This window comes from Nuphar pumila, chromosome 5, assembly GCF_984573655.1.
Source record: "Nuphar pumila chromosome 5, dmNupPumi1.hap1.1, whole genome shotgun sequence".
Taxonomy (NCBI): domain Eukaryota; kingdom Viridiplantae; phylum Streptophyta; class Magnoliopsida; order Nymphaeales; family Nymphaeaceae; genus Nuphar; species Nuphar pumila.
In genome coordinates this window covers 25080701-25202596 of record NC_143253.1, presented here as the reverse complement: position 1 = coordinate 25202596, position 121896 = coordinate 25080701, and the positions used below count along the sequence as shown (strand labels likewise).

Sequence of the window (121896 nt, the reverse complement as noted above, 5' to 3'; positions counted from 1 at the left end):
CTTAGTTGTAGACTTGGACTTAAACCAGGTTGGTTCATGGATAAGTTGCTTCTATGTTCAATTTGATTTGGACTCAAAGAGTATTAAACCTGTCTGATTGGTTATAATCTATTTGCAAACCAACCTAGAAATGGATCCACTTTACAATTGGTACACATAAACACCTGAATGAAGCCCTTACAAGGCCCGATGGGGGGTTGGCCATGTCTATGGATGCAAGCCAGTTGTAGTTCTTACTTGGGTCTAGACATGAACCAGATTTGGACCATATCATTGGATCAGGGTGGTGTATGTTTCAATCTAGTTGGGATTAATCTAGGGCTGCAAATGGATCAGATATGGTCAGATATCCTATCTATCTGAGTCAGACATGTTTTCTCCATATATGGGTCTTTTAAGTAATTAAGATCCAAATCTACATTCATAATGGTATTATCTATTCAATCAGATTACTTTCACATTCAGATCAACATTTTAAGTCGGATCTCAAATTGATCCAATTCAAAATTGGACCCAACTTTGTCTTTTGCATGTAAATAGCTTGTTTTTGTTTTTTGTTTTCTGAACTAGTATCACCACATGTATTTTGGATATGGATTCAACTTTATCTCATCCGATTTGATTCATATATGAATTTGAATTTGGATCTACTGTTTACATTTTGGATTCATATTCGGATCTAGAAAGATCTAGCCCCAGTCTGACCCGTTAGAACCAATATCAGAATCGGACTGAATCAGCCTCATCGGCCGATTCAGATCGAATCGGTCCTTAGCCAATTCAAAGGGGACCGATTCACCTGTCATTTCAACTGAAATTTTAAATACATTTTTTAGTATCTTTAACAAGGGTTAATTTTTTTAACACTTTAAATACTTTTTTTATTTTTTTAAAGATACGGGTCATCCAATGGTGAAATAGTATCGATTCAATCCGATCCGATTTAATTAAGAGTTTTTTTTTTGAGAAACCGATTCACAAATCGAACCGATTTTAACACCATTGGTTTGCAACCCCCTTAATCGGATTATAATTTATGAATAACGATTTGTGAACAGTGCTAAAAAAAATCCTAAAACCCCCACATCGCGTTTCCCACGAATCCCCGCCAAAATCTCTCACTCTGCCGAAAGGAAGAAGGAGGAGGCTGTCCCCACCCCTCACCCAGGTACTCTCTCTCTCTCAATCGATCGCAACCAGAAGCAATGGAGGGAGATCCTTCGGAGGAGGACGAGGTGCCGTCCTCCGTCGTCATCGGTGGCGGCGACGCGGGCCTCGCCATTTTCTTCTCCCAACTTAGGCTCCTCTGCTCCGAAGTCATGGACCTCCTACGGAGCCCTCAAAGGAGCGGAGAATACCTCGTCGAACTCTCCGAGTTCGTCCGCCGATCGCCGCCCATTCACCTGCAGTCTTGCTTCGAGTAAGCTCTTCTTTTTCCATCCCTGCCGCCTGCGTTTTTTTCTGGTTCAGTAATCGTAGATTTTCATTAGGAACAGTAATTGCAAGTGGTTTTGATAAGAAACAAATAGTTTTATTGGTAAATTTGAGAACTTTGGTCCGGGTTTGCATATCTTTGGCTTTGTTTGTATCTCTTAGGGATCATCTGAGTGCGCTCTCTCCAATTTAAGCCCAGTTAGGTTCGATTGTGAATCGATAGTTCAATTTGGGTTGTCTCATTCAAATTCTGTAGTTATCTGTAGTTTAACTTCACTTGCTTGTTGTGGATCTTTGTTTTTTTATTTATCTTAGTGTTTGGAATTACAGGTATTCGTTTCCTGCATTTTATAAGTTCCTAGTAGTATAGTAGCAATATGACAAATCTTGGTATCAGATTTTTTTTCAGCAAGAGAAAATCTCACGACAGGGTGAAACTATTTTTTGAGAAAATCTCGGGAAGATATTGGCAAACAAAGTGGTTTTTATCGGGTCAATATTGGGCTAAATTGTATTTTCGAAATAGGTGGTATTTTGAAAATATGCTAATATTTTGGGGATAATAGTTGCGTATGAGAATGTGATGATATTTTCAAGACGTTGGCGAGATTCGTGATATAACATAGTAGTAACGAATGATCAATGATGTTATCATCATCGTCTTTGATTTCACCATTGTCATCCTGTTGCCATTACTGGCAGCGTCATTGCTGTAATCTCTTATCTTTCATTATTGTTGTGCACGTGCAGCTACATCTTGCTCCCTTTGCTGCTGCTTCTTGATGGTGCTGTGGCAAGCAGAACAGACAGAAGAGTTGGTGATGAGCAAAAGTTGCCAGCAGTCGACGACACGCCACATATGATCAGTGACAATGTTGCTGAAAGCCTGTTGATCTGTCTGGAGGAACTCCTGAGAAGATGCCATCTCGGGTCTGTGGATCAGGTAATTTCCATATGGGAAATGGCGTGTCTAAGTTTTTGGAGTAATAAGAAACTGCAAATGTGAGTTCCTAAGTATGTGATGTGATAGGATTAGTCAAAAACGTTGGAGATAAGATGATTATTATAAAACAAGGTACTGGCAGAAGTTTTTTCTGGTATCACTGCTATATGATGCTTCAATGTCACGTGAAAAAATGGGTATTGCTATTTTCTTTCATTGGTGGGCTTGATAACTTGTGGGTCTGGCACGTTTTAGGGTTACTGATTGCGAATTGGAGTAGCATGTAGCCATCTAGTTCTAAAACTATTTTCTTTAGGGTATTGGTATGGTGAAACTGGATAGAATTCTACAAATGAAGCTGGTGCTGCATCGTCTGCCATGTTATTTTGTCAGGAATTAAGAACAAATAAAAGAAGACTAGGGGAAGAAAGCTGTCACACGGTGGCTGCAATCCATTGTGGAGGATTGTTTCTTATCCACAACATGTCAATGTGTTCATGAATCACTCTTTTTTTCGGTCTTATGTTAAGAACACTATCTTCAGTAAAGAAAGAGCAAAATGTTGCATTATATTTTTTCAAGACCATGTTCTAAGTTGGTTGTCCTACTTCTATCTTTATTTAATTTTCTCCTCTTTTATGAAATTATTAACCTAGGGCATCTTTGAATACCTCCGATCTCAGAACTGCACATTGCTTTTGGCATGGGGCCCATGTGTTAGGAAAACCACGAGCAAGAAACAACCAAAAGGAAACAAAGAACAAGAACAATCTAACGAAACACAAGAAGAACACAGATTTACGTGGAAAAACCTCTCCTCAAATCCGAGAGAGAGTAAAAAACCACGGCCGCCCAGAGAGAAATCTTATTACTCTTATCAGACAGTTACAAGCTCTGGAAAGAAAAGCGAGAATATAAACAAGGCAAGGGCGACAACCCTAACCCTAACCAAAACGGGTCGGATCCACTGTAAACCGGGTCCCAAACATAAGCCCCAGAAAAAATTCTTCTGGGGGGGGGCGCTGCCCGCGCCGGGGGGAGCCCCCGGACCCCCCTTCCTGCAGGGGCAAAAACAGTGAATCAGGCTCCACAACTCATCACCATGTTGAGAACCAAGGAATTCAAATGCTGTATCTAAACCGGGGGATTTCAGTTTCGGATTTACACTGAGAGACATGGATCTCTGGCCTGAAGGCTGCACAGGTGTAGGGCCAGAGGTACATATATCTCTAATCCTTGGTTCTCTAATTCACATGTTTGGATCCAAGCGGTTAAATGCCCCTTTATTTTCTTTGTAAATGGTGAGAGGTACAAAGATTACTTGTTTACATGTTTCATAAAGCTATGACTTTGCAGATGGTGATGGTGCTGAAGAAACTGGCAGCTTGTGCTATGCTTTCACCATCAGAGGCTTCTGAGGAATTTCGTGAAGGAACAGTCAAGTGTTTGAAAGCACTTTTTCTTCGTCTCTCTCCATGCTCTGTTGCATCTTGCAAATGCAAATTGGCTCCTGGCTTGCCTTTTTTCTCCTCAAAAGAAAGCTTAGAAGTGCAGGTTGAAGGCCCTCCTCCTCAGCCCGCAGAGTGCTTGATTTCATTTCTACAGTCACAAGATGCTTCTGCTATGGTTGGACATTGGCTATCACTTCTTCTTCAAGTAGGAGTACTTTCTTTATTATTTTGAATTTGTCATTCATAACTTTTGTGCTCTAGAAGTACCACTGTATTTTTATCTGGGTGCAATTGCTGATTTTATTGCACCAACTCCTTATTTGATACTAATTAGGACTATCAAGTGGTCAGGTTTGATTCCTAGTGGATCCAACCTGTTTCTATGTTGGATTTGACTGGGTATAAACTGGATTCTATTCATGATAGTTGGACATCCAGCCTAGTGTATCAAAACTCTTCCAACTGCAGATGATGCATAGAAAGACTATCACAAGAACACTTGTGCATGGTAATTTCTACTTACAGTAGACTGATATAAGTCTGGATTTAAATCATGTTGCATGTGATCTGAACTGAACCGAAGCCGAATGGCTATCCAGATGCAGTTGTTTGGAAGAGGTTAGAGACAGTTTGTTCTGATCAGCTGACAATTCTGATACTGATGTGACTCTAAAACAGGTTGCAGAGACTGAAGCATCAAGAGGACATCATGGAAGTGCAAAACTTCGTAATGAAGCTTTTTTGACCCTCCGTGTGCTTATTGCCAAGGTACTCTCATATCCTTCTTTCTTGTTGTAGATATTGATTGCCCCATCATTTATGAGCAAAATATTTTGTTTAATACACTAACTTTCACAAGACTGCCCTAACTTTCACAAGATTGCCCTCTGAAATATGTTTTTATGGATGCCTGCATGTTGTCATGTTTTTTTAGTTTTAGGAAGATTGTCTACATGTGGATTGTCCAGCACGTTTTGATATTTTCAAAGGCTGGTAAAACTGAGTTTACTTTTGTAGGTTGGGACAGCTGATGGATTGGCATTTTTCCTACCAGGAGTTGTGAGCCGGTTTGTGAAGGCTCTTAATGTCTCTAAGACAATGATTAGTGGTGCTGCCGGAAGTCCAGAAAGTATGGCACATGCAGTACATGGCTTAGTTGAGTTTCTAATGATAGTCTTTGGGGATGAGATGAATCTTTATGGATTAGGCATGTCTTTAGAAGACCTCACAGGTTCTCATGTGAAGAAAAACCAATCTGCTCAGTCGATTCTAGAGGTACTTCGTCACTTGCCTGCCAGATATGAAGAGGCGAATATGATAAGCACTGCCAACAACAATCCTGCCAGTACGGATGGTGCTGGTGCCACTGAAGCGCAAGAGAAAAGCACTAATAAATCTTTGGTTGTGCATCGCACCAAGGATTGGATTGAGAGAACTTCTGAATGTGTGGATAAACTGCTGTCTGCAATATTTCCTCATGTAATTTTCCATCTTCTGATGTCTCCCATTTTGTTTCTGCTGATAAACATGGAAAACAATTATGCAGTCTTAAAGATTGCAAATACTTTTGGCTGCCATTCCCTGATCATCTGATGTCCTGTGGTGGATCAGCTTTGTGTAAATCCTGCAAAGAAGGTGAGGTTGGCACTTGTAAATGGCATATATGGATTACTGAAAAAGTGCATCTATACCATGAAAAGTAGCAAGTTGATGCTTCTGGTGAGTTGGTTACTTTTCCTGCATCTGTTCGTAGATATGTTTGACTATTCTAATTACCTCCTAGACAATCTGGAGCGGTTTAACTATTTTGGGAGATTCAGTACATGTGGTGTGGTTTTCAAAGTTTTTTTTTTGTATAACTTATTATTAGTTTGCCATACTTGTTTGTTTCTTAGTTTCAAATTTCAATTACTGTGTCTGACGTGTTGGCACTTTATTGGTGAGTTTTTTTTGAGATTATGAACAATGCATGATGTGATCATGCAATATCTTGCCATGGACTTGGAAACTATAGTAGTTGTAAAAAAAAGCTAGTTGTGCATAGAATTCAATGCAAATGCAAAAGCATTTATCTTTGCTTGTTAACATAGTCATGGATCTAGGGGCCGTCATATTTGCAAAACATAATTAGTTGTGGTTCGAATTCATGCATATCCAAGAAGCAAATTCATGCACGCACGCTAGTATGTGCACACATCTAACTCAACCTTCATTGCTTCTATCCAATGAGGATAATCTGTGGCTTCCTTGTATGTAGATGACTCTCTATAATATGTCTATGTTTTTTTTCAGCAAGCCCATTTGTTGAGGGGTTTTTTGGGCATGATCTTTGGTGTAAAATACCATTTTCTTTCAAATAACATTTAAATTTATTTGGCAAGTTGTGCTATGGATAGGTCTTTGAGGTCTCCATTCTTTTTGGACATTTCTTCCTTCTTAGAAGAGCTTTATCGAACTGAATCCACCTTTTTCTTCAACTTTGGGCATTCCGTCTTTATATGCCCCAGTTCATTTCCAAAGTGACACACAATCTTTCTTGTTCCTCCATAGTTTTTCCTTCCAAAATGAGGAGGCTTGTAAGCTTTGATATTGTTGCTCAGTTTAGAAATGACAAATCTTCTCCCTTGGTCGCGTCTCTTGACAAATTTCACTAATAGCCTCGTTAAGAGGTGGAGGAGAGGTACGATGGAGAAGATACCCAAACTTGTTCGAACTTCGGACGAAGACCATGTAGAAATTGAAAGAATGTTCTTTTTTCATTTGTTTTTGTCTAAGCTCAATCGCGAGCCTCTTCCAATTAGGTTCAAAAAGAGCAAGCTCATCCCACAAAGGGAAAAAAACACTATAATAATCACGAACATTCATATCTCCTTGCTTAGTAGGTCTAACTTTTTCTTGCAAGAAATATTGACGAGCGGAATCTGTTTGAGTGCACATTCCTCTAAAAAAGACCCATGCTTAATTTTCCTTCTTAAACTTGACAAGGTTTGCACAAATTTTTAGATTCACATTATTCATGAACCATGCCAATATCTTAGCATGTTCACTTTCCCAATCATCCATCTTAGTTTGATAATCTCGAATGATTCTATCTCTTTCTTCACCAACAAGAGCTTTATCTTGATCTTCCTGCTTCTTTGTGAGCTTGAGTTGTGGCTCAAGAACTGTGCCTCAAACATAGCCCCAAAGTTTCTTTTCTTTGAGGTGGTTCTCTATAGCCACGACCCATATCAAGTAGTTTGATCTATTTAGTTTGAATGAAAGCTCAATCTTAGTCTCTTGTTCGGCCATGACGAAGAATGAGAATAAGAGGAAGATGAGAAAGAGTGTGGAGGGAAGGGCAAGGCCAACAAGCACACGATCACCGCGAACCACGATCTCGCACAAGCACCCTCTCATGGATTACAAGAATTAAGAGCCTATTGGCTCTAATACCATGTAACGAAATCACAAGAGAAAGAACACTATCACAAGGCCACTAATGGGCAAATACAAGAGCACAATAGTGTACACAAGCACAAGCCACCAAGGGCTGAACACTATTAAAAATATTATTTTATTATCACTCAAATGCTTAAGAAAAAACATATAAAATATAGGAGAAATTCCCATATATATACACAAGAAGTAGAGGAACAAGAGAGGCTCAACTAGCCCTTGGGCTAGTCTTAATGGCGCTATAAGCCTGGACAAAAATGTCCCTAATGGGCGTAACCTATTACAAAATAATAAAAACAAAAATAACAAAAAGAAAGTAAAAAATGCAAAGAAAACCTAATATAACAACTAATCTAAAAGACACACATATATATATATAGTTGTATATATAACTAGCCATTGGGCTAGTCTCAATAGCTATACAATCCTGGACAAAAATGCCCCTAATGGGCATAACCTATTACAAAATAATAAAAACAAAAATAACAAAAAGAAAGTAAAAAATACAAAGAAAACTTAATATACAAACTAATCTAAAAGACATATATATGGGGAATGTTACGATGCACAACCATTCATGCATTTTAATATCATGCACAAAAGTTTTTAAGACGGAATATACCCTTTAAAGTGACTTTTTTGTAGTTTTTGCTTTTGGTTTTTGGTCATTTTCTTTCTACACTTTATTACTTAGTTTTTAACAATTAATGCCAATCTAACTTTCCTCAAAAACAACAAATTGCCTTTTCCTGTCCTTGCATTTACCTTCCCATAACTCAACCTTTAATGTATCCACCGAGGCATGAAAACTTGCTCGATTTGTCCAAACCCAAATCAGTTTCACACCCATAATCTATTTGTTGCCCTAACCTATGGATTGCTCATAGAGAAACTCATCAAAAGTGCATCAATCTTCTGAAAATCATGCCATCAAGCATCATCTCTTTCTCTCTCGTTGTTTGGCTTCTCTAACTAATATGAAGACCTTCATGTTGATTTCTCTTATAAACAATCCGTTGTAACTGCTAAACAATGACTTCTACAACATGTCATGAATTTGCTGATAAAGCCATCGTTCAGTCAAACTTGTAGCCATGTTGGATGGTTGGTTTTGGGTTTGGATGAATGCTGGATGCATATTTCTGGTAACTTTTTCAGTCGACAAGTGCAAAGTTGGGCAACCGTTCATAAATAGAAGGACATGACAAAGCATTTGTAGATATTGAGTAGGGGCAGATTGGTCATTGACAGCTAAAATATAGGTTGCAGAATGACTAAAAACCCATAGCAAAAATTACTAAAAAGTTACTTTAAATGATATTTTTTGTCCAAAAACCTTTTGTGCATGATATTAAATTACACAAACGGCTGTTCATTGTAACACTCCTCTATATATATAAGACAAATACATTTAATAGTTGTTCTTTTTTTTAACCAACTCTGTTAGGGGCAATGCAATTGCTTCAGAGATTTCACAATAACAACAATATCAGCCCTTGATCTTACTCTCTTTAACCCACAGACTTGCAAGCTACTTCAAACCAAATTTATTTACAAACACGAGGAGAGTTAAGGCACACCTATCAGTTGTACTTTGGAATGCAAGGCATTTTTTTATGATTTTTTTTGGTTTTTTCTTGGATACCCTTATTGGTGACAATTAACATACAAAATGACCATGGTATTTCAAAATTTGTTAAAGATAAAATGATGTCCTTATCAAACATGCGCTCCTAGTTAAACAAAGTGGAGAAGGCAAATTTATCAAACATGCCTCGATCAATTATACTTCCGTCATCCTCATCAAGTGCATATGTGATATTCTCATCGATGTGCTTCTCAAATATATCTGGATTGTCCTCATCAGCTCTCCAATGTTCCATCATCTGCCTTCTCACTATTTTGTATCCTCAAGGAAGTGAAGAAGGGACTGATCCAAGCAAAACAATAGTTGAGAAGTTCGTGGTGTTCGACTAGATCTTGATGACAGATGACTCATCCAATATGCCTAGGAACATTGGGAATAAGGAAGATAATCTTGGTGAATAGGACACTTATTGTGAAACATGGTTGATTTCTATTTCATGAGGAGGAGGTGTTGGTTGTCATGCCTGAAGCAAAATATGGGATGGTTGATGTGCCATGGAATGAGATTACTAATAACTAGAGATTGGCTTCAAGGTATTGAAGTTTGAACAGAAGGATGAAGGTTCTTGGAGCATTCCAAGAAAGATTTGGCTCATGTCTAGGTAACAGTTGACATACCAACTTTTAATATGATACATGGTTACATCCATATCTATATCCATTAAGTAAAATGTTTTCTTGGGTATATTGTAAGGAAATAGGCGGAAGCGTAACCCAAGAATGCACAGGCATTCACAAAGTCCAACAATGGACAAGCACTATGGCATTCAAACAAGAAGTCCACGAAGGGACAATATGAAAGCCTAAAAAGGCTACACAATCATAAAAATAGTGAAATATTTATTGGATGAAGCCATGAAAGGCATGGGAAATACAAGGGGGATAACCCCATATTTATACACAAAAGGGACACATGAGAGACCATTGGGGGCTCCCACATGGAGTCGTTGGGAGCCCCCAACGACTCTATGTTGGGATCCCCAATGCTTTAAACAAAAAAAAGGAGGAAAAGAAAAATAAAAAGAAAAAAATACAAAAAGAAAGAAAAACATATTCAAAAGAATGAATATGCGAGAAATGGTGAAAAGATTATTTTACCCCTATCGGGTATTACAAATGAATTACATAATTTATATATATATACACGTGTATATATATTTTTAACAATATGCTCTTTTAAGACAAAAAAATGCATGGTTCCTAAGGGTCTGTTTGTTCCCTTTCCATGTTGGTGAAGGGTCTTTTACAGGAAAAGGTACAAATGTCTAAAAACTGTTGCCAGCTTGAGCTTTCCCATGATTTTTTTTCTATGTGGGGGAGTGAAGGGATTTACACATGAAAAGAGGCTGGTGGTGGGAACCCACTTGTGCTAACATGGCACTTTTTCCACGATGATGCTTGGATGTTTGTTTCACCCATCGTGGGAAAAAGATGCCAGCTCAGCAATTTTCCTTGAAAACTGCGTGAAACAAGCAATTCCCAAGTGTTGGCACAGGGAGGGGTATGAGATGTTGTAGTGAGATGGTCCCTAAGAGAGTCAGAAGTATATTCATAAATATAGGTGATATTTTAGCTATAAATTCATGAAACGATTTTAAAGGCAAAATATCGTGATAGTATCACGATATTATTATGATATTATGAATTGCATTTTACCTTTTTAGTTCCTTTCTATATGTTAACTACATTTTTTTTTCTTTCTTTTATATTTTTTTACTTCTTTGTTTTATTATGTGTATTTTAATATCTGAACATGTTATTTTTCTTACTTATTTATAGTTTTATACTATGTTTATATTTAGATTTATCAACTAAAGCTATATTATCACGAGAAATTGCCTTGCCGAGATATAGCCAAGACCGATATTTGTGACTATGGTCAAAAGTGGTGGAGTGACAGTAACTCGTGGTCTATCATAGTCATTGATATCACTGATATTTTTAAAATATCTTGATAATCAGTATTTAGGGTAAGCTGAAATTATCGGCAATATATTGCAATCTTTTCAAAACATCACAATGATATCACAAAATTTTTGCAATGTTTTTGGAAAAAGTCTTATTGTTATTTTTATTTTAAGCCTACTGTTTCTATTTTTTGTTTATTTTAAATTTTAAAAACCTTTTAAAACTTGTTTCTGTATGTTTTTGCAAGTAAAACAATGCAAGGCTTATATTTTCTTATCATTTCTATTACTATTTATATTTTTTCAATTTTTTTGAACTTCTGAGATTTTCCCATGATTTTTTCTAGAAAACCACTTATTGAAAGAAACTCGAGAAATTGCCTTGAACAATACAGGTGACTATGTGATCTATTTCATGGGAATACTTCTATATACGCCCATGTTTTGTCTCTTTATGACGTGTCCCATGCCCTTTTGGCTGTCCCTGGGACAGCTCATGGTTGAGTTATTGGAATTGAGTTTGTGAGAGGTTGTGGGATTAGGTGGATATGCAACTCTTGCATTATAAAATCACAAATATGAGTAACATAAACTTAAAAAAATACATAATGGTGATTATGAATGAAGCATATAATGCAATAAGTACCAAACAAAATAGAGTTAAAAAACATAACTATAAATAACTAAAGGACAAAGTTCAACATTCAAGCAAATCTGAAAGATCATACTTAATGATACATAAGACACATTAGGGTGATAGACAAAGCAACAAGTTTTTGAAAACAATATTTTTAAATTAAGAATTGCCCACCAAATAATAATTTTAAATCCAGTTCTTGCACTCGTTGTAAAGTAGCAAGTCAGATCGTCTCTACAGGGAACGAAACTTAGGCAAAAATAAATCCACTGAACTTAACTTATTAATAATTAGGAAGAGAAAATTACACTATTCTTAATAACAAGCTAACTGAAAAACAAAGGGACAAAAACAATAAAATTTTTAACTATGCTCGGGCCCTCAGATCAGGGAGCTTTAAGAGAGAACTTTATAATCCTCTTCTTGTGTATCCACCTCAGCTCACCCTCCTCCTTATGCTGGCACCGTAGGGACCTCTAAAGTAAAAGAAAACAAAAACGGATCTTTCCCTCTTCCAACAGTGTATTCAGGTGTACAACAACAACAACAACAACTACGCATTCATCCCAAAACAATTGGGGTCGGCGATATGAACCAAAAAAGAAAATCATTTTCGGTCTTCCACATGAATCCTTCTCCTCCAATCATTTCTAACCAATGCCATGTCCTCGGTGAGGTTCAAAGCATTCATATCCTTTCCTATCACCTCCATCCATGTCTTCCTAGGCCTACCCCGACCTCTTTTAACTAATATATTTTCCCATTTCTCCATCTTTCTAACTGGAGCATCATTAGGCCTTCGCCGAATATGTCCAAACCACCGTAAACGATTCTCTCTCATCTTATTTTCAATGGGTGCAACACCTACCTTCTTAAGTATCTCCTCGTTCCGAATCTTATTTTTTATTGTATTTCCACACATCCATCTCAGCATATGCATCTCAGCTACACTCATTTTTTGAATATGATGTCTCTTGGCAGCCCAACATTCCGTACCATATAGTAGAGCGGGCCTAATAGTCGTCCTATAAAACTTTCCCTTCAACCGCAATGACATTCTACGATCGCACAACACTCCAGTTGCACTTTTCCATTTCATCCACCCAACCTTTATCCTATGATTTACATCTCCATCAATTTCTCCATACTTTTGAATGATAGATCCCAAATATTTGAAACAATCATCCACCGGTATTTCTTGCTCACCAGTGTATTCAGGTGTATTCAACTAAATTAGGGATGATAGTACACTGCTCAAGGGAACAATAAATAAAAAGAAGAGTCAACTAAAGGGCCTATGAAATAAAAAGGGAAACTATGTTAAGGTTTACAAAATTAAGAAAACTAAACTACGAAGTAAAGAGCTCTTAATTAAAAAGGGATAATCAAGAATTAATGAACTAAAATACGAAATAAAGAGGATGAATATTAACTAAGAGAAAATATCAATTATTCTAATTTAAAATTAAACTATTTATGGGCTAAGAAATATATAACTAAACTACTAAAATTAATTAATGCAATTAATTATTCAATAACTAAAACTAATAGTCTAACGCAAGGTTGCCAAACTAGGAAGCGAAAGCAGGAAACGATACGGGAAGCGAAAGCGAGAAGTGAGGCATTTTAAAATTTATCGGAAGCAGGAAGGGAAGTATCAATTTAAAAGCAAAATATTAAAAAAATGAATCCATATGGTAATTGAATAGGAATCAAACAAGAAACAAATAAAAACTAAAATAAAATTAATCATTCTTATATTTCGTGATTTTTCAGTAAAAGAGTTAAATTTTTGTTAAAATCTAACAATGATGGTTGCTAATTTAAAGAAATTACATGAAAAGTGAGTGAAAGCGTGAGAGAAAATACATGAAAAACATGAAAAGAAACGTAAGAAAAGCATATAGGAAGCATAGAGGAAGCGTGGGGGGAATCGAGATTCCCATGAAGTTTCTGAGTATCGCGCTTTCGAAGCGAGTTTCGAGGAAACGAGCTTCTCACCTACCTAAGAAGCTTCCGGTAACTCTGGTCTAACGTGAATTGACAAGAATCAAGAACTAACTAACAACTTAATCTAATTAATCAAGAACAAGAGAACTAGACTAACCGAATATAAGATTCTATTTAACTAATTTTCTAACTATGAAAATAACAAGAATAACTAATTCAGCTATATGGAATTAATTTCTGAAACTACTAGCAAATCTGAAAATAGGCTAAAGAAACCAATCTCACTAATCAATCATGAATAAAATGAAGAATCAGCTACCATTATATTAACCAAGAAACTAAATCTAACTACCAGATTGGAATTGCATTCAATTAAACTAACCAGACGTGACTCTAACAAACTAATTGACTGACTGAATTAACAAATATTAATCTGTAGCAAAACACAATTTGAGAAAGTAATTGCTAAAATGAAAAACGATAATTGCTAAAAAGACTAAATTGGCTAATAGTATTTGACAACTATGCATGGCAAAAATCAAATCTGCATTAAAACTAAAACTAAATACGTGAATTTATTTAAAATGAACTAATCAACTAGATCTGGAAACTAACTTTTAAACTACAACACTTAAGTTTGCATAAAAAAATAACATTAACTAATTATTTCAAGTGAAACGATAATTGAGAAAAACATAAATTCGGCTAATTATTTAACTAAACTAATTCTCTAACAACTAAACTAATTTAATCTAATGAATTAAACTCACTAATGCTGATCTAACTAACACGAAACAGAAATTGAAATGTGAATTAAAATTAACTAATTAAAATAGAAATAATGATTAAATATCTAATTTGGCTAAAACTAATTCTATTAATTAAAAACGATAATCACAATAGAGCAACTATTTTCTAACTTAACTACAAGAAATAAATTTTGAGATTATAATAATAATTATCTAACTAATAAAGAACAATAAATTAAACCTATTCTATTCAGTCGAATAAAAGAAAAACTATTATTCTACTCTAATTTTAACTATTGATTTCTAATTTAGGCTATTTATGAATTAACTACTAATTAAAAGAACTAAGTAACATGCTGGAAATAAGAAATAACGTGATTCAATCAAGAGATATTTAACCTATTAACAAAGAGAAAAAAATAAAAAATCAGATCTATCTACCGAAAATAATAAAGAATTAAAAACACTACCAAAAACCCTAATTGGCTACTTAAAATATTCTAGAAAATTAATTTAACCTAATACCAAAAATAAAGAATCTAATCTAAATTGATCTAAATCTAACTTAATCTGATCTAAAAATCACGAAAATCATAAAAAGAAACTAATTTATACCTAGCTATTTCACTAAAATGGGAAAATATGCATGAAAAATCAAGAAAATTGATAAAACTACTTTTTGCCTAATTTTTATTTTGAAAAACTTAAATCTAAACTGAAAAACTTAATCAAATGAAAGCAAATATAAAAATAAACTATGCTACAAATTTATACAAACAGATTTTATAAATCAGAACTTACTCGACGGGCCTTTTTGGTCAAGTTTTTTGACCCGGACGACTCAAGACTCGACCAAAACACCAAAAAAAAGATCAAATCTAAGATCTAGGCTCTAAATGACAAGTAACACTTAATACTAAAAACCCAAAACAAAACGAAAAAGAAAATGGGCCAAGACTTAGGTTCTTTATACAAAATAAGGGGTTAAAGAACGAAAAATAGAGAGGAGGAGGAAGGTGCACCTCAAGGGCTGCCCGACGAATGTGGGGGTAGAAGGGAGTGGACTTACACCTTGGATTTCATGTCATATATGTCTTTTTCTTGCTGAGATTCCGTTTTTGTTGTAGCACGCTTGAAAACCGAGTTAACAAAGGGAGAGATCGGTGCTGGAAGAAAGAGATCGGTCGGTTGCAAAAGGAGAGGTTCTCGGTCGGCCTATCGTGGTGGTAGATGGTGGTTCACACCAAATCCGAAAGTTAAGTTTCCAGTAGTGGGTACCTGCAACAAATATGAAAAACAAACAACGAAAAAAAAAATGAGGAACAATAGAAAACAAGATGGTAAAGAGAAGCAAAATAACATCAAGAAGGGATGCAAAAATGAGGGAGAGGCTGGGAGGCAGAAAGGGGAAAGAGGGATATAGTAAAAGGGGCATGAAATCCTAGGTGTAGGACATTTTTCTCGGTGTTGGACGTTCCCCATATATACAAAAATATTTTACAAAATTTCAAATCAAGGCCTTTTTAGAATTATTTATAATTTAGTACCTAAAACATTTAAAAATTACTAAAAGGTGCCTACACCAATTCCAAGAGGGTTTTTTTATGAAAGTATTCACGTGTGGATCTTGGATTTTAGGTCTGGAGGACATGTGGACCGGATTTGATATCCATTTGGTATGATTTAGATCGGATTTGGATCCAGTTCACATTGGTACATATTCGATTTATCATAAAATGCTCTAATTTCCTTGTTTTAACTTCGATTCTGATGAAATTCGAACCATAGCTCCACATCTAGAACAACATAAACAAGGGTGTATAAGAAATAAAAGTTCATATAAATGCATGATTTTATGATAATATGATATGCATTTTATGCATTATCAACAAGTATTAGATAGCAATCAAGCTAATCTAAGGACATATAGTATCTAACATCTTGATATTTGAATTTTCAAAACTGTAACCTTAAAGTCTAAAGACTGTAAACACTTTAAGACTAAACTGCTTCCAAAATATTCCAAACATTTCCTTCTTAGTTCTATCCTTTGCTTATTCATACACTTGGGAACTTGGTGTCAAATGTACATTTGTCAGTGATGACTGCTCATCTTCATCAAACATTTAATCTTCAGAGAAAAATATGACTTTTGGCAATGGCTGTGATCTTCTTATATTCATTTCGTGTAAGCTAGCAAAGTTTTTGCTTGAACATTGGCTGGAATATCATAAGAGCTACATCACTTCACAGAGTTCACAACTTCACATGCCCTGCAACATGATATCTGAATCTATACCTATCATAAATTGTCTTCACAGAAGGGACACTTCATTGATCTCTTCCTAGATGATTCACAATATCACCCCTCATTTCTGGATCTTAGATTTCTTGCTGATAACTTGAATAATAAAGCATATATGCGCCCCTTTAATACTCTTGAAAATTTTAGTGTCAAATATTCACGAGTATTACTTGTAATCTAACCAAGAAACAAGAACCCCCCCTCCCCCCCCCCCCCCCCAAAAAAAAAAAAAAAAAAAAGTGGCATAATGGAAGATAATGGTTGAGATCATGGTTGTAAGTATTGTATCGGTACCTGTATCAGTCGAGTCCAAAATAAGATACGTATCATAAAAAGTCATAAATTTTTAATAAAAAAATCCAAAATTTCTAAAAAAATCATGCAAAATCGTAAATTATTGATTATGCTTCTGGAGCTCTGTGCTTCATATAAGCCATCAGATTTTAGTCTAACTTCAGCTTACTGTTGCTTCCTTTTATTGTACTTTGACAGTTATTGAAATAGTTATACATTTGCTACATTATTTGCAGGAGTGCTTATACGTTTTGGTTTGTGATGATTCTGCATTTGTGGCAACAGCAGCCCAAGAGTACCTTGAAATTCTAATGTTGAATGAAAAATATCTTGAAGAACATGAGATTGCTGAAACTTTTGACAGGTCTCTCTCTCTTGCCGGCGCGTCCGTGTGTGTGCTTGCTTTCTTTTAGAACACCATTATTAGAAGTGTATGCTCTTTTCTGGCTGACCTGGGCTGTTTTGTTTTCTGAACAGACTCATTGGACAGCTTCCAACAGTGGTGCTGGGAAGTGAAGATGCAATTGCAGTGTCACATGCTCAAAAGTTACTTGCTGCTATCTATTATGCTGGTCCTCGCCGTGTGGTAGATCATATTCTTTGTTCCCCAGTAAGTGGTTTGCTACTTCTCTGGCTTATGTTTCCTAACAGGTATCACACTGTTTTTGCCAGATAAATTCCATAAATATCACTGATACTCATGAAGATGGTTGTTTTGTTATGCGCATTCTGGTTGGCAATTGTCAAAACAGAAGTGCATTGTTATTCTATTTGCAAACTGTAGGTATTAACAATTTTTCAAAATTCTTTTTGTTTTTGGGAGAAGAAGAAATTTATCAATGTTCAGTGGGCTTGTAATGGAAGCAGAAACATGAAATTCTAAATTAAAATTAAAAACTAATTAAAACAAGAAAAGAAATCACTGTCTCCGGTAAGGAACTTTAATGCTTCAAGTTGATTTTTTAAATTAAAAAGCTTGCTTCTTTTTTGAGATATTAGGGGATGCTAATATATACCTTCTGGTGAGTCGCCATCTCTCTGTCTTTTCTACTTTCTGTTCTGACAGTTTTTATAGTATTATATTTCAGGAGAGTGATTTTTCATATTTGAGATCTACTAGGATGTGATAACCCTACCATTATTTGTTGTGCCCATACTGTCTTTGCATGCATTTTATTTATGTATATTTTGATAGAGACTAAGGGTAAATGCACAAAATTATCTGTGAAATGAATGTGAAAGATTATATTAACCATTGAAGAAGTCAAGTACGTGCAAATAACTGAAGCATACCAAGCCTTGTAAAATGAAAAGGTCAGACAATGGTGATCAAGATATCTGAAGAACACTTATTTGAAAGACTTGGGAATTTGAGCTGTCTTATTCCAGTCATAAGGCAAGTATATTAAAGGCTTAGGATGCCCTTGGAAGAAGTTAAAGACTCGATTGTTGTATTCATTTACTTCTTATCTATATGTTTCCACAACTGAACCTAGCAATTCGGCTTGGTAACCTTGTTATGGTTGTAGATTTTTTATTGGGTGGATTTCTAGTTTCAAAGCCCTTAAGATGACGACCCAAAATTGTCTTGGTGAAAGTTGAACTGAGGAGGCTAAGTTTTGGCAATGGTCATCTAGGTCTATGAATTTGAGGTCTAGGCTTAGCTCTGAATAATGTTGGAGTGTTATTTTTGCTGCTAAAAGACATTGATGATAATTGTGGCAGCCTATGTCACATAGGTGCAGCTGCAGGTGCGAGTGCGGGTGTGGGTGCTGATGCGGATGCAGCGACACTTTCGAAAAACTTGTGTGTGTGTGTGTGTGGGGGGGGGGGGGGGCGTGGGTATATATATATATATATATATATATATATATATTAGGGAAAATATATGATGGTTCTATACCATGTTACTATATGGTGGTCAACTCTTGTTTGTATGGATCTAGCCACCAAATGGTAGATTTAGCCTTAAAGTTGTGTTTAGCATGATCTATTTACTATGTTAGAAGGTTTTATCATGTTTAATATATCATAAGATTCTATTTTTGAGACCATGAAAATCAATGGCGCACAATTCATGAAAATAAGGTGGTCTAGAAATGGTATAAAACGTCATATTTCAGTCAACTTTTATACATGGAAATAGTAGATAGAACATGTTAAACATGTTCTGAAGGTTAGATTTTGCATTTGGAACTTATATATTTATAAATCAAGTATGTAACACCATAAGTTATGGTGGAACGGTACCACCATAGATGCACCCATATATATAAATCCCAATTTTAGTTGGGTCGATAAAATTCATCCGTACTTCAAATGGGCAGATAACACTAGCTGTGGTGGGCTCCACCACCTATTGGATATCCGATTAAGACAAAGTTCCTGTATCCCTTTCGGAAACTCCAATGATCCACTCACTAGTGGGGGACTCCATCTTTTCCATTGACTACGCCAAAGGGCCACTTGATTTTTCAGGGCTAAGTTCATTGGGCCGATAAATCCTAATGACAAGCCAAATGGGCTGATTACCCTTTTCAAAAGGGGTCCATAAACCCCGATAAGGTTGTCGAGGGTCGATATACCATCTGGTCGGTGGTCCACTTACACTTGTTTGAACGAATGTTTAAATCCAGACACTTAAAATCAATAAGAACAATATTCTTTCAGGATTAAAGATTTTGAAAACGTTTGAAATAGATCTTTCATTTAATTTTCAATGCCAAATCCGATTTTCTAAATAACACAGTTTCAAATCAACTCAAAGATTATAAAATAAAACCAAAATAACACTTAAAACAAGATCAAATTCATAAAGATACAACTAATCACTTTTGAAGCAATTTAGGACATCTATTGTTTTTTCAAAACAATTTTAGAAAATCTGTTTAACTGAAATGTAATGGTTTTTCAAAACAATTTTAGAAAACTAGATTAACTTAAAAGAGGTTGTAAAACCATATTTAATAAGAATAAAACCTTGTGATGTTTGAAAAATTAATAACTTTGAGAAAACACAGGCTGTAATCAAATATTTGGTTTATGAGATTTACTTTCAAATTACCTAATTAAGAGAAAAAATGAACTTTTGAACATTTCAAAAAAAGCTATAAATCACCTAATTCAATTGCTTACAATAACTAATTTATCAAAACTATAATCTCATTATCAAGAAACTAATTCAGAAACTCTATATCTAATTATAGAAATATGTGACTAATTACTGACTTAACTAACTTTAATTATGAAAACTAAAACTAATTATTCAAATAATTAACTTAAGGCAGGCCTAATCCTAATGGTCAAAACTATAATTAATTATAAAACTAAAATTATGAAAATCTAATTGCTAAAACTTAAATTAATTATTTACCTAAAAATCATGAGCTTCGAGTGAAATGACCATTTCACCCCTAGCCTTCATTCTTATTTACATGCAAGCCCCTGAGCTCCTTTCTTATTTACAAGTAAATTAAGACATTACATGTAATTTAGCAAATATCCCCCTATTTAAATCCATTAAAAATATCTAAAAATTCAAATTCCCAATAAATAAAAAGTCAACTTCAAGGTTCTAGTACAAATTTCGGATTTTTTCAGTTGGGTCAAAAGTTGCGCCTTTTAAAATATTAACTATTTCTTTGGTCTTATATTTTTAAAAATTCTGTCTTTACATATTGTTACTTTATGTCAAAAGTTTGGGATAAATCTTTCATAATTTAATTATTATAAATATTTTCCTGTTTTGGGCACCTTTCACAACACTTGGACATATAAGGATTTAGGTTTGACTTTTATATAAATCACTTTATTTGGAGTAAAATTAAAGCATATAACTGAGGGAAATAGGGTAGGGTATTACATTCTTCCCCCTTTTAAAGAAATTTAGTCCTCTAAATTCCATGTACCTTGAAATAACTGTGGGTGTTTTGCTTTTATCTCTTCTTCACATTCTCAAGTGGCTTCCTATTGATTAATATTGTCATAAGACCATTACCATTCATTCCACCTTCGATTGTAAAATCAAACTCTTTTTGCTCTGTTATTTGAATAGGTTGCTCTAGTATATGTCAATTCATGTATAATATGGATTGTCTCATAATTTATAATGTGGGATTGATTTATGGCTCATTTTTTTAAGCATCGACACATTAAACGCATCATCGGTATTTGATAGTTTGGGAGGCAAAGTTATCACATATGCAACCTCCTCCGCTCTTTCTAAAGCCACAAAATGGTCCAACCAAATCTAAATCTGTCATGTGTGTATCTTTATATTATAATGTATACACATACACATACACATACACATACACATACACATACACATACACATACACATACACATACACATACACATACACATACACATACACATACACATACACATACACATACACATACATGTGTGTGTATTTTGTGCGTGTCTGTGTGCGTACGTGTGTGCATGTGCATGCGTGCATGTGCACGTGTGTGCAGTGTTTGTACAGTATGGATGACCCTGATTTGCAAGGTTCTGTCACTTTTATGGTTTTTCTTTTTCTTTTCCAAACTGTACCCCACAGATATGTTCGGCATGTTCTATTTGCTAGGAATCAGCTCCTGGATTGTGTTCAATTAAAAAACACAAATTTAGTGTCTTGAAATTTTCGAAATTTGTGAGCCACTGATTTTTGAAGCCCTAAAAAATCTGCTTACATGTTGTAATCAGATAATCCAAAAGCCGACTCCCACTAAACAACCTGTGTGGATCACATCTGTAAGGTCAGATTAAAAAAACAAAAATGAAAAAAATGTTGTGTTCCATACCATGCAACGATCTGAATGTACACCCTGTGTGTGTGTGTCTGATCAAGTTATTGTTATCAAAATTTCAGGTGACTGCTGCTCGTTTTTTGGACTCTTTATCACTATCTCTAAGCCACAATTCAGTCTTTGCTGGTTCATTTGGCAAGTTTGTCCTTGCAAAGCCATCTCCAGTAGGATATTTGCACTCCTTGGCAGAGTTGACCAATATTGCTCACTTGGATAGTGGCCATTCCACAGAAATTGTTGGTCCAATAGTTTCTAGTATTGCACCTCCCTATGGCACACAGTTTGGAAGTCGAGTGGAAGTTGTCTGTCCAGAGCATGATCTTCCTCGCATGCCCCCCTGGTTCAGCCATGTTGGTGGTCACAAACTCTACAAGGCAGTTTCAGCGATACTTAGACTCATTGGCCTTTCTTTAGTTATAGGTCTGCTGATAATTTTCTCCTTTATTTTCCACTTTAATTTCTTATGGTAATGAAACTAAAGTTCCAGTTACCTTTCTTATATGCTTATGTTCTCTTTAAACAATTTGGCTAGACTGCAGAGATGAGGCTTCTTTATCCAGTCTTATTGATATCCCTCTGGAGTACTTGCGTAAACTGATTTCAGAGCTCCGACAGAAGGACTACAGAAAGGAAAGTTGGCACTCTTGGTATGTGGGGACTGGTTCAGGACGGTTGCTGCGCCAAGCAAGCACTGCAGTCTGTGTTATAAATGAGATTATGTATGGTGTGTCTGATCAATCCCTTACCTTATATATTGATATGTTTGAAAAGTCTGGAAGGAAGAAGGCAGGAGTATGGTGGGGTTCAGAAACAGAAGGTAGTGCTATTGGTTCGTGGAGTATTCCTGCTGGATCCATTCATCATCAATCTATCAATCAGATGTCTTCTGAAATAGTTGATGCAAAGAACCAGGCAATTGATTGTGTCAGTAGCATTTTACATGAATATTTATCTGAGGAAATTTGGAACCTCCCAGTGGATCAAAATTCATCAGTGCCCAACATTGATATGGAAAATAGGACTTTGCACTTTTTTCAGGACACATCAATGCTGCAGCAGGAATGTTTTTCCTTCTAATATGTTCGTTCATTTCTATACCAATATTTGATATTGAAAATTGTGAAATTGAATATTTTCATAACCAGTTAATGCTGACATCATTGTTTTGGTATTGTTATGCAGGTTATAGTTGATGGTTTGGGCATATTCAGCATATCTCTTGGGAAGGATTTGAAAAAAAGCGGATTTTTGCAAGATTGTCTATATCTTTTACTGGAGAACTTGATTTGTTCAAATTACCAAATAAAGAGTACTTCGGATGCTGTGCTACATAGACTTTCATCATCTTTGGGGCATAAAACTGTGAGTTCTTGTTTCTGCAACATATTGTACAATTGGTGCTTCAGTTCATGGTTGATAATATTGTATACGGACTTTCACAGGTAAAAGATTTGGTGGTTGAAAATGCAGACTATATCGTAGATTCTTTGTGTCGGCAGCTGCGTCATCTGGATCTCAACCCTCAAGTTCCTAATGTGCTTGCTGCTGTGCTTTCTTACATTGGGGTGGCTCATGATATATTGCCCTTATTGGATGAGCCGGTATGGTTGCACATTAACTATATTAATAGTGGACTGGTTACTCCTTTCGTTGGATTAGATTCAAGATAAAATGGTATATATTTGCTTGATATCTAACCTTTTAGAATAAAGTTGTCACAGTTAACTTCTGCAGCACAACTTTCATAAACATATGTATGATAGGTTGATGAGTGCATATTTGTCTTTGTTTTGTTGCTTTTCTGTTTGTTGCTATAGGTGTCTTAATGGACCGGATCACACATAATTGATAAAATCGTGATGTTATAGCTGCTGAGGAATGTAACTTATAATGTGTTTTACATTTTGAGTGCTATCCTTCTGTGTGTACATATCGTTATTCTTGGGGTTATTCTTGTAAAGTAGCCATAGGAGCAAAGTTAAAGACTTTTATCTTGTAGTGAGGCTAGGGAGATCGACTCCCTTAAGTGTTGTAACTTCTTTTCATCTAATGAAGCTTCTATTCTTCTCATTCTCTTAGCCTGTTTGCTTAGCTATTTTCTTGATTGTGCCATGTATTTCTGGATTTGTACATGGTATCAGAACCATTTTCACATCAAGAGCAAGCATCTGGACTGCTGAGAGGAGAAGACGTTCTCAGCACTACATTGAGATTTGTGCCTGCTGACATCATCAAGTCAGGTCTGAATCTGTTCAATCTGAGTTAGGGCTTTGATAGTGGTGAATTTTAGTAGTTTATTGAATCCAAGATTGTGCAATTTGGGTGAGATTTCAATTTTCTGGATTTGGTGTGAATTTTTGACCAGATTTGGGAAAATCGATAATTCTGATCCTATCGGTAGTCTTTGAAGGCCTGAATAAAATTTATTCAAGTCTGTGAAAGCTGTTTGGAATAAGTTTTGTGACCAGTTTTGATGCATACTGTGAAATTTAGTGAAGTTTTGAAATATGTCTAAGTGGCGGTAAATGAGTTTTTGATTATCTACTTGGAAGTTGGCTGTTGTAGTTGAGGCAGCCGTGTAGCCTAGTGTAGTTTGTCATCCTTGATATTGATTTCGTGCAGTTTGCAGGTGTTACTGGTGTTGAAATATTGTTTTGGGAATTGGTGGATTTCATTGTTGGCTATTTTAGTGAAATAATTGATATCATAATACTCTTGTGTGCATCCTGTGTGGCTATATTTTGTGTCTTTGCAGGATTTTAAATTGTAGTTGGGGGTTGTGGTGAGATTGGAGAAAGGAGAATGCATTCAAGTTATTCTGACGAAGTTGGATGGAACCTACGACGACTATTGGTTGAACTTCATGACTGCTGTAGTGGAAGGAAAGAGGCTTGGTAGTTATCTAGATGGGAGCATTAGCAAGCCCAACACTACGGATGCAGATGATTTGAAGTTGTTGGGAAAGTGGAAGATGAATAATGCAAAGATTAAAGTATGGATCCTGGGGTAAGTCAAATAAAGGATTGCTGTAAATATTTCAGAGTATTAGGAGGTTAAAGAGCTGTGGAGATACTTGACGCGTCTATAAGCAAGAAAACTAGATGGGAAAATACCAATTAATGCAGGAGCTTAAGACAATGAGACAAGGCAGCAAGTCTATTCAAGAGTTTTACTTTGAGATGCAACAGGTGTGAGATGCCCTTGCTCTAATGAAGAGTCCCAAGAAGTGTGAAAAATGTATGAAGTGTGACAAATGCAAGGACTGTTAGGAATGTATAGAAATGTATGATCAATATAGAGAGACAATTTGCTTGATAGAGCTTCTTATGGTACTTCCTCTAGAGTTTGATGGGGTGAGGAGTGTAACAAGATGATCACCAACAAATGAATGTTCACAAGCACCAAGATTATGAGTACAATGTAGAAAAGGTCCAAAAAAGCTTCTAAGGGCACATACACAACGAACCACCAAGGGCACTAATGAGAATCAAAAGCGAGCACACACAACACTCTTAAAATATTTTTTTTTAAGGAATCAATGCACAAAGAATGCATTAGTTACAAGGGGATAGAGTCCCCAATATATACACCAAAGAGAGCTCCTACTAGCCATATACTAGTCTAACGACTCAAAATTCTAGCCATTAGATTAGTCCTAATGGCTAGTTAGGACTAGATAAAAAAGCAAAAATAAATAAATTCAAAAAATATTTACAAATTGAATATATTATATATATATGTATATATGTATGCTTAGTTGTCAAAGGCTAGGCGGGCTAAGTGACCTAGGCACAACCCCACCACTTGTAGGGATAGCAGTGGACCGGGGCGGGGGACAAGGTCTCCACCCTCGCCCCATCTCAAAATTCCGCCCTCCATCCCCGGTCCAAACGGGGCAAGGCGGGGACCCGTTTTCCCTTGGTCCATTGTCATCCCTAAAGAGTATTTTAACATTTTACCAACAGGGATCGGGGCCAGAAGGGGCAAGGCGGGGAAAAGCTTAAGCCCATCACCGTTTCCATCCTCGCACGGGTTTTGATTTTAACCTCCATCCCCACCTCATGTCCTCCATCTCGGTCCAAACAAGGCGAGGCAGGGCAGAGCTCCATTTTCCCTCAATCCACTGCCATCCCTAACCACTTGGGCTTATGGGTCTGGGCGATGGGGCCCTTTTTGCCAGCTTAGGCATCGCCCAAATTGCCTAGGCAGTGCCCGCCTAGGCGCCATGGACATTTACACCATTTTTTAAAAATTCTTTGAAAGTTGTTGGTCTTTAGATCAAATATAAAGAGACAAGACTACACCCTTCCCATTTTTCATTCTCTCTCTCTCTCGGTTTGTAGGCAATGAGAGAGAGAGAGAGAGAGAGAGAGAGAGAGAGAGAGGTTGTTACGGACCACCCCAGGGTTCGACTTGATTCAAGACGCCCTCCAGGATCCGATCTAGGTGGTTCCAGAAAAACTCCCAACCTAGAGTCCCATCTAGGATAGGACGCCCCTTGTATTTTTACTCTCTCCCTTTGTAAACTTTATAAATAGGTGTACATAGCCTACATGATTTTTAATGAAGTTTATTCAGAGATTTCTCTAAGCTTTGTTCTTGGTTTTGATTCTTGATTCTTTGAGGTATCACATTTCTCCATCGCCTCTTCTTCCACGACCGTCACCGAGCTAGAGCGGACGCTTTTTCTCCCCTCTTGTTGTTGACCCCCTCCACCACACGTTCTTCATGCAACCATCCAGGAGAGACAACTCTCTCTCTCTCTCTCTCTCTCTCTCTCTCTCTCTCTCTCCTCCCACGCAGCTCGCCTCTCGTGGTGCGTGCCACTCTCTGGAGTCGCGCCTCACACCTAGCTTGCCGGAATCCACAAGACCATCCTGCTTTGAGTTCAAGTCCTGAAAGTGGTATCAGAACGATGTTCCTGGGAGTCACGCCAACCAACTGTTCCTGCCTTGGACGACGAAGCAAGGACCCAAGCCCTTCTCTGTTTTCGTTCATGTTCGGGTCGATGCTTTTCTTGATTTTCTGATGCAGTGAGGGAATCAACTTCACGGGACTCGATCGCAGAAGATGAGGGCACGACCCTCACGGTTGTGCAATGTGCAGAAGTAAGAGAGAGATCACTGAAAATAACGGTGCATGTTTCTTTTATTTCAATAAAAGCTTCAATCGAACAATAGAATGAGCACTAACAGAGAGAATAAATCAACAAGGTAAAAGAATAAAAGTCCAAAGGAAAAACTGCTGAAACAAAAACAATCAGAAGAAAGGCTGCGGTAATCTCCAAAAATTCTCTGCTGCATACAACCCTAGAAGAGGGTATTTAAAGGCTGCTAGTGGAACCGTGTCTCGGGTCCGGTCCTGGACTCGGGACGTCTTCATTCTGCTGAGGGGTTTGGAACGATCTGGGCCTTCCCTCGTCTGGAGTAGGTGTGTAGGATCACGTCCTTGTGTTGGGGCCCCTTACCTGCGATCAAATCCAACTTCTGGGTCCGATCGTCCATTCCCTATGGATCGGGTTCTCTGGTTCTGCCTTGATTACGCGGTACAAGCCCGATCCGGTCCTGCTCTGCATCATTCTCCCCTGGTTGGGAAGAAGTCGGCTCTGACGACTTGTTGTCTCCACCGTAAGCATATAGATCAGACACATTGAAGATAGGCAAAATGTGCCAATCTTCGGGTAGTTCAAGGAGGTAGGCATTCGGTCCCAATCGTCGAAGAATCTTGAAAGGGCCATATTTCTTAGGACTCAACTTGCCGTTAAGTACCCACTGGGAAACGCTCGGGACGCAGGTAAACCCATACTAACTGACCAACTTAGAACTGAACATCACGACGACCTTGGTCTACGAAAGCTTTGTAAGCTTCGTAACTCTCCACAAGCTTGGCTCAGACTTGCCTATGTATATCACGCATGTACTCAATGGCATCAAGCACGTCTGGGTCTGGGTCTGGGAGACTGGTCACATGTGCTAGATCTACAACATGAGTGGGTGACCGACCATAAACCACTTAAAAAGGAGACTTACTCGTGGACCGGTTGATGGAGCTGTTATACGCGAACTCGGCTTGAGGCAAAACTAGGTCCCATGTTTTGACATTCTCCTCCACTAGACTCCTTAACAAGTTTCGAAGGGTGCGGTTCACAACTTCGGTTTGGCCATCGGTTTGTGGGTGATATGCACTGTTGAACTGGACTTGGTTTTCAATAAGGCCCATAATGATTTCCAAAAATGGCTCATAAAGCGCGTGTCACGATCTGAGGTGATCGTGTGAGGCAATCCATGAAAGTGGTCCACGTCCTTGAAGTAGTACGAGGCTACTAACGAGGCGTCGGTGGTTCGTTTACACGGGACAAAGATAGCCATCTTGAAAAATCGGTCAACCACAACTAAGATGGAATCAAAACGATGCGAGGTTCTGAGAAGACCCACAATGGAATCCATGGACACATGTTCCTAGGGCCGCTCAGGGATGGGCAACGGAGTATACAAACCACTATTCTGACGTCGACCCTTGGACACTTGACACACTCGACAACTTTGAACAAACTTGACAACATCTTTGCGCATTTTGGGCCAAAAGTAGCGTTCATCTAACAGAGCGAATGTCTTATCATGTCCAAAATGCCTAGCTAGTCCCCCTTTATGTAACTCAGAAATCAATTGAAGTCTAAGAGAGAAGGCAGACATACATTACTTATTACCTCGAAAGAGATAACCGTTATGTATACTGAACCGTAAGTCAGCGGTGCTATCAGGGGAGAGGCACCCTTCCCAGACTCTGTTGGGTACTAACTCCTTGCACTGCTCGAACCCAATGACCTGCACTGACGTAGTCATCAAAAGACTATTCTTCCTGCTGAGTGCGTCAACTACCTTGTTCAAAGTACCTGATTGATGGCGAATAGTGAAGGTGTACTCTTGCAAGAAGCTGACCCACTTGGCATATCTAGCACTCAACTTCTTTTGACTATTCAAATACTTCAACGCCTCATGATCCGTGTACAAGTCGAACTCCTTATAAATGAGATAATGCCTCCAATAACGAAGGGCTTGGACAACGACATAGAACTTGACATCATAAGTAGAGTACTGGCACCTGGCTTGAGTCGGTTTTTCATTAAAGAAAGCAATGGGCCTGCGGTTCTGACTCAAGACTGCACCAATCCCCACTTTAGAGGCATCACACTCAACCTCAAAGACTGCGCTAAAATCAGGAAAGGCTAAGATGGGGCACTAGTCATTTTCTCTTTGATGAGCGTGAAAGCCTTTCCTGCGGCAGACGTCCAATGGAAACTAGTACCCTTTAGGCACTCCGTGATAGAGGCCATGAGGGTGCTGAAGTTTCTCACAAAATGACGGTAGAAAGTGGCTAACCCGTGGAAATTGCAGATCTCTCTTATAGTCTTTAGGGTAGGCCATTCTACAATCGCACGGACTTTGGCGGGATCTGCCTTAACTCTATTAGACGACACAATCAGACCCCAAAACACAACACTTGACGACATAAACTCACACTTTTTGGCATTGACATACAACTTTTCCCTCCTTAAAATCTCTAAGACCTGACGCAAATGACTCAAATGATCAGACAAAGAAGAACTATAAATCAAAATGTCATCAAAATATACGACAAACTTTCCTATACAAGGACGCAACACTTGGGTCATCATATTCATGAAAGTACTCGGGGCATTTGATAACCCAAATGACATGATTAACCACTCATACAATCCATCACGTGTCTTGAATGCCATTTTCCACTCATCCCCCTCTCCGATACGGATTCGGTGGTACCCACTTTTTAAATCAATTTTGGAGAAAATAGAGGCACCGGCCAACATATCAAACATATCATCCAACCAAAGAATGAAAAAACGGTACTTGACAGTGATGCGATTGATCGCTCTACTGTCGACACATATGCGCATGGACCCATATTTCTTAGGAGTGAGCAGGGCGGGCACTGCGCAAGGGCTCACACTCTCACGAATAAAACCCTTTTGCAGTAACTCTTGAACCTGTCTCAACAAGTTGGCATGCTCGGATGGGTTCATGTGATACGCGGGGAGGTTAGGTAAACTCGATCCCGAGACATGATCGATGGCATGCTGTACCACCCTCATCGAAGGTAGACCATCGGGAAGGTCGTCTGGCATAATATCGCGAAACTTCTCAATAAGGGGCGCGATGTCCATGGGAACGGTCAACGACGTACTCATAGACGGCTTAGCCACCAGGACATAACAATAACCATCCTACTTACAACATCCTCCTTACAATGGCTCAAGAAAGTCCGGTATGATAGGCTCGCAAGCCGAGGAACTCGCTCATGCTTATCCACAGTGGGAAAACCGGTCTCCTTGATAGAGAGAAGGATTATTTTATGACCCTTAAAAATAAAGGAGTACATGTTCCTACGACCATCATGAATGGTCTTGCGATCAAACTGCCAGGGACGTCCCAAAAGAATGTGACACACACTCATAGGGGCTACATCACACCACACCTCATCGTGGTAATGCTCTCCCATGGAGAACCAAACTAGACAACGCTGGGTGATAGAGACCTCGTTTCCTCTTTTGAACCATGCCATCTTGTACGGTTGGGACAATTTCTCTGTTTTCAGGTTCAAGGTGGACATGACACTCTCAGACACCATATTCTCACACGCCCCAGTATCAATTATAACATCCCATGCATGCCCCTCACAGTTGCACCAGGTTGTAAACATGTTATTCCGCAACCATTTTGCAGGGGTCGACTCTCGGGGTGTGGTCAAAACATGACGGATGAACAATAAATTCTATGACCTCCCTCTCGTCATCTTCTTCGACCAAGTACTCACCCTCAGTCTCACTATCAGACGCTGACTCAACAATACCTTCAATAAAATGAGCGTTTTTGCTCGCTGTGGGGCACTTGGACGCGACATGTCCTAACTCTTGACACCTAAAGCAACAGATGGTAGACTCACTAGGCTTGACTTTGGATCTGGTATAGTACGTGGGTCCGGACTGGTCGGGTTTGCTAGGGTCTACTCTAGGGGTGGACTTTGAGTCTTCCTTCCTAGGGGAGCTCGCTTCCCTGGTTGGGAAACTCGACTTGGGTCGACTGGACTAGTCACTACGGGAGGTCCTATATTCTTGCCTCCTTTTCAATTTTTTCTCCACATTCATGGCATAACTGCTTGCTTGATCAAATGACTCGACTGTGACACAACTGAAATCATCAGAAATAGCAGGACAGAGACTAGAAGTATACCTCGTGACCTGCTGGCGGGCGGTCTCCTCGATCTGTACTCACAGGGATAGACGATGAAACTCAGCAGTGTACTCTGCCACAGTACGGGTGCCTTGTCGCAGGGTCAGGTACTCCTTGTAGGCTCTCTCAGCGTGGTCTGACGACACGAACTTTGACTGCATCAATTGCTGCATATCCTCCCATGTCTGTATGCGCTCTAGTCCCTGCCGCTCCCTCGACCTCTGCAGCTCAACCCACCATGTCTGCGCTAGTCCTCTCAGCCGAGTGGACGTTAGCGAGACACGACGGTGCTCAACGACAATGTGGTAGTCGAAGAAAAACTGTACGACATATCGAAGAACTGCTCCGCATCGAATCACCCTGCGAACTCCGGAAGGTCTAGCTTCACCCCGTAGGTGGAGGGGTGCTCTGATGCTCTCTGCTGACGAGTCTCCACCATTCCTGCATGATACTCGTTCCAGATAGCATCATCATCCAACACTGCTTCATCACCATCTTCACGGTACTGTTCGCATGGAGACTGGTGCTGACAAACTCCCATGATGTGTGGTTGGCGCTTAGGTTGCGCCGGCTCATGCTGAATCTGCATGGCGGTTGCTGGAAACTGCCTCGGTCTGGCTCGCCCGTGGGTGGGAACCATCTATGGCCGACGTGTCACCGATATGACAGGAGGTCCTACTAAAGGTGGAAGGGCTGGTCGGGTATCGAGCTCTAGGTGGGTAGGAACGTGATAATATGGGTTTGGGTTATGGGTTGGGTTAGGGTAGAGGTAGTGGGTCGGGTATGGTACTGGATTCTGGATCGGGGACAGGTTAACAGATTGGGTCTGGTACGTGTATTGGGCTTGGTTGGTGTAGTATTGGGATGATTCACCCGATTGGATCTGGATCAGGTCAAGTCCTAAACTATTTGTCAGACCCAGAATGGGGTAGGTGGGATCATGGATCAAGTCGTGGTGTGAGAAGGCCTGGTTTGAACTCGATCCTTGATCCGTAGCAAGATGGGTCTGGTTTTGACCCGGCTCAAATTCAAACTGGAGCTCCGTCCGGGTCCGATATAAGTTTGGGTCGGTAGTGGATCTGAATTGGGGTTCAAAATTAATAGGTTGGATCTGGTTCGGGGTGACCCGCGAACCAGACCCAACTGGGTAGGTCGGGTAATGGGGTTCGAGGCCCGAACCTGCTCCCTGGGACCCAAAGAATGGTCTCCGGGATCCGGGTCAGTGCCTTGATAATACCGGTTCCTTGTCGGACCCGGTCCGACCCACAAGGGTCCACACCCTCCTGCTTGCTGGTGGGCTGCGACCGACCCACCCTGCACGCGCGACGGGAGGGTTGCTAGGTCAGCCCCGACCTGGGCTGACGCTGTCGCGCTGGTCACCTGGCCGGACGTCACGCCCGAGCCCTGCAGGCCATGATTGGCCTGCAGTCCCTTGGTCGTGGCTCGAGGCCAGGCCTGCGCACCCAGGCCAGTGTTGGGAGGCCCTTCAATGGCTCCCTGGCTCGGTTGGAGGGCTTCGGCCACCAGAGTGGCAGTCACGCGGTCGGCGTCTCGGCACAGGCCTGCCTCAGTACCATTCGGTTGCACAACAAGTTGACGGGGGTTCGGGTGGACCTGCTCGAGTTCCATCGCAGCCGCAGGGCCTGCAGTCTCACCGCCCAATCCGACACTCATCTTGTCGATGACCACGATCCGATCTTCGAGTCCATCCAGTCATTTCGATATGCCGGCGACATCCTTGCTTACGCGTAGCATGTTTTCTTGGAGCTTGGTCATCATGTCAATCATCCACATCATCAGATCTTCGTTGCCGGTTTTCTTTCGCTATTTTCCGCTCGTAGGATCGTTCCTCGCTTCTTGCATCATGCCGTTGACGAAGGAGGAAAGGCTGGGTTCTGATACCACTTTGATGTAGTGAGGAAATCAACTTCACGGGACTCGATCACAGAAGATGAGGATGTGCAGAAGTAAGAGAGAGATCACCGAAAATAACGGTGCAGGTTTCTTTTATTTCAATAAAAGCTTTAATCGAACAATAGAATGAGCACTAACATAGAAAATAAATCAACAAGGTAAAAGAATAAAAGTCCAAAGGGAAAACTGCTGAAACAAAAACAATCAAAAGAAAGGCTGCTAGTGGAACCGGGTCTCGGGTCCGGTCCTGGACCCGAAACGTCTTCATTCTGCTGAGGGGTCTGGAATGATCCGGGCCTTCCCTCATCTGGAGTAGGTGCGCAGGATCAGGTCCTTGTGTTGAGGCCCCTTACCTGTGATCGGATTCAACTCCTGGGTCCGATCGTCCATTCCCTGTGGATTGGGTTCCCTGGTCGTGCCTTGATCACGCAGTACAGGCCCGATCCGGTCCTGCTCTGCATCATTTTCTGGGTTGTATTTAATTCAATAACATCAATTTGATTTTTGTGTAAGGTTAGATCGGTCCCAACTCCGATCTAACCTGACCTCCAGGTTGTTTCTTGTTTGAGCAAAGTGCTGGACAATAGTCCCCAACAACTTTGTAGATGTGTGGCTTAATTATTCCCAGCCCACACCAATCTCGGATTCGTATTCTGGTGCAACCAAGACACTTTTGGGAGGGTCTGACCAACCCAGGTGTTCGACAATTGTTCCGAAACGTTTCTACTTTGTGTGCAGGAGCCCACGCCTACTCGGTCGTGTGCTCACTCGACGCTACCGGTGATGTTTACCGTATCTCTATCGTCCCAATGACTAGGTCAGCCCCCCATTAGTCCTGTGTCTCCAGCGAGGGCCCAAGCCCTTCTTGAATTCATAGACCATTTTTTTGTCCCGGACCCGTTCGTAATCCTAGACACCTGAGACATGATGCAAACACATGAGATGATAGGAGAGTTACGTACGGAGCTTTAGGTTCACGATGACCAGGTGGATGCATAGATCACCTAGTTGACGCAGAACCTTGGCAAGGTTCGCGAGGAAGTGAGTATACTCAACGAAAAGCTGGATGAACGATTTCGGCGAGTCATCACCATTTTGGAAACTATCCAGGATCGAAGGAGGAATAAACGTTCCCCAGTATGACCCGAGGAATCCAGTTCGGATGGTCAAGGCTCGGGTTCCACCATTGGACCCGACTAGGCTCGCCAACCCCAGTTGGAGTTCACAAAATTTACCAGAGCAGACCCCACGAGGTGGTTGTTTTGAGCTAAGTAGTACTTCAGGATTGCCAAGACCCCTGATGAGGATCATGTTTCCTTCACCTCAATTCACATGGAGGAGGCCATCAGGTGGTACCACTGGCTGGAAACCTAGTTGGGAATGCCTTCTTGAGAGGCCTTTTTGAGAGCTCTCGTAATACGGTTCGGTCTGTCTGCCTACGTCAATCACCATGTCACGCTGTCCAAGATCCACCAATAGTGCAACATTATCAATTACCAAGCAGAGTTTGAGAGCTTGAGCAACCTTGTCACTGGATGGTCCCAAGAATCGTTGATTGGGACGTTTATTGTGAGTCTCAAGTCAGACTTGCATATTAAGGTTCAGTCCGCACGACCCATCTTCCTGATGCATTGTTTCGAATTGGCACACGTGGCTGATGAGAAACTCTCCAGGATGAGCTCACACTGGACCCATACCAGCGAAACGTCCAGTCAAAGATTCACACCCCCAGTGAACCCGTCTTCCAGCCGGACTGCGTCCCGTCCCCCTCGTGAGTTCACTCCTCAATGAGCCATTGATCGTGGCACAGATCACTCGTCGTAGCTGGATCGAACGACGAAATCACACCCCAATGCTCAGGTAAAGCGGCTCTCTTGTGAGCATATGGAAGAGAACCACAAGAAGGGCCTTTGTTATCGCTATGATGAGTTTTGGACGAGGGACCATAAGTGGAAGGTCCTCGATCTGTACCTCTGTGATAGCGAGGCTGAAGATGTTGGAGCAAGTGATGCCGAGCTGTCAGACTTCGGTGATGACATTCCAGAGGAGGTTTTCGAGATTTCGTAGCACACACTAGTCAACGTGGAGGTACCGCAGGCCATGAGAGTGCCAAGTATAATCGGCCTGCTGTCTATCTTTGTGTTGATAGACACCCGTTCCACGCACAACTTTGTGTGTGCGTAGGACACCAAAAGGGCCAAGTGTGTGACTACCCCCAGCATCTCTTCAAGGTGGTGGTTGGGAACAACAATAAGCTGAGATGCACCACCCTTTGCCCTGGGGTTCAGTTGGAGATCCAGAGAACGATCCTGTCCACAGACATGTACGTACTGCTGATCAAGGGTGCAAACGTGGTACTAGGGATGCATTGGGTCTAGTCCTTGGGTTCTTTCAGGTGAAACTTCAAAGACACGACCATGGAGTTTGAGTACGACGGACATCAGGTGGAGATCCGAGCTCCTCCCCGGTCACCGTACTCTATGACTTAGTCTAAGCAACTCGCCAAGGTGGTTCAGGAGGGCGTCTCAGATGTTCATGATGTTGGCTGTAGAGGGGGTACCCACGAACCAAACGAGAGTCGAACTGTCTGGAGGCCTTGCTCCTCGAGTTCGACATGGTGTTTGGCGAGTCTAAAGGCCTTTCGCCCTCTCGGTCTCACGACCATGCGATCTCTACTGAGCCCGGGGCCAAACCGGCTAATGTACGACCCTACCGATGTGCACACTTGAGATTGAGCAGTTGGTGAAGAAGATGCTTGCATATGAGATCATACATGCCAACAAGAGTTTGTATTCTTCTTTGGTTCTATTGGTTAAGAAGGATAATAGATCTTAGCGGTTGGTGAAGGAGATGCTTGCATATGAGATCATAAATGCCAGCAAGAGTCTGTATTCTTCTTCGGTTCTATTGGTTAAGAAGGATAATAGATCTTAGCGGTTCTGTATCGATTGTCGAATCTTTAATCAGATTATGATTAATAACAAGTACTTGATTTCGGTAATCAATGAGTTGCCGGATGAACTTCACAGGGCACACTTCTTTTCGAAGTTGGATCTCAGATCTGGCTACCATAAGATTCGCATGGCCCTGGATGATGTCCTGAAGATTGCGTTCCGGACGCATGGCAGCCATTATGAGTTTTTGGTGATGCCTTTCAGTCTCACCAACACGCCAACATTTTAGGGCCTCATGAATAACGTTTTTTGGCCCTACCTCCGATAGTTTATATTGGACTTGTTCGACAACATCTTGATCTACAGCCCTTCTTGGGAAGACCATATGCGACATCTGCGGATTGCCTCGGAGACTCGCTGGGCATCGGTTGTATGCTAAGCAAACCAAATACAGTTTTGGTCAGGCTCGTGTCCATTACTTGGGACACATCATCTCATGCCAGAGTGGAGATGGACCTTGAGAAAGTCGAGGCAATACAGAGTTGGCCGGTGCCCCAGTCTATCAAGGGATTGCAAGGATTCCTCGGCCTTATCGAATACTATAAAAAATTCATTTAGGGGTATGCTTAGATCGCCCACCACTTGACCGCCCTACTGAAGAAGGGCGCCTTCGACTACCACAACTTTTGAGTCCTTGAAGGAGGCCATGACTCGAGCTCCCGTGTTGGCCCTACCAGATTTTACGAAGACCTTTGTGGTTGAGACCAATGCGTTCAGGCTAGGTATACGGGTTGTTCTCACACAGGAAGAACACTCCTTAGCCTATTTCAGCAAGGTCATCACAGTTGGAAAGTGAGGGCTGTCCACGTATCAGGAGTTCATGGCGACCAACATTTTTTAGTGAGGTTAGACCATCAGAGTCTCAAGTATATGCTTGAGCATCGACTGAGCACACCCACCCAACAAAAGTGGATCTCAAGCCTCCTTAGGTATGACTTTAAGATTTAGTACCGTAAGGGTGCCAATAACCAGGTGGCAGACGCCCTCTCGCGGTGGGACAAGAGGACAAGTTGACGTGTCTCAATATGACTTCAGTTACGTTCCCGTTCTTGGACGATCTCCAGCGGGAGTATGCGGTGTACAACTTCTTCTCTTCAATCAGGACGCAGATTCAGAGATGGGAGGCTCTCAGGTTTGAACTCTGAACGAATTTTTGTGATGCACCATGGGCGAAATAGTGGTTCATCCTGGATCTGGTCTTATGGCCCTCCTCATAGACCAATACCACACAACTCCGACAATGCTCATGAGGGAGTCCATCAGACTTATCAGAGATTGAAGAGGGAGTTTGAGTGGAAGGGGATGAAGAAACATATTCGGCAGGTAGTGCGACGATGTGATGTGTGCCAGCGAGTCAAGTGTGAGGCAGCCTCTCCTGCAGGATTGTTATAGCCCTTACCTGTACCGGACTGTGTTTGGGAGGACATATCGATGGACTTCATTGACAAGCTCCCTTCTATTCATGGTGGTAGTGGACCGATTGTCCAAGTACGGTCACTTCCTAGCAGCGGCTCACCTGTACACTACCAAGTCTATCACCGAGTTTATGCGAGAGGGATTCTGCCTGCATGGGGATGCTCCGTACCATCTTCAGTGACATGGACCCGGCAACACCTTCTGGTTGGAGTTCTTTCGATTGTAGGGGACAAAGCTGGCCATGATTACTGCCTATCATCCCCAGACGGACGACCATACTGAGGTACTGAATTGGTGCTTGGAAGACTATCTCCGTGCTTTTGTGGGTGACAAACCCAAGGTGTGGGTAAGGCTCTTCCCATGGGTCAAGTGGTCCTATAACACGGCCTACCACTTCGCCGTATAGGTGACCCCGTTCTATGTAGTGTATAGACTGTCTCCTTTGACCATAGCCGAATATGTGGGTGGGGCTGCATGAGTAGACGCAATAGTGATAAAATCCTGCAGAAATCAAGAAGGGGGAGAGAGAGAGAGAGAGAGAGAGAGAGAGAGCTCTTATTTTTGTTGGGAATCGGCAGCCACAATTACACTTAGTGGCTGCACTGAAACATCATTAAGGTAAATGGATTTTACAATTCTTTTACATGGACAAAACTGCCCTGGGTTAGTAATGTATATTACATTACAATATAGCATACACGTGAACCATATGGATCCTCTATAGGATCCATATCCGACCCATATTCTAATACCCTCCCTCAAGTTGTGCATGAGAGTGAACCATGTGCAACTTGTTCTTCAGATACCAGAAACGGTTACTTGTGAGACCTTTTGTGAACATATCAGCGACTTGGTCTTTTGAAGACACATAAACCGGTTCAATCTCTTTATCTGCTATCTTTTGTCTGATGAAATGTTGGTCAATCTCAATATGCTTGGTCCAACTTTGATGAACGGGATTGAACGCAATTTGTATAACACTTCTATTATCATACATGAGAGTCGAACTTGAGATACTCTCTCCTATCTCTGTAAGTAGATGTCTAATCCAGGTCACTTCTGCTGTGGTAGCTGCCATAGATCTATATTCTGCCTCTGTGCTAGATCTTGCCACAACTTTCTGTTTTCTGCTACTCCATGAGATAAGATTGCTTCCAATGAAAACACAGTATCCTGAAACAAACCTCCTTTCATCTGGGTCCCCTGCCCAGCCTGCATTTGTATAGCCCAATATGTCATGTTTCGGTGTTACCCATGAAGATTGTACATATGTGAGTCCATCACCCACCGTGCCTTTTAGATAGCGAAGAATACGTTTGACGACATCCATGTGACCAGTCTTTGGTTCATGCATGAACTGAGATACTTGATTTACAGAATATACAATGTCTGGTCTAGTAAAGGTAAGGTACTGTAACATGCCCACTAAATTGTGATGCTTGCATCAGGATATAACTCACCATCACAGATACTGAGTTTTTGATTGACAACACTGGGTGTAGGCACATGTTTACAATCTGTCATTCCTGCTTTGGCTAGAAGATCAAGAGTGTATTTGTGTTGAGTTAATGATATTTTTTCATCCTGTTTGTCCACCTCTACACCAAGAAAATATCTCAGTTCTCCAAGATCTTTCATCTTGAATCACATACTTAGAAAAGCTTTAATTCGTTGAATATGGTCTTGAGCATTACCAGTGATTACTATATCATCAAGTAAGAAAACCATAGTGGTTCCATCCCTGTATATGAATAGAAAATGATCTAGTTGAGAACGAATGAAACCGTGGTTCTGAATCTTTAAGGAGAAGCTTTCAAACCATGACCTGGAGGCTTGCTTTAAACCATACAGTGATCTGGTTAATTTGCATACATATTCTTTTGGGTCTCCCTCTGCATAACCTTGAAGCTGCTCCATGTAGACCTCTTCTTTTAAATCCCCATGAAGGAATGCATTTTTAACATTAAGCTGACTAAGGGTCCACCCATGTTCAATAGCCAGGCCAAGGATAATACAAATAGTCCCCATTTTCACCACTGGACTGAAAGTCTCATCATAATCTTGACCATATTCTTGAGTGAATCCTTTGGCAACAAGACGTGCCTTGTATCGTTCAATGCTACCGTCCGGTTTATACTTAATCTTATACACCTATTTTGAGCCAACAACATTTTTATCTGGGAGACGACCAACTATCTCCCATGTTTGACACTCATGAAGTGCCTCGATCTCCTCATTCATCGCTTCAATCCATTTGTTAGATTGAATAGCTTGACAAAACTCAAGTGGTTCCTCGTGTTTTTCAATTTTGGATAGAAAAATCTGAAAATCCATAGAGAAGTTATCATAACTCACCCATTTTTCAATAAGATGCCTTATCCTGCCTGATCTTCTTGGTGCCTCTCTGTTGCTGGACAATGCCACGTGTTCTCCAACAGGTGCATCTGTTTGCTCTCTGGGTCTCCTGGTATAGACATTTCCTTTGTATCTCAGACATTCTGTTTCCGATATCTTATCTGAAGCCGTCTCATTATGTATCCTTTCAGGAGCCAAAGTGGTATGTTCAGCAGCATGTGAAATAATTTCAGCACTGAGCCATGGATCATACCAATTATCAGCTGCGTCACTATGTTCATGATTGTGATTTGCTTTATTTTCCAGAAAACTATTTTCATCAAAAACAACGTTTCTGGAAATTCTGATCTTCTTATTGGCAGGGTCATAGCACCTGTAACCCTTGTGTTTATCTGCATAACCTACAAATTGGCATATAGAGGCTTTGTCCTGAAATTTAGTTCTCATGGATTTGTCAATGTGTATATAACATGTGCATCCAAAAACTCGTAACTCATCATAATCAGGATGTACACCAAAGAGAACATAATAGGGAGACTGATTTTCAAGGATAGGCATAGGAAGACGATTTATCACATGAGTGGCAGTGTGAAAAGCTTCTGTCCAAAGACTAATGGGCAAGTTACAACCATGCATCATACTCATTGCACTTTTCACGATATGTCTGCATTTACGTTCAACAATTCTATTTTGTTGTGGAGTGTACGGTCAAGAAACTCTATGATGTATCTCATTATCTTGGAGAAAATCTAAAAATTCTTTGGAGGAATACTCACCACCTCCATCATATTGGAGAATTTGAATATTTTGGGAGAATTGAGTTTTAACATAGGTATGAAAGTGACGAAAAATAAGAAAAACCTTTGATTTGTGTTTCATAAAGAATATCCAGGTAAAATGAGAGAAACTGTCAATAAAAGATACATAATATTTACTTCTAGAAGAGGAAGGATTGGGGGCTGGGCCCCAAACATCAGAGCATATTATCTCAAAGGGCATGGAGGCTCTTTTATTTATTTGATGAAAAGGAAGTATATGACTTTTGCAGACCTGACAATTGGGACACATTTTATCCTTCAATGAAAGTGAAACAGACTCTGAAAGAAAACCATTGGACACTAACTTTTCAATAAAGACTTGACTATAATGACCAAGACGAGAATGCCAGAGATCTGGCTTATTACATTTGGATATACTTAGGACGCTTTTAGAGACATGATCAGACTTGGACTTTAGGACACTGGAGGCTGGATCTTCATTGAAGACATACATGTTTCCACGTCGGTTTCCTTTAGCGAACATCTCCTTCGTTTGAAGATCCTTGACAAAGACAGAAGGAGTAAATTCCAGAGATGAATTGGTAGAGTCAACAAGCTTAGAAACAAAGACAATATTTTTCTTTATATTTGGTGCATGAACAACATCAGACAAAGGAATAGATGACTCAGACAAAGGAATGAGGACGTTGCCTATGTTTGAAATAGGGTGGTGAGTCCCATCTCTAGTTACAATATTAGATTTACCAAAATAGGGAGTCAAAGTAGAGAACTTATCTGCATTGCCAGTGACATGAGCTGCTGCCCCAGAGTCAACATACCATATTCCATCATCATTCTGTTTCAGATTCAAGTTGGCCATCGCAGATAAGAGAAGATCCTTAGCATCATCACTAACTCGAAATGTACCTGCAGTTTCTGATGTAGCAACATTTCTATTGTTTTGCGTTCTATTCCGATTTTGTGGGTTGAACCAACAATTGGCTTTGATGTGACCTCGTTTATTATACTGGTAGCATATGGGAACATTCTTTGAAAAACTGACAGTGGAATTTGGTGTAGGTAGTAACCCACGTCCACCCTGGATTGGAGTTCCCCTGCTTCTGCCATGTCCTCTTCGTGCACGATCAGCTATCATCCCTGTGGCAAGAACCTCATGCGTAGATGATTGTCCTGCTGAAGCATCAAACATGCTTTTCAGAGTCATCTCGTACTGAAAAAGTTTGGCACGTAATTCTTCAATACTGAGCAACGTAGGTAAGCATAATAAAGAGGTAACAAGAACATGATACTCTGATCCCAGGGCATTCAGTGTCTGCTGCACCTTTTCTTTATCTGACACTGGATACCCAACCATGGCTAATTGATCTGTGATGCTTTTGACTTGATTTAAGAATTCAATAATGCTCATTGCTCCCTTTTTTAACATCTGAAATTCACGTTTAAGAAACAACACTTTAGTCTCTGATATCTGAGAATAGGTCTGAGTTAAAGCCTCCCACAAAACTTTAGATGTGCAATCATCCGAAATGAAAATCAATACTTCTTGTGACAATGTGAAAGTGATGTACGCGACGAGGGCCTGGTCGCGTTTCATCCAAGTAACAAACGCAGAGTTGCGAATAATATTTGGCAATCCTCCATCCTCTTTGACTTTGGTTGTGATAAATTCTGGAGGCATTAGAGTGGAGCCATCCAAGTGACCTGAAAGATCTTGACTTCAAATAAAAGGGGCAATTTGCCTTTTTTTCAAGTCAGATAGTTGTTTATAGTTAGCTTTTTCGAAACTAGCTACCCCAGTAAATTGGAAGAAAGACCCGAATTGGCTGAAGTATCCATTTGTAGACTTGTTGACATTTTTTTTGATGAACAGAATGACACTAGTGGCTGAAACTGGACTGTTTTATCATAAAATGACACAGTTGACAAAAATTGGCACAGAGAAAACATTTTTTTTTTGTTTAACAGAAACTCGCCGATTGCCGTTCCCCCCTTTGCCGAGAACTAAAAGAGAAAACGAAGAAGAAGATGAAGAAAAAGAAAAGGGCAAAGGCCCTTACCTTGCTGTCGGCATCGGATTTCGATAGGTCCGATTTTTTTTTCTTCGCCTCACTCTTTTCCCTCTGTCGTTCGCTTGCTGCGTGGTGGAGGGAGAGGGACTGCATGAGGGATGAGCAAAACCCTCACCCCCCTCCCGTGGATGTTGGGGGTGAGGTTTATCCTCACCCCTTTAGGGTTTACCGTAGATGGTTCCCCCAAATGGGGAACCACTCCCTTTTTTTTTACGCTTATCCTCTCCGACGTTTTAGTCGGAGGGGGGTTTTACACACACTCAACGATGATTTGCGATATTTCCCAAACAAATAGGATCCTTTAATTATTTTTGGCTTTACAAATGCAGATTGGGCAGGAGATCCCGGTATGAGAAGATTTGTATCAGGATATTGCGTTTTCTTGGGAAGTAATCTAATATCTTGGAGTAGCAACAAGCAACACACTGTGGCCAGATCAAGTGCAGAAGCAAAATATCGTTCTATTGCATCTCTCCCTGCCAAAATCACTTGGATTCGTCATAGTTTGACTATTTTAAATCAGAATGTTGGATGCTCTGTAATATATTGCGATAATCAGAGTGCTATTAAAATTCGCTAAGCACATCCAATTAGATCAACATTTTATTTGGGAGAAAATTGAGGATAGAGAGATTGAGGTGAAGTATGTTAATTCTAGTAATCAAGTGGTTGATATTCTCACCAAGGGGCTCACGAGAGCAAGGTTATGGTTCCTAAAGAGCAAGCTGTCCATGATCCAATCTACATGTACAGCTTGAGGGAGACTGTAAGAAAATCAATATTAAAATGTTTTGGATCGGGCCTGGACAGACCCGGTCCATTCTGGAAAATGTTATGTAAGCTGTGTTTTGTATTAAGGGTATTTTGGTAAAATACCGAGCCCTAATGTTTCATATAAATACTAATGAAATAGGAGGCAGCCACACACAATAAATCCTTTATTCCAACAGTGTCTTCTTCTTCCTCTTCTCACACCTTACTACAGGATTTCAGAAGGGTACAAATTCGTCTCTCATGTAGTGACAACCCATCTCAATGTGTTTCATCATTGCATGAAAAATATGGTTGTTGGCAGTGTAGATTGGTTTCATGAGCTTCTTTTCTGTTGTTTTGGCAATAATACTGTTCTTGCTGATAATCTTCTTTGGAGGTTGAGTGCTTGATACTAGTCCATTTAAAGCTAGTCCACATTAATGAGTTCCTATTATTGGTGCTATTCAAAATTAGTTTCAATCTTTCATTCTCTTTAGACAAGTTCAAAACCCTTATTGTTCCCTTTGTAAAAAATAAAAAACTATGCGGTTTTTGTTGATGGAAGTTTGGAAAAATGTTTAGTAAGAGATATCGTTGCTTCCCCACTTTGAGATATTTAATGTTTTTTGTTGTGCAGGTCTTCAACTTTTACAGATGTCTATAGTGATTTTGAAATATTATGCATGTAGTTGTGGTCTCTGTGCTTAGATGACAATGGAGTTGCTGCTTTCTTGTTGCTTGAACTGTTTGCTTTTGACAATGCAAATTTTCTGCGATTCTGGAAGTGATTATTGGTTTATTCTTATGGTAACATGCAATTCTTTCAGATGAGGTCTGTATCATCAGAGCTTGAGGTTTTGGGAAGACATCAGCACCCAGAGTTGACTATCTCGTTTCTGAAGGTTTTTTTTTTCATTTGCGACTTCTTATTTCTGTATTCTATCTTTTGCATCTTCTATTCAGAAGTATGGTCTAGTATTGACTTTCTCTTAGACCTATGCTAATTTTCTATTTGTGATGTTGAACAACTTCATATAAATAGCAGTTCAGTTTCTTGTGACAGGAAAATGGTTGGATATTTATTCGTCTAGATTCAATATTTAACAAATGGTTCATCTTTATTTTCTTTGGTCTTCCATATGCAACTTGCCCAGTCTGATCTCATTGCCCATTGTCGATCAGCATGAAGCCCGCTGTTTATAGTAAACACCACCACCCATGCTTAATCCTCAAATTTTAGTGTGGTCTATGTTGCAGAGAAGTTCATTGTTTGATAGTGACATTGAAAAGGACTGGTGGGTTTGAGGTGCTACATTTTAGTTTCTATATCTGGACTGCTTTGCTCATGGTTAATGAAATTTTAGGGGTATCACATGGAGAAGGGGGAATTAAAAAGTTGTGAGGACGTGAACAAAAGAAGATATTGGAGAATATCAATGAACTATGGTGCCCATTGAATCTATCCTCATCGTCCTTGTCATCATCATTGTTATCGTCCTACTTTTATCTTGGCTAAACAGGTTTACCCAGTCTTGCTTCTCGATTTATTTCTATCTAGGCTAAAACATGATTCATCTACAATTTATCATATCCTTATCATAGTTTGCTTTAACCATTCATCTATTCGCCTCTTCTCTGAATTCTTTCTTACAAGCCCACCTGTTTAAAATAACACCATAATTTTATTTGTTTGTTTATGTGACAATACTTTTAAACATTCTTTGCTGTATTGTTTTGTTTTTTATCCTTCTTTGTTACTCCATGCATTCAGCGTCACTATGCATTGATCTTGCAGGCATTCTTTCTTTCAATTGCTTTTGCCATTGCCAACATGCAAAATCATATAGGAGTGGGTCTTTCTACAATATCATATTGGCCCCTCTTCCTCTGTTTAATTAAAGAGGAACTTGCTTATCACATAATGCTCTGTTTTCTTGTCTTCTTATCATCCATCCATCAATGGTCCTGCTAATGGTTCTTCCATGAAACTCATGACTGTTGTATATTAAAGCCCATATACCAAACTTAGTTGCATTTTTTTAAAGAATGTAAGAAATTTATTAGATTCAGATGAGTGACGAGGTTTCACTTATATACGTTCTGATACATTCAGTTGCAAGAGTAGGTCAATCCTTGTAGGACCAATCCGTGAAATATCTCAATTAGGCCACTTCGCTTTCACACAGGCTAGAATATCAAAATGCACAGGAATATCTCTCTTGGAAACGGAGAAGCCTCTCCTAAAGTTAGGATTATTTCTTTCCTTCCATAGAAGCCACTGGGGTGACGTCAAGTCAGGTCTGAATCTCTATACACACCTCGATTCTAATCCTTGTAGATTTAGTAGGGACCTAACAGTAACTTATGCAATAATTTAGATTAATGTGAATGGGGGCACCTGGCCATGCTAGGCTAAATAGCTGCTGAACGTAGTCACATGACTGTAGGAGATAAAAGGTAATTTGTGATGTTCGTTCCTCAGTTCCACGCATAATACACCTACTAGCTAGTATTGCATCTCTTCTCTTGTCTAGAGAGACTAACCAAGTGAAAACACTAGCCTAGGAGATGGACCAGTGTTCCAACTAGATGTTTTAGGGAACAAGGCCATGTGAGGAGCAAGCAACAATCTATAGAAAGTGGAGATTGTGAAGCTATCTGATTTACCACACGTCCATAGAATTTTCCCTGCACCCTCAGCCAGCTTTGAGGCATCAGTGACAACTTTTCCATCCATAGCACAAATTCCTGTTCCTTAAAGTGTCCCCTAAACATTATTCTCCATCATTTATTTGAGTTCCAAAACTTTATGGTTGATTGCTCAATTTTGCACTTGTGAACTATTAAATTGCTCTAAAATCATCACCCATCTTTTCCATAAAACCGACCCCCTCTTCCATTTATTGTTTGCAGCTCAGTTCTATGGCCAGCCCTATAGGTCATATTTGGCTTTTATGAGTCTTGTCCGCAGTTTGTCTTCTGTACATATTCCGCCACCATTGTGCTATCAACGTATGGTCATCTATTTTTTTCATTCCTAGTCTCTCCATATTCTCTTTCTTGAGTTTCATTTCCAAATAAAAGCTTTCACTATCTTTGTAATGCATCTCTCAAATTCTTTGGTATTTCGGAGATGGCCATTAGGCAGAAAGGTTTGGTGGCTAATATGTATGCCACTAATGTTATCCAACCTGCAAGCGAGAGATATTTTGCTGACCAGCCTTGAATCCTTTTGGCCATTCTATCGTTGATGCTATTCCAGTGGGATTCTCTATATAATCTCTTGATTAACAACTTTCCCAAATATCTTATAGATATGTATTCTTGCAACAAAAAATGCCCTGCTGCATAACCCATACCATTATCTGATTGAACATTATGACTGCACATTTCCCTTCAATTATATGCATACCTGCCATCATGACTAAAGCTTGCATAAGCAGCCACTGAGTTGTATTTTTATTTTATATGGCCCTATATCTTAACCATAACATCTTTCTTACTAACCTTCTCACTGAACTTATACAATTTGCTTTCGTTGTGTTAACATTTAAGATTATTTGATTTAAGTGTTATTCTAAGGTTTCAGCTTTCAATTTTTATGTATTATACTTATAAACAATAAATACAATCTGACATCATTTGGTGTAGAAAACGTCATTTCATCTATGTAGGTATAGGCTTGTAGAAGATCCTTAATGTAGCTCAGCCTTCATCATGAACACAGGATTGTCCTGAATAATTTTGATCTATGTCTATTTTAGATCCCTTTCTTCTCAGGATAGACTGGATTATTGTCATAAAACTCCATGGCTGGCAATATGCTTTCTTCATGCATCGGTTTTGATTACCTGCTATGAATTCATATTTTTTCTGGTTGATTATATGCCCTTGTTAGAAGTTCTAGCACGTTGGATGTTCTTTTGGTCAGTTGACCCCACATGATATGTTATATGAATTTAAGTACATGTGAAATTCTCTTGTTTCCCTTCTCAGTTTCTTAGTCTGGTATTGCGTTTGGATGCAATTATAGTTGAGCTAATCTAAAGCTTTCATGTGGCATGCTTTTGTAGAACTGCCTTGTTGATTTTTATGCTAAATTCTTGTGATAACTTGATTACTAAAGGCCAACTATATACAGGCTGTGCGTGAAATCTCCAAGGCATCAAGGCACGAGGCTGGTGCAATTGTCAATGAAGTTCAGGAACACAATGTGCTTGTGAGGGCTAAGAAAATGGATATGGAAAAGCAGAAAGAGAAGCACACTGACAGTGGAGTACTACCAGATAACATGGATAATGATAATATATCAGGTGGCACTTAAAAACATTTTCTGTAAGTTTTTTTTATATGTCTTTCATTGAAGCCTATTGCTTACACAGGTGTGTGGTGTATTAGATGCTGTTCTTGAGGATTATAACAATTATCTCTACGTTATTGTAAAGCCTAACTCTTTCTTTTCTGAACGATTCCTTTGTAATTACATAAAGCAAAATTATGAAGTATCTTCATGGTTGTATGGATTCTTGCAGTGTCTATGTGTCTCCATGCATTATTAATTTAATCATCTGTTATCTGTCATATAGGTAGGGGCGTGGGTATGAGGTATGCCACTACTGTGTTGAGAAATGTAATATACTGTATCATTTCTGCGAGTGCTACACCTCCTTGTATATTTCATTATTTATAAGGGTATTCTTATACTTTTCAGCTCTCTGCTGTAACAGGAAAGTTGCAAGTCTATTTTAGTCCTTTTTCAAGTTGTTTGTTAGTGAGAGGGGTCGTTCCCTTGTATTGATGTAACCTCTCCTTTTTGGCTTAATGAAGTTTCTAGTTTCCTCTCTTTTGTGCCTACTTTCATGTATGCATCTATGAAGCTATGAGTTTCTATATGATATCGAAGCCATATTAAAACTAAGACGGAGGTTTGCTTTGGTCATTTGGAGGAGAAGGGGAGAAACTTCATTTTCAGTCAATCAGACCCTACCTCATTTTGCATGCTAAGATGATGACATGTGTGCACATGTTGGAGGTTATTTTTGGTAAAATGGGGCTTTGGTAGATCTTGATTGTAGAAGTCTATTAAATAAAAAAGCGAGAAGATCAGAGTAATATTGTATTTTCTATGAATTTTTTATTATCTTTTGGATTAAGGGTTGACTTTGGGCCATATTTGAGAAATCTATGCATTGTGCGCCAATCAATGGTTCTAGTTAGTTGAGATTGGCAACGCTGGGTTGCTTTTGAGTTGGCAATTGATTGAAGCTGGTTTTGGTGTCATCTGTGGTGATTTGGTCCAGTTTTAATGAAGTTTTGGGGTGACAATTTTTTGGCAGTAAGGGCATTTCGAGGGTATCAACCTATGTCACAAAGGTACGGGTGCAGATATGGGTGCGGGTGTGGTGATGCGGCACTTTAAAAAAACTTGGGTGCGGGGGTGCAGGGAGGGTATATATATATATATAAATTTTAACACTTTTAAGGTAACACTAATGAAATAAAAACAAGTATCATATCATCAATTCATCATGCATAAATTCATGCAATAAATTAAATTAACAAATAACAAACAGAACCTGAACCTAGGCCTAGGTTCAACAGAACCAAACCCAATAAGCCTGGTTCAGGTTCTTTTGAACCCAGTAGGCCTGTGTCCGGCCCTTGGGCCAACAAGGGGAGGAAGAGGAAGGAGGAGAAGGAAGAAGAAGCAATTGAGGAGGAGGAGGAGGAGGAGAAGGAAGAAGAAAGAGGAGGCGGCGACAAAGGGAGGAGGGGAAGGAAGAAGAAGAATGAGAGGAGGAGGAGGAGACATAAAAAGAAGAGAGAGAGAGAGAGAGAGAGAGAGAGAGAGAGAGAGAGAGAGAGAGAGAGAGAGAGAGAGAGAGAGATGTACCTGGCTTCGTCGCCGCCACTGCTAGAAGAGGAGTCGGGGGTGGGTGGCGTGATTGTGCCCTAAAGCCCCCCAACCCCCCAAAAGCCATTTAAAAAAATAGGAGCAAAATAGACTTGGTCAACGTCGATCGTCTCTATTTTGGTCAAATATAACACTGGGTGTGGGTTGACCGCACCTAGGGTCATTTGACAGCACTTGGTGCGACAAATTTTTATTGTTGCCGCACCGGGTGCCACACTCGCACCTGCATCGATGCGACGCGGGTGCGACAACCCTTATAAAGAGTCCCTATGACATAGGTATCAACCATATCAAGCTGTCATAATCTATGTCACACGGACTCGGCTAAGGAGGTGCCGCACCTGAGTCGACACGCCCCGACACGGGTGCGGCTTCGAACTCGGCCCGGACTCGGTCAACGCCGAGTCGGACTCGGTCAACGAGTCCAGACCGAGTCCGTCCACATTTTGGACTCGGTCAACTTTGACCGAGTCCAAAAATGTCCCTAAAAAACCAAATTTTTATATTTTTTATTTAGAAAAATATATATATATATAAAAAGGCACAGTGCAGTCACAGTCTGTGCAGTGTGCAGTCTGTGATTGTGTGACTGTGCACAGTGCTGTGCCTGTGACTGTTCACAGTCTGTGACTGTGCACAGACACACAGACTGTGCTGTCGGCTGTGACATTTTAAAAATAAAATAAAACTATATATATATATATATATATATATATATATATATATATATATATATATATTTTGCCGAGTCCCCGTGTCCAAAAATTTTAAAATTGTGCCGCACCCGCACCCATGTGACATAGGTCATAATGGTAATGATACTTTGATATTTTGTTAGTTCAGACTGCTGATGGTTAGTTTGTGACTGATGTGGCTAATATTGCCTTTGTGCAACGAATTTTGAGAGTGTTGCTTATTTTTGGTATTGGTTCACTCGGATGAGGAATATTAGTGGATGTTGGGTGATATAAGCTTTCTTGGTGACTTTCTGCAGTAAGTGTGCTGTAACATGCATATCATGGTTTTTAATTGGTGCTTAGTTGTTGTATTTGTTATTTTTGTGCAATCATTACCTTGGAGATTGAGGATTTGGTGTGTTTGTGTAGTTCTTTTAAGTGTAGTTTGGGGGTTATTAGTGTAAGGAAATGAGGATCTTCCACGAAAGCACAAAAGCTTGTAATAGGTGTCTATTGAAGACACTACAATCATAACCCACAAAAGGGCATAAATGGAAGAACATAAAAGATAACATAATAATCTTTATTTCATTCACATGAAATGTATAAAAACATTATTACATTGGAGAGGGGTATCACCCCTATTTATACACAAAGTGAGAGGGAGAGAGGATCTCTAAAGAGCTCCATAGAGAGTTGTTGGAGCTAGTCCAACAACTCTAATTGTAGCCGTTGGACTAGCTCCAACGATTACATCAACTAGTAAAGATCTAGTTGGATCTTGACTAGTTTAAGGTCTAGTTCAAATTGAACTAGACAAAAATAAAAATACAAAAAATGAGAAAGAAAAAGAAAAGAATTAAATAAAAATAAAATAAATAAATAAAAATTATTATATATTATATTATATTATATATAGTTACATGGATGATTTAACAATTAGTCACTCAAATCGGTAGTATTTGAGTCATTTTTATGTAAGAACCCTGTTGGAATTATTTTGCATGAAGTTTATGGTGATTGGGTTGAGTTCTAACGAGGTTTTGATGGTCCTATAGCAGGTGGTAATCTGATTTTGTGGCGTGTGCTCAATCAGATCATTATATGGTGATTACCTCAGTCATTCTTGATTGTTTGGGGTATGCTAGATTGATTTTGACTGAGATTGGTGATTGCTTGACTTATTTGCATCAAGATTTTGGGATTTCTTGATTCAGTTGAATAGTAATGGTATATTGCTTGAAGCATTTTGAGTTTAGTAATTGTCCTGCTTATCATTGGTTATATTTTGATAGTTGTTTGGCATATTTCTTCTCCTTGGTTGCTACGGTTAGTGTATTGTAAATGGCTCTTGACTTGCAGTATGGAGATAGTTCTAAAGGATTGAGAGGTGACATGAGTTTCATTAGTTGCTATTATTGTAAAAAGATTGGTTACGTGAACGAGACATGCCCTGAGTTGTAAAAAGCTTGGTCACATGAAGAAGGCATCACTAGGGAGGAAATCCCACTCAAGCACGAGTTTTTGCAGTTTTTTAGGTGGCTCGTTGATCTCATGGAAATGTAAGAAGCAATAAAAGGTCTCTCTCATCACCTAAAGCTGAATATAGAGCCATGACAACTACAACTTTAGAGATTGTGTGGATAAAGCAATTGCATGAAGACACGAGAATTCACTTAGTTTAGCCTTCCAAACTTTATTGTGACAACAAAAGTGCCATTTGTATCGCTAACAACCATGCTTTGCATGAAGGAACCAAGCATATCGAGATGAATTGCCATTATGTTTGTGAAGAGTACCTAAAATGGACAATATCTCTTCCATATGTCATTAAAATATCAGTTGGCGAGCTTCTTCACTACTCGTCAACGCATTTTCACTTTCTTTTGGGCAAACTTTCAGTGTTAACATCGTAAGTTTTAAGGGGGTATATATATGCTTACTACTATGGTGGTACTGAACTTATGGTGGTACACACTTGATTCACATAAATCTAAGCTCCAAAAGCCAAATCTATCATTTGGATGATGTTTAGCATGTCCTATTTACTATTTTCATGTGTTAAAGTTGACCCAAATAGGACGTTTTATACCATTTCTAAACCACCCTTATTTTCATGAATTGTGAGCCATTGATTTTTCACCATCTCAAAAATGAGTTTGATGGTGTATTAGAATTTAGACATGATATCTAACATATTAAATAAACCATCCTAAACACATCTATACGGATAGATTTACCATTTGGTGGCTAGATCCATACAAACAAGAGTGTGTACCACCACAATGTATCATGGTACAAAACCTCCATATATTTTCCCTATATATATATTTGTATGTACATGTACATATATATATTTTTATATTTTTCCTTTTTTATTTTTCAGTTTGACTTGGTGTTGACTAGCCATTAGGACTAGTCTAACTGCTAGTTGAGTGGCCTCTTTATATATATATATATATATATATATATATATATATATATATATATATATATATATATATATATATGGGTTCTTTCCCTCTTGTAGGTATGCATTCTTTGTTCATTCTCTCATTTAATAAAATTAATATTTTTTCATTGTGATTGTGTGCCCTTGTACATTTGCAAGTGCCCTTGTGGCTATTGTGTTTTTGCCCTTAGTGGCATTGTGATTTCATCTCTTGGATGCTCTTTCATTACAGATGTATGAAGCACTTAGGCCTTGTTTCCAACAAGAGTAAAAAGTGGTCTAGAATGAAGAATCACAATTCCCATACTTCAGAGTGCACTTCAAGTATAAGAATAACAGTCTCTAGGATTCAGTAAACAAGATTCTTGGATACAAGAGTCTGAGTTCTTAAATAATTACTGATATATTGATTAGACTTTTGTTTAAAAGAAAATGTTCTAATATATGATAATATCCAGAAAATTATGATAGATGATATATTTACTTGGATGTGCTAATAGATCTTATGGAGTATGTAGTATGTACCAACTGTTGCATAAGTTTTTGTTATTAATTTTAATTGCTTGCAGTACAAAGTAGTCTTTCTATTTGTAAATATCATTATTTTGTTAGATATTGCATATATAGTTGATTTTGATTTTGGATGTTGATGTATGTTTTTATGTTGGTGATCTATGGATGTCTTGATATAGCTTATGGATTAGGATACTCATTTCTTAATTTTTTTTCTTAATCCCCTTGTTTCCCAGCACTTCATACACTAGTTCAATTGGCTTTGCAAATGATTCCCTCCATTGCACATTAGTCCAATTGGCTTTTCAAATGATTCCCTCTGTTGCTTCCTTTTTGCTTCCAGAATCCTTTTAGTTCTTTAAATTCCTCATTTTTTCTCTTAAAGTTGATGTTTAGAAAGTTTTGGACATTTTTCTAGCTTTCTATGATGCATAGATCCCCTTTATGTAATCTTTCCCCAAAGAGCTGTCTGGAAATTTTGCTGCACACCACATAATTGTTTTGAGGATTACACTAAGGAACCCTCTGCTTTTTTGTTTGGACGAGGCCTATAGCATTAGTTGTTTGTTGCTATGAGATGATTTTTCAGTAAACGCAAGCTCTAAATGAATGATTTTTAATGTGAAAAATTAGGGCATTGGGAGGATGTGCTCTTCAAGGTAAATGAGCTGAAAAGATATAGAAGCACAGTTGGATCCATTGCACTATCAAGCTTAACTGCTGCAGGCCCTCTGCTTGCTTCAGTGCAGGAAGCAGCATGCCTAATAGCCCTTGACATAGTGGAGGTGAGTTTCTTGGACATTTTCATCTATTTGTTGTCTTTTTTGGTAAAAAACTTGATCAGGTTTTTCCTCTCTTCTTGGATTGCCACTTTGTTGCTCAACATGCAAAAGTAACCTATTATTGTTTAATGAACTTATTCTCTGTAGTTTTATATTTTCACTGTAAATTTGTGTTCAGTTATTATGATTTATTCCTCTTGTTCATAAGTATTCCTTAGAATGTGATTTTCTTCATATGTTGATGCTATAGCTCAGGGATGTTTGTCAAACATTCTTCCTGTATGCCTCTTAATTGTTTAGATTAGTGGTGTCATTGGTATTGGAGATCATTGAAGGATGTCAGATTCTCATATATATGCTCATGTAATGCATGAGAGTCACCAGTTCAGCTTGCTCAAACCGTTCATTATTTTTGCAGTTTACAGAAGTTCCCAGGAGATTTTTGGGATGAGAGATCAGATAACTCGGCAACAAGGGAGGGTGTAATATCGCGTATTTTCATACTTAGTCATTTTATGATTTTGTTGAAAATTTGGCTAAGTATAGAAGAAAAATCGTTTGAACCTCGATATTAGACTGATGCTTTTGAGTTTGGGCTTGACCCAGGTCTCATCAACTAGGACTAAACGAGTTATTTAAAATGTAAGAAAGAGTTTTATTTTCAATCTTTAAATTCAAGCAAAATTTAGGTTATTTTCGGGCGAAATTCGGAAATTATGTTCATGTGATATATCGTTGGATGCGTCTCAGAATGCTGAGTGGAATGATATGTTACATTTCTGAATTCGAGTTCCAGTTGGCCCGAAAATCATACTTTTCAAAAAAGGAGCAGTTTGTCGGTTCGGATCGGGATTTAGATCGGATCAAATTCGATCCAAATTAATATGGATTTGGACTCTATTCAAGACCCATATTAATCTGGATTTGGTCCAGTACAAAACCCATTTGGATTTTTGGTGATGGATTTGGATCTTAAATTCGGTGCCCAACGATTTTCTAGCTTTAAATTTATTAAAAATATTTAAATTAGAGTTAATTAAGGTTAAGAAGTCTTTCAAGTTGATTTGTCAACTTTTGGAAGCTTTTGGATAATTATTTAATATTTAATATTTAATAATTAATTAATTGTTATTTAATTAAGGTTTGAGAAGAGACTTTTTAAAAAATTGAAAACTTTGAAAAGTCAAAATTTAAAAGAGTGGAAAATTTTGGAAAGGGAGTGTACCGTGGTGTATGTTGTTTGCTGATGATATTGTTTTGATTGATGAGTCTAGAGCTGGGGTTAATGCTAAGTTAGAATTATGGAGACAGACATTGGAAGCTAGAGGTTTTAAGTTGAGTAAGAGTAAGACTGAATATATGGAATGTCGGTTTAGTAAGCAACGAAGTAGTGATGGGAGTGTAGTGAAGCTTGGTGAGCAAGATATACCGGTGAATGATTATTTCAAATATTTGGGATCCATCATTTAAAAGTATGGAGAAATTGATGGAGATGTAAATCATAGGATAAAGGTTGGGTGGATGAAATGGAAAAGTGCTACTGGAGTGCTGTGCGATCGTAGAATGCCATTGCGGTTGAAGGGAAAGTTTTATAGGACGACTATTAGACCCGCTTTACTATATGGTACGGAATGTTGGGCTGCCAAGAGACATCATATTCAAAAAATGAGTGTAGCTGAGATGCGGATGCTTAGATGGATGTGTGGAAATACAATAAAAGATAAGATTCGGAACGAAGAGATACGTAAGAAGGTAGGTGTTGCACCCATTGAAAATAAGATGCGAGAGAATCGTTTACGGTGGTTTGGACATATTCGGCGAAGGCCTAATGATGCTCCAGTTAGAAGGTTGGAGAAATGGGAAAATATATTAGTTAAAAGAGGTCGGGGTAGGCCTAGGAAGACTTGGATGGAGATGATAGGAAAGGATATGAATGCTTTGAACCTCACCGAGGACATGGCGTTGGATAGAAATGATTGGAGGAAAAGGATTCATGTGGAAGACCCAAAATGAATTTCTTTTTTGGTTCATATCGCTGACCCCAATTGTTTTGGGATGAAGGCGTAGTTGTTGTTGTTGTAGTGAAAGAGTCCTCAAAAGAGGAAACTCTCCTTCTCCAGCCCATTTAGAAAGGGCCGGAGAAGGGGGGGTGGGGGGGGGGCTCACCCCCCTCTTAGGCTATTTAAGCCTCAAAAAAAAAAAAGAGGAAAGAAAGAAAAGAGAAAGGGGAAAAAGGAGAGGGAGAGAAAAGTGAGGGAAAGAGAGGAAGGAGGAGCCTACTTCTCCAGCCATCCAAATTTTTCCACCATTATTTTTCTTGTTTTGTTTCGATTCATGTAAAGGTACGGGGTTCTTCTCTTGAATCAAGTGAGAAATTGAATATAGATGGGTTTTCCATGCATGATTTTGATGAAAATCCATGGAAAAAGAGTAGATCTAGATGTTTACTCTAAAATTTATGGAAGAGGGTTAATGGATCATCTTCCATGGATTCATTTTTTATTTTATTCACTTTTTCAAGAAGAAATTTGTGTATGTTTAGTTTTATGGTAAAACATAATTTATTTCATGCTAAAATAGCCTGTTATGTGTTTGTGTTATGACGTTATCAATTTCCATCGATGATCCGTGTTACGGATCGTTTGAGGCATGTAAGCATGCAATAGAAAATCTTATACACATGCGTTCTTTATTAAAAGTCTGCATAATGGTGGGTAATTATCTTATGAATTTATGCAAATCTGAGTATGCATGTGTTCTTGAATAGGCATATGCATGTAAGCTAAATGTTCATGTTCTGTTGTTGTACATGCATACATAACTCAATGAAAGTATGCATATTCATGCACCTGCGAGCAATAAAAGTTCATGCAGCCTCAATTTGGATATGCATGTGCAGGCATCATTGAACCTATATACGTGTGTGCTGCCTCTGCATGTTAATGCATACCTTGTTTTTGTTCCCTTTCAATATATATATATATATATATATAAAACAAAGGGGTTTCAAGGTTTTCCCCAAAAAAAAAAATCTTTATATTTTTCTGATGCCCTGATTTGCCAGGCCCTATTTGGTGGTTCGGTTAGGGTCTGGTCGGCAGACCAACCGAACCCAGTTTGGTTGGTCGGGTTAGGCCTGACCTGTCCCAACTTGGCTCGGCCTCGTCAGGCCTGATCTGCCAGGCCTAGTCGAGTAGTGCTCGGCTGGGTAGCAGGTGGTTACAAAAAAAAAAAAATTATAACTTGGGCCAGCGGTCTGGACAGCAGACCAGCCGAGCTCTCGGCTGGCCACGCTGGCTGGACCTGGCCAGCAGACTGACAGGCTTGGCTTGCCAGGCCTGCTGGGCCCAACCGAGTGGGCTCGACTAGGCAGACAAAAAAAATTAAAGTTTTTTTTTAAAAAACAGCTCTCATTGGGGCTGACTGCCAAGCCCCAGCTGGACCTGACCAGACCACTGATCTGGACCCCAGCCTACTGGGTGTTGAGTTTATATATATATATATATATGAAACAAAATTTTTAAAGCAGGATTTTTGTTTGGTGACAGGCGGGTGGCCTATTGCACCCAGCTGATTGGGATCATCTGGGTTCGGCCCAATTTTTTTTTGGAATACTTTTAAAAATAAGAAGGGTTCTAGTGGTTTCAATGATATGCCTATGCTTCATTTCAGCTAACCCATTTTGTTGTGGGGTCTTAGGACACGATCTTTGATGGACAATACCATAGTCATCAAGATATTTTTTAAAATCATTGGAAATATATTCGCCTCCGGAATCAGTCCTAAATATTTTCAAATTACTATTAAATTGATTCTTAATTATCATATGATATGTTTTAAAACATGAAAACACTTCATGCTTATGTTTAAGGAAATATATCCAACAATATCGAGAATAATCATCCACAAAAATCACATAATAGGCAAAGCCTCCCTTGGATATAACAGGTGCCGGTCCCCAAACATCCGAATGAACAATTTCAAAAGGTTTTGTGGTAAACTTAGATCTTTGTTCAAAAGACATACTTCTCATTTTTTCAAAAATACAATCATTACAAGAGAAAATACTTTTATAAAGATTCTTAATAAAATGCAAATAGGATAGCTTGGTGATGTTGGGATGACCAAGTCTTTTGTGCCAAACATTTATATCTTTATGTTGGGCCACATTACAAAAAGGGGTTTTAGGGATTTGAAGGGAATCCACATAGTACAAGTCTCCCTTCCTAGAGCCTTCCACAATAAACTTCCCAGACCGGTGATCCTGTATTAAACATTTGTTAGATGAAAATTGAATGTCACGTCAAAGGTCCGAGAGTTGAGAGACAGAAAGTAAGTTCAAATTCAATTTAGGTATAAATCTAATTTTAGGAATAAAGAAATTTTGAGTTTCAAAGTTTTCAATCCCCTTAATTTCAAGAGAAGTGCCATCCACGGTTGAAACAAAAGATGATGACAAACTTTTAAAATATTCGGAAAGAAAAAAAAATGTTTGGAGACTTGAAATGAAGCACCCGAGCCTAGAAGCCAAGAAGTTTTACCTGGAGGGGAATGAGTAGATACAGCGGCACCGAAAATGCCTCCCTTAAAAAGTGGTTGAAGAGCTTCCATAATTTGATTGAGAGAGAAAGCTCCATTTGTGGAAGTAGATGTACCTTCTTCCTTTTGTGGTTGAGGTGTGGTTGCCATAGCCAATAATTTCTTCCATTTGAGACAAACCGGTTTGACGTGTCCCGGTTCTTTGCAAAAATGACACAATTTTGCTATAGTCCCTTCCGCTTTGTCCTCCATTGGATCCTTGATTTTGATTTTTAAAATGAGGAGGCTTATATGTCCTCAAGTTGTTCTCGGGTCTAGAAACGACATTCACCCCATCACATTTTTCTTTATTTGTAGGCATTACAAGAACACTTGGACTTTGCTTGCTAATGCCCATACGAGTTTCCTTTTTACTTAACTTTGTAATGACGTTTTCTAGAGATGGAGAGGTGAAGGAGGATAGAAGAGAAGATCTAATTTGCTCAAACTTGGGCCTTAGCCCATTCAAAAAATAAAAAAATCGATCTTCTTCTAATTGCTTATGACGAAGTTCTAGGGCCTTTCCACTCCACTTTGTTTTGAGCATAACAAGCTCATCCCAAACGGAAGAGAGTTCGGCAAAATACTCTCTTATAGTCATTTCCCCTTGGAAGAGAGTTAATGCCCTCTTTTGGAGATAATACTTATGGGGCAAGTTCCTAGAGGTGTACATCTTTTCAAGATACTCCCATGCTTGAGATGCCTTTTTGAACTTTATAATATTGACATTGATTCTTGTTTCAACGGAAGAGAAGATTCATGACAAGATTTTGAAGTTCTTCATTTCCCACTTCTCATGTTTTTTGCTATATTCTTCAAAAGCCTTGATTCGTTCATCTCCCTCAAGAATTTTTATTTTCCCTCTTTCAACCAAAGTGATTTTAGGTTCCGGTTCCGGAATCGAGCCTTGAACGTAACCCCAGAGCCCTTTTTCTTTAATGTGAGCTTCCATATTTCTGGCCCACACGTGATAATTGGAGCAATTTAGCTTGAAACCAAGAAAAAATGGGTCTTTTTCACCCATTAGAGAGGAAAGATGGAAGAAGAAATGCGTACCACAGCAAGACTTATAAGTCTTGTTGAAAAGCTCTTCTAAAATATTGAATGAAGAGAAGTCTTCACGCCAATTTTGAGAATGTTGAAGGCACGCTTTTCGAGGCACTCAATATTTGTGAAAAACCGCACCAATTTCTTTCTCCAAGTGACCTTGCTCTGATACCATGTGAAAATCTCTCTAAAAAGAGATTTTGTGTATAAACACAATGCTAAAAACACGAAATGTGCACAAAGACACAAAGGAGAACTTTCACAAGTGCACAAAGGCACATATACAAATGTACAAGAGCATAAAAATATTAACTACAATAAATTGGGTCCCAAGAGGGGCTTTACAAAAAGATAGAGAAACCTAAAGAGGATCACCCCTATTTATAAGACAATGGAGCAATGGGGAGGGCTCCAATACACATGTTGGAGCCCCTCCAATGGTTAGTTGGAGGGGGCTCCAACATGTGCATTGAGAGAACCCCCCCCCCCCCATGTCACATCAAACAAAAAAGAAAAAATAAAAAACACAAAAATGAAAAAATAAAACAAAAGAAAAAGGAGAAAATGTACAATCATATTCTCAAGTGAGAATATGCGTAAAAGTTGTGAAATTACATAAATACCCTTATCGGGTTTGCAATATATATTTATATATATGTATACTTAGATAGATACATATACATATATAGATCTATATATGTATATATATCTTTCTCTCTCTCTCTCTCTCTCTATATATATATATATATAAGAGAGACTACATTTTAACATCCACATCCCTCGGTCCTGTATTTCTGCCCCTTCTAGTATAGATCTGTCCAGAGAAGCGTTCAACTGGAGGTGGCTCAACGAAAGATGGCTCGACATGCATCTGTGTGTCACCTAACTCCCTATTCAAGTCGAAGGAAGGACAAGTCGCCTGATATGTTTCTCTTGTATTGGCAAAAAGGTCTGCGCTCATCCATGGATCATATACCTCTACTTCTTGAGATGGCAACGGTTCAGAGTCATTGATCTGAAAATGTTGTTCATAAAAAATAACATTCCGGGAGGTCCTAATACGTTTTGTAGTAGAGTCATAGCATCGATAACTTTTGTATTCATCCACATACCCAACAAATTTGCACTTAGCGGCCTTGTTCTGAAACTTATTTCGCAAAGATGAATCAATATGTACATAACATACAACAACAACAACTATGCCTTCATCCCAAAACAATTGGGGTCGGCGAATATGTACATAACATACACAACAAAAAACACGCAACTCATCATAAGAGTGATGTTGCCCAAATAAAGTATAATAAAGGGATTTCTGATCTAGAAGTGCCATAGGAAGACGATTTATGATATGAACTGATGTGTGAAAAACTTCTGTCCAGAGACTAATGGGCATATTGCTGTCATGTAACATGCTCATCGCACTTTCGGCAATATGCCGGTGTTTCCTCTCCGCAACCCCATTTTGTTGAGGGGTATGCGGGCAAGAAACCTGTCGACTTATTCCTTTATCCCGAAGAAAAGCAATAAACTCGTTCGATGAATACTCTCCTCCACCATCACATTGTAAATGCATAATATTACAGGAAAACTTTATTTTGACCATCGAATGGAATTCCTGAAATATTTGGAAAACCTCATGCTTATGTTTCAAGAAATATATCCAAGTATAGCGGGAATAAGAATCAATAAGTATAACATAGTAACGACTGCCAGAGAGAGAAGGAATAGGGGCGGGTCCCCAAACATCGGAAAATACAATCTCAAGTGGCTTTGAAGCTCTTTTATTAATAACATGAAAATGAAGAACATGACTTTTGCAGAGTGCACAAGATGAACATTTTTTATTCTCTAAAAAGGAACATAAACTAGACTTTGGAAGAAGACCATCAGATACAATTTTTTCAATGAAACCCCGACTACAATGTCCCAAGCGATTGTGCCAGATATCTGGCTTATTACAATGAGATGAATAAAAAACTTCCAATGGACTGAAAGACAAAGACTCTGAAGACGAAGATACTGAAGAATGTTTGGACGACTCCAACTGGAGAACTGAAACTGAGGGAATCTCCTTGAAGACATACATGTTTCCTCGTCGATCTCCCTTAGCGAATGTCTCCTTCGTTTGAAGATCCTTAAAATAAACAGAGGAGGGAGTAAATTCGACTGAAGAATTCATATCGTCAACAAGTTTAGCCACAAAGACAATGCTCTTTTTAATATTATGAGCAAGAAGGCCATTGGACAAGTGAAGTGAGGACTTTGACATATGAATATGTGCACTGCCGATATGACTAATGGAGTGATAAGTTCCATCTCCCGTAACTATACTACCTTTTTCAAGATAAGGCAATAAGTGAGATAACTTACCCGCATTACTCGTGACATGTGTGGCAGCACCAGAATCAACATACCATTCTCCTTGTTCATTTTGCTTGATCGTCATTTGTGACAATGCTGATAGAAAAAGTTGTTGCACATCTGCAGATGGTGCTTTCGAGTCCACAGTAGTAGCTGACTTATCTTCAATTTTGTTTATTTTTCCTCTGTTCTACAAATTAAACCAACAATCATCTTTCACATGTCCTCGTTTGTTACATAAGAAGAAAATGGGCACTCTCCTCTGATTCCCTGCATTAAAAACACTTGAACTATTAGGTGTAGGCAAAATACCACGTCCTCCCTGCCCAAAACGTTCTCGGCCCTTGCCTCCTTGATTTTATCCATTCCCTCGTCCAAAACCTACAGAAGTGTCCATGGCCAAAACTGAGTGAGAACGAGCTGATTCATTTCCTTCCGTCCTTTGTTTCATAATCATCTCATGCTGGAGAAGTTTCACCTGAAGATCGTCAAAGTTGGGCAAGTGGGGAAGACATGACAAAGCGTGGTAAACATGTCAAAATCAGGGCCCAATCCATTAAGAAGTTGTTGTACTTTATCTTTATCTGAAATAGCACTTTCAATAACAGCCAATTGGTCAGTAATACTCTTCATGCAGCCTATGTATTCCATAACTGTCATTGTGCTTTTCTTCAAACTTTGAACTCTTTTTTCAAGTACATAACTCGAGCTTCTGATATCTGAGAGTATGTTTGAGAGAGCTTACTCCATAGATCTACTGCAGTGCAATCATCTGAAAGAGTCACCAACACTTCTTGAGAGAGTGTTGACGTAATATAAGCAACCAAAGACTGATCCCGCTTTCTCCAAGCTGTATACTTTGGATTTTTAACAGATTTAGTAATTGTGTCGCCCTTGTCATCTTTGGTTTCCTGCAAAATAAGCCGTGATGGTACAGGAACAGAACCATCCGGATGTTCATCGAGATCCTGACTCCGTATAAACGGAAGTATTTGTCTCTTCCATGTCAAGAAATTAGAATAAGTTTTTTTGTAACGAGCTGATTTAAGAAATTTGCAGAGGGACCGGAAGACGAGAAGGAATCCATATCAATGAAACAACGAATAAGCAAACAAGGCGGGTGGAAAGAAACAAACTGATTTGAGATCACTTAATTAATCAGCAGAGCTTCAATAAAACATGTACTTGCGCAACCAATACATGAAAAAGAAACCTTTGTTTTTTTTTTAGGGTTGAGAATGTAAACAATTATAGTCTGCCTATAGATGTTGCGCAAAGAAGCACAAACCTTTTTACTGTTGATTGAAAAACACACAAATACAAGTTCGGGAATGATATAATAGTGAATGCTGGACTTGTTAAAATATGATGTATATATATCTATATATATAGATTACGACACATACACATATATATTATCATATATATGTCTATGTGTCTATCTACATATATAAATATATATTTATTTTGTAATACCCAATAGGGGTAATTCTGTCATTTCACTTGTACACGCATATCCTAGATATGCTTTCTTTTCTTTTTTCCTTTTATTCTTTTTCCTTTTTTACTTTTTACTTTTTCTTTTTTTTTATTGTTTGAGAGGGGTCCACATAGAGTCGTTGGACCCCTCCAACGGTCATAAATATGACCGTTGGAGGGGCTCCAACGACTCTATGGGAGCCCCTCCTTGGGTCCCTTGCTGTGTATAAATAAGGGGCATGGCCCCATGTATTCTTTAAGCTTCTTATGAAGCATTTCATGAGTGAAATATATTTTTTTACCTCTTTGTGAGCTTGACCACTTTTTGTGGTTTATTTTGCCCATTAGTGGCCTCTTGTGTATGTGCTTGCTTCCGTGCTCTCTCTTGGAGATTTCACCTCTCTCATTTGGCACTTCATTACAGGACTACAACAGCAAGATATATAAAAAAAACGAATATGAACGTCTAGCAATATATATATATATATACATGGAATACAAAGGAAACGATTCGGACTAGTGCAAGTTGTATATATTAAAAGGAAAAATCACAACTTAGATTGGATGAGGATTATCTGATATAACTTATTGACTTAGGGACAAAAGACAGATAGCATTAAGTTAAAAAAAAATCAGAATAGAGGAATGATAATGACGTGGAATTAAGGAGGATTTACGGCAGAGGTTTAAGGAAAAGAGTACCAGAAATTTTACCGACAGGGATTTAAAAGACAGTATGACAGGAAACGAAGATGAATCGAAAAAAAACTTCCTTCTTCAGATCTCGCTAAACGTTTCTCTGGTAGGGTTCCGCAACCGCATCTTTGATACCATATGAGATGTCTTGAGAAGTCTTTACCACAGTCCAAGCTGCACAGAAAACAGAAAAAATAGAGAAGAGAGAGAGAGAGAGAGAGAGAGAGAGAGAGAGAGAGAGAGAGAGAGAGAGAGAGAGAGAGAGAGATGCACAATGGCTGGGGCGGCTGAAGCACACACAACCTCCAAGCCCTAATTGTTATAAAGTAAAAACAATTTTACAATAGGATGATATTACAGAAATGCCATTAATGAAAATGATGTCTAGACGTCTACAGCATTGTGCGTATGGATCTGGATCCAGATCCATACGCATGCTCTATTTTAACACTATGTTCCTACAAAGGCTCCACTTATCTGGTACAAGTGACCTAGACTTCACAAGTTCAAAACCCATGGAGACTATTCCTTGCCACAAGGTTGAAGCTAGGTGTACTTCTTAGTGGGCAGGGGGACCTTAAGGGTTTTATTAGCTGGGGGCTTACCAATGTGCGATCGGTGGTTAAGAAGGTTTTTCTTTTGACCTAGCCCAAAAAAAAATTACTTGTACAAGACTTGACCATGGAATTCTTGTCCAAATATATAATCATGAGAATTTGGCTTATATAACCATGAGTATGTGGCTCAGTCATAAAGCAGGGGTTTTGATTGTTCTATAAACGGAATTTCAGAGGCTATATCACAATGTCATACTTGATTTCCCTTTTCCATTCATTATTTAAATTTTGGAAGACTAGCTTAGCAATTTTCATTACAAGGCATTGAGGTATGAGACACGGATAAGGTGCAAATGGGTCGGATATGAGCTGGGTCATATCAGATCTGAACTTGGATCTGAAAACATAAAATAGATCCAAATCCAAGTCTAGATTTGAATGATATTTGATGAGGTAAGGTAGAACTCGAAACCAAAACAAATATGATAATATTGGCCCCCCAAAAAACAAAAATTTTCACGTAAGAATGCTACCACATCTGATTTTATATGAATCTACAACAGGAAATGCTATCTTGGATTTGGATTGAATAAATGACAAACCCAATCTATACAGACCCCTAGATATAGGATTTTCTCTCATCCTTTTTCTTGAGATCTAAGAACCAGTTTTAAGAAAATGATACTAACCATATTGGTTTTGTATGAATTGCAATACGTCAAGTCAATCCGAAGTTGGCATCTAGCTTGGGCAACCCGAGATCCAATGCCATCTACTTGCGATTGAATAGGTAAGATGGGGTATGGATCATCAGGATACTGTCCATTGTCCAATGAACTGCATCCACCTCAGGAAAGATGATGGCCACGGAATCTCATTGGGGAGATTTTTTCTTAGGCAAGGAAAAGTTATTTGCTGGACAATTTTTTTCAGGAAAGTATTCTCATTGTATTTCTTGAATACTATTAGGGGTGGGCATCAGGCCGGCCCGGCCTGATGCCCACTAATGGACCGGGCCGGCCAGGTCAACGGGTCGAGTTTTGGCCCAGTTCTTAACGTGCTTGGGTTTGAAGAGAAGCCCATTGGCCCAAACAGCCAATAGGGATGGCAGTGGATCGGGGCGGAGGCGGGGGACAAGGTCTCCACCCCCGCCCCATCTCAAAATTCTACCCTCCGTCCCCACCTTCATCCATGCACGGGTTTTGATTTTAACCTCTATGCCCGCCTCCGTCCCCGTTTCATGCCCTCCATCCTCGGTCCAAATGAAGCGAGGCGGGGTCTCGTTTCTCCCCAGTCCACTAACATCCCTAAAGGTATTTTAGTTATTTTACTAACGGGGATTGGGGACGGGGCGGTGCAGGGTGGGGGGAAGTGTAAGTCCATCCCCGCCTCCATCTCTACATGGGTTTTGATTTTAACCTCCATCCCTGTTTCATGTCCTCCATCCTCGAACCAATCGGGGCGAGGCGGGGCCCCGTTTTCCCGCAGTCCACTGCCATATCTAAGAGAGAGAGAGAGAGAGAGAGAGAGAGAGAGAGAGAGAGAGAGAGAGAGAGAGAGAGAGAGAGAGAGAGAGCTCATACCTGAAAACATCCATCGCGCCAAAGCTAGAGGTCGCTGAAAATAGCCGCACATCGCCGAGTTTCGTCGGAGCCGAGCCCTAGGGTCGTCGGAGGTGGAGTTGAGAATGAGAGAGAAGAGAGAGGGTTTTTGACTTTCCCTTTTATAATGGCAAATGACCATTATAACCTTTAAAAAAAGGTTTTCTTTTGTTTTTTGGTAAAATTAAAGAATACAAAGGGCAAAACAAGCATTACAGGGAAGCGAGCTTCCCATTACGGGGAAGCACACTCCCTATCAATTGGGAAAGCGCGCTTCCAATTTTAAACCTGTGCTTCCCCTGACGTTTTGGAAGCACCGTGTTTTGCTCTTCCGAACTGTCTCGAGGAAGCACACTTCCTAATGTCTAGGGGCGCTTTCAGTAACCCTGGTCCCAACTTGAATATATTGGGTCATGTTTGGGTGCAAATTTTAGACCTGTTTCAAAAATCAGTTCTGATGAAACCTGTACCGGATCAAACTGATACATTTTCCCCCTAGTAGTTGCTGATTTGTTTAATTTTGAAGTTGAAAACATAATCAAACTTTGAAGATGAAAGGTTAAATCAAGCTTAAATGGGACATGCTCTCTTGCAGTGTTAAATTATATGTAAGGGTATAAATCATATTATAATGTTTATATACTTCTCAGTAATCTGAAATATCCAAAACAAGGATTGTATCTTGGAAATTTCACTGCTGTTGTGTGTGTGTGTGTGCTGCATGTGTTTTAACTTTTAACCCTCCTTTTGATGCTAACCAGGAACTAAGCATTTGTATTGGGGCATGGAGGGAAGTTCGATGATGTCTAAATTTCAGGTGAGGCTGGTGATGATGAACTTTCTTTTTTTGAAGCAGAATCTGAATATTGGATTTGAGGAATGAGGATATAGCTCTTGCCGGGCCTGATCCAAGAATGGCAATTTTTCTGTGAAACCCTTCTCCTCTTTCCTTTTCGAGCCTATTTGATCTTACCTAAAAAGTCGCTCAGGGTTCACGGTCATAAGTGAGAGCTCTAGCATTTAGGTGTTTAGTTGCTTAGAATGCAGTATAGGGCTGTCGATGAGATGAATGTGTGGAGCTTGATCTGTTCGAGCTCAGCTTTGATTAGCTCCAGAACCAGCTTGACCTCCTGCTCCTGCTTGTGGCAAGCCTAGTGAAGTTCAAGTCCATGAGCTTAGTTACAAGTATGCAGTGCAACCAACTGACCTAGCACATTACTTTGATATAAAAGATACATACAATATATATATATATATACACACACAATTGCTGTAACCAGCCTAGATGAGCCCACCGCCCAACGGAGCAGAATACCATTTGTTCATGCTTGTCTCATTTATACTAAACAAGCTGCTCATGGTTTAGCATGAGAGACTGCTTGATGAGTTTGTGCAAACTTTTTGGGAGCCGACCCATAATCATCTCGGTTTGTTTACTAGCCCTAGTTCTTATTCATGATAATCTGTTACCTTTGGCTAAACCAATGTTACGAGATGTTCCCTTTGTCACTAGGACTCCTGGGAACCCACACCAAACTGGCTTCTGTTGCTTAGTACTGGCTTATGAACTCTTAAGAGAGGAAGTAAATGGGTATTGGTTTGATTATGGTTGATCATGAATGTCTATAGTATCAAGGCTGGCTGGAGACCAATGTGAAAAAAAGAAAAAAAAAATCGGAAGCAATGCCAATCATCTGTGCTGGCAGTTTGTATTTTGCAAGGTGAGTAATAGAAGCTGCTTCTGCCTACTTTCCATGTTTGATAACTGATTCGATGGGATCAAAGTTTCAAACCTAGTTCATTCCTGATAGTGGAGACACTTCATCGTCATTGTCTTTCTTCTTTTTCAGTTAATTTTCATCTTTGTATCTTGACTTAATATTAGGTTTCACTTTTAATTTTTGGAAGAAAACTCTTGGCATATCTAATTCATATGCTTACACTCTGATTACTATTCTAGAACAGTTTTTTTGTGATAGTGTGCAAGTTATGAATAGGTGTTTTTCATAACAGATCTATAGATAGTGTTAGGTTTTTTTTTATTATCTTTTTTGCCCCCATAAGTTATTGTTCTGTTTACTGAAAATGGTTTAGGATGGAATTGCTGCCCTTGAAATGGTGGAAAAAGCTTATACGTGTGAAAAGAAAACAAATGAAGAAATTGAACAAGTGGTTCAGTTGTTCTCCCTGCATGATCTACAAGACATTTTGGATGCTTCAAATGAAGGAGTTGATGAAAACAGATTGCTTCCTGCAATGAACAAGATATGGCCGTATCTGGTTGTTTGCCTGAAACATGCAAATCCAGTGGTATATAATTTGACAATCCTACTTGGTTCATTAATTCTCTTTGACTTTGTTTTTTTCTGGCTGCATCTATGTTCATCTCTCTTCTCCCTCAGTTCTTATGTGACAAATTATACCCTTCTGCTCTTATATTTTACTAGAATATAGCTCTGATTTTCTGCAAATACTTATGGTACTTTGTGTGCTTCTATAGAACCTTCCTTTGAACCTACCATAATTTACCAAATGCATTAGTTTTTCATGCCTATGGCTCTATGTGAGAGCCTTTGCGGTTTCCCAACACCTTCCGCTGTTTGGAAGCAGTGCATTGTGGTTTCCCCAACACTCTTTGTTGTTTTTGGACATAGTTGTGTTGCCAAAACATTGTGAATTTGTAAGCTCAACACCACATTTCAGCACCATTCATAGGAGAATGCTTTCTTCAATTCCATTCCCCAACACTGCATTTTAACCTCATATTTTGGCAACACATGGAAAAATTGCTTCCATCATACTGAAAGGCTCCCAAACAGAGCCTAAATATTTTTCCTGTTACTACAAATTCTAGGCTGAGCCTAAATGTTTGACCCATCATTACGAAGCTGAGATTCTGCAAACTGCATTTATGTTGCATGTTGTACACTTGATGACCTTCGGAAGATTGAGCCTGATAGTAGGGCTGTTAACTGGTTGAGTAGAGCTTGCCTTTTGAGTTTTTGAGGTCTTGCAAGTTTGAGGCCTTGTACGAGTAGCCAACTTGTTACATTCTTTTTCTTGAGTAAATGTTTTTTGTCATTTCAAATTCTAGTCTGAGCTTCCTAAACATTTGACCCAGCTCCTCAAGTGTGAGTGTTTATGGTGAATGTTTTACACTTATGACCTTTCACCTGACTGTAGGACTGAATTGGTGAGCCTTGTCTAGGCCTGACACTGGTCTTATAATATCTATGGACCCATTAAAGAATTCCCAATTAGGACCTGCATGGTCTGAGTAGTAAATGGACCTGGATCTGGTTTGGAGGTTTATAAAACCAGGTCAAGTTCAACCATGGATCTGATTAAGATAGTATGTTTTTTTTTGTTAAATAGGGGTTATACCTGATTAACTGTGTGTCTTACCTTTCTAGTTAAAAAGCACAGATAGGTGACTTACGTGCTGGTCAGTACCTAGGTGCAGGTGATAGTATATAAAATTTGTTTTACTTATTGTTAAAAAGGATTTATACTCACTTTCTTAACTTTTCAATTTTTGTTTTTTTACATTTTTGAATAGTTATAAATTGATGTATCTATTTGGGTTCTAGGCAGCATCTAGGCAGTAGTGAGCCTGGTACTTAAGCATTGCCCAGTGCTTTTGACTGCATAGGTCTTAGGTCCAAATCCAGATCTAGACCTCCCTGAGCCAAGTCCAATTGAACATGAAGCAGCCAAGATTGGATTTGATTCCAGACTTAGCTGGTTCCAGAACAGGTTCAATTGAATCAACCCATTGACAGCCATACGTGACTGAGCCAAGTCCAATTGAACATGAAGCAGCCAAGATTGGATTTGATTCCAGACTTAGCTGGTTCCAGCACAGGTTAAATTGAATTAACCCATTGACAGCCATACGTGACTGAGCCAAGTCCAATTGAACATGAAGCAGCCAAGATTGGATTTGATTCCAGACTTAGCTGGTTTCAGCACAGGTTCAATTGAATCAAACCATTGACAGCCATACGTGACTGGGCCCATGACAACAATTGAGTAGGAAGAATCCTACTTATTTTTACCTGATCTTGGACACTGGTATGTAATGTGAATCACCTTGACCAATGTTGCAACAGGTGATTTTCATTCTACTCTGTGGGTGTGGCGTTGTGTTGGGTCAACAAAATTTCACTTGGGTGGAAGTGAGTTTGAATTATGAAATATAAGAGCTCCTATAAAAATCTTAAGTCTCGTGCTCTTTCATACGTTGATTTTTCATCCTCTTTTAATGTGCTGTGTTAAGAACTCATGTACACTTATAAGGCATGCCATCCATCAGGACGTTGGTATCATTGTTTTGGGTTAGCAAGAAGTGACCGCATTACATTATTCATGCAGGCTGTAAAAAGATGCTTGAGGACAGTGAGTGTTGTAGTGCAGGTGTGTGGTGGTGATTTTTTCATTCGCCGTTTTCACAGTGATGGCTCGTTCCTTTGGAAACTGCTCACCACCAGCACCATTCACAGTAGAAGACCCTCAAAAAAGGAAGGGCCAATATTGCTTCCGTACAGAAAAACACAGGCTATATCTGCTGATGAATCAACAGCTGAAGTCTCTACTCTAAAGGTGCAAGAAGCAGCCCTCAACATGATAGCAGACGTTGCTGGAAATAAGAGAAGTGATTCTGCGTTAAAGGGCATCTTCAAGAAGGTCAGCAGCCTGGTTGTGGGGATTGCTTGCGGTGGCTCAGATGCTTTGCAGAATGCTGCTTTGAATGCTTTAACTTCTCTTACGTGCATCGATCCAGATTTCATATGGGTTCTTTTAGCTGATATTGTTTACTCATCCGGAAAGTGTATCCCTTCCCCACCTACCTCAGATTTTCCTGAGGTTTCTGATCTTCTTCCTCCCCACTCTTCTACCACAGAGTATCTATTTATGCAGTATGGGGGGGAGGTTAGTTTTGAAGTTCAACTTCCCAAGGCAGAAAAGTTGTTCCGCAAGCTAGTTTCTGAGGTTTTCCCCTTCCAATCAATGTACATTTAAAATGCAAATATAATTACAGCATGTGTTTCAGAAACGTCTTGGGAAACAGGAAACGTATGTGTGTGTATGGTGCTATTAAAGGCATGAAACTATTTACATATTTTTTAGATTTTTTATTTTATTTTTTGTAAATTGGACCTCATGGATGTGATGTACAAGTTATGTTTAGTAGAGTTTTGAATCATGTGACCGACATGTAAGCATGTTTTTTAAGGGTTTCAAAAATCAAAGGCGCTTAATGCACTAAAATTTCACAACTCAAAAGGTCATATTTTTAGATAGAAATAACATGAAGGCCTGATCCTAAGTAAAATAAGTTATGGTTCACTTGCTTGCAAGATCATTGTTGTAGGAATTCAATGTCCCCCTTGCCCGTAATAGATAACACCTAGCTTCAGCCTCTCAACAAGAGATGTGCATCAGCTGATTTCGAACTCATAATGTCCCTTCAGCCTGATGGCATTCACAAGTCACCCCTACTACATGAACATAGCCATTATGGGTATGTATAACATAAATCAAGTCCTAGTAGGTTTGGTGCACCCACAAACCACCGAAAGGAAGATGAATGGAGCCAAACTCTTTGTTTGATAGTCTAGCTGGTGTTAGGCAGACCTTCACCAGTTATGCTCATACCATTGGGATTTGAACTTGCAACGTTCCAACACAAGGTAACGTGCACTAACAGCTCCTACCAAATAAGCGAGCCCCGGTTGGTGAATGGAGCCAAACTCTTGCTTTTTCATGGATTACATAGTAGAATTAATTTCCCTCAGGTCTTTTCATTTTTATTTATTGAGGGGAAACCTTGGTTCAGGTGGCCGGTGTCAGGAGAGATTGATGCTTTGCTGTATGACCCGCCTCCAAGCGGGTCGGTGAAAAAGTTCAGTTCCCAATTTCAACTTTGACCAAATAGGGGGTGCAAATACCAACAAGGGCTCCGCTTATCCAATGCACGTTACCTTGTGTTGGGATGTTGCAAGTTCGAATCCCAAGTATAGTTGTATAACTGGTAGGTGTCTGCCTAACCCCAGCTTTCTGTGTCAAAAAAAAAGTAGGGATGCATATCTATTGAATTTAGTTAGATACCTAATCGTATCAATGAAAACACGAAAAAGGAAAACATCTCCATCATTTGTGAGAACCTTTATGTTCCACATCCAACCTTCATTCCAATGAACTGAAGATACTGTTGTTTAGCATGCACGACAAACTCAAATATTGCATTCAAAAGCATAAAAAAATATAAGTACACTGCAGTGCATAGGGACACCGCAGTCCTCGCGTAGCATTGTCCATGTGATCACATGTATTTTGTATGAGGACACACTACCAGAGGATTATTACATGTTTTTTCATAGTTGAATCATATAAAGCTAAATATAATGCATATTCATTCATTTTGATGATAGATAATGTCACACACATTGTTTTATACTTGTCTATCCAGTAAAAGTGGTTCGTAAAGCAAGGCGGCCTAAGATGAAGAGATAAAAAATATAACATATGGATGTTGTGCCATACATGTGCAGTGTATGTGGTTAGGTTGGCCATGTGAAAGCATGCATAATATTATGTTAGATGCTTTGTAAAATATATATTTATTAAGAGTTGTTTAATAAATCATTTCTTTGCTTTTTTATATATTTTTAGTATTTTTTAATGAACTGCTCTAATATTTTGTCTTCTATGTATATCTTAGATAGTTTGCGATAAATACTTATAAACATAAAAAAAAACATAGTAGCAGAAATTAAACCAAACCCCATCATCACTCTCAAGCAAAAATCCAATTGTGGTATCTGAGGTATAATGAATGTTCTAAGTAATGTGTGTATACAGCCAGTGGTACTGACATGTATGTGCTTGTATAAAATTTTAATTGGTGATAAAAATATGCTAATAATGAAGAAAAAGTTATACATCAACAAAAAAAGGTGAAAGAGTATGAATTTGACAAAAAAAATCTATTGACAAGCAACATAAGTGTTAGGTTTGCACGTTCATTTGTTTGTTATTTTGTTACTTTTGTATAAAAACTCATTTGAATCTAACATGAATGTACCACATATTTTAATTATTTAACATCTAGTAAGATTTATAGAAAGATTCTAAGCAGCCTACAACAAGAACATGAAAACATGAGTAAAACTATCAAAGCGGTGTTTCTGTTATTTTTCTACACACTAATAAAAACTAACTATTAAACATTGATTGTTTACATTAAATGGTCACAACTAAAGGGCAACAAGATGGGGCAACTAAGTGCTTGAAAAACAGCGAATTGTCGTATCCTTTCTTTGAAGCTGACAATGTATCTATTGGATAACTTTGCATACTTATAAAATTTGAATTTCATGTACACAAAGACTTTAAACTCGATTTATATTGCAAATCTTAATTCCTATCAACTGGGGCAACTACTACTTAGTTTTTGGGAAAATGAACTTGAATGTGAAGGAGTTCATGTTGTACAATTTCATGTGGTCCACAACCTTTATGGATAAGAACATCAAAGAAATAATATGAGGACATTACTTATTCAATAATGTACTCATTTTTTTGCATATGCTTGTCAACTCATTTTTTTTTGCATGTGTTGCATGTTCATTTTTTTGCAGTGTGGTTTGGCTACGACTGTTATACCGATTAGTAATTACTTAAAAGAAAAATAAGTAATTACTTTGAACATGTTTGTTAACTCAATTAATACATGCACATATTCTTGACTTGGTATATGATTGTTACAGGTATGATTGTGGTATTTTTTTTTACTTTAACTGCAATATTTTGGTATAAACATGAAATTTAAGTTAACATATTCACATGTTTATATGTGATGTTTAGTTTAATTATTTAAGATGTAAACTATAGTTGTTTGCTAATATTCTTTTTTCTAGATTGATGTCATAAACTACAAGAAGCACATGATCAAATTCTATAAACACATAAAGAATGAGGCTTTAAAGGATGCAAAAAAGAAGGTTGAGGAAACAAAAAACGAAAATGAACTGCAACATAACACGAGGTACAAAGGCCAATGAAAAGGCAGAAGTTGAGGAGACATCAGTCAAATATTAAGAATGTAAATTATAAGTTTAAATTTTGAATGTCCTTTAAATATTCTATGTTTTGTAAATTATATTTTGTAAGTTTTGGATGTTCTTTAAACTATGAACGATGGTTCTGCAAATTTTGTATGTTTAACTTCATTCCTGGTTTAATGTTTTACAAATTCTGTTTGCTTTCTTTATGTTTACATTTAAGTTGTTTTCCTGAAATGAATTTTGTATGTTTAACATCATTCTATGTTTAATGTTCTGCAATTTTTTTTTGCTTTATACAAATTTTGTATATTTATATTTAGAAGGAAAATCATATATTCAGGAAAAAATTATAAATTTAAGAGTAAATTTGCATATGCAGGAGGAAATTTACATATGTAAGAGGAAATTTGTATATGTTTGTAGAACATTTAATGTTTACAGAACATATCCGCATTTAGAAGGAACATATTCACATGTATTCACATATTCAAGAGAAAACCTAAAAATTTCTCAGTAATATGTTGACAGAAATCTGCATGTGGTTTTAGAAGGAATTTACATATGCTTCTCTATATCCTCAGTTGTGATTTTCACAAATCGCATATCCGGATATGTGATTTTCTCAAATGTAGACAAAATTTTGTAAATACATGTAGAAGGATCATATCATATCTGCATAAGTTCACATAATCAAGAGAAAATTATAAATTTAAGAGTAAAATTGCATATATAGGAGGAAATTCACATATGTTTAACTTCATTCCATGTTTAATGTTTTGCAAACTCCTCATCCTTGCAACATTATTGCAAAAGATTTAGGTTTAAATGCACATCTTTTGTTAAAATTGCATACTAGGAAAATCACATATTTTTTGTTACGAAAGTCCTTATGTTCCACAAATATTCTTCACTTTTTCGCAAAACTTTTTTTTGAAGTTTTTTATCATTGCAACTCTTTGCTGCAAAAGATTTAGGTTAGAACATATATCTTTTATTGAAATTGCATAATTGAAAAATCACATATTTTTTGTTGTGAAGTCTCGAAAGTCCTTATGTTTCCCAAATATTCGACATTTTTTACAAATTTTTTTTGTGGAGTTCCCTATCCTCACAACTCCTTGTTACAAAAAATTTAGGTTAAAATCACATATCTTTTGTAATAATCGCATATGAGGAAAAACACAGTTTTTTTTTGCAAAAATTAGGAAAGTCCTTATGTTCTGTAAATGTATGCGAAAAATCGCATATTTAGGAAGAATTTTGCAAATATATAAGGAAAATCGCATATATTTGACATTTTTTTGTAAATTATGTTTATGTACATTATATTTTTACGAACGTCCTTATACTTGCATATATTTATCATTTTTTTGTACATTCTATTTTTACGGACTTCCTCATCCTCGCAAACATTTATCATTTTTGCCATTTTTTTTTGCAAACTCCTCATACCTCACAAATTTAGGTCATTGTTCACCAATTATTTTTGCAGACTTCTTCATCCAAATATTGGTTATTTTTCTGTACATTTTGTTTTTTAGGACTTCCTTATCCTCACAAAACATTGTCATTTTTTGCCAATCTTTTTTGCAGACTTTCTTACACCTCACAAATATAGATCATTGGTCACAAATTATTTTTGCGGACTTCCTTATCCTAACAAATACTGGTCACTTTTTGTACATCATGTTTTTGCGGACTTCCTCATCCTCATAAATATTTATCGTTTTTTGCCAATCTATTTGGAGAACTTCCTTATACCACACAAATTTAGGACATTGTTCACCAATTTTTTTTGCAGACTTCTTAATCTTTGCAAGCAATGGTCATTTTTTGTAAATTCTGGTTTTGAAGACTTCCTCATCCTTGCAAATTTAGGTCATTGTTCGCTAATTATTTTTGCAGACTTCTTGATCCTCACAAATTTACAATTTTACCTGCTCAATTCAAATTGATAACATTTACATAATTCACTTGTTTACAATTAAAATTTACAATAAATATGCAAATCACCTGTTGCATTCAAATTCACAATACTTACACATTTCACTTATTACATTCATATTGACAACATTTATATAATTCACCTATTATATTCAAATTCACATGTTTACAATTAAAATTTACATCGCATACATAATTCACTTGTGAGTACCCAACACTCTTTGATCAGTCACCTCTTCGCTATGTGATTGAATCCATATTGCAACACGTAGAAATTTAGAAAGATAATCATGTCTTAGGGGTCTTCCAATAGATGTGTGCTCCTATATCCAAACCTGCAATGATTAATACAATAATTAACAAAGATTAATATACAATATAATACATCAACCATGTTAAATAATTTTTGAATATAAATCAAAAGTTTAGGTTAATGAAAGAATAAATACCGCCTACAACACTAACATGCCGAACATATTTTTTCTTTCACTCATCATGCTACTCAAACTTGTGTGCAAGTGAGGCTGCTCCCCATGTATATTGATCGAAAAGATTCAGGTCTTATAACAATTCAATATACGATTAATGGGTCGACTTTATACTAGTATCGATGAATAAGCATGTGCTAAAAAAGTAGGGCAAAAATGCTCTCACTTCGTTGTCTACCCTACTACCACCCTTTCCTCCAACACATGCTAGCTCTCCTTCAAATACATCATCCTTCAATCCCAAATAAAGATCACACATGTAATTGAAATCTCCCTACTGATATCCACTCATTGGCTCCCCATGACACTTAAATCCAATGATTCATGCCACGTCTTCTAACGTGATAGTCATCTTAAGATCTCTACACTGAAGTGTATTATTGTCAAATTCTAGAACTGTACAATGACCTCTAAGAGGGGTGGCCGATGTTCCATGGTATGGTTCTAAGAATTTTTTAGAATGCATCCTATGCATTTTAAAACATAATAAAGAACAATATTCTCTTGAACTTAACATAATGCTTATAAACAAAACCAAATTGTTAATAGACATTATTATTGATAATAGAGAAAATAATAGTTCATGCTTCACACACACACACACACACACACACACACACACACATATATATATATATATATAAAGAGAGAATTTATACATTGAACTTTAAGAATCAAACTAGTTATCCTAAAAATATGCTTCACACACACACACACACACACACACATATATATATATGATAATTTAAACAATGATTAAATGAAAAATTAACAATGATTATAAACATCTTATAAACATGTATATACAAAATAATAAATGAATAAAGTACCTGTCAATGAGCACTGAACCTTGTTTCTCATTGTGATCTCTTTCTCAGAGCTTGCATTTTCTCCTTCGAGACATCAACCTCAGACTCCTTAGGATGTTCCTCTTAAGATAGTCCAATGCACTCTCCAGCCTAGCATAAACATCTCTCTGAGCATCTGATCCAACCACAGGACCCTTACTCACCTCCACGTTTCGAGGACCCTCCACATTAACCTCAACCATAGGGTTCACATCCTCCCTTTCTTGAGGTACCTCATCTGCCCTTGTAAATGACTCTTTCCCTCTATTATCCACACTCTTCATCTTTATCTTGCCACTGTAGGTGACTGCATCTTCAAATTCATCTATCTGGGCATTAAGGTTAGCAACAACCTAAGAGTGAGCCAATGGATCAAACTTCTTTACCATTGAGTCTCCTCCCCTCCTTAGATGCTTCCGAGATGGGAGAAGATTGTGACCATAAACTCTTCAACTTTTTTTGCAGAGTCTGCCTCAAATTTAGGCCATGATGAAATTGTTAGTTGTTGTTTGGACAACATTAAAGGTGTTTGTTGTTGGTTGTTTGAGCACAAATTTTTGGGTTTCTGTTTATTGAGGGTACATTTTTTTGTAAAAAATGTTGGACACCTAGATATTTTGCAATGGAGCAGGATCTCTCTATCCACGTGTTAAGCATACACCGTGCTTCATAATACAAAGGATTACACCGTTCATAATTCTTCTTCTATGCTTCAATACTAGAAGATGATGTGGTTATGGACCCCTCCGACATAGTTTCTTATCCTCTATATTGTATTAAACAAATTCAAATTTTTTTATAATAACAAGACAAGAAATATAGGTAAACAGGTAGGCAATAGAGACATGACATAGGTTATTGAAAAAACATTGCAAAAAATAAATAAAATAGCCTATTGATAATGCAAAAACCTGAATAGTTAAGGAAACAAAAAAAATCAAAAAATGATATCTAATTATGTTTATAATACAAGATACATAACATATAAACAACAAAACTAGAGAATAACAACATACTGATCGTTAAAACAAGCAGAATAGGATATTAAACATGCAAAGATATCTAAAAAACCATGCAATTGTTTAACAAAATAACTAACTCATGCTAATTGCCAATGTTTCAAAAAAATAACCGATTCAAGTCGTTGTTTCAAAAAAATAACTGATTCAAGCCTCAATGACAATCAATTTTTATACAATCGAAGAGTCACATTTATTACTTGTACAAAACTCCATAAACAAGAAGAAAATTCACATTGTATTCATCCTCAAAATGTGCAATGTTTTTGAAAATTTGCATATATGTCAACAAAATCACATATAAAGAGCATATTCACAATTACCTTATTTGCGATGGTCGTTTAGGAGTACCACCATCACGAAAATTCATAACAGGTATTATGCGTAGATCATTACATATTTGTGGATCTCCTTAGGATCTTCGCACGGTATCACTCAAATTTAGTATCATATATGCGACTCTAGTCCAATATTTGCAAAGTTACGAGGTTCAATTTAATAAGAGGTTCACAAATTTTGTTATGCAAACTTCATGAGGTATATGCAGATTTAGTTCGGTATTTGCAAAGTTACGAATAGTCAGTTTAACAGGAGGTATACAAATTTTGTTATGCAAACTTTGTGAGGTATATATAAATTTAGTCTGATATTTGCGAAGTTACGAGGAGTCAGTTTAACGAAAGGTTCACAAATTTTGTTACGCGAACTTCATAAAGTATATATGAATTTAGTTCGATATTTATGAAGTTATGATGAATCGGTTTAATAGGAGGTTCATAAATTTGGTTATGCGCACTTGGTGAGATTCACATAAGAAAACTGGTGAATCTACATTTAAGTGAGAGTTTGCAATAGCCAATGAACCGACCAACATATTGCGCAAACTTTGTGAGGTTTGTAAATGCAAAGGGTAAAAAGGTTCTAACAAAATTGGCTATTTGCGATTTTAAACATAGGGTGAATTTAAAAAAAATTGAGGCATTTGGGAAAACATGTCATTCTTACCATACAATAGTCATTTTCTGTATATTTTATGTTACACTTAATAGTTCATATTTTGGATGTATCATTCTATTTTTATATATATTTTATGCATTCTTTTTATATGTTACACTTAAAGTATATATTATACATAAAAAATATATTTTTTTATCTATATGAGCTCAATTGAGCCACCGAGCCAGACACCCTGTGTTCGGGATCAATTTGTTTAAGCTAAACGTGCTGCTCATGGTTCAGCTCACCAGCTATTCGAACTGATAATGAACAAGTTCATCACGAGCTGCTTGGTTTGCTTACCAGCCCTAGCTGGGATGGGAGTTGAGGAATTATGTTCAAATCTGGTGTTTGGCAGAATAACATTGAGACGGTAGCTTATAGACATGAGACGGGAAATATGAGCAATAATCTGAGCGTTTGCACTAAGAGTGGATTGGGTAATTACCACCACTTAGAGCCCACAGGAGCTACGCAAACATGGCAAGTTGAAGGATGTCAAGAATTCAATACTCATTAGCGCGTCTTCTTTGCCCTAAAGCCCTAAAAACAGGCCCATTGGTAAGCAAAAGAGGCGGTCGAAGGGTTTTAACTGCTGGAGGTGGCACATATGGCAGGGCATCAATCTCTCCCAGGTCCCACCACCGGAGTGGGGGTTTACCTTTGTTGAATTAAAAACAAAAAAAAGTACAACCACATCTTAAAAGTGTTGGAATCTGGGTAGCTCTCACTTTTCCAAATGCATAAACTTCCTTGGATTCTGAATTTTCAAACAGAGCCTTGTTGGAGTCCAAAAAATTCAGCCACTTCACAGGCCAATTCTTCATCAATCCTAGGTCAGCAACAGACCTCATCCATGTGAAGCTGTCAGTCCCTGACTCCAACCTCCCAATAACGGATAATCAGATACCATGCAGGACTCTCGGCACAGGGATATTCTCAAGAAGAGAATCTCAATGATAAATTAAAAAATATTATTTCAAGAAAATACCAAGAATTCTTGGCATATTTAAAATTTAACCACCATGAGATTCAAATCCCAGACCCTTTGGTTATAATGGTGCAACCTAACCAGCCATATCATATTTCTATTTTTTGTGAATCTATTGATAGAAATCATGGAGATATCTAAATACGGATGAAAAAAATGGATGAATGGAGAGAATAAACGAGTCAATGACCATACCGATCAGGCTACTGATCAAAAGCCAACACCAGGATTCACAGAAACATGGATGACAATTCAACCGCCCATTTTAACCCCCCTGGTAAGATTGGTCTGACTGTAGAAGAGCCTAACAATAACTAGCCTTACAACAAGAGGTACTTAACAAGCATCTTCAATTTGAGAACAGCAACAGAAACCAATAATGAATGCCTGTTTTGTGTAACTGCAGTATGAAACCTTCATCAGGTAGCACCCTCGGATCCATTTGCCTATAAAAAGTTTTAGGCCTTCATAAAGATTATACAGAAGTCATATGTTCGTCTGTGTAGAACACAAATCACCAAAATCATGCAAAGATAGTATATGGGTTTGCAATATTTAACCGTCATGTATGAATATAGCAGTGATGATCTTTACTCATGATTACCACCACGAAGAGCAAGCACAAGATGAAGAACAGAACCACCCTCAATGTTGTATTCGCGAGCCGTCTTGTCATCAGCCAATTGTTTGCCAGCATAAATCAGCCTGTGCATGCAGCAAGTAAGTTCGACGATGCAACAGAAGCAAAGAATCAAGTTCATAGACATTCTGACAATTTGTAGACTCATCATTAAAATGCAAATAGGACTCAGCAAAAGCGAGTTACAAGCATTGATTGACAAGGTTTATACTTTGAGATAATGTCAGTGCAATCTGTGCAACTGTACCATAATTTACCATACATCCATATGATGCCAATTAAATCATGTTGAAATACTAAATAAAGCACAACACATCCTATGGTTGTGACTTGCTTCCAAGGAGAGCAGATCAGGTCACATTGTATATAACCCATTTGTCAATTACATTCAATCCCAACCGCACATCTCACTTGATGATGGAGATGCATGGGGACACCAACCTCACAGTTGCCTAATGAGTTGTGCAGTGGGATTGAATATAACTGATGATTGGTTATATACAATATCAGCTGACCTGCCCTCGCTTCCAAACTGAGCAAGATGGAAAGTACTGTGCAAGTTGCAACCTTCAATCAATCACAAGAAATGCAATAAAAATTATAACTTGCAATGTTACTGAATCTCTTGAAAGCAAATTTTTTCTTTTTAAGCAGTAAAGAAAATTTTCCTTCCAAAAATGAAATTTTTTAATATAACTATTAAATTAATCACCTAGACCAGGGAAAATAGAACATGAATATAAAAAATTAAAATTTTAATTTTTAACATATAACCAAGATTGAAAGAATCAAGTCACCCAACCATCTAATTTTTAAGTTGAGCAATGATAAAATTTGAGAAGAATATGGTCCTTGGGTACTTCCAATGGAATTTATCACTAAGTTTTGCTTCTACCTGGCTTGTATTGAACTGCGGAGGAAGATCACAGATGAAAGGTTGATCATAAAGAAAGGACATTGTTCCTTTGGGAAAGGAACAAAAAGATTTGTTCTACTTCATCTATTATAGCTTCAAAACTTAAAAGAGGCATTATGTATTGTTTGCAACCTCAGCAAAGATGAAACAAAAGATTATGCCAATATAAAGTGCAATTCCACTTTTAATCTGTATAGGTGAGAATATATGGCATGAACGTGTAGCTGTTTGGCCTTAAATTAACCAAGCACAAAATCAGTAAGGTCCCCTCGCATCTTCAAGAAGGACAAAGCTAGTAGCATAACAAAATAGAGCGAACCATACCAAATTGCTTCTTACCATTTATCCAAAAAATAAAAAACACAGCAAGTAAATTATGAAATTAACCTACATTAAACTGAATCAAAGGAAAGAGAGAAAAAAAATCAACAGAATATCTTTGCAATAAGCCATGAAACTCATTTGGATCCTATATTCCTCATTCGCACTCGAACAGCTCTCAGATCAGGTGCACGTAGACTGCATCACCATGTAACAAAAATACCGGAGAGAGCTGCTACAGAGTGTATAGATGCACAGTACACATCCCCCTATATGATGATATGATCATGCTGAAAAACATCACTTTCCAGTAGGAAACAAACAAAGTGCCTATGTAACAAAAACTCTGGAGAAATGTACTAATAGACTATACAAATATGAACTCCACATTCTCTTGTATGATGACATGAACCCGCTGACATTTCACCAAGGTAGCAGCAAGTTCAGAGAACAAATTATGTCACACACACACATGCATGCATGCACACGCATGATCATGGTTGGCAAAGTCGCCAAGTCACACCAATGACATGGCTACTCAGTTCGAGCAGGGACCCGAATGATTTTCAATCTGAGATAAAATTAGAAATTTCCAAACCTAGATTGGGACCAGAGTTATCGAAAGCTTCTTAGATAGGTGAGAAGCGTACTTCTAGAAACTCACTTCGGAAGCACGATACTCATTTTCGAAAATTGATAGGAATCTCAACTCTTCTCTGTTCCCACACGCTTCGTCCATGCTTCCTATATGTCCTCTCGCGCTTCTTTTCATGTTTTCTAGGTGCTTCGTCTCACGCTTTCCACTCACTTCCCATGTGCCCTCTCTAAATTGGTCATCATCATTTTTAGGTTGGAAAAAAATATAATTGTTACTCCAAAAAAATCATGAGATTCAATAATAATCATTTTTATTTTAGTTTTTATTCGCTTCCCATTCGATTCTCATATCACTTTCTTTTCGATTCTCATTTCACTTTCAAATTGATTCTTCACTTCTCGCTTCCTAAATTTTTTAAAATGCTTCGTTTCTCACTTCTGCTTCCCATATCGTTTCCCACTTTCGCTTCCTAGTTTGGTAACCTTAGTTGGGGATCAGCGTAAACTGGTCAACTCATCTGGGTCAAATGAGGTTATTAAGAACTGCCCAAGTTGGGTGCATTTCCTTGTTTTGCTTTTTATAAGTTTAATTTGATAAGGAAAGAGGACATCGTTTAAGTTGCCTTATTCATCTTCACTGTTTCCTAAATCCTAATAATTAATGTGTTGCCTTCTCCCTGTGCATTTCTAATTGACATATTTGTACTTGATTTGGTATTCATAGATATACTTGGTTATCAAAGCAAGCACTAAAAAGGACATGATATGCGACTTCTAAATTTTCATGTTAATTATATTTCTTTTTTTTTTTACATTTTCATAACTTTTTGAATATTTTAAATATATTTTTTCATGATTTTTTTTTTACTTTTAAATATATTAAAAAGAACTCCTGAGTCATCCGAGTTGACTTGCCAAGTCATGAGCTGAAGGTCAACTGAGATTTGCCCAAGATTCTTGGTTTGTCAACCATGCATACACATGCACGCAGAACACACACATGCATGCACACGCGAGCACACAACAAGCAACTCAACATCTCATCCTATTTTGCAAACATATGTGCACATGTCGAGAAATAAAAGTGAAAGAATGTCAATGACAAAATTTCCTAAACACCAAAACTTTCTAATTCAATAAGCCATCTACAACAAATTACAGAAAGAAAATATGAATAGAAAATTAGATGAAAAAGTTATCATTATCCATCTTTAATAAAGCATGTACACTAATAGGTATTTGTACAAGCAGGACAGAACTGGACTGTGTCCCCACAAATGGCACCATACATATTACAGCGAGGATGAGATGAAATGCCATCACTACAACCAACACACAATAATAGATAGAACTGAGAAACAGATCATATGAACCAGTTATAAAAGTGGGAAGCTGGCCACAGCTATCACATAATAGCAAGGGGACAATCAAATGCACAGATAACAGCTGATTACCTTAGTTGTCAAAGGCGGAGTGTAGGCGCAGCACCACCGCCTGGGCGACCAGGTCTGGGCGGTGGGGTCCTATTTTAGCACCTAGCTCGCTTAGGTGATGCCTAGGCTTAAGCCTAGGTCGGTCAATTGTTTTTTTACGTTGACTCGATATAAAAGGGGAAAAAAAAGGAAACCTTCTCTCTCTCTCCTCTCGTCTCAGTCTGATGCACAGTTGCACCCACATATATATTTTTTATGTGTAAATATATATAATTATATAATATTAACATATTTGTGTACTTAATTCAAATATAATCTATAAACATATGAGTTATCTATTTGACTGCTTTTATGTAATATAATTGTTTTACAGTGTTCGACAACATGTTATTATTTGTTTATTGCTTATCGTTAATTGATTTTATGTTGTATACATGTTTGTTACAAATTTTAGTAGTTTGTTTACAAATTTTGTATGTTTTTTTTTATTTGGGGTACCGCCTAGTCCGCCTATGCCTCGCCTAGTCTTTTTAGGGGCTCACTGCATAGGCTCCGCCTAGCACCTTTGACAATGATAGCTGGATTATTAAAAGTTGAATTATAGTAGCCAAGGTGTGCAAAGTTTGAACCCAACTAGGGACAGTGACCCAGCTTGACAATCGAAGAAACAGGAAACAGATAACAGTAATAACCGTAATGCTGATGATGAAAAAAAAAGTGAAACATCAGTTAGGAAAATTAGCTGAACAGATAACCAAATGAAGACTATCAATTTAAGATATAAATAACCAAGCAAACCAATTAAAGGTTGACAAGACAAATTCAGATTCCAGAACAGCCAAACAATGTGAAATCAAATAACAAGAAGATAAATCAGACGGACACTAGAAACAAAAACTTACATGCAAATGCTCAACCAAGAAAACACATAATTCTTTCTAAAGTAAGCGATCAGATAAACCCATCCGGAATTAGTGAAAAACACAGAGACCACACCTCTGTTGTACAGGCGGAATGCCTTCCTTCTCTTCCACACGCTCCTTGACCCTGTCAATGGTATCGGTTGGCTCGATATCAATCTCGATTTCTTTCCCAGTAAGTGTCTTTACCTTGATCATGGTTCCACCCCTAAGCCTCAAAACCAAGTGAAGGGTGGACTCCTTCTGGATGTTGTAATCTGCAAGAGTCCTCCCATCTTCCAATTGCTTCCCGGCAAATATTAGCCTCTGCTGATCCGGGGGAATGCCCTCTTTATCCTGCAGAAAACATAACACCCATATTCTCTATTTAGACTATCACCCACAAAACCAATAGAAGAAAACAATGGAAGGAACATTGAAAAGAGGGAATAGGACCAAAAGAATCCATTGAAAAACAAAAAAATCAACAGAGGAACTCATTAGTTCTTCATAAGCCAAACCGCTCTGTCTTAGAAATCAAACGGAAAAAATGAAACTCAGAAAACCAGCTGAACCCCACAAAGGCCAAAAGCTCAACTTCTTAATCCATGAAAAGTTTGAAATAAAAAAACCCAACATATTCCTTTAAAGGAAGGCTAAAAGATGGATTTGTGAACCCTTTTTCTGTTCTGAAAAGCAAGCCCACAAAAATTAAAATCTAAATTACGAGCCAAAAATAGGAGCCCTTTCCATCAAGAGAGAGACAGAGAGAGTAAAGAAAAAAATCAATAGATGGGTAGTCCGAAAAGAGAAGGAAGAAAAAGAAAAACCAAATTTCATACTCAAAGCACCGGTTTCTCCTCCTGCTCCTGATACAGATCCCTCGGAAAAGCAATACCAACAAACCAAAAGCGCCCAACAAAATGAAAAGAAGAAACAAGAAAGGAATAAAGGGCACGCAGAGAGAGAGAAACAGAGAGGGAGGCGTGATCTCCAGTGTCTCCACAGAACCTGAATCTTGGCCTTGACGTTGTCGATGGTATCGCTGCTCTCGACCTCCAAAGTGATCGTCTTCCCCGTCAGGGTCTTCACAAAGATCTGCATCTCTCTCTCTCTCTCTCTCGCTAGGATAAACAAGGGAACGCCCATTTTTTTTTCATTTGGCCGTCGTATTTATGTTGGAGTACAGTCTCTTTCTCTCTCTCGGTATTTATTTATTTGAGAAAACTCCATTTAGGGCCAACTTTTGCCCTTAATTTTAATTATGGGCCTCGCATTCTTGAATTCCTGATATAAGCCTCAGTTTTCTTATGAATTTCCAAACAGAGGCATGCATTAAGGGATGCTAACAGTTCGGGTTTGGGTCATATATCCGATCGGCCCGAATCCGTTTAATCAGATTTGGTAAGGTAAGTTGCATCCGATTACTAAACCGGTTGGATTTCGATATAACAAAACAAGTTTGGGAGTCGGACCAGATTTTACATAGCAATCCATTAAATGCTAGTAGATGCATGAGGGTAGGTTGGTTTGATGTCATGAGATTTAGAAAGCGAATATTTGCACAACACCCGAAAAGCAACCAAACGTGAGATTCGAGTTCTTATGAGTTGTGTACAGCTCTGTGAGATTTATAAAAAATTTGCCATAATATCGCAAGAAATTGCCTGAAAATTTAAAACACGAGATTTTCAAACTGTCATGATATTTACATTTTTAGCATATATGTATCATGAAAACCCACGAGATTTTTATTTTTAAATGTATTTTATTTATATTTTTTTATAAAAAGTATTTTTTAGATTTTTTAATTTATTTTTTATTGTCAAGATTTTGCCAAAAAAACATGAGATTTATGAAAATTTTAAAAATCTTCCAAGTTTTTGACTGCCGATATTTTGCCTTTTTTAAACTTTTGTCACTATGGTGTATAGCACCTAGGGGTGGCAATTTCTGACACGACCCGCCAACCAGACCCGCCAACCCGCCTCTTAGGCGGGTTCGGGTTGGGCTTAAGCCAACCCGTTTAATAAACGGGTCGACCCACGTAACCTGTTTATTAAACAGGTCGGGTTTGGGTTGGGGGTATGCCAACCTGCCAACCCGGCTGACCCGTTTAATAAACGGGTTAGGCGGGTGGGTCAACCCGTCGACCCGCCAACCCGACCCGTCCAACCCGTCAACCCGACCCGCCAACCTGACTACCTGCCAACCCGATCCGTCAACCCGCCAACCCGACCCGCCAACCTGACCCGCCAACCTGAAAACCCGTTTACCCGACCCAACCCATTTATTAAATGGGTTGGCGGGTCGTGTCGGGTTACCCGTTTATTAAACGGGTCGGGTTCGTGTTTGCCACAGCTGACCCGTTTAATAAACGGGTCGGGTTCGGGTTCGGGTTGAGGTATGCTGACCCGCCAACCCGACCCGCCAACCCGACCCGATTGCCACCCCTAATAGCACCCCCAAAAGCAAGCTTTTGCAAATGAGGCCTGGGTTGGATCTCATGATATTCTAGTTCTCATGAGATTTAGAAAGTAAATCTCATTTGCACAGCAGCCCCACAAGCAACCGAGCCTAATGAAATCTCATTTTCCAAAGAGAGTCACGTCTCAACAGTGCAAGCCTCATTTAAAACATAAAATAAATGTCAATGGAAGAGTAATGGGTCCTGCTAAACCCATTTGGTGCTAATTAGCATGTTAAATGGGATTTTTGAGCTTTTTCTATTATTTTTTAAATTCTGACCTTACAGATATGATCTATGTACTTGATTTTATATGAATCAGCTCTTGAAGCGATTGATTCCAATACGTGGGTGGGTTTTTATAAAGCTCAAAAAATCAACCGTCCAAAATCTTTGTAAATTTTTTAGGATCCGAACATTATTTTTTTTTTTTTATCAAAAACACATGATTCAGGTGTGGATTCTTAGTAAATGGATCAGGACCAACATATTTATAGGGCTGGAACCACCTAAAAAAGTACTGGAGAAGCCCGAAAACCCCCATTTAGCATGAGGTTTAACACCAAATGGGTTTAGCACGGATCCATTTTCGGTCAATGGAAATACCACCATTAATAATTGAGAAGTGTTGTTAAACTAATCAAGAAGTTAAATAGCATTTTTAAAACCAACATCATCACTAGCAAAGCAATACTCAGTTACTGTTTTCAACATTTCAATAAATGGGCAACAAGTTGAAAATTAAGGACTTTCCTAATAACAAGAATTTATTCGGATTAGGAGTAGTTGTTTAGACAATCCTACTCGCATTCAGTTTTAGCGACTTGCTCCGAAGCCAATTTAACCTAGATCCAATTTAATCAATACCAAGTCAGACCCGTTAACATTATTACTTTCATTTATTATTGTCATTAACTCAAGTTAAATCACAAGTCAAATTACAGTAATAACCTTTATGATTAAGACTTCTAATTGTTTACTTTTTTTTTAAATAAGGATGAATGTGTATTTTTCAATTTTTAAAAGACAATAAAGAAAATTAAAAAGATTGAAAATTGAAAAGAAATCACATTTTTTAAGATGATAGATGTTGACCTAAGCCTTATTTGATTATTAGGAGAAAAGGTTTGGCTTATAATTAGAATTTTAGAAACGTGAAGCTCATATTTGAAATTAAAAGGTGGCTCTTAAATGAAATTGTCCTTTTTGAAGTACTCTTCATCGAATATTGATTTCAGAAAAAAATTCTTTAGCCAATTTTTTGTGGTAGGATAAAAAAAAAGAGAAATATATATATATGATTATTTTTTAGAATCTGTGTTTCTTGATGTATGATCAGAAAAATATTTTCTATGGTTACAAATCTTCACAGTTGAAAAAAAAAAAACTAAATTTCTTGTTATGATTTTAATTCCTGTCACGCATTTTTGAGTGAAAAAAATTCTGTTATTATACTGTATAGTTTGAAAAAAATTTCTGTTATCGTGTGTGTGTATATATATACACTGCCCAATATAGTTTTAAAAAATTTCTGTTATCGTATATACATATCCCTGTATAGTTCATTTTTTTTTATTATCGTGTATATATATATGCTTCCATGCATAGGTTTGAAAATTTTGCTGTTATCGTATATACCTATGCTATCCAGGATAGTTTCGAAAAAAAATTGTATTAGAACACACTATGCAACCCCTGTGTATGAAACAATATTTAATACCGTTTACTATTTGGTTTAAGTATTTTTTATGAAGAAAAATATATTTTTAGTTATGATACAAGGTGTTGTTCAAGTGCCTTTGCTTTTGAAATTTTCAGTGATGTCATATTATGATAGCAATGCACGTGAATGTTAAATTAAAAAGATGTCAAAATATGAACAACATTATTCCTATGCAATCTGATTTTTGTGAATTGTTGTTATTTTATGAGAGCAATTCTCGTAGATTTTTATTTATTAAATGTTACAAATATGATTAGCGCTTCCTGTTCATATACATACCAAATTTGTATGAACAACCTCTTACATGCATTCTTATCCAATGAATACTCATGTTATATATATATATATGTTTAAAATAAATTTCTATCATATTCGAACAACCCATACTCATGTGCATTTGAGATAAAATTTTCTGTTATAACGCGCTCTACTTATATGCATTATAAAAAAACAAAAATTTTATTAACCTATTTAAATTAAATGTTAGTTTTGTCAAAGAAAAAATCGGTTTCAGCCTCTCACTAGAGTGTTGTGAATACTCTCAAGAAAAAAAAATCAATAAATATGTTTTGAAATTTGATTATATATATATATATATATATATATATATATATATATATATATATATATATATATATATATATATATATATATATATATATATATATATATATGTGTGTGTGTGTGTGTGTGTGTGTGTGTGTTGGATAATATGAGGTTTTATAAAAAAAAATATTCAGTTTGAGAAATAAATATGTATACTTGAAATAATTCATTTTTATATGCATATTATGTAAATCTTGAAATGAGAATGTATACATCACTTAAGGCTTTTGGAAAAAAAGCAAAGAAAAAGTAAACACTTACCAATATTTAGACATATACATGTGTGCACAAAAATCAAACCCGATTCATAGAATGTATGTGAGTATAGTTGCACGTGAATTGGGTGAAACCTCGTATATATTGGCCTTAGTAGGTCACGTATGTATTTATGAACCTCATGTGGTTTGTTGAAAAAAAACATAATAAAAGAGAAAATTAAAAACTATATTTTTAGTTGTTATAGAACCACGAAAGATGAATTTTAAAAAAAATAATACTAGTTAATCTAAGAAACTAATGGTTTAACCTATACATGGGCCCTAGTGGTCATGTATGATGTTTGGAATCCATAAACTCGAGATTTATGATTGCTCTCAATTTCTTTTCTCATAATGTGGCCCTTGCAAAATAATTTTCTCAAATAAGAACTTACTGTTAGGCACGGTAAAAGCTCGTTGAGAGTGCAATAAGGTGTTTGCACTGGTTTTAAAAAATAAATTTTCTCTTCAAATAGAAATTTCAGTGTCTTATTGGGAAAGACCATGAGAAACTGAAAGGTATATTAAAAAATTAAAAAATTAATAATGAATCAAAATTAACATAAACAAGATAAAAAAATTCTTGGTTACGCCTTGAAAGATGAGGTAACTTGCCACCTTGAGTGACTCTTTACTCGCCTTAAGAGCGAGCTTGCACAAACCCCATGGGATTATGCTGAATTGCCAACATACTCCTTTTCAGCTGTCAGTAGCGTGTTACTATTATGGGCCCCACTTTGGTCACTAGAGCGGACCAATTCCCAACCACGGTGGCTCACAGGACACTGACTCTTTTTGTTGTTGGAGGTCAAACTACATAAGCTAGCAGTAGTCCACTACGACTTTTTTCAAGAAAAGAAACTCCTTGATGAAAGATTCTAAGCCTTGGTGCTGACGAACTGAGTTCTTATAGGGTTTAAAATAAAATGCCTAAATTACTCATGGTTGAATATACACCCTCATGTAGACCGACAAATCTATAGCGACCCAAGGCACTGGTGCCCTCGTGGAGATAATAATATTATTGAAACTTAAGCTAATTGTGGTGTGCACGAGTAGAAAGCAAAAGATAACCTAAATAAATAAATAAATAAATAAATAAATACATACATACATACATACATATATATATATATATATATATATATATATATATATATATATATATATATATATATATATATATATATATATATATATATATATATATATATGCAAGAATTTAGATTTTGCACACTTGTGTGTCACCTCTCGAGTTAGAAGTGCTGTCGAGTCAAATCCTACAAAGAGCATGGGTTTAAGACTCATAGTTAGCCATGAACTTAGTTGGAGTTCAATTTGACTTGATGACCTGCCATGTCCTCTATTGTATAGTGGGTGGTCGTATTTCTTGTCGAGACTTTTGGTTTGTTTCACCCCAGCTTATTTTTTCTTTTTCAAGTACCCACGAGTAGGCGAGCTTGGGGTTCAATTCATGTAGGCGTGAGGGAATAGGGGTCAAGGGGTGCTCTCGGGTTTACATCCCTTTGGGGTGATTTTCCTGTTCCTATATAAAAAAAAGTGAAATTTCTAGGTAATTTTTGTAAACAAGAAAAAATAAGAAAGGTGGTAACAACACTTAAAAATGCATTTTATGAATTTGACACTGCGGTTTGCCACGGCAAAGACAATTCTGAATTAGATGAGATTTGAAATCATGTGATTTTAAATCACAAGAAGCTCATTGCATCCTCAAATCATGGTCAATTGAGAAAACAACTCTCTTTTGCCATTCTCTTATGATTGCTTTGTCATGAGGAAATGGAGCCCAAGAGAATGTTTATCTCATTTGGATGAAGAAAGTTTTGGCGTGAGGGAATAGAGATGATGAGAATCTTTTTACCTTATTTGAATGAAAAAATGACTTGGATGAAAGATTGATTCTTATGGAATAGTAACAAACATACCTAGACATACATTCATTTCCCTTTATTGCATTGAAAATAAACTAGAGAATTTAGAAACATGGTTAGTGTATCATTCATATTAGAAAAATAACTAATTGGAACATGTATTTGTTAAGAGTTGCAAACAAGTTGAACCAAATAAAATTTAAGTTGTTTTTGATAAGGATAATGATCATACAGTTACATCTCCTAATGATAATAGTTTCTCATAAACCAAATGCGCCATCCAGGTTTTAGATAACTCAAATAAAGTTCAGGAAAATAAATCAAATGAAGTTCAAAGAAATCAGATTCGATCAAGAGAGGAGTAGCATGAGCCAACCGTATATCCGATATTATTGTTTTTGATAGAGTTATCAAAAATGATAATTTCTATCATTTGTTATCGTATCTAACCGTGCAATTCGATATTCTAGAACTGTGTATTTTAAACATTGTTATGCTTATAAATAGAATACTCTATCCTCTCGATGAACAAAAGAGTAAAAATAGAGTTTATCATCTTGTTTGTTATTCTTTCATGAGCTCGCAAGGGCATGATAAGGATAATAATCATACAATTACATCTCCTAATGATAATGGTTTATCAAAAACCAAATGCACCAACCAAGTTTTGGATAACTCAAATAAAATTCAGAAACATAAATCAAATGAAGTTCAAAGAAGTCGGATTCAATCAGGAGTATCATAAGCTAACCGTATATCCGATATTATCATTTTCAATAGAGTTATCAAAAATGATAATTTTGGTCATTTGTTAATTATTTTGTTATTATATCTAACCATGTTAAGTCAATATTCTAGAACTGGGTATTCTAAACATTGTTATGCTTATAAATAGAATACTCGATCCTCTCACGAATAAGAGTGAAAATCAAGTTTATCATCGTGTTCGCTATTCTTTTATAAAAAACAATAATATCGGATATACGATTTGCTCACAATACTCCTGATTGAATCCGACCTCTTTGAACTTCATTTGATTTATCTTTCTAAACTTCATTTGAGTTATACAAAACATGGTTGACGCATTTGAATTCTGAGAAACCATTATCATTAAGAGATGTAACCGTATGATCATTATCCTTATCAGTTTAGGCCTGATTCATTAGAAAACATGAGTTCAAGTTTTCAAGTTGACTCGAGCTGGCTTCGAGCCTAGCCTACTAAGCTCTGGCTTGGTTTGATTTTGTTGACCTGATTTACATTGAGTTAGGAAACTGATTTCAAGCTCAACTTATTTATTATCGTTGACATCACTTGTCTTTTCAGTTTCCAAAGTTGTTGGAAAGTGGGATTCACTCTTCGTGATCATGGTGGCAAGTTTCTAAAGGCAGGATGGAATATCGATCGTTCAAAAATAGGGGATAGGGGCTATAGCAGTTGGATTAAGATCCTTCAAGATATCCCTTCATCTACGAAGATTATTATTGAATCCTCTTGGTTAAGTTCAGTGAAGGAGATAAAGCGAGAGATGGAAGTTAGGGGAAGTCACACAAGAGTTTTCAGCCGCTTATTGACAGGTTGTGTTGCTTCCATAGAGTGTCCATTTTTTTTTGTTTCTAAAAACCAGAATGGTCTTGGCTCGTATGTTGGCTACTTTGGAAGACAAACTCAGGACATCAGAATCCTGGCTCCCTCCATTATAATTTTGCTATGTTAATTCTGCCTAACCCTAGCTTTCTCTGTCTAAAAAAAAGACATCACTTGTCTTTTATGAGTAGACAATATTGACACCAAAGGGTTGATAATCAATGAAAAGGAACCTTTAAGGGAACAAGTCAAAGAACGTTTTTAGATGAATACTGCGATCAAAGAAAATGGTTTTATAACCTTGAAAAATAGAGTTCTACATTGAGAGTTTAAGTGAAAAAAAAAGGAATGTTAAAAATAAAGAAAGGCTATATAACTTTAATTTTTTTCTTTCAAAAGAAAACATTTTATATATAGGAACCATACTCGCTAAAACATTTGCAGGTACAACTGTAGTTTTTTTATTTTTTTTATAATTTTATTTTTTTTCATTAAACTAACCTTACAAATACAATGTACATGCTTTTTCTTAGCATGAATTGGCTCGTAGATCGTCCAATTAAGACACCTAAGCAAGCTTTTATATGGCTTAAAAAATCAACAATGTACAATCTGTTGAAAATTTTTGGGTCATAAACTCTAATTTTTGACAAAAAAAAACACAATTGAAAAGCCAATCCCCACTATTTTGGACATGCTGAGTCTATCTATGAAGTCCAATTAGATCAAAACAACTAGAACCATGAAGTTCTAGAGATGTTTGTACCTATGAATGTTTATAACAAATATTTATCCCATATATATATATATATATATATATATATATATATATAGAGAGAGAGAGAGAGAGAGAGAGAGAGAGAGAGAGAGAGAGAGAGAGAGAGAGAGAGATGAGTAACTCTTAAATTATTTCTCCTAAATCAACGTAAGCACTTCAAAAAAATATAATTGCATGTATTTTTTGATTAATCCTAATTCACAGATGTATTCATCATTGTTTATTCACTAAAAGCTCTGCTTTAAATGGAATATATTTGTGGGACCGAAATCCTACCAAAACAAAAGATTTTTGGAAAATATTATACGAAAATTGTTTTTTTTTTTCAAAACGATGTGGGGGTCTTCGCTGGTAGGAGGTCAGACTGTTCCTCCTCAAGTTGAGGTGTATAATCCAACCAAGGCTGAGATTTCTTGACAAATTTGATTTTCTGAAGCCTTTTTTGAGTACCTGTGCAATAAGCCTAGAGTGGTGGACCCACCCATGGTTCAAACAAAACAAAGACAATGTGTGCAAGTTAGCGATCAATGTAGAAAAAGTGAATCACAAGAAAAATAATGAGGAAAGAAGGAAAAAGGCATTTACTTGGGATCCAAGAAGCCTTGGCCCTCACTCGTGCACTGACAGAGTCTCCTTACTCGACCTAGAGTAGAAAACCCAACAGCGCTGTGCTTCTCTGACTGAATATCTGATGTAGGGCAGGATGGACCCAGGCCCATACCGCATGACCCATGACCCGGATCCAGATCCAGATGAGGCTTTTAAAAGCCTCATCTAGGGTTGCGTGCAAGACATATTTTTGGAGAATACGACAGTCTTTCTTTTTCGGCTTTTCTTTCAACATTTGTTCCTTTTTTCCCCAATCATTCTTTCATTTGCTTAATACTGTTCAGAGCTTTGGTCTTTAGTCTTCTTTAATATTCAGCATATTGTTTGGTTAACATTTGATTGAAATAAAATCAAGCTTCGTGGGCATTGCTATTCCATTTTTTCTGTGCACAATTGTGTGGGTCGTGCCGTTCACAACAGCCATCACAACTCATGAAGGTTGCATCAAAGAGTTGTGCCTTCATCGCCACCAGTAAGGATCGTCAAGGAACGAGGAAGCCGACACCCCCACTGCATCAAAGTGGTATCAGAGCCAGCGTCTTTTCCCTCGTCAGCAAGATGGTTTCAGAGGTGAGGGGTGATTCAACAACGAAAATCGAGCAGGAGGATGCCGACAACGCAGATCCAATGCTACGGATGATGGAAATGATGACGAAGATGCAAGAGAATGTGCTGCATATCGGCCAGGATGTGGCCGACATATCCCGAAGACTTGATGGGGTCGAAAATCGGGTTGCGAGGATCGAGTCCTCGACGACAACACCTACGCCTTCTACACAGCAAATGGATCCGATTAGGGCGGCAGCGCTGTCGTCCTCGTTGAAGCGGTGGCTGACGGTCCAGCCCAACCAACTCTTCAGGCTGTCGCGCCATCAAAAAACGCATGGAGGGAACTGTGCAGAAACCCCAGCCTCGTATCGCCTCACTCTGAGGTACCGATGATGTCCTGTGGCGAGACGACCACTCGACTGGGGGAAGAGGGGGATCTCAGTGGCATCTTGGGTGCGCCTGCCTGGAACCGACCCACGCAGCAGGGGTTGCAGGTCGGGCATGACACGCGTGGCCCAAACGTGATGCTGGGCCAGACCAAAGCGGGGCTCCCGAACCGCAGTTTGGGTGCGTGGCTGCAAATCAAGCACGACTTGCGTGGCCCGACCATGCCGCCGGGTCAGACAGTCGGCGTGCCAGCCTTAGCTCAGGCTAGGGAGGGTCTGTCGACCTTCCCAGCACCTGCACAGGGGGGTACTGTCACAACCCACCCGCAGGTTAAGGAGGCTGACCTTTTGTGGGCTGGATCTGACCTCTGGGTCTGGTCAAGACCCTATGTTAATTGGGTCTGGATCTGGTTACCGAGGACCACCCTTTGGGTTCTCGGGAGCAGGTCCGAGTCTAACACCCTCCTACCTAGCCTACCCAGTTGGGTTCAGTTTACAGTTTCCTATGAATCCGCCCCAACCCGTTAATTTTGAACCCCAAAACAGATCTTATACCGACCCAAACTTGTATCAGACCTGGACGGAGCCCCAGTTTGATTTTGAGCCGGGTCAAAACCAGACCCATAATCGTATAAATCGTGGATCGAGTTCAAATCAAGCCTTTTACCCCTACAACTTGATCCCTAATCTAACCTATCCAAATTTAGGTCCGACAAATAGTTTAGAATTAGGCCCGATTCATATCAAGTCGGGCGAATCATCTCAGTCCTATACCAACCCAACCAGATACCCAAACTCAAACCAACCCATTAACCCCATACCGATCCAAAACTAGGTCCAACACCCTTGCCATAATCCAAACCCGTTTTACCCCATTCATACCCAATTAGAAGCCGAGATCCAACAAACCCATCCGCCTTTAGTAGGACCTCCTTATATCCCGATGCAACAACGTCAGCCACAGATGGCCCCCACCCGCAGGCCAGCCCGACTGAGGCAGATTCAGCAGGGACCGGCATGACCTGAGCGCTGTCCACACGTCGTCGGAGTACCACAACACCAGCTGCCAAACGAGCATATTTGCAATGATAGAGCAATGTGGGACAATGATACTTTTTGGAACGAGTACCCTGCAGGCATGGTAGAGGCTCGTCAACAGAGAGCACCAGAGCGCCCCTCCACGTACGAAGTGAAGTTGGAGCTTCCAGAGTTCGCAGGTCGGTTCGATGCGGAGCAGTTCTTCAATTGGTCATATGCCGTCCAGTTCTTCTTCGACTACCACGAGGTCGTCGAGCACCACCGTATCTCCCTAGCCTCTACCTGATTGAGAGGCCTAGCATAAACATGGTGGGTTGAGTTGCAGAGGTCGAGGGAGCGACATGGATTAGGGTAAGTACGGACTTGGGAAGAGATGCAACAGTTGATGCAGTCTAAGTTTGTGCCATCAAATCACGCTGAGAGAGCCACAAAGAGTACCTGACCCTGCGTCAAGGCACCAATACTGTGGCAAATTACACTCTTGAGTTTCATCGTCTTTCCTTACGAGTGCAGACCGAGAAGACCGCCCGCCAGCAAGTCACGAGGTATATTTCTGGTCTCCGTCCTGCTATTTCTGATGACTTCAGTTGTATCACAGTCGAGTCATTAGATCAGGCAAGTAGTTATGCTATAAATGTGGAGGAGAAACTGAAAAGGAGGCAAGAACATAGGACATCTCGCAGTGATCAGTCCAGTCAACCCAAGTCCAGTTTCCCAACTAGGGGAGCGAGCTGCCCTAGGAAAGAAGACTTAAAGTCCACCTCAGGAGTCGACTCTAGCAAACTCGACCAGTCTAGACCCGCGTACCACACCAGATCCAAGGGTAAGCCCAGTGAGTCCACCATTCATTGTTTTAGGTGTCAAGAGTTAGGTCATATTGAGTCCAAGTGTCCCACCATGAGTAAGAACACCCATCTAACAAAGGGCATGGTTGAGTCTACGTCCGATAGTGAGAGCGAGGGTGAGTCGCTTGTTGAGGGGAATGACGAGGTGAAAGTCATAGAGTTCGATGGCAACATCAAAAATTTGTTAACCATCCGTCATGTGTTGACTACATCCCGAGAGTCGGCCCCGACAAAATAGTTGCAAAATAATATTTTTAGAACCCGGTGCAACTGTGAGGGGCATGCGTGTGATGCCGGGGCATGCGAGAATATGGTATCCGAGAGTGTCGTGTCCACCTTGAACCTAAATATGGAAGAATTGTCCCAACCTTATAAAATGACATGGTTCAAGAAAGGCAATGAGGTGTCAATCACTCTGCGTTGTCTAGTTTGGTTCTCCATGGGGGAGCATTACCACGATGAAGTGTGGTGTGATGTGGCACCTATGAGTGTGTGTCACATCCTATTGGGACGTCCCTGACAGTTTGACTGTAAGACCATCCATGATGGCCGTAGGAATACATACACATTTGTCTTTAACGGTCATAGGATAGTTCTCCTTCCCACCAAGGAGACCGGGTTGTCCCGGCTAGTGGGCCTATTTGACCGATCTTCCCTCCTTGGGCTGCCCAAAACTTGGCACCTTTCTCCTACATTTAATGTGTCTGATCTATATGATTACTGTGGAGACAACAAGTCGTTAGAGCCGACTTCTCTCCCACCAGGGGAGAATGATACAGGGCAGGATGGACCCAGGCCCATACCGCATGACCCATAACCCGGATCCAGATCCAGATGAGGCTTTTAAAAGCCTCATCTAGGGTTGCGTGCAGGAAGATAGATTTTTGGAGAATACACCAGTCTTTCTTTTTTGGCTTTTCTTTCAGCATTTGTTCCTTTTTTTCCCCAGTCGTTCTTTCATTTGCTTAATACTGTTCAGAGCTTTGGTCTTTAGTCTTCTTTAATATTCAACATATTATTTGGTTAACATTTGATTGAAATAAAATCAAGCTTCGTGGGCATTGATATTCCATTTGTTCTGTGCACAACTGTGTGGGTCGTGTCGTTCACAACAACCATCAAAACTCGTGAAGGCTGCATCAAAGAGTCATGCCTTCATCGCCACCAGTAAGGATCGTCAAGGAATGAAGAAGCCGACACCCCCACTGCATCAATATCCTACGTGGGAAAGGGTATTCCGAGTAGGCTATACCACTCTACTAAGCTAGAAAAACCAACTCCTAAGCTATAGTAATAAACTTTAATTTTTTTTCCACCCCTCTGAGAAAATCCTAAGTGAGAGGCAACAAAACTAAACTATTTAATAGTGTAAGTACTCTTTCCTATTTGCCAACTTGGTGGCCAACTAAATGAGAAATCTAGCCTAAAAACCTAGGAAAAAGTAGCTAGGAAAGCTACCTAGATAGCTACCTTAATTAGAAAGAAAGTTACAAAACTTATCTCATGGGACCACTCTCCGATGCGAAGGAAGAAAGAATTGTGGTCACTCCCAATTCTCTACCAAGAACTAAGCACTCGAGTGAAGGAGCTCACCCAAGATGTAAATGTGTGAAAAATGAGTCTCAAGGGACGTATTTATAGGCTCTTTGAGCAGAATTTCGCTGAGGTTGGCGCACCAGTTGGCCTCACGGGGTAGGACTAAGAAGACTTGGATGGAGATGATAGGAAAGGATATGAATGCTTTGAACCTCACCAAGGACATGACATTGGATAGAAATGATTGGAGGAGAAGGATTCATGTGGAAGACCCATAATGATTTTCTTTTTTGGTTCATATCACCGACCCCAATTGTTTTGGGATGAAGGCGTAGTTGTTGTTGTTGAGGAATGATTTGATTTTAGTAGGATGGTAGAAAAAAATAAGAGTTCTATATGCTTTGTGTGCCTGATGAAATGTAGATTCTAAATGTCTAGGTTTCCACTCTTGTTGGCTTAACTCAAATTCAAGGGGCCCATTATCAAAGGGTGATCAAGAATGTTCATCGTCGAGTTCATTTCTTGTTGCAAAGTGATTCTATGTGCAACTGAGGATACATCCTCTCCAAGCAAACACACTCATTAGTAATGGCAGCCTACTGCACAATTTTCTTCAGACTGAGGCTGATTCTTAGAGACTCTAGCAATGGTGCACTCTTGATAATATGCTTCACAAACTTCAGCTCAGGCATTGTCTCCTTGAAGGAGCCGGTGGGCTCCAACTTAGGCAATGATAAGAATTGCAGGAATACGCAAAGCTATTTACGGGAGGACATTTCCGTCAAACGAATATCTATTTTATGGGAGGACATTCACATATCTACCTTTTTTTATGTTATTTTATTATAAAATCGTCATGGGTAACATTGGCATATGAATTATCGCAGGTCCCAAGATATTCCTCCGTACACACCGAAACACACAAATTTGTCTTCGGAGGAGAACACACAACACCCTCCCTCGCTGATAGCCTTGATGTCAGTATGGATGAGCTTACCATTATCAATTTCAATACTATTCCTCAAACTGGATCTATCCTATAGGCCAAGTTTGTACTTTAAATTAGGGGTGTCAACAAGTGGGGTTTGGTTCGGACCTAGGTGGAACCAAATTTGGACCATTTTTTCGGGTATGATATTGGGTCCGGACCTGGGTCTAATCAGGTCTACTATAAGAAAAACCATACCCAGACCCGATAAGAACAACATGAACTAGACCCGATATATTAATTTTTATCATTTTTTACAAAAAAAATATGGGCCTTACTCAAATCTTAGGTCAGGCCTGGGTCTGGTATAAAATTTCACAAACCATACTTGGGTACATGTATTAATTGGATCTTTGAGTTCGAACCCGGGTCTTAATCAGGTCTTATTATTTGTCACAAGACCCAGACTCCATAGGTTTAAACCGACCCATTGACACCCCTACTTTAAACTAATAAAATGAACTTTCGGTAATGGCAGCAAGTTGTTTTGAGGAAGAAACATGCTTGACAATGAGAGTATTTTTGACAACTTTTTTTCATACTTAATGGTAGTCGATGTAAATGTGTTTAGATCTACTATGAAACACATCATTGACAGTCATATGTAAGCATTTAAGTTGTCACAATGATGAATGGGAGCTTCTAAAATATAGATTTCAACATTGCGAAGAACATAAGTAATCCGAGTTAATTCGGCAATAGTGGAGGGCATAGCTTTATATTCAGCTTTCTAAATGGGTCTAGAAACCATATTTTGTGTCTTTGCACTCTAGGAAATACAATTGTTTTCAAGAAAAGTGCAAAAATCGATTATCGATCTTCTGAAATCTAGGCACCCCGACCTAATCTGCAATCGAAAAAGCATATAAGTTAAGAGAACTTTGTGACAAAATTCTCGGATCATGATTCATAGTTCCTTTAATATATCTTAATATTCTTTTAACAATTTGATAATGTGAATTTGTGGGTGATTGCATAAATTGACTCATGTAATTTACATAAAATGAAATTTTTGAACTTGCTATAGGTAATTACTAAAGGGAACCCACTAAGCCTATGTAATGAGTTGGATTTAAAAAAAATTGTCATCTTTTTCTTTTTTAGTTTTGATGGCCATGGTGGTAGATATTGGTCTGCAATCAAGCATTTTGTTCTTTTCAAGAATATCTTTAGCATATTTTTCTTTACATAAGAAAAATCTCTTCTTTTTATAATCAAACCTCTATTCTTAAGAAAAAATAAAATTTTCCAAGATCCTTAATGACAGATTCTCTGCCAAGCCTTTTGACAAAAATATCAATATTTTTTGTTATTTCTAGTAAAAACCATATCAACAACATAAAAAAGTAAAACAATGATACATTTCTTGTGTTGACAAATGAACATAGAAGGGCAGCGACACTAAAAAAAAAACAGGAACTTAGACAATCAAACCAAGATCTAGAAGGTTTTTTTAAACTATATAGAGTACATCCCTCGCTTGTGGTTTTGACACCATCCAGCTAAATGTCTTTTAAATCTACAAATGTATCATATTTTTGGGTGGCCACAAGCCCCTTCAATGGCTGGTTGAAGTTCTTCATGATAAGAGTAATGGTGTGAGACTTTATGATAGAGCCCTTTATGCGGTGATATACGAATCTTTATTGGTTGATGGAGTCCTGAGAGTCTTCATCTTTCTTGTCAGTTTAACATGAAACTAGTTTTTATAGTGTTTTGAGGTGTTTATTTTCTGTTTTATAGGTAAATACCTTAGGTAGATTTGGTATTTGCTTATTTGTCCTAGCTTAGAAAATATAACTTAAAAACACTTGTTGGATAAATTTCGTGACACGAACTTTCTTAGGAAAATTGAATAACTTCCAACAAGTTAGAATTACATTATGCATGAGACCGGTTTACATCGTGTTTGTCCTTTCTTGATTTATCCTTTTTTTTTAGGATTTTGATGGTAGAGCCACTGTTTTTCTACTTTAAGTTTTTCAAAACCCTCCCATATTTTGGATTTTTGGATCCTTCACAAGTCTCAAAAATAAAATCTTATGGTGTATTAGACATGACAAATCCTTCTAATACAATAAATAAACATGCTAAACATATCTATACGGTTAGATTTACCAGTTGATGGTTAGATCTATACAAAAAGAGTGTGCACCATATGGTATCATGGTACAAAATCATCTTACATTTTCCCTACACACACACACACAAGTGAAATAGTGAATGTGCCAGACCAAACGTAGTAGTACAATCTCAAGGGATCCCTTGCTGCTAATTAGGTTGAGGAGAAGAATAGCATTAGCAGGCAGGTCAAGTTTGTTACTTTGGTAGCTTCACGAAAAGATTAATCTACAAATTAATTTCCCCATTGTGGTCTCTCTCTACTTCTCAATTTTTTTTCCCATTGTGGTCCCTCTCTTTCACAGACACACACATGCGCGTGTGCACACACACACGTACAATATGATAAGTATAGTGTGTGACATCACCTAGTAGAAAACCATTATTTTTTATAATTTAAGTTTTTTTTATTAAACCTTAACGATAGGATTTGCAAGGTTCTTAGTAAAAAAGCAAGTTTTTAATTATGTCCTTCTAATGTGCATCTAGGGTTTTTAAGATCATCAAACATCAACAACACTTAATGAATCAAAATTTCATGACTTGAAAAATAATAATTTTACATCCAAAAATCATGATTCAGGGGTATGATTGGCATCAAATAAACTATTTTGAGTACATCTATGAGGTTTGATTGAGAGGATACAACCTATATCCATAGTTTCTACTAGGTGAGTGTATCATGTATGTGTAATTGGAGCACCATATAGAGTGCTAGGAAGCTGATTGAACATGCATGGTTTGGCGTACTCCCCTATTTTTCCTATGCATCCCAAAACAGGCCTCACAAAAGTGCATCCGCCCCTGCCTATACTTCGTTCCTTGATTCCTACTTTTTTTAGTGCTTCTGGTCATATAAACTTCAAGTGTGTTACGCAGTTGGAAACAGTCCAAACATTTTCTAACTTCTTTTCCGTCTACTACGGAAAAGGTGACATTCATTTTTCCTGCAGAATTGAGAATGGATCTGCCACATATAATCCTGAAATCATCACGTTTGACCTAGTGCGCTTGCTTAATAAATAACCATCTTAAGAAACGTCATGATGCTGATATTAGCTGGGTCAGGAATTGGAGGATTGGTTGTATTGGGTGGCATTAGCGTTTTTGCTGTCCGAGTCTTGTCCCCTTTGGGATATGGGGTCATCTAAACTATCTTCCACTCTTCGTTGCTACTACTAGTGATATTAGGTTTTGGTCTTAGATTTTTCTTTAGGGGTTATCTCTTGAGAATTGTCTTGTATTCTTTGGATTAGCTTAATTGTTTTTTGATTAATGAACAGGTACAGGGGTCCACATAATTATAACCTTAGAATGCCTATAAAAAAACATTATGTAGCCTTCAATGCATTTCTTGTAATGGGATAATTGTGCCTACTATTAATGAAATTTCTTTCTTAACAATAAAAAAGAAAACGTCATGAGGGTCGTGGTAAGCAACAATGAGTAGATGAGCCTCTGCCTCGTTTTTTGTTTTAGTTCAAATGGCAAGAGGTTATGTTTGTTGCCCAGAATGTCACTACAAGAAATAATGTATTTACTGGCGTGCCAGCAAAACTTCATTTTTTAGAGCGTTAAAATGCTTAGCACCAGCGAAAATACAAGTTATATTGGCGCAAAAGTTACCACCGCACCCGTATAACTAATTCTTCCTGGCGCACAAAAACATTGCGCCAGAAATAAAACTTTTACGGATGGGAAAATATCTTGTGCAAGAAAAAACTTTTTTCTGGTGCACTTAAATTCGTGCCAGTCAAAAGAAGAGATTGAAAAATAAATAAATAAAAGCATTTCTGGAACTTTCTGATCTAGAAATCACTTCTACTCTCTCCTGCACTTTCTCTCTTCTTCAAACTCTCTTTCTCTTTCCCATCGTCGTTGTCCTCTTGCTCTCCTCCGGCCGATGACCACTCCCACCACCCTCTCTTTGTCGCTTTACTCCTATCTCAGTGTGATCTCTCCCATACTCTCTCTCTCTCTCTCTCTCTCTCTCTATATATATATATATATATATATATATATATATATATATATATATATATATATATATATATATATATAACCACCACGACCTGTGTGTGTGTTCATCGGCGACTACCACAACCTCTCTCTCTTTGTTCATCGTCGACCACCGTTGTCAGTCTCTCTCTCCTTCTATCTGTGTTCACTGATGACCACCATTGTTGGTCTCTCTCTCTGTGTTCACCAGCCAACAACCCCCTTTTCTCTCTCCCTCTCTCCCTCACGGTGTGTTCATCGACCAACAACCCCCTCTCCTTTTCTTTCTTCTTTTCTCTCCTTCAAGTTGTGTTCATTGTCCTGCAACCCCCCCCTCCTCTCCTTCTCTTTCTCTATTTCTCTCCTTGCCTCTGTAATCACTAGCCACCACCACCACCCTCGATTCTCTCTCTTATTGCCCGCTACAACTGACAAAATATATTTTTTTAAAATTTTATATTTTAGGGCTTGTGTATTTTAATTGCCTATTTTGTAATGTATTTAGGGAATGCATGTTAAATTTATTTTTTCTCATATATGATTTAGATTTTAGAGATTTTATATTTTAATTCCTAATTGTGTAATTTATTTAATGAATGCATGCTAAATTAGTTTTTTTTCTTATAGATGATTTAGCTTTTAGGGATTTTATATTTTAATTCGTAATTGTGTAATTTATTTAGTGAATGCATGTTGATTTTTTTCCTTATATATGATTTAAATTTTAAGGGTTTTTATTTTAATTGATAAATTTATAATTTATTTAGTAAATGCATGCTAAATATATATATTTTTCTTATATATGAGTTAGAATTTAAGGATTTTTTAATTTAATTAATAGTTTTATAAAATACATGCTAATTTTTTTTCTTATATATGATTTAGAGTTTAGAAGTTTTTTATTTTAATTGATAATTTTATAATCTATTTAGTGAATGCATGCTAAATTTATTTTTTCCCTTATATTATGAGTTAGATTTTAGGGGTTTTTTATTTTAATTGATAATTCTATAATATATTTAGTGAATGCATGCTAAATTTTGTAATAATCACTTTTTCTTTCATCAGGCTCTCTCACTTATGGTTTTCCTTTCCACTTCCTTATTTCCAACTCCAAATTTTGTTTGTTCTTCAGCTTTACCAGATGCAAAGAATGTCTTTGTGAAAGCTGAAGCTAATGGACTATTTAGTTTTTCAGCATTAGGTGCTCATGATGAATCTTTTGACTTCACTTTGGAGCTTTATGAAGCAATAGTTCCTGAGGTTTGATTATCAGTGCTTTTAAATTTTAGTCATTCAACACCAAGATCTGGCTTTTCTCACCATTCATACACAAACTAAAAATTTTGGCAAAGCATTTAAGGATAATCAATAAAGAAAACATATTTTGTTTTGTTGCTTCTCCAAGCACCAACAAACTATTAGCAAAATGCAAGTGCAAAATAGTAACATTTGTTGAGATTGCGCATCCAAATTTTTTTCTAGATGCTTCCACATAGGAGAGCATGATTAAAAGAGCCTCCATAGCCATAACAAAAAAAAAAGGGGTGAGAGAGGATGACCTTGATGCAGCCCCTTTTGGGCTTGAAAAAATCACCTTTACACCCATTGATAGATATGCAATGGAGGTTGCATGAAGGACGTCCTTGACCCAAGAGTATCATTTGTTGCCCAATCCTAAACAATGGAAGTTAAACATTTTAGCAAAGAGCTAGTGAGTTTCTTATAATTTGCTAGGGATGATTGCTACCTTACTGCCTCAAATGGAAACCTTTATTGTGAAAATGAAACATTCTTTTGCTTATTTTAGTCAACTTAACCAGCTTTGATTTGTGAATAATGTCTTGAGTGGAGAGATGTTGTTGTTGTAAAGCATAGTGCTAATTTAGTGATTATTTATTGTCATCTCAAATAAAAAAGAAATAAGAACACATTTGAAAATCACAAACCATATATTGAGAGCTTGTTATAAATGTTAAGCCTGCAACTCTTTTCTGTATATTGGCATGTTTATGTAATAGCACCATAACACTATCATTTTAATTCAATTTGTTGTGCAGGTAATTGCTGGCTTACCTAGGGTTTCTTTTGATTACATTGATTTTGATATGCAGGTACCGTCTCTCTATCTCTCTGCCTTTTGGTTTTTGCCAATGGCTTGCTTGTTTGCTATGATGATTTTGATTGTAGTCTTTGCTAATTTTTGATGTAAAAGTTTGAATTTGTGCACGTCTCATTTGGTACTTTATTTGCATATCAATGAAGTTATAACCTTCTCCAATGTAGAAATTTATTTGTTGGTAATGATGCATATATCATATAGTTTATTCTCATTATATAATTTATTCTGATGCATAGTGTGCTTGTAAGATTTGATTCATTTATGACATCCATTTTATGGTAAAGTACCATGTGTGAAATATTGAAGAAGAACATAGAAAGAAGACTAAAAGAGACATAATTTATAATATAGTTTGTGTTGTTGTTTAATAATTTATAACATAGTTTGTGTTCTTGTTTTATTGATTGATCGTAGGTGTACCATCCAACATCTGCCTATAACTGTATAGTTAGTTCTGAATATTTAATTTTTTTAAATTCTCCTTCTTGGCATGGCTGGTAATTGATAAGTATTTGATAACTTTCAAGCTATTACTTCTATATTATTTCTTGATTAGATTGTTTTTTATTGCCATAGTATATGTTTTGAGTGATCGCTTGTTTTAGCATGTATGTAAGATCTTCTTTTTATTCTTTTGTCTTGAAATGGTCAAAAAAAGCTAGTTTACAAAATAGTAGCATTTGGTTGATTGATCTGTGAAACTTGGCCTTATTCTTACAAGACCTTTCAGGAGCATTCCCCCGAGTTTTGCTTGTAATCTTTAATTGTTTCCTCTTCTAAGGGTAAAATAATATTCTTGTGGTTGATGGAAATATAGACTTAACTTTTCATCCAACGAGGCCTGTTAAAAAATGTAAGAGTTTCAGTGAGATAACTCATCCACCATTTTGCATGTAGTTTTTTTTTTTCTATTTAAATTAGCTATTCCTTTTTAAGTTAAAGGTACTCTGATAATTCTAAACTTTGCTTATGCTTATTTTTGTGAAGGGTTTTCCACGATTAGGCATTGATGTCATGGCTATACAGACAAATAGTAAATCATCTTGCAGGTTTGCCTTTCTCCTTTTCCCTCACACTTTGACATCTTATTATTTTCTATATAAATTTGGTAATAGATGATTGGAATTTTTGTTAATGCATTTGAGAACCTGTCTTTTCGATGCCCCATCCTTGATGCAACCTATAAAGTGAATTCTATTTTGGAATAAGATATATGATATAGTGATAGGATTAGTTTCTAGTCACATTAATTGTTCTTGGTGTGCTCTTAATTATGACATATGTCTGATATATCTTTTCTTTCTATTGTTAAACTCGAAGGTGCCGACTTGCAAGAATACGAGTGAATGTCATTGTTGTTTTACCATGATTGCACATTAGGTATGTTGATATTAGAAGACCACGGGAGTACCACTAATATGTGTAAAAGTAAAGAATACCATCTTATTTGAACTTTGAACAATTGCTTAGAAACATATTACAAACGCTAGTGAAAAGTTTTACTGGATTCAACTCGAGGAAATTAACACACGAAGAAGACCATTGAATACTTGGAGGGAGGCCGTAAGAAGTATAAGAGATTGTAGGGCAACAGAGGCTATAGCTCTTGATAGGATGGGTTGGAAAAATGAGAGAAATAAAGCTAACTCATGTAGTTGAGATAAGGCCGACAACAATCATGATGATGATTTTGACAGTAGGGGGTAGTAGCATTTCTCAAACCTCCTATCTTATGAGTTAGGGAAAATTTAGCAATTTAATATTTCTGCTAAGATGCTTGTCTGTATGAATTATTTTTTGGATTGGATTAAGATTTTTCTTGATGGTATTAACATGATGTTATTGCTGAGGTTCTAAGTTCTTAGAGACACATCTTTCAGAAAATTTTTAGCACCATTTGTTTTCAGCTTTTATGTTATTTGCATAGCTTGCACTTTGACTTCTCTTTCATCTTAACTGGCAGAGCTTGTGCACATAGCTCAATTGGATATATTATGTTGCTACCACTAGAATAAATAATAGCAATGGATGTCGATCGTATATGTTGTCTTCTTCAATTTGCATGTATGAATTAAGAAATTTACTTAGGTCCTTGATTATCCTCACCTAAAAGATGATCAGTTATTTGGCTCTTAAGCTTATACGGATCTCATTATACCTTTTCTTTTAGTAGTTTTTTTTTTGTGATTTATGAAACTCACTGTTTTGTTTTGTCTTAAGAGAGTTCTTCTTCACTAAACTCAATAGAGAGAACTAGATAAAGGGTTGTAGTTGAGGGTTTTATGTTTAGATCTGATTTTTTAATTCAAATCATGTTTAGCAAATTATCATGTTAACGGTAATTTAAAAGTGTTGATTATGCTTCATTTTATAAGTTCAAAATTGTCTTATTATAGGATAGATATATATCATGTAAGCTGTACACTTTCTGCACTAGTTAACATCATAAATCTTGTGGCAGTCAAAAGTTGAAACTTTCTTCATTCTCCTTTTCAACTTTGTGATAGTGCGTACTATATATACTTTGTATCTAGAATTCTATTATGAATGTCATAAATGTTTTTCTTTGCTTTTATTACAGAATTGCGTAATGATCAAAGAGATATCACTTCAAAATTTGAGAAGAACTTGCAAATTCTACATGCAGCAAAGAATTCTTGTTATTTGTCATTTCCTTCCAAAAAATCAGGTACTTGTATTATAACTTTGGTTCCAACTATAGGCTTTGTTGGGTACGTTTCTCCTCCGTTTTAGTAATCATTTGGATGCTGTTATTTTATCCCCACCAGTGACTTGGGAGATTATTTGATTCTAATGTCTTTGCTCTAACAAGTTCCTGATATAAGATGATTTAACTAATTTTGTGAATGTAGTTTTCATTTTTTATTGTCATCCATTTCCTGTTGTCAACATGATAATGGTTGTTCAGTTTTTATGAAAACCTTGTCTCTTCACCACTTGTAAATAAATTCTATGTTTCCTAAACTACTAGGAGTGTTTTATCTTAAGAGTAAATTGTTAATATGTAGTTTTCAAGTGGCACCATGAATATGATCTAAGTGAAATAAATCAGTTATATGCCAAAAAGGTTTGCAATTTGTTTCTGACGTAACCAAATGAATTTCAATCTGTGATCCTTTTGGGTCAACAAGTGCATCTTTTTTCCCCAATGATGATGTTAAACCCTTGGAGCTCTGACCATTCATAGTGTAAAACCTCTTTTAAAGTGCCTTCAGGTTGCACCTCTTATTGGATTATGCCTCTCAGGTCTCTAGATCTCCGTTTCATTTCTTACCAACTTGATATTAAGGTATCTTAGTTCCTTTTCTTTTGAAAGTCAATATTGTACCTTTTTGTAAGGTATTTATTTGGTAGATGCAGTGGTAATTTTTATACTTTTTGTACATGAGTATATCTTAATTTATTAGTTTTCTTGCCCTGTTTATGGGTTTTGCAAATCAATAAGAGTGGGCACTGAATATATAAGAGTTAGATCAGTGTAAACAAACTCCATTTCAACAACCCAGATGAGTTTTGGAAAAAAAAAATGAATGCCTCAACTGGGAGAGTCTAGAGACACTAACACGACTTGAGATGCCTGGTGGCAAATCAGTAATTTTGTAATGCATTCACTCAAAAATATGGATTAAATATTTGATGTTTCTGTTGAATCTTTCTTTTTTTTGCACAGTATGATGATACATATATAGACATTGTAATAGGTCGTAGATTTTGGCATTATAAATGGAATAAATTTTTACTTTCAACCTTTTTCAGATAGACTGAAGGGCGTAATTCTGTTTTTTTAATAGCAGTCTTTTACTGGCGCAATATTTGCAGAAGGGCGTAAAAACACGCCAGTAAAGCTGGCACCAGTGAACAATTTTACTGGCGGGCAACCTGTGCGACAGTAAAAGAAAATTCCCTTAGGATTTTATATAAATTTTTTATTAGCCCAGTTTTACTGGTGCTAAAATAGTGACATAAAAAGCTTTTGTCTGGCGCCAATTTAGCGTGAGAATAGGCCTCTTTTTTGTGCTTTTAGCGTTAAAATGTTTTGCTGACTCTAAAATTGTGCGCCAGTAACCGTTTTACTGGCGGTAATGAGACCCTTATTTCCTGTAGTGAAAAGCTTGCTGTTCTGAATGCAAACGCCACAAACGACTTGTAATTGTCTTTAATTGAATGAACTGGTAGGGTTCGGCCCAACCCCAGCTTGCTTGTCAAATGGAAAACAAAATAAAAGAAAAAGATTGGGGGTTAGCTAGAACTGATCACCCTGATCGTGGTTCCGAACACGAAAAAAAAATTCTTGTCACACATGCAGCACCAATCTTGTTACACTATCTTTTTATTTTTTTGATGACTTGGAACCCTCGCAAAAAATTCTTGTGACATGCAGCACCAATCTTGATATACCCTGATCGTGGTTCCCTCAATGGGCCCAGCCTCCAAAGCTAGCCTCGGGTGGGGTCACCGACACCCAAGCCCCCTAGTTAAAGACACCCGCACACCATTAACGTAACATCTTTCAATCAGGTTGAGGACTAGATCTCGGTTTTAGTCAATGTGGTCCTGGTCAAGATTTAACTCTTGAAACTAAGGGAGGCGGGCCCAACCAGCCAAATCAGCTCCACTAATCTCCAAACTCATCCCCATCTCTTCAAACCTCAGGTGTGGGCATCGGGCCAGCCTGGCCTGACCTAGAGCTCCGCTCGTAGGGCTTTAAGTGCAGCTCGACCCGTTTACTACTGAGTCAGGTTTGAGCTCGGTTCTTAATGGGCTCGAGTTTGAAGAGAAACCCATGGCCCGACTCATTAGCCCAACGGGCTAAAGTGAAGCGGGTCGGGTTCGAAGAGCATGAACCAAATTCATTTGAAATAGTAATAATTAACAAGTTTTCAACTTCTCATGTTACCAACTAATTATCTTTCTAGTTTTCATAAAATTAATATAATTAATTAAGTAAATAGTAATAGTTATCAAGTTAATATGCAATAATTATATTTTTAAATTTTTATATTATTAAATAAATAATAAATAACTCAGGCCCATTGGGCTTTTTCGGGCTTGGCCCACATATATAACGGGCAGGGTTTTGGCCTGGTACCTAATGAGCACGGGCCAAAAAATAATCTTGATCCAAACCCAACCCATGGTGGCCCGTTGCCCACCCTACTCATAGGTATTTCATTGAGGCAGGTAGTTTTGATCAAATCAGACACCATAGATGTAATCTATCGACATTTAAAACGCCGAAATCTGACTTGTGTGTGCATGATTTTTGGCAATTCCACAATCAACCATTGACAAAACACAGAATCTTGTAATTTCAAAAATCCTATTTTCAGTTGAAAATACAAACGGCGGGACGATTCTTATTAAATCAACAATACTGAATCCATCGATAGAGTGAGTCAGACTTGATAAGAAACAATTTGCTTCATAAGATTTAAGAAATGTATGAAGATAGGGGATGGCATAAGGGACGATTGGAACCGAACTGACAACCAGCACTAAGTTTCAATTGTAGGTTCTGAACCTTTCGTGCTTAGTCATAAGGGTAACTTGTCCTATTAGGACAGGGAAAGTAGGTTCTAACCCTTGTGTGCATAAAGTCATAAGGGTAACTTGTCTTAGTAGGCGCTAGGAGACGAGGAAAGGGGTTTGACTTCAAAAGCACACAAACTCGACCTTCCGGGCATAGTTGTATAACTGAATACCTCCCAGCTATATCTGTCCAAAAAAATGCTTGGTTTGAAACTCAGAAACCTTTCACCACCACCTTGCCTGAAGAGAAGTGATGATGTCTCCCACCCCTCTCCTCCTCCTCTTATGGGCCTTCCTCACCCTCCACTCAGCCACCGGCGCCGACCTCCGAGTGCGGCCACCACCGGCCCTCATTGCCAACGTGACCAAAGACTTCCCCACCCTCCAATACGTCCTCCATGTCTCCCAAATGACCCCTCTCAAACCCCAAAACCTTGTTCTGGACCTAGGTGCCTCATTCCTCTGGACCGACTGCTATCGCCACTACCGCTCCTCCTCCTACGCCAACATCCCTTGCTCCTCACCCCTCTGTGCCGCCGCCAACTACCATGCATGCGGATACTGCTACAACCCGCCGGGGCCTGACTGTGCCAACGACACCTGCAATCTCTTCCCGGAGAATCCCATCTCCGGGAAATTCGATCTCCGCAACGCCATGACTGACATAATTGCACTCTCTGCCACCGATGGCCGGAATCTGGGCCGAGCCGTCTCCATGCCAAGCTTCTTGTTCTCCTGTGCTCTTCCCCAGCTCCTCGACGGGCTCGCAAAGTTTGCCGCCGGAATGGCCGCGTTCGGCCGGACCAACGTTTCGTTGCCGGTGCAACTTGCCGATTATTTCAACTATCCAAGGAAATTCTCCATTTGCTTGTCCCCCTCCCCGCGGAGCTCAGGCGTCGTCTTCATCGGGAACCCGCCGGCCTACTCCTTTCTTCCCGACGTCGATGCCTCCAGACTTTTAGCATACGCACCATTGATCGTTAATCCGTTCGGAAGTACCATGATTACTTACGCTAACCAGCCTTCAAGCGGGTACTTTATCAACATGGTCGCTATCAAAGTGAACGAGAAAGAGATCCCGGCGAATGCTACGCTCCTTAAGATGGACAAAGATGGACATGGTGGTGCAAAATTCAGCACGGTGGTTGCTTACACGACGCTGGAGAGCTCCATTTACAGGGATCTAGAGGATGCGTTTGCACGCGAAGCAGCGGCTATGAAGATTGCTAGAGTGGCTGCCACGAAGCCGTTCTCGGCATGCTTTAGCACAAGCAATGTCGCGAGCACGAGAGTTGGATCAGCGGTGCCCGAGATCGATCTGGTTTTGGACGGAGAAGGTGTGGTGTGGAGGATCTTGGGTGCAAATTCTATGGTGCAGGTGAGTGATGAAGTCATGTGCTTGGGATTTCTTGATGGTGGTCTGAACCTAAGGACTCCCATAGTCATAGGCGGGCACCAACTGGAAGATAATCTATTGGAGTTTGATCTTGTTGCTTCGAGAGTAGGCTTCACTTCTTCCTTGTTGTTTCATCAAACTACATGTGGAAACTTCAATTTCACCTTTGATTCAGGGTTCTAGCGCCTATGCCCACTTGGGTCTTGTTTGGATGATGTACCTTACGTTACTACGAGGCATGCTTCCTAGCAATAAATGAATAAAAATTGAGAAAATCAGCAATTGATCTCTGTTTGATCCGAAGCAGGTTATATGTTCCCCCCGAACAGGGCAGTTAGCTACATCTCATGATCAGGGGTCCCAAAGAGCACCACGTATGTAAGCATGTGCGTCTCGTATCCCCATGTTTGTCAGCATTAATTAGCGTTGGAGTTTGATGCGATTGCAAAGACTTAAGTACCCTCTCCTCCATTGGTGCAAAAAAAAAATGACGGTTTTTGAAAAGGAGTGGTTGTAAAGACTTAAGTGCCCCGAGGATGATTATTTAAGACCCAGTCTCTGCACTACAGGATTATCCGAGAAAGATATCTCCCCTGGAGGAGGCCATGAACATCAACCCTTTCACACTCTCTCCCTTCTATTTCTGCTTCTATGCACATCCAACAGAAGATCTTACATTGCTCCATCAAGCACCGACTGGCCTGCACATTTACTGTTGTGGAGCCTGATTCAGAGTTTTTACCCTTACAGGAGGAGGGTCTGGGGGCTCCTCTCAGTGTGGGTAGCATCATTCAACTTGAAGAGTTATGGAGTCTGATGCAGAGCTTTTACCCTTACAGAAGGGGGGTCTGAGGGCTCCTCCCAGCGTGTTCATGGCCTTTTGCTCTTACAGGATGCTACCCGTTCGGGCTCATTAACCATCTCTCGCTCTCTCTCCCTTCTATTTCTGCTTCTGTGCACATCCATCACAAGATCCTATATTGCTCCATCAAGCACCGACTGACCTGCACATTGACTGTTGTGGGTCCTTACTGATGAGCTGCCTCTAAATTTATTCGACTCTGGGTCCTTAGTGCACTTGAAGTTGAGTCGTTGTATTTTTTGTTATTCGGTGGGTGGTGAGGCCCTCCTCTACTCTCTCAAGATTCTTAGCTTGCGCAATCTTTCTTTTGATGATTGTGGTTGTAATGTATCGTTGAAGTTAAAATGGGGAATGAAATGACAATAGAAATCGCTGAAAATTTACAGAAATAAATGCCCTCCTTCTAGAAAACTGAATCGTCGGTTCGTGAAAATGACAAAACTGCCCTCCATCAATATCGCGGGAAAACGTTCCGCAGGTGGTTGTAATGTATCGTTGAAGTTAAAATGGGGAATGAAATGATAATAGAAATCGCTGAAAATTTACAGAAATAAATGCCCTCCTTCTAGAAAACTGAATCGTCGGTTCCTCTTCCTCGGACGGACATAAATGCCCTCCTTCTAGAAAACTGAATCGTCGGTTCGTGAAAATGACAAAACTGCCCTCCATCGATATCGCGGGAAAACGTTCCGCAGGTGGTTGTAATGTATCGTTGAAGTTAAAATGGGGAATGAAATGACAATAGAAATCACTGAAAATTTACAAAAATAAATGCCCTCCTTCTAGAAAACTGAATCGTCGGTTCCTCTTCCTCGGACGGACATAAATGCCCTCCTTATAGAAAACTGAATCGTCGGTTCGTGAAAATGACAAAACTGCCCTCCATCGATATCGCGGGAAAATGTTCCGCAGGTGGTTGTAATGTATCGTTGAAGTTAAAATAGGGAATGAAATGACAATAAAAATCGCTGAAAATTTACAGAAATAAATGCCCTCCTTCTAGAAAACTGAATCGTCGGTTCCTCTTCCTCGGACAGACATAAATGCCCTCCTTCTAGAAAACTGAATCGTCGGTTCATGAAAATGACAAAACTGCCCTCCATCGATATCGCGGGAAAACGTTCCGCAGGTGGTTGCGTATGTAGCAAGCGTTATGTTGTATGATACAAATAGTTCAAAAAAATCCTTTCTCGCTCTAAGCACTCTACCGGAGATTCTTTGCTTTCATCTCGAGTTGCCGGAGCATCCTTTCCTTTTTACCAGAGCATCTGTTTCCGTCTTACGCGCAGTCGCAACATCGTTGCCACCTTCTGTTGCGTATTAGTTGTTACTGTTGCTTACTCTACAGTTGGAATATCCAAATTCCCATCGTTTCGGTGAGTTTCGTGTAAGTTTTCTTTCTTCAATCTGAAGATTGGTTCTTATACAAGGATTTGTATTATGAACCCAAATATTCCGACGATTTCTAATGATGATGATCGTGTATTGTGTTGTGCAGGTTAGCAATGTCTGCGCCTCATCAGATTAGAGATACCCCGTCGTTCTATGGGTTGTCTATTAGAGAAGTGATCTGCCAGTCCCATCTATCTAAAGTTTTTGAAAGATACCAAAATATACTTAAGATTGAGAACGATGAAAACAGGGAAAAAGCCTTGGAATCGTATTTTGCGGAGGATTATCCATCAGATATCGAGGCTGCGGACCAAAGGAAGAACTCTGAAGAACGAAAGATGCAGAACAAGGATGACGAAGAGAAGGCAAAGGCCAGAAATATTGATGAGAATATAAATAGAAGGCAGATGATTAACGCACAGCAGATGGAAAAGAGGAAGAAGAAGGCAGAGGAGTGGGAAAGGGATGTTAGCAATATGATGGCGGAGGCTCATAGGAGAAACTTGGAGAGTAGAGCAATGCGACACAAGGCAAGACTACTGAATGAGGCGGAGGAGAGGCGAAGGCAAATGGATAAGAAGGAGGAAGAGAAGGAACAGAATATTCCTCAGTTTGAGGAAGAAAAGGAAAGGCGAAGGAGGGAGTTGGAGTTCGAGGAAGCTAAGGAAATGAAAAGGCAGCAGAAGAAGAATGAGGAAAAGAAGGAAAGGCAACGGAAGGAGAAGGAGAAGGAGGTAGAGAAGGAAAGAGAAAGGAAGAAGCAGGAGGAAGAATTGCAGGAAAGAAGGAAACAACAACTGCAAGAGAAAGAAAGGCGACGGAAGGAGAAGGAGGAAGAAAAGGAAAGGGAAAGAAAGAAGCAGGTGGAAGAACTGCGGCAAAGAAGAAAACAAGAAATCGAAGAGAAAGAAAGGCGGCTGAAGGAGAAGGAGGAGGAAGAAAAGGAAAGGGAAAGGAAGAAGCAGGAGGAAGAAAAGGAAAGGGAAAGGAAGAAGCAGGAGGAAGAAAAGGAAAGAGAGAGACAAAGGAAGCAGAAGGAGGAGGAGATAAAGGAGAGAGAAAGGAAGGAGAAGGAGGAGGATGCGAAAAAGGAGAGAGAAAGGATGCAGGAGGAGAAAAGGGAGAGAGAAAGGAAGGAGAAGGAGGAGAAAAGGCAGAGAGAAAGGAAGCAGAAGGAGGAGGAGGAGAAAAGGGAGAGAGAAAGGAAGGAGAAGGAGGAGGAGAAAAGGGAGAGAGAAAGGAAACAGAAGGAGGAGGAGGAGAAAAGGGAGAGAGAAAGGAAGAAGAAGGAGGAGGAGGAGAAAAAGGAGAGAGAAAGGAAGGAGAAGGAGGAGGAGAAACGCGAGAGAGAAAGGAATCAGAAGGAGCAGGCGGAAAAGGAGAGAGAAAGGAAGGAGAAGGAGGAGGAGAAACGCGAGAGAGAAAGGAATCAGAAGGAGCAGGCGGAAAAGGAGAGAGAAATGAAGCAGAAGGAGGAGGAGGAGAATAGGGACAAAGAAAGGAAGCAGAAGGAGGATGAGAAAAGGAAGGCGAGAGAAAGGCATGCGACGGTGGAGCCGGTAGAGATGGAGATTGAAAGGCAGTTGGAGGCAGTGGACCCACCAGAAAGTCCCAGGTTGGAGGGAGAACAGCAGAAAATAGCGACCAAGGTAAATATATCCGTCCTGTCTGCGAAGATTTAATAATATGTTTAGCGATTTTGGTATAGCGATTACTGTGTTAGGTATTGATATTTATAGCGATTACTGCAATAGTATGTCTGCAACCAATATTATTTATAGCGGTTAGTAGAATAGTATTTATAAGTACAAATGGAAGTAATTTATAATTTGTAGGAATAATATGTTATTTTGTGTTACAGGGAGGTCACAGGAGAAGTAGAGCACCAGGTGAAAAGCTCGAAGGTCGCTGTCAATGGCCTGTAGTTCTGTCTTGATATGGTCAACTGAGTGTATATCAGAAGGACCGACTACGAAATATGCACTTCGGTGGCCTTTTGGACCAGCAATATTTTGAAACTTGCTGGAATACCATGACTCACCAGGTAAATAAGTGGAATGATAAGACTAACACATTCCAGTTTGATTCTTTTGAGATCACCATGACTCTAGAAGATGTGGCGAGGATCACTGGCCTTAAGTGCGATGGCAGTGCTGTCCTATTACGGCATTCAAACTATAACGCAAGGGAAAACTGCACTGCCCTTCTAGGAATGTCGATGGACGAATGAAGTCAATGTATTTCTGGTGGAAGCAATTCCACATCAATGAAGGTCTCAGTTTTTCGTAATAAATGGGAAGGCCACTCCGCTACTTGTGTATCTGAAATAGCTGACCAAGAGTTGCGCGACTTCCTTCTATATTTTTTTGCTCTTACATTATTTTCCAATTGTTCTGGTTCGAGAATAAGTTCCATGTGGCTGCAGTACCTGGCAGACTTAGACGAAGTCGACAACTATGCCTGGGGTGCCGCTATGCTCGCACACCTGTACAGTCAACTCCACCGTGCGAGTAATGGTACGAAAATAGTTGGCAGATTTTGGCCATTTGTTCAGGTATTTGTTGATTACATACTTAGTATTTGTAGACAAATCTCATTGCAGTCTGTGGCGTTGCTAATAATATTTTTTTTGTTAGGCCTGGGCGTTGGAACATATTATCCCATTGCGTCCACGGTGTGGCCCTTCGATTTGTGGTTTTCCAAAGATCGGTCGCTGGGCCAGAATAAACATCGCAGTTTATAATGCTAAGTCCATTTTAGATGGGCTGCAATTAAACGAGGTAAACGTTCTAAAATTGTTTACAATCGCGTCAGCATTTACCATTGAGTATTATAAATCGTTGTAATGTTCAGCATTCTTAAGTATACATCACTGCAGGATTGTCTTCCGTAGTGCATATCGTTGTTGCCATATCATGCGTAAATAAATTTTAATATATTTGTCATTCGTTATTAAAAAGAATTACCAATGTACAGGTTTTGTGGAGACCTTATGGAGATGGGAGCGATAATGAAGACATTGTTGCGGAGGCTGCCAGATTGTCTGACCGCGATTTGTGGCTATTCTGCAATTTTAAAGCTGAGTTGCAGCAAGGTAGTCGAGTTCTCCTACAATCTGGCTTGGGGCAGTCTATCCCAAATAAGCCTTTGGAGGTGAGAAGAAAGATGAATATTGGTGGGGGCAGGCACGTGAATTGGAGCGATCGCTACATGGACGAATTATTAAATTGGAACTCAAGTGGTTTCCCTACCGTACCGTATGATCATGAAGGACGACAATTTGATCCCTTCTATTTCGAAAGCTATTGGGAACCAATGCGGCGAAATCGGAAGATTGAGAAAATTGTCAACCCATGCCTCCCAACTGTCCCTTCTCATGTTGTAGCCCAGCCTCTACAACCAAAACGTCGTCTCACTCTGGTTAATACGACTAGTCCATCAGTAACAAATCACGAGGAAGACCGAACACTTGCTCCAAAAGAGAAGACTGTCTCTGCCGCAAGGTTCGAACTTATTGAGAGGGAGAATAAGAAATTAAGGACAGAAGTAAGCACTATGGGCATTCAATTGAATGCAGTGGTGGACATGATGACCAGTCTTCTTAGGCAAGGTTTCGCAACGAAGAGGCCACCCAGGATAGACAGTCCACCAATAAAAAGTGAGAGACAAGTCTATGAAATTTCATCAGATTCATCCAGTGACTCGGAATAAATCCTAGATTTTCATTTTTATCACGCTATACATTTGTTGTAATTGTATAATGAGTTGCGGTAACATGAAATTCTTTTACTGTTTAATTCTTTATTATTACATCTTTCCGACTTTGGGTCTCGGTAATAAATAAACTTTAAACGAAAATAGATGTTTCTTCAGAAATCGTGGCATTGCCTAACCTCTTTGGCATCGCTAAGATATAGCATTTCTGTTTAGCAATCGCTGTATTTGTCTTCGCCTCGAAAGAATAGCGCACAAAGTATTGGCAATCTAAGCCATGAACAATAATTTAACGAGTTCTGACGGCACAAAGGTTTGTATCCATATACGATAATCGTGAAAAGGTATTTGTGTTAAATAATCAATAGATAAGGAAAGGATTTGTTGTCATCGCTGGATACTTCGTGCTTTGAGTCAGAGAGCAATCTGTGGCATCGCAGCATAGTGATTTGTGGGTATTGTTCGAATGTCAAATCACACGTGGAAAACGTATTTTTGAATATTTAAAACTTAATGAGCGGCATGGAAAGACGTATTTTTGAATACTTCGAACGCAAGCATTTAATTTGTCGGCGGTTATCAAAAAAAGGCGGCATGCGAAAAGCCGTATTTATATTTTTTTTAAACGCAATCAATTAATTAACTTCGTGCTTTGAGTCGGAGAGCGATCTGTGGCATCGCAGCATAGTGATTTGTGGGTATTGTTCGAATGTCTAATCACATGTGGAAACCGTATTTTTGAATATTTAAAACTTAATGAGCGACATGGAAAGACGTATTTTTGAATACTTCGAACACAAGCATTTAATTTGGCGGCGGTTATAAAAAAAAGGCGGCATGCGAAAAGCCGTATTTATATTTTTTTTAAACGCAATCAATTAATTAGCGAGCTGTTTTCAAAAAATGGCTGCATGTTAAAGGACTTTACCTTTGTAGGTGAGGACGGCGTTTCAGTATCTCCGTTGCAAAGGTGCCATCGATATCTCCGTCCAGGCATGGCGCCGAAGAAGGGGACAATCGGAGCAGTACGACCAGCCATGGCGGACAAGAAGAGGACGAGTGGAGCAATACGACCCGGCACGATGCCAAAGACGATGGGAGCACTACGACCGGGCACGGCGGCAACGGAGAGGACGATGGTAGCAAAACGACCAGGCATGGCGCCAGAGGAGTGGATGAGGGGAGAAAAACGACCAGGCACGGAGCAAACGAATAGGAGGATGAGAGCTAAACGACCAGGCACGTTGCCAATGGAGTGGACGATGGGAGCAAAACGGCCATGCACGACTCTGAACAAGAAGACAACCACATCCACAGTACGAGGACTAGCTTTTAAGAGGTATATTTTTTGAAACGCCTGAGCGATTTAGTGAACATTTGGCTTTTTATGTCGTATTTGGACTAGTGTTGTTTACTGTAGACAATAATTTCAATGTCCAATCCTGAATACCACGCTCATGGTGCACTCAGTGCAACATCCACAGTCTCGGGTGGGCGGCAACGCCCTGACAAGTTCGTAGATGACATTGAACAAATGCAAGATGAATTTGCAGATGGGAACACTATCAGTAATTTTGTAAGTATTTGTCCACTATCAATTTCTAGGTCATCGGTTTGCATGTTCTGAAGTTTGTAACTTTGTGCAACCAGACAATGTATGATTTTGTCAATTACATTCAGAGCAACCCAACGAGCAATACAATACGCATCATCAGCCCGTATTTCATGGTATGTCTGTGCCGCTGTTGTTCTGTTTGCTTTCATGACGTACTCACGTTTCTTGGTGGTTAAACCTTGCTATTTCGTGCAACAGATGTACGTCCGGCGAAAGCCATACAGCATAGGATTCGAAGATGCACTACCTTGTTGGAACAACGATGATGAGTGCATAGACATTTCGAAATTTGGAAAGGTAAGTGAACAAACCTCTTATCCAAGGTTTATTCGTAACATCCCCATCACGATAAGTCTCTGGAACGAAAAATGATTTTATCGATTCGCAGATTTTACTTCCTACACTCTGGCAACATCCAGACCATTGGGTCCTATACGAGATGAATTTTCAGCTAAAACAACTATGGTGCAACAACTCATTGGACTGCCACAATGGCGTAGAACGCGATGCTATGCATTTGGTAAGCTTGTACCCAAAGGTGAAGTAGCTATTCGAGGTGGACCGGACTGTAATATATTATCCCTTTTTCACAGGCGGGATTCCTTAACGGGCAAATGGGTGTCGACATTGGTGAGTGGATGTTGCTCTGTGCTGACGATGTTCCGTTACAAAGTAATGGGGTCGATTGTGGCATATTCGTAATGAAGCATATTGAAGCAATATACAATGGAGAAGAACCTTGTTTCCACGTTGTATGAGCTTCGTATCCGATGTTATTGGGTATTCCTGTTATATATTGGTTTCACATTACCTATTTTGTTGCAGGAACATATGTCGGTAATACGCGATGAAATATGCAGAAAATTGATTGAGTTTAAAACGAACGGCAGACAGAATAGTATAAAGTGAAACCTATCGATTGCTCTGTCTGTACAACCTAACGAGGCCCTCCATCACCGTTCTCTCCG

At 38.5% G+C, this 121896-nt stretch overlaps 2 protein-coding genes and 1 pseudogene across 3 annotated transcripts; 2 read left to right on the top strand and 1 right to left on the bottom strand.

Annotated features, from left to right (window-relative positions):
- Positions 1–1093: 1093 nt before the first annotated feature.
- Positions 1094–70926, top strand: LOC149837164 (ARM repeat superfamily protein). The gene is given in 17 exon segments (XM_090005862.1): positions 1094–1420; positions 2185–2377; positions 3734–4033; positions 4507–4596; positions 4846–5307; positions 5440–5547; positions 16992–17119; positions 17233–17365; positions 21633–21990; positions 22103–22650; positions 22753–22932; positions 23013–23171; positions 43904–43978; positions 47218–47389; positions 53266–53417; positions 67831–68046; positions 70111–70926. Coding segments are annotated over 17 exon segments (4137 nt in total). The 5' UTR covers positions 1094–1205; the 3' UTR covers positions 70759–70926.
- Positions 70927–80532: 9606 nt separating this feature from the next.
- LOC149837163 (ubiquitin-NEDD8-like protein RUB2) lies at positions 80533–86062 on the bottom strand. Of its 2 annotated transcripts, none has more exons than XR_016431892.1 (3): positions 85909–86062; positions 84901–85254; positions 80533–80796 (listed from the first exon to the last, which is right to left on the bottom strand). XR_016431892.1 is itself a non-coding variant. In XM_090005861.1 (3 exons), the coding sequence occupies exons 1-3, from the start codon at positions 86044–86046 to the stop codon at positions 80682–80684; spliced, it is 513 nt and encodes a 170-aa protein (XP_089861987.1). In that variant the 5' UTR covers positions 86047–86059; the 3' UTR covers positions 80533–80681. The 2 variants fall into 2 exon arrangements, 1 of the variants encoding a protein (XP_089861987.1); XM_090005861.1 differs by having other exon boundaries at positions 84995–85254; positions 85909–86059.
- A 26143-nt stretch (positions 86063–112205) lies between these two features.
- On the top strand, positions 112206–113528 carry LOC149837162 (putative aspartic proteinase GIP2 pseudogene; annotated as a pseudogene).
- The last annotated feature ends 8368 nt before the right edge of the window (positions 113529–121896 follow it).

Coding starts and splice junctions, on each gene's coding strand:
- LOC149837163 (XM_090005861.1), bottom strand. CDS start 86,046: ATGGGCGTTCCCTTGTTTATCCTAGCGAGAGAGAGAGAGAGAGAGATG. Junction 85,255..85,908: donor ACGTCAAGGCCAAGATTCAG/GTTCTGTGGAGA, acceptor TGTTTTCTGCAG/GATAAAGAGGGCATTCCCCC. Junction 80,797..84,994: donor ATTCCGCCTGTACAACAGAG/GTGTGGTCTCTG, acceptor CTGCATGCACAG/GCTGATTTATGCTGGCAAAC.